Source organism: Ciconia boyciana, chromosome 16 (assembly GCF_034638445.1).
Source record: "Ciconia boyciana chromosome 16, ASM3463844v1, whole genome shotgun sequence".
Taxonomy (NCBI): Eukaryota; Metazoa; Chordata; class Aves; order Ciconiiformes; family Ciconiidae; genus Ciconia; species Ciconia boyciana.
The window spans coordinates 7,906,147-8,034,171 of NC_132949.1; the positions used below are offsets into that span (position 1 = coordinate 7,906,147).

Consider the following 128,025-nt stretch of genomic DNA (forward strand, 5'->3'; position numbering starts at 1 on the left):
CACTGAGATTTTAAGACATTAAGACAGACACTACAAGCAGAGTAGCACAAGTGTGTGCTACTGCACATTACCAAGCATAAGCCTACAAAAGCAACACCACCCCTTCAAAACTGTGTGTTATTTTGCAATTAGTTCAGTGCAAGAAAAGAAAGCAAAGTTATTTGAAGGTGTAAGCAAGTGAGTAGGGCTGAACCTCCTGTCTCAGCCTGGACTCTGAAGGTCTGAGTGGCTTATTCAGGCTTTGTTCTTAATTAATACTAGTTTAGTACCAGGAATAGAAAATATATTTTGCCTGGGGCACTGCCTGTTCTGTGCCTTTTCTGTTCCCGATGCTGATAATTCCCTCTGTTCCCCAGGTCAAGAAATAGCTTTCAAACCTCTAATTTTGCAACTTAGTAATTCCCTTCCTCATCAGGGCTTGATTTTTTTGCCTTTTCTTTTTTTTTTCTTTTCTTTTTCCTCTGACTGGAAAGCAGTAACACAGTTTCTCTTTGCCTTTGTTTTTCTCGCTGGACCCAGAGCCTGCACTCCAAAGCCTTTTTGAACAATATGAAATTCCATGCTGACATGGTGGTTCCCAGTTCTGCTTAATTACGTCGACTGGACAGGGACAGAAGCCTTTCTGCAAGGCATGCAGAAAGGTCTCCCTTCTAGATATGTGCAGACCTCCAGCCAATGTTCAAAGGAGGACTAAGAAATTTCAAGTTTTCATACTAAAACTCACCTTTCGCAAGATGACTTCCCCAGGAACCGGCCACCTTCCTTATCAGTTCAAGAGCATCAGACACTGCAGATGTGAAAAGCCACTTATGCTTTTAGTGAGTGAGCAAAGTGGACTGTACATGCCAAGAGACAGCAGGAGAGGATCAAAGAGTTCCTGGACCAGCTTTTAGTGTCTCTTTACACAGGACAGATCCTGGAGCAGAAGAGGACGCTGTCCCACACCTAGATCACCACCTCAGTAATCAACACTTCTCTCTCCATGCTGATGAAGAGAAAATAAAACGAGTGAGACTGACGGGCACTCTCCAGGGTCGTCAGGCCTTGCGATATAGTTGGTAAAGGCTGACCACCTGCCTTTTGGCTGCCTCTCCCTGCAGGTAGGGCTGTGGTTCCCTACAGAGTGGTCCACAGAGACAAGTGTTACATGTGGAAAAGGATAAAAGGAAAGCAAGAGAAACACATACGGCACAGCAAAAGAACACAGGGACGTTCCAGGCACTTGAGTGTCCCTAGGAAAGCCTCAGGTGGCAAGTTCTGCTATCACGGTTGATACTCAAATGAGCTCATGTGGAGAGAACTCCTTAGCGTCACTACATGGAAAACAAATAGCGACTCCCTTCCTTCTAACAAGGATCTCACTTGGTAGGCAAGTCTCAGATTTCCATTAAGAGAGACAGCCAGCTTTAAAGTAATTATGCATTTTAGTTCATTAGTAGCTTTTAATTACAATGCCTATAGAAGCAGAGGGCTCTGTTTTTCCTCCGGCGCATTGGCTGATAACACAAACCATTAGAAGTCTCCTTCTACCAGTCACAACAAACTGATGCAGTTACAGAAGCAGCACCTCACCCTTGAAGAATCGTGACAGAAGACCTCTTACTGCTGGGTTTTCAGACATCCAGTCTTGATTTGTATCCGGAGCCATTTTAGTAACATGTGGAAGGATATTTTAGATGTAGATATCAGCACTAATATCCTCAAAAGTCTGCAGCATAGAGCAGCACCATTTTGTAAGATAGTAGAGGAATTTGACTTGGTACAACAGAGATTCAAACACATACACATCCCCCAATTCCCTGAAAATACAGGACTCCTACCCACAATAAAGGATGAGCTTTCTTAAAACTGATGAATCTTAAGTTTCTCAAGCAGGTTTCTGAAGATTTATTTTAAGTTCTTCTACCCTGCAACAAGCCATTCCTCCTGACTGACAGACCTGAATAGACACCACTTCCTTTTCTCAGCACGATCGGGGTCACAACATGCTCTTACCGAAGATAACTGCTAGCTTTATTTTTATTGGGAATGATGGATGCCGTAGCCAATAAAGTAAAAAAAGGCAATTTAGCAGTGGAGTGTTGCAGCATTTGTCATAAGAGGACAGCGAATGATTTAAGCTATCTTGAAAAATTAATTCTTAGTGAGCTTCTCGGAAAAGCACCAGTCTGAGAGGGATTGGCTTCTGTGAGTTCAGCAAGAGAGCATCGTTAATATTTTTCTTAAAAAGTGTATCACTGAACAAGTTTGTTACTGTGAGGAATGGGCAAAAAGTGAGGAGTATGCAGACACAGGAAGGAGAGCAGAATGGAAGGAAAGGAGCAGTGTGTGGTTAGTGTTTTATCACACCAACTTATTAACGGATACTCAAGTTCAATTCCTTCGGTACACGAGCTCCCAGAGTTAGCAGAAAGTTGATTAGGCAGTCTCCAGCAGTGTCTGCAGGCAAACTCTGCCCAGTCTCTAGGGGGTATTAACTCCCACCCTGACCCCTGCCAGGCAGAGAAGGGAAAAGGTCTCATGAGCCCAAGTAAGTGAATAAGGGGGACGTGCACAGCAAAGTTCTTCCTGACACCTGCCAGCATGGCTCCCCGACCTGCTGTGATTGAGCTAATGCTTCATTACGAGTCCTCCTCCCTTCTGCAGGCAACACACTGGAGCCATAAGGTACATCATTTGATTAGTCAGCTTTATCAAAGTTTGCCTGAGAGCTCCAGCTCTCCAGAGAATGTCACCTTCAACAACCTGGAGGCTCATCTATCTGCAAGTGCTTGAAGTGTGTAAAGAAATAAGAGAAACGGGTTATTACAAGGCAATCAAGTCAATGAAGTGAACACGAAGACAATGTTGACTGACCAACTAGATCACCGCGCACCTGGAACCAGCGCCGCATCCATGCAGCATGTAAACCATCGAGACAAGAAAATGAAGTAGATCGAGATGGGGCGGCCTCCTTCCTTCTCCTCCTCCCCACCCCGAGCCCCGCAGGCCGGATACGAGGTTCGGAGGGGCGGCACACGCCAGCCCCGGAGGCAGAGGCCTCGGGCAGCCCCCGGGCTGCTCGCCCCGTATTGCCTGAGGCACCTGCTGCTTCTCCGCTGCGGCGCTGGGCCCTGCCCGAGAGCCAGCACTCAAGAGACCCCCGGGCAGCACCAGCCCTCCCGGGACAGCCACCGCCTGACGGGGCTCTGGAGGCCCGGCCCGGCCCGGCCCCTCACCCGCGGCCGGCCCCAGAAAAGCGCCCGAGGCAGCTACGGGCGGGACCGGGACCGGGACCGGGACCGGGACCGGGACCGGGACCGGGACCGGGACCGGCCTGCCCTGCCCTGTCCCGCCACGGCGCCCCACTCCCGCCACGGCGGGGCCTTTGAAGCCGGCGGCGCTTCCGGGACGAGCGGCCGGCGCCTGCCCCAAACCGGCGGAGACCCGCCGGGCCCCTTCTCTCGGCCGGCGTCTCAGCTCGGGCCGGGCAGCGCGGCGGGGAAGCGCCGGAGCGCGGCGGGGCTCCGCGGCGAGGCAGGCAGCGGCGCGGGCAGCGCAGGCAGCGGCGCGGGCAGCCGCGGCGGGGCCTCCCCGCGCGCCGGCAGGCGGGAGGTGGGAGGGGAGCGCGGCCGCCATGGAGGAGCTGGACGCCGAGCCGCCGCTGATGGTGCGGGCCGGGGAGGGCCGGGCGGGCGGGTGCGGGGCGGCGCGGGGGCCGCGGGCGCCTCTTGACGGGCCGCCGTCCCCTCACAGGTGGTGCCGGGCGCGGACCCGTCCGCCAAGCAGCTGTGCTTCGCCTGGGGCCCCGCGGAGGTGCTGGTGTGCGAGACGCTCTTCGGCCGCAGAGGTGGGTCCCCGTCCCGGGCGAGGGCGGGCCGGGCCGGGCCGGGCCGGGCGCTTCTGCCCGGGGCCCTGACGAGGTGTGTTGCAGGCACCGGGGAGGGAGAGCCGAGCTCCTCCCGCCTCTTCGTGGTCCGCAAGGATCAGGACATCTACATCCAGACCTTGCGGAAACTCTTCAACGAGTCGCACGGGATCTTCATCGGCCTCCAGCGGAGCGAGGAGGAGCTGGCGGGGAAATCGAGGAAAGCGCAGTGAGTGGACGGGGCGCGGGAGCGTGGGAAGCACCCGCCGTCGCTGCTCCTTCCCCAGCCAGGCAAATGCTATTTACCTTATAAATCCAGAGTGCTTAGAGCTGCTTTAGTCAGCAGCAGTGCAGAAAAAAATGACAGTTTTAGGGTAATTTTACAAAACAAGGCCCTGATCTTTCCAATAACCGTGCTGACCAGTGCCTTTGTGCATGTAGCCAGCGTACACGCAACCACTGTGCACAGCCTCGCTGACTCCCACTGGATTCACCCAAGTACTGGGAGTGTCTGCTGCTGCCGAGAAACTTGCAAGGCTTTAGTGGGCAACAGGCATGAGACTCTCAAACCGCTCTCTCTAACCGAGGCCTTTTTGTGTTTGTCAGATTGGTTCAAGTAAGTAAAAACTACCGATCAGTGATACGAGCCTGTATGGAGGACATGCACCAGGCAGCTAGTAAGTTTGTTTGTTCTCTTACTGCAATAAAAGGAAATGCTGTTTGTGATTATAAAAGTAGCATTTCAATTGTCAATTATTGCAACTACTGTAAAATAGCATGCATAGATTTCAGTAATTATCAAGACTCCATTTCCATTCGGGAGATTTCAAAGTTGGTTTGTAAATCTGGTCAGAGATTTTTTTTTTTCCACCGTGTTTTAACTGATTTTCTGCGGACTTGCAGTCTTTTCATATCTCGGGTTGCAGTTTTATGGGAAACGGAGTACAAATTAACAGCTTGCTCCCCCCAAAAAGTGGGAGGTTTTACTCTTCCCTTCCATCCTTGCCCTGTAGCCATACCCAGATTTGCACAGGATTTATAAAAAAAAGTTATAATGTTTTATATAAAAGTTAGCTTTGCCATTTGTGCACTTATTTAGGTTTGTGCTTGATGAGTGATCAGCTACTGTTGTCTTTATTTATGAGCACAGAAACGGCTGTGAAAGAAGGTAAATACATTGCTCTTTGACTTTCCTTATTCTTCCCTCAGTTTCAACCCGGGACCCTGCCCTGCACAGCCAGTATAGTACTCAGGTAACCTGCAGTCGTGTCGTGCAGTCACAACTGAACATGAATCACTGGCTAGTAAATTCATCAAGGCCAACACTGTGGCAGTAAGGCGTTTTAGATTTAACTCTGGCTTAGTATATTGGATGCGTTTCGTGACTAAGAATAAATGGGAATAAATAGTTAGCTCCTGTATTTCTAAAACAATAAAAAGATGCCCAACATTTGGATTCACTGCCATTTCTTGAACATATATTCAGTGTTATAGGTGTGATGTTTTCTTGTCATCTTAAAGCTAGCTGTGGGCCAGTACTTGCCTGTCTGAAACTTCACCTCTCAAACACTCAAGTTCCAATCAACTGCATCTGAGCCTCGTAGCAAGCTCTAGATGTTCACCGTGAACTGTCGGACACTAGAAGTGTTATGGGAAGAGCAGAGTGCTGACAATAGTTTTGTCTTATTTTCTGTGCTGATGTTGCTTCATTGGCCTTTCTTTCTTCCTTTGCTGTTTGTATTGTTAAATCTTAGGAGTGCAAAAAGGCTGAAAATAGCACTTCCTGTACTGTTTAGTATTGCCCACTGATGACAGATTATCATTGCATTTCAATGCACAAACAGTGTCAATATTTTCTAAGCTGAATGTGCGTACAGAAGTTGTGGTCTGTTTCTGTCTTTTTATTTGTATCTCTGAAATGTCAATATGACATTTCTCTTGTCTGTAAGAACCGAGCTTAACTGATTGCTATGGACAGAAAATGCCTTTGTGTGGTTAAAAAAAAAAAACAGCTGGAATAATTACTAAACCTGAAGCATGGCCCTGCTTTTTTCAGGTTTCTATTCTCTCTGCAATGGAGCTGATCTGGAACCTGTGTGAGATTCTGTTTGTTGAAGCAGCTGCAGGTGAGCAGTGAACTATCCTGATGTTAAGACTGAAGGGCTTTTTGTTTGCATATTTATTTGTTTAAAATGTATACAGCATCCATTGTGTCATATTTTAATATGTTTTAGAGATATGACAAGTGTCAATAAGCCTTTTAATACCTCTCTGCCTCAGTAAATTGCCTTCTTTATATTGAATTATGTCAAGCTATTAGATTTGCCTTCTACTTTTTCCCCTCACGTGTAGTACACTACAATTTAAATTGTATTTTTGACAGGTAGTGAAGAAGAGGAATCTCAAAAGTTGTTGCCAATTTATTTGACTTCTAAGTATAAACACATCTTTAAGCATCAAGTACGTTGATGCCAGCTAACATTTATGCATTCTCTGATGCAACTCCTTTAACTTTAGGATGCCATTTTTTAAGTCAGTATGTTTACACCAGCATTTTAAAGTAGTAAATAATTTTAAGGAAATTGGATTATGCAAACAAATATGCTACTTGCACAGTCCCAGAATTCAGAAGAGAGACTCACAAATTGTAGATTAACTTTTCTTCAGATTAAGTAATCACCTAGTGCCAGATTTCTTCATCGTATTCAGTTAATAATCATGAATTGATGCTAAATTAAACAGAAACATTCAGTGTATCTTTTGGCATTGCAAGATTTATGATCTGAATCACTTGCCTTTTACTTCTTCAAGTAACTGGTTAGGGTTTTTTGCTGGACTGTGGTGCTGTTCTGTCTAAAATTTGCCCCACGGAAATCTGTCAGCAGCCTGGGGCCCCCATAGCCTGGCTACTTAAGGAACTCTGTTCTTTTCTAATTTGAGTGTGGCAGAAACAAATCCAATCAGTAAACCTCATCTAATGATCGTCAAACCATTAAGGGTTAGAAGCATGTAAAATAGCAGTTTGGGAACAAACAGATGGGAACTAACAGAATGATACCTTCTCTGCATAAAGCTGGCCCCCTTCTGCTTCGCCTCCTTGACTGGGTTCGACTTCATGTCTGTGATGTGGACAACATGGTCCGTGAAGTTCTGAGCAGTGAAAATCCATCGAAACACGAGCTCTTCTGGAACGTGGTGAGTATAATCACCTGTAAGATTCTTAACCAAAGAGAATTCATGCCTATGTGTTTTGCCTTCCTCTTCCCTACTTGACACTAGAGTACATCTCAGAAAGTGCTACCTAGGACACTGCTGCTGTTTGCCTATATAGGTTTTAAGATGAAGCCATTCTGAATATGATCCTACCCCTCATTCTCATCCTGATCCTTTCACTTTCATGATCCATAGAGGTCAAGACTGACACTGTGTATTTGAATTAGCAGGGCCTACGGTTTAAGCATTTTAACTCCACTTAACTTGCCTAAATCACAAGTTAAAATTCCCCTCTGATACTCTTCCTGGGTATTTTGTAGCCTTGCACAGTGGTGCTCACAGACAGGTGGTTTTTTCAGGTGGATGTCTTTGTGCTACAAGGCCGAATGGATGAAGCACGGCACTTGCTCTCCAAGGAAGCCAGTGCCAATCCTGCGTCGGTGAACATGTACAAAATCTTGGATGACTTGATGAAGAAGATGCCTGTGCCCAGTGTATGTACAAAATGGATTTTTTTCATGGAGGTCTGCTGGGAAGAAAGAGCCATCTCTGATGTGGCTCCTGTAACGTGATCATTTGTTCACCGTTAAAACATCTCAGTCTTGTTCCTTTACAGTAATAATATTTGTGTTCTTGGATTGCCCAAAAGACCCAACCATTCAGATAAAAGCCTGTTAGGGGACAAAACAACATAGTTAGAAAGGTAATTTTTGCAGCAATATACATTATCCAGTTGTCTGAAACAGTTCCTGTTGAGAACTATACTCTTGTACAGAATATTATCTGAAGACTTTACCACCAGAGTTTCCCTCTGTTGCAGTGATGTCCTTGTGGAGGAAAAGTTGCAGCTGCATCATGGTAATCTTTCATGGGACCCTCTTAAGGTCCTTTGCCTTATTTAGATGAGTAAAGAAAGACACTTCAAATGCAACTATCGGGCAAGGAAAAACTTGATGGCAGCCCCATGTTTAGTTCTTTAGCATGAATGACTGAGTTCAGCCCAAGCACCTGTTGTGATTTGACTTGGTGCTTCATTAATTTTATGTATCTTATCCTCTGTTCAGCTTGGCAACACTCAGACACTGACCGAGATGGAACTGAAATGGCAGCACTGGCATGAAGAATGTCAGCGGTATCTACAGGATGGAACTTTTGCTTCCAATTCCCACATGGAATCCATCTGCAAGGTGTGGTTTTGCTGGGAAGGAAGGAAACTGGACAAGTATTGGATCCATCCTTGTGTATTTCAGGAGCCCTGTGGAGCCATAAGCAACTTTAATATTCTGGATGATCTGTTCATTAAATCAGGAGATTTCAGCCAGTCTTCTGTACTGTGTTCTTTGTTTTGCAACAGTCTTTGCAAGCCTGGGCAGATAATTTTCTCTTCATGTCCAAGGCCAAAAGGCTGATTAGGAAACCGGGCTCAGAGAATAATCTTTGTCCTTTGTTGTTTAATTTTGATTAAATTCTCAGCTTTGCAAAATGGGAGTGATGCCTCTGAAGAGTTATGATGCAGCTAAGTACATTGCTGAATTTGCAGAATTACTCCTATGTTTTTCTCCCTTTAGATCCTGCTGGGAGATGAGGATGCCATACTGGAGAAAAAGGAACTCATGACTACTTGGTACCACTTTCTGGTTACCCGACTCCTGTATTCCCATCCAACTGTGAAGCCAATGGAACTGCGGTTTTATGCACAGGCATGAAATAGAATTATTTTTATATTCTCCACCGTTTCATGCACACAAGGGTTACTGTACTTAAAGAAAGACTTTGGGAGTGTTGACATCTTACAACAACTGTTACTCTAAGATGCTTCTTAGAATTTGTAAGTGGACTGGGAGACTGATACAGTGGACAAATAATTGTTGAAGACCAACTCTCTTCAGTGTCTAATGTTACCAGTCTTGTTCCTGCAAATTGTTTTCCCAGTTTTCTTATGCTAAAATAAGGAAAAATCTGTTTTGTTAATGTGTTCAGTCTCTATGACATATTCTTTCCTATAAAATAACCTAAATGAGGCTGCTACATCCAAACGTCTTACTTCTACCATCTTAACAACTTCTGTGTTTATCATGTCTTGTAATCTTATTCCACAGTCTAGTATGGACCTGTTCCTGGGTGGAGAAAGCAGCCCTGAGCCTCTAGACACGATTTTAATGGCAGCGTTTGAATTTGAGATGCATCAAGTCATCAAGGAATGCAGGTTGACTTTTAAGGTTTTTGATTCTCTAGTTCTACAGTATTGCTTCTGTGTGCATTCACTCCAATAGCATTTGGGGTAGAGGATATGGGTACAAACCACCTGATTGTCCTTTCAAAGAATTTAGCAAAAACATGTGAAGCAGGCAGCAATTTAAAATATTCCATTAGGTCTGGGACATTGCAGCCAGACATTATACTGTAATATAGCTTCCGTATTGGTGAGAAATGCCTGTGGAAAACCTGATGCGTTCCTTGGCAGTGGTAGGCTTAGTTTTTTCTTTCTTTTGCTTGCTTCAAATACAGCATTGCCCTGAGCAACTGGTGGTTTGTGGCTCATCTGACTGACCTCCTGGATCACTGTAAACTCCTGCAGTCTCACAATCTCTAGTAAGTATTTATTTGCATTGATTATTCAGACACCCAGAAGCAAGGATGACTGAAACAGCATGTGGATTTTGGTTGAAAAGGAGCATTTTGGATGTTTACAGAAGATGGACAGTAAAGGTGCTGCATGTGCCTCTGAAGTTACAGGCAGCCCAGATGCTCTGAGAAGCAGAAGCAGTTGCTGAGCTGATGAATTTGACATGCTATTCAACAGTTACTCAGTACAATGTTAAGATTTTTTAAAAATATAATTTTATCTGGAATATAATCAAGGGCCCAAATGTTTGTCATAATTGGGAATAGTGAGAAACTAATCTAAAAAGTTTCCATACTTAGGCTTTGAATAAATTTAAGTTTGAGCAATTGAATTTTGCTATCTGAATTTCCTTGAAGTTTCAGTTTCTTAAAGCACTTCCTCTAAGTTATATTTGCTAAGTGCTGTAAATATTTGGCAGGTCTCCCCAAGGAGAAAGTTGACCTGCATGCTTAGGCCTGAGGTACAAAGCTTGTTAAGATAGCCTATGAAAAAACATGCTGCATAAATGAAAAGTACTCGTGAAATAAAATGAGCAGGTTTTTCCAGTGAGGTGCGAATAATAATGCCTGTTTCTTTTCTCTCTTCCCCTCCAGTTTTGGTTCAAATATGCGTGAATTCCTTCTGCTAGAGTATGCCTCAGGACTCTTCTCCCATCACAGGTAGCAACTTTTTTTTTTTCACTCAGAGGATAGACTAACATCGAGGCAGCCAAAGCAAATAACTAGATGTTAATGAAGTAAAAAGGCAAAACTTACAGAAGCCACTGTTAGGATTTCAGCAAAGGTGTCCGTAGGGATCATACAACACTAGCATGTTTCCTTTCCTGAATTGAAGACAAAAGCTATATATTAGAACCCATCAAGCGTAGTGACCAGGATGGAGTTGCTCCTGCCACTGTGGCTTTTTGGTACAGAGCAACTTGTACCAAAGCACTTGTGAGATGCAGGTATTCCAAAGTTGTGTAATAGGCAGCTGGTATTTGCTAGAAAGTGAAAGCCATTTGAGGTCTGAATACTAAGTTAATCAGAGCAGACTCAGATTCTCCTCGTGGCTTTAAGTGTTATGCTTATTTAAGATTTACATGATTGGAATGCTTGATGATTTTTTTTTCCTCTCTCAGCCTGTGGCAGCTGGGGGTAGATTACTTTGACCACTGTCCAGAATACGGCAGGGTATATTTGGAGCTTCATATTGAGCGGATACCCCTGAACACAGAACAGAAGGCCCTCAAAGTGCTGAGGATCTGCGAGCAGAGACAGATGCATGAACAAGGTGATTGATTTTAAAATCTCATTGTTTTGTAGTGATACAAGTGAAACTACTGAAACAAATTCTTTCCCTCTTCTATGTTTTCTCCTAAGTTCGTAGCATCTGTAAAATCATGGCCATGAAAGCTCTGCGGAATAATCGCTTGGGTTCTGCCCTGTCGTGGAGCATCAGAGCTAAGGATGCGGCTTTTGCTACACTAATATCTGATCGGTGAGTCTGAGTCAGAAGCTCTCAGATGGCTGCTGCTGTTGTGGGGTGGTAGGGGTGCTATGGTGGGGTGGTAGAAAAGGTCCTGCTGCAGGCAGATGGGGATTGTCTTTCCTTCAGACCAAGTACCTGCTTCTGGACTAAAAAATGACATCCTTGGGTACTTTCATCTGCAATACCCTGTTTCTTTTGACATTGTTTTGCTTCATGAAATCTACAGATGAAACAGATTGGCTTTATCGAACAGTCCAATCCTCTTAGACCTTGCTTTGATAAGCATTTCTTTTGGCAATAGCTCTACCTTATGCACTGCCCTTTCTCTTGCTGCAGTACAGCCATTTGATGGACTGTACAGTGAACCAGGGAACTGATCTGGGTGGAGGATAATCCCCTTCTGTGCTTTATTCAGCAGATTATTTTTAAACAGTCTAGTTCACCATGCAGTCTCCAAACAAGTCAGTGGGAGTCACTTAAGCCACCATTTCTGAAAAAAATCTCAAGCCACCATTATAACATACGTAACAAAGAGTAAAGTTTTATCGTGTCCCTGGTTTTGCATAAGCTTGTCACAATATCTGACCTTGCAGGGGTGGGAAGGTTGTTATAAAAGTGAAGAGGATGCTAACACTTAGCTTAGGCCTAGACAAAAGATATGTCAACTCTCTTTATGCTTTTTAATCTCTAGCCATCCATGTCACGTATTTTTTTGCTAACTGGAAATAGGCAGGTACCAATCTCTTTGCATAGTTAGAGTAGAATTTTGAAATTACACTCTGGGTAGGTGGCCAGGCAATACTCTATCTTCAACAGTGAAAAAAGGGAGTAGTAAGAGATTGCTGGTTTGGGTTTTTTTTCCATTTGTTCTTTGAGGGAGTGGGAATTGTTATATTTCTTTCAACAGAAGGTGAAAGAAAACCATCACAGGAAGCAGCTCTGAAAAAAGCAGCATAATGAAGGCTGTGACTAAACAGATGAAAAGCTTTTAGAATTGTTTTTGTTCCTGCTGCTTATCAACTTGTTTACACAACAGAAAAATACAGCTTTTGTTATGATCTGGGAGTGTTATTTACGCATCCACCAGCCTCAGCTTCCTGTGCTCCTTCTTTTACTTACTCCTTTTAAAGAATAGATCTCAACTACCACAAAATCTAGAAGAATAAATAGTGTCTGTTAATCGCACATTACACCAGTTCATTGGCCACTCCCAGGAAATGTTTTGATGTCTTCCAAAACCCTCACAGGAGGTTGATTAAGATGGAACTCAGTTGTGTAGTAAAGTTTTCTGTGAAGGAATTAGGAGATACAAAATGAATGTGGATGATGTTCTCCCCTCTAAGCTTTTATTATGTTTTACTTTCTCCCTAGATTCCTTAAGGACTACTGTGAAAGGGGATGCTTCTCTGACTTAGACCTCATTGATAATTTGGGGCCATCCATGCTGCTTAGTGACCGGCTAACATTTCTTGGTAAGAAGTGTCTACAGTTTTCATTCTGGTCTGTTATTTAGAACACAGTTAATTCCATGGAATTATTTGGATTTGTCTCTTCTTCCATCTGGCTACATCCTGTTTTAGTGATGAGGGGAAAGCAAATGACGGAAGGTGATTTGGGATGCAGCCTGCTTGCTACCAGGAGACTGCATTTCTAATTGCACTCACAGTAGGCATCTGTTCTGCACTGCTTTGAGCAGGATAGTCTTGAATTCTGATGCTTGCAGCCTTCCCCTTTCTTAGTCTTTTTCCAGACTGTATCACTACCTAGAGAGACTTTGAAATACTAGCAAACACAATCAGGAAGACCTTAGGGGGCTTCCTTAGAAAAGTAAACCACTGGTTTAAGTTATTTTGACAATGTGATAATTTTACTAACTTCATAAAGGTCTCCAAAATCTCAACATCTTTTGTTGGTTCAGTGTGCCAATTTCAAGCTCACTCAAACATAAGATCTCTCCTACCCTTTCACTAAAGCCATTGTACCAAGTAACAGTGGAGGGCCTCCAGCTTTCCTTTACATACCACAGCTTCCTTCTCCTGGCTGGGACAAGTGTGGGCTGTGGTAACCTGCCCATCTGGCTGCTGCTGCTCCGTGGCCTTTGATTAATGGACCAAGACAGGAAATTGAGCTAAAATGCACCTTTCTCTGGAGCTGTGGCAGTTAGCAAGCCCAGTTACTGGGGCCAAAATCTAATAGGAATTTGGAATAGCTGTTGGCAATTGGACTGACTCCCTTCTGGCTGACACCAGCATTACAGTGAGGGTGATCCTGAATTTGATCTGTTCCCATTTGGTCCAAGCTTGCAAAACTGGAACTGTATTTCCTTCATTTAAACCTTATCCTAAATTAACCCTAGAAGCTAACTGTGACTTATCAAATTGGTAATCCCTCATATCTCTGTATGCCCACTGTCACCAGTGACCCTTGCATCAGTCCCAAAGATTCGTAGTTTAGTTGTGTAACTGTGTTTATAAACTGTGCTTATAGATAAATTACCTCCCTTTCTGCTTTTTATAAAAAATACTGAAAGCCCTGAAAATATTTCTGCTTGTTTTTCCTTTGGAGGTTTTAGAAACATCCGGTGTACTTTTGCTGGACAACTTTCACATGTCTCTGGCTTGAGCTCAGGCATTAGTCAAAGGTGAATTGGAATGGGAATCATTACTTCCAGTATTTTGACAGTTTAGTGGATACAAACAAAGCCGCAGAATAAAACTCACTTTCATCCTCAGCCAGTTCTCATGTGCTGGATATTGATCTAACTAATTCTTAGCAACAGCAGAACTTTCCACATGAACAAAGATCTCAGTTTCCATTTAAACAATCAGGAAGACAATGAAGCCTTTCAGACCTTCCGATAGTCTGCAACATCAAAAAGAACATTCACTCCCCGCCTCTCCCCTCCTGGTTTTTGCAGACGCCACCAGTCTCTCTAAGCCACTTGTGCTGTTGCTCACCCTGCAACACTCAGCACCAGACAGTATCAGTTAGCAAACAGGCTGGTTCAAGCAGTAAACCTTACCAAGAACAGTAACAAGTTTTTGGCTGCCTTTTCGGTCAGCCTCTATTTTAACCTTTCTTCATGCACAAGATTCCCATTCCCCCAGACTCAGCTGCTTTGGAGACTAATTTCAGTTGGGCTAGTTCTACCACAGGCTTCATGGGAGCAAATGGACTGCCTAACATCCAGTAATCCAGGCCTAAGCAGGTCTGACAGATACTGATGCCTTTTACCCTTCACCAACACCCGTGTGTAGGGAAGTACCGCGAATTCCACCGGCTGTATGGGGAGAAGCGGTTCTCTGAAGCTGCCAAGTTGCTTTTGATGTTGATGACGGCTCACATTGCTCCTTGCTCCTTCTGGATGACCCTGCTGACAGATGCCCTTCCCCTGCTGGAGCAGAAAGAGGTGAGCAGGCTGGTCACACAAGACAGAGAGCCCCCTGCACCCTTCCTGACAAGGTATCTCAAACTGGTGACCCCCTTTCTGCCCCCAGCCTAGGACTTGCACTTCCAGTGCAAAAGAACTGTTCGTGGCAGTTCCAGAATTGCACAGCTATCCAAATGTCCTGTCAGTGGGAGCACACAGGACCCAGGATAGGATCATCAGCTCTTAACTTGGTTCCCTGCTTCTAGAAAACAGCAGTGGAATACACATATGCTGATAATTTAAATATACAGTGCATCCAGTTCCTTCTGGTACTGGGCTTGAAGATTTTTCTAGTGTGCTTCTTTCTTCGAAGCCCAATTTTTGCTTTAAGATCTGGCAGTTTAGTAATTACAGACCCATGACTGGATAAGACCCAGAGCACCTGCTCTGACCTCATAGCTGACCCTGCTTTGCGCCCGAGGTGGCACTAGAGACCTCCCAAAGTCACTTCCAGCCCAACTTCTCTGATCCTGTGATTTAAAGGGTCAGAATGGATCTGTGGTAGTGTGAAGGTGTTCCTTTCCTCTCCATTGAGTTATCTTCTCGAACTGTGTGATGTCCTTAAACTTGATCATTTTCAGTAAATCATTTCCACAGGTCATATTTTCAGCAGAGCAGACTTATGAGTTGATGCGATGCCTGGAAGACCTGACAGCAGGGAAGTCGGATAAGCAGAAATTCCAGGTAGCTCTGGTTTTGAGGACAACTGGATAATGAATCGGTGGGGCTGTGGGGAGGGTTAGGGAAAGCAAATTCTAAATTTATATTCCTACATGGGGGCAGAAGAGAGGGAGAGCCTGAGTTACCAAGGCTGGTATGTGTTGTTGCTTTTAAAAGCTAGCCAAATGAGGCATCATCAAGAGATACTTCAGTATATGCAAAACCAGTACAGGAGTACTTCCCTCCTCACTGTTCTGCTGATTTGGAGTGTGATGCTTTTCCGAGATAAATAATTGCAAATTACACAGACAATGAAAAGCTGAGATGCTGCCATCTAACAGCTCAAGCTATGAAACGTTCCAGGCGCAGAACAGGGAGCCATTTGCTACACATGCAAACCTCTGCAGCTGCCAGAAAAAGAAAAGGCTTGGCAATGCTGTCTTGTGTTGATCTAAAAAGTAGGAAATGTAGCTTTTGCTCTTCTCAGGAGGTCCCTATGACAGGTAAATATATATGCACGCTTCCTCTTAATGACCTGCATCCTTACTTTCCAAAACTCAGAAAAAGAACCCATCACCAGCTCGTTACTGCGTGTAGCAGTCTAACCCAAACTCTGCTCACTTTTAGGATGATGACGTCGAGACTATGAAAGTGGAAATGCTGAGACTTGCTCTTGCACGAAATCTTGCACGAGTCATTGTCAAAGAAGGCACGTTGGAAGGATCTTGAAGACAGCAATATATGATTTTACTCATCCTTTGTGGCTCACTGTACATAAACCTGACTGCTTTTCTAAGAATAAATGTCTTGTTTTGCATATTGCTTGGGGATTTGTTCTTGTCTTCCATAAATATAACTTTTAAAAAAAGCAAACATAACTTGTAAGAAGGAGCTGCATCAAAACGTTAAGGTTGCTTGTTCCAACGTGGTCTGGCAGCCCTCCCCTGGTGAAGTAAACCTCATTACCATTGGCAGCATTACCTTGGCTTTTTCAGTTGCTTTACCTGTAGCAGCCAGAACTTAAATTATGCGCACCTTTTAAACCACTGGGGTTTTAGAAAACAGCAACTTCTCTGTTTTCGCTTGGTTTGGATGGTCTTGAGATGATGGGTTGAGTTTTAGGATTTCCAGAAACAGCACTGTACTCCACGAGCAGTCATTAGTAAGGGCTATCCACAGAGCAAAGTAGGGAAAACAATTTATTTAACATGCAGCAGAACAAATGCATTTGAGATGTATATACAGTTACGGCTGTTTGGTATGAAGCAGGAACCTCACTCTACAGACAAGGAACATTCATAGTTTAATTTCCAAAGCTTCTAACAACGCATTTCCACGCAGCAAGACTACGGCATCTTTCCATTTGGCTGTACAGCATGGGCAGTGTGCTGCCATTAACACTGAGAACAAAGCTGTTCTGCAGAAAGCGCTTGTGCTCTTCTGACTTCCTCAAAGTCACAGTGAGATTCACATGTCGGCATCTAAAGTAGTGAAACCTGCTTCCTCAGGACACACTACTGTGACCTAAGCACTACCCCCATGCCTACGGTGTCTAAAGTGCTGGCAAGAACATGTCTGAGGCAGAAAGAATTCTCTCCTTGTCCCCTATCCCAATCCATCAATTTAAAACTGCTTTCTTTAAGGATCCAAACAGCATACCTATCCCTCTCACCTGCCTTCTATGCCAGGGAGCTGCCAAGGCTGGGGTCTTCACGAGCTTCAGACCAGGAGTTTGCAGCAAGTTCCTTGTCCAAGCTTTGATTCCACCTTCAGGCCTTCTACAACTGCCTGGTGCCTCTGATTAGGACTTCGAACTCAGGCCTTCGAATCCGCTGAGTTTTTTACCTCTAGTGATTTCTACTTTGCAACACAGTAAAGAAAATTCAACTATAAATAACTCCAAGCTGCATTTGCAGTCATGGGTTTTACAGCCGCCATTAATTCCAGCAGCACTTTCTCCTCCGGAGTTTTCTTCCTACAACAGGCAGGGGTCTCCTCCTGCTGATTTTCTCAGCACTCAAGCTGGCTGCTCCCATTCATAGTTTGATAAGAGCTGTTGCTTGACAGCACTGCTGGAAATGCTGAGCTTAGTGTCCAAGGACCCGCCCTATCTGTGCTTTTGTCAATGGACATTAAAAAAACCTGTTAATTTAAAAGAGTCTGTCTCAAAGCTAGTTGAGGCACTGCTTGAGATTGGAAATTGAGAGGGAGAAGGAAGGGACTGCTAGAATCAAGTCTGAGTGATTTAAACGCAGTTTCTGTGAGACTGTAGCTAGAGGGGTCAGCTCTTCTGCCCCCTGTTAGCGCAGAAGACTGATGTCCAGCAAAACTGCTTTCCCCCTTGTAGAGACAATTGCACTTAGCCACTTAATACAGGGAACAAATAAAACAGGGCATTAAATGCAGCACATGCATCGTCACAGCCCAGTGGAGCCTTCTTTCCTTTTGCTGTCTGCTTGTTTCTATTTAGATGTCCTATAGCTCTACTATTTACATCTTGTTGTATTTCATTGTACTCATCTCAATAAAACACAGTATTCAACTACAATAATAATACTGCCTGCATGAGGGGATGCGAGAGGCTTCTCTCCTTACCCCTGGATTCAGTCATTGCACCTGGTTAGTGATTGTAAAGACATTTCTGCATGCCAGGTGCTGTCCTCCACCAATATTGACCGCTCCTTTCCAGCCTGGTTTATGTCCTCACTACACATTTCGTCTTTTCCCCAAATATGGAATGCAATGAAGGCAGAAAAATAACCAGTGTAACCATTTGCATACAAAACTCAGCCCCAGCTGCCCAAAATGGATACAACAGGGAGGCAGCTAGCAGTATAAAATAAATATAACAACTAAAGATACAGCAGCGTCGCACAGCACAGAGCAAGGGTCTGCTTAAATTTGCCGTTGGGAATGAAGCAGCGGAGGGGAAGGAAGGGAGCTAAGTGCCATTTCAGTGTAAAAAATAAGCATTCCCTCATGGAGCCAGCATTATTGCTCAACATGCTTAGCGGGTCCAGTCTGGCACTGAGGAGGTCAAAGTCTGAGGGAGGGCATGTGTAAGGGCTCTGCACTGAGGAAGCTCACGGTGGCATCATTACCCCACCAGCCTGTAGGTATCTCTGGACAGCAGTACAGGAACAAGCCAACTAAATCCCCTTCTGCTGACAGGTCTCCCCTCAAAATACAATTAACTTCAAGTTTAATAGAGTGGAAGATAGAACCAGATTCACCCAGAGGTCAAGATAAAAGCAGCCAGCACTGCCTGTTACCGACTGCCACTCAGTTCATGCTTGGCATAAATGTTCCAGGACCCCTTCAATGTGGGGCAAAACATTCTGGACTAAAGCTACAAGCAGAGTGGTCAGGACATGTAAACAAAGCTGAACATCACCAGTGGATAGCATGTGTGTCCCTCCCCACGTCACATTCATTCCAGTCCTGTGGGATCCTTTCCTGGTCCTGTCACAGAGTCTCTGACAGTGTCCTAAGGTCATAGATTCCCCCACTGCTCTACTGGGGGAAACTGATCCACTTCGCCAACCTCTGTGCTGGGCTGGTCTCCCAGTGTGAAGGTCAGTCTGTATCTCAGCCTCACTTTCTCCTGCAGAAAAGACAAAACCCAAGAGCAACATGAGAACAGCCCCAGTTGCTCCTGAACAAAACATTCCACTGTTACAGCTCTACAGAGAGCACAAGACTTCTGTTGCACATAGCAGGGGGAAGAGGGCCAAGGTTAAGTTCATGGAGTAGTTCAGCTAGCAAACCTGAGTCACCTACCTTACTGTTTTTATACCACAAAAGCTTAATTGCTTAGCATGGAACAGTAGGAGAGAAGCACAAATGACCTGTGATAATAGTTTGCACATACGTGGCCAGCACCCATTGCTCAGCTGCTCTCCAGTGAGCCTGAAGAATGCTGCTGGAATAGTTCAACATTGTCAAAATTAAATTCCTCATCATGGAGGAAGATAGAACAGTTCCTGCTCTGCAAAATTCCTAGTAAAACAGTAAGCAGGAGATGGAACCAGTCCTTCAATGAGGGGATCTCCATGTACCTCCCAGAGTTCTTCAACAATCTGCCAAACCCCTCTGACATTTATCCTTTTGGATCTCAAAGCTTTCAGCTGATACTTTAAGGACCCTTTTGTTGTAATTCTCAAGTGGTAACATCTAGATTTGTCAATAATTAGAAACTACTTCAGCTTTCAGCTTTATGGAGCAGGCTGCTTAAATGAGTAACTGCAAGCAAGGAAAAACAGCTACTCAGATGCACCCAGCGTGATCAGCAGAAAAGAAAATGTTAACCACGTTGTTTCACTGGTCACAGGTACATCCTCAAAGAATAATGGAACAGACATGATCTGACATTTGTCTGTTGGTTCAGGTCTGTCAGGCTATAGCCTCAACATAGCAAAAGTATTTCTACACCACCAGCTAATTTGACATCAATCTAATTATCACAGAAGCCAGGCACTTCCAGTGCACAAGGGAGTCAAACTCCTGATACAGCTCTGACTGCTACCCTTTAAAGCTGAGCCTTATATGACCGTTGCCCTTTTGCTGGGAGAAATGTACAGGTCCTTCTCATACCTTTCCTGGCTGACAAAGTCTGTTGGGGAAAAGCCTCCCTCTAGCCCTGAACTGAAGCACCAACATTATGCAGTAACCACCTCTGGAGGGCAGGTTAGGAACAAACAGCTGTATCTGCTAAAGTGTTTGGTCCAACCCCCCCGCAGAATTCAGCTTACATCAAATTTGTCTGACAAGGACAGGATAAATCCCACTGCCCCTCTCACCTTTGTAGGATTTGCCAGAAGCATGACTTGGGTGATGGCAGCAGGCGGCTGGATGGGATTGAATGGAGACAGCTCTGTGCCAGAGGGTGGTTGCAACTTCACTTTCATGGACTGCAAATGAAAAAGAAAGCGGAACCTCAGGGATTATCTCCTGTCTTGGGGACAATGAAAGATGCATGCATAGGCTGGGGAGATAACAGCACACATCCAAACTGAAAAGAATCAATCCACATGCGACGATGAGGAAACAAGAGCCAGCCCAGCCTGCGCAACACAACAGGAACAGGTAGACTGACAAGTCAGCTCAGAGTAAAAGCACTGGTCACGTGAACACCAACAGCACCTTCCTATCTGAGTGCTCTTGTGTCAGAGGTTTTAATGCGAACACCTTCACTACGGTAGGCAGATTGTAGCTGAGATTGGGCCAGTTTTCAAAACACAAAGCTGGTCATCCAAAATTATCTAGGTGCAGTAAGACGAGAATGGAACATATTGTCAGATTTAGGATGTCTGTTAGAAATTCTGATTCTAAAGATGTCAAGGGTGGCTATATCCATGTAACAGTCCTGTCATTGTGCTGAGCCACCTTCATGAACAGACACAGCTGGATTGATCTTAGATAGCAAAAAAATAGAACAATAACTACCTGCAGTTTTTGACTTATCCTATTCAGTGTTTTCTGCCTCTGACAACCACCTTTATGTTTTGGAAACAGGCAGAGCACAGCCTATAGAAAGGTAGAACCAGGCTGTCCCAAGTCCCTGAGGTCATACCCAGGCCTTCCCGAATGCACAGTTTCACGTCGCCGTGGGTCTGAGCCACGCATCCCTACCTTCGGCACAGCAGCCTGCAGCACGATGTTCTTCACAGGAAGCGGTGCCGTGTTCAGCATCGAGACCACCACAACTAGCACATCCGACCTTCCTGGCGGGCACTCCCTGGCAAAGTGCAAGAGGATCCGGAAGCCATTCTTGTCATAGGCTGTCACCGGGAGGGCACTGCCTACCGCAGAGAGAGAAGGGGAGAGGAATGCAGGTTTATGCTGTAGAAGACAATCTGTAGCAGCATTAGGCAATCTGACTGTTCGGCTGGGACATCTCATTCTTTCTCTCTACTTCATAAGCTTTGTCAAGAAGCTTTGCTTTTAAAAAAATGTTCAGAGAAAGGTGAAAAACCTGAGATACTTACTGGGTTTAATGGATTCCAAGGGAACATGGACATTGGCCAAAGAAATTTCAGGTGCTTTCATGGGACTGCCTTGCTGCTGGAATGATGCTGGCTGGAAGAGAGGACTTCCTGAGCCAGCAGCACAGCTGCTTGGGAAAGGAACTGGAGGGGCTCCAGGGGCAGTGACTGGCAGCCCTGCAGGTGCTATTAACGGGGCAGAGGCGACAGTGGTTGGCAAAGTAACCCCAGGGAACACCAAGGGTGTCACCATGCCTTGGGTGGCAGTCCTGCAAGAGAGACAGAACAAACACGGGAAATTGAGCTGGAAGTGAAGCAGGCATCTCACCACAATACCCTTGTATTAGTTTGTAAACTGAAACCCTCTGAGAAGAAAAATCCCAATCACACATTTCTACCAAACCAGAGAGTTGAAAGTCTGCCTCTGAACCTGACGCTGCAGCAAGCTTTCTAACTGCAGGGACAAAGCACAGTCCAGGACTTTTGGTTACCCTTTGGCTTCTTCAAGGAGTTGTCCCAATGCATCCATCTTATGTGACATATTGCTCCCCACAGATGAGCTGAAGTACCCAGGAGCAGCTGGAATAGTCTTAGGAGGCCCTGCAGGGGCAGCCAGTACAGCAGAGAATACAAACGGTGCTGAGTTTGGTGCTGGGATGCTGGGAGCAGTCTGAGAGGCTGTGAAAGCAGAGGGCAGCGTCACTGACGTTCCACATGTGGTCTGTGATGTGTGGTGGAGAAGAGGGTTCCCTGCAGGGTTGCAAGCAACAGTCACCATCTTCGGATTAAAGAAATCCAGGTCCAACTGGTCATTCTGAAAGAGAGGACAAGTAGATGCTCTAACTCGCTGCTACCCCCTGTTGTAGAGATGGCACTGTTACAGAGGGAGATAGATTTACCGCAAAAACAGGTGCTGGGTGGCAAGCAGCAAAGTCTGTGGCCTATGTCAGGACTACATCTGATCTGTAATTTAAGCAAAGGAAGTGCTAACATCATGGGGGACAGATGGGAAACTGAGAAAGCCAGGTTCAGGGATATCTACTCTGTTCAGACGCAGCTATCCCAGATCTTAGGGCTAAGCCAGACTTCCCCTCAGGAACAGCAGCCCCTCTGCCTATATGTGTGATCACATGTTTCTTCAAGGTGACAGAGTGTGTCCCAAGATCTCTCACAATGACAGCCCCTCCCTCCCCTTCCCCTGAGACCCTCCTTTGTACCTCAAACATGCTCCACTGGTTGTTTTCTGATGTCTCCTTCGCTGTTGTAGGGGCTGGGTCATTCAGGCCTGAAAGGAAAAATAACAAGTAGGTGACTGGATGAGAACATGAGTTAGGTGTCATCCCTTGGCAGTTATTTCAGTACCATCAAACTACTTGATTCAGCTCTCCCAGAGACCAAGAACCTGATGAAAGACTGAAATGGGCTGCAAGTCTATCATGAGGAAAAGAGACTGACAGCACCAGTAGCTGACAGTCACCCCCTGCACACAGCTCTTCTAAGCCTTCCTGATTTGCAGTGTCTTCTGCTGTTCATATCTGGGCTCCAGAGGCAGGCATTCTGCAGGCTCCTACATGCAACCGCTCTAAGGCACCTTGCTCTTTAGCACAGCCGCAAAGTCAGGGGTGAAATATGTACCAAACTGCAGCCTGCATGTCCAAGCACCTACAGAGATCAGACTGCAGTTACACTCAACTGTTATTTCACTTGTAACCTACTCTGGGAAGATCAGAGTTTTTAATACTGACTTACTGACCAGGTCTTATTCAGGTTGATGCAAGGGAGTGTCCCCTGGACTTCTCTAGAAACCAAAGGCATCTTGTGCTCCTTTTAGGCATGTTATGTGCACAACCAGCCCTCACACTCATGCTGAAGGAAGAAAGCGGTCTTTGTTAGGCATGGATTGAGTAGCCCTTTTCTGGGCCCCTCAGTGTCTTACCTAAGCACAGAAGCTCCTCATCCAGCAAGGAGAGGGAGTTGGCTGTGCTGCTCTGCTGAGCGGGTGCGGCTTCCACTTGGCTAGAGGAACTGCTCCGCAACTGTGCGAACGTCTGGGGAGGAGGCGGGAGAATGGGGATTTCTGCTGGGGCTGGGGCTACTGTAGGGGCTGGCATCAGGGTGGTGGGTGGCACTGGAGGTGGTGGGGTGCTGGTGACGTCCAATCCAGCAAGATCAATGAGGGTGTTGAGATTACTTGTGGAGTTACTCCCTGCAGCGGACAGAAGAGCACTACTAGGAAAGAAGGCAAAAGACTCAGAGCAAACCCAATGTACAGAAGAAATTATCAGAGAGATGGTTTAGATAACACAGATCCTCATTTAATCATGGCTTATGGCTCTTTATAGCAGAGAAAGCCCACATGCTTTCCACCTAACCATTTGCTGTCCACAAGCTACTTACTCAGGAAATTTCTATCTGAAAAGCAACATCTGCTCCAACCACTTCTCTTTCCCCAGTGCTTCCTGTAGCATAATTCATAGTATTTTCAAAAATCTTTTCAGCTCAGATGAGGCTTTGGGAGATCCTACAGAATTACAATAAACAAAGGCTACCAGACAGCTAGAGAGCTGAGGAAAATTCATACTGTCTGGATCTAGAATTCCCTTTGTAGTCTAACAGTGTAGTCTAACAGGAGCTGGTGGAAGGTCAGGGCTTATGTAAAGTTGATAAGGGGGATTCAGACTGGAAAGCAGAATGTCTAAACAAGAATTACTGTCCTTGGGAGTAAAGCACATCCTGGAGAAATATGTAAGCTAATTAAGATGTTTTGGGAACCATCTGAAACAACTAGTAGAAGTGTGATAAGAAGCACCCTCACGTGAACTATCCTCATTATAATACTAAAAGTCACACCCCTTGAGCTGGAGACCCCAGCCCAAGCAGAGACCCCTCACCTTTGAGTGTGCGCAGAATATTAAAGTAGCACCGTAGCTTTAAGTTGAAATAAGAGAAATGTAGACCAATAGAAAACTGGTTTGTGTAATTACTTATGCATATGCATAACTAGACTGTATAAATGCAGTACCTGTATGGCTGAACTTTGTGCTAGCTTTGTGGAGCTACCACCTAGTACCCATCTCTGCGCAGACATGAAACAAAATACCTCTGCCCTGTGTGTATATTGGCGTCTCACACAGCAGGTAAACAACCTCACACTTGTGGGATAATACCTTCATATTTAGGACAGTCTTGTCCTGATAAGATGCCGTCAGGCAGCATTATGCATTCCTCTACTGCTCTCCATGCAGAAATGTGTAAGTGACTCCCAAATGGTAATTCTGCCACACACATGTCCAGAGCTTTCAATGGTGAAACTGAAGTGTAAAGTTGGCAACTGGCCTAAATTCACAAATGGAATTGCTGGCAAAGGCAGGACCCCTGGCCTGGCTCCCACTCTCCTGCTACTGTCCTTTTGATAAAATCGTTCTCTTCTTACATGTCACCATTAAAAAAAAGGACAAACGTGGAGCGGAAAATGTATGAGAACTTCCAGCCACACAAACTGTTCAGATGCAGGTTTGCTACTGATATTATCAAAGGTTTCAATAATATGGAATGAGCAATGGAAAATGCAAAGCTGCAGCACTGTTGCTCATGTCCAGCATTGTCTATCCACTGCTTAGGAGCTGTCTTGTCCCCCTCTGAATCACAAACTGTTGGCCACAAGAACCACTGATAGCCTACTTCACCACAATTAATAGGAAACCCTGTCCAAAAGACTTAGAATTGCAGGATTCAAAATTAAACAGTTGGCTTCCCAGGAACTCACCTTCCACTACAGACATCACAGGGAGATCCACTTCACCATTGATCACTTGCCCCTCTATTATTTTTTTATAGGAATTTATCACACGGGATAAATTATCACTGGCCTGCAGAATATCCCCTACATGCAAGAGAGACAAAAAGGACCTCCAAGACTTTAGTAACTCCGCTCCCACTAATGCTGAGAGTACTCAATTATCAACTAAATAATCAGCAAGAAAAAACATAATTATTTGGCTATGAGCTCCATTACTCTCTGTCTTTGCCATGCTTCTCTAAGCAATAACCTGACCTTTCTAGGTCCATGCACATTACAGTAACAATGAAAAAATGAGTCCAAGGCTTTGTTCCCCACAGCAACTCCCTTCTCCCTCCAAAGCAGCAGCTATCCCCCATTATCGCCCCCAGCCTCCTAACCACCAACTCTACTGTCAAGTCCTTGCCTGAATTTAAATGATAAGCATAAAGAGGCAAGGATCTTGTCTTTTATCTGCTTGCTCAAAGCGAAGTGCATTCACAGTGAAGAGGCGTCTTTACAGCAGCCTTTCCCTTGCTGAACCCTTGCACAGTCACAGGTCACAAAAGCAATTAAAAAAGGAGAAGTATAGCTTTGTTTACCCAAACTGCTGTCATTATCCTCTGTCTCACTGGCCAGCTTGAATAATGTTCGTCTTTTGGTTTCACACCTTTCATAGAGCTCCTAGGAAGATACATTAGGACAAAGGGTTTCATCAGCCAAAAGCCACTGTCAGCAATACCAGTCAGCACAGAATGACTCCCCAGGCATGCACTGGAAAGCCCAGAATAGAGCACAGCACAGTCTCCCTGTACTGAACGTGCCTGTACTGAACGTGTGGCTGGACAACCAAGATCCTCGTCCCTGCCCTATTAACAGAGCTGTGAAGCATTACATTAGCCTGGGAGTCTAAACACAACCTGCATTTTCAACACAACATCTCTCAGTCCTCCCTCACATCAGCACTTATGGCCAGCTCTAGCCCAAGAGATGTTTGTTCCTTGTATTACAGTAGTCCCTAAAAGCCCGAGGAAGAGCAGAATTGTGCTGCAACAATTATGCTTCAATTGTGCTGCAACCACTACTCAGAGAGTCTGCAACCACACAGAAGAAAGGTGGCAAGAAAGAAATGTTTCACAGAAACAAACCAGTTTCTTAAGCTTCTTAACGTCGTTTCAGGAGCTTGTTGTTAAAAATGAGCAGTTTTAACTTTTAAAATTAGATAAGGTGCAACTCTTCAAGGCCCTGGGCCTATCCCACCACCCCTGGTGGCTGTTTTGATTTTTACCTTCTTGATGTTCTCCCAACCTTATAACACTAACTAAAACTCTTCCTTTGAAGGGGAGGAAATATTTTCTGCCCCATTCAGCCTTTCGTTTATCAGTGCTGTAAGGGACAGTTATGATCTGCAATCAGTGTGTCCTAACAGGAGCAAGAACTACAAACTGCAGCTTCTTGATTCACCCTGCTGCATCTTTGGAGAACAGCTGTATCTCACTTCGAGCATGTACAAAACCAAGCTATTACCCACTGAGTCCTTTGGTGAAAGGCATTAAAAACATGGTTATTTTCTTTCCTACCATTTCCAACACCTGCTCTTGTTTCTCACCATTGCTCTCTGTTTTACTGCACTGTTTGTAATTCTCTGCAAAACTCAAGTCTGTAAGAAGAAAGGACTGAATCCAGGATTTCTGGGAAGAAGAAGCAGCTCAGACCCACCTTCATGAGCTCCCTATCGGCCTCTGATGAGTCCTCTTTGCTGTAATGAACCAACATCTCATTCAGCAGCTTCACGTTGTTATTTACTTCCTCCAGCGTGTGCATGCGTTTTGTCACTTTTTGAATTCGAGCCTCATCCTTCAGGGTGTAAAACACAGACATAAAAAATTAGTTTCTCTGTAAAGGTCCATGGTATCAGAACAGTGGATATTATCTGTAAATCATGTCAAGTAATGTCTATTTAAGGTTAAGCTAGAAAAATAAAAAACAAAACAAAAAAAACGCTCCATTCATGTGAAGCTTTGCTTATTTTATTATCTTTTCACCACCATTCTGAAATGATAGAAACCCCCGTATTTTCAAAAAGTCTCATTAAATAGACTTTAATGTATAATTATACCACCAAAAATAGGAAAGTTCCCAAAAGTTCCTTTCTGACCTTTTCAGAAGACTTTTTTTTTTTTTGGTCACTTGATGCCATTTTACGAAAAAGATGTGTTTGAAGTAAAACATTTACTAGGAACAACAAGCACTCTCTGGTAGAAAATGTCCACCCATCTCTGATTTGAGATTCCAGCTAAAGATGTAGGAAAGTCTGCCCTGGGGACAAGAGAAGCTTGAATGGAAACACTTCAGTAACCTATACATCCTCTTCAGTCTAGAAGCTATCCTTTTTTTTTTGCCAGAATCACAGTGAGTCATTTCCTGGACTCCAGAGTTTCTAATGACTGCCATGGGTGGATACATCACAGCTCTACAAACAGGAAGATGTTTCCATGAAGCCTGCTTGTGAGAAGACCCAGTCCAATGACTCAGTCCTCAGTATCCAGGGGTGGTACTGCAATGCTCCCACCAAACCCTGACGTGAAATACCATCTTGAGTGACGAGAATGTTGTTAATTACAACAAGGGTCATTCAATCCTTGCCCTGTCCTCCACCAGAGACACCAACTGTAGACATTTTTGTGATATAAACATCTCCCACTTGCAAGCTAGAGTCAAAATTAGAACACATTCATATCATGCAGAGCCCTACTAAGTCATCAGATGGCACCCCCTTTATGCCGGTAACCACGGGGACTAGATGCAAGTTAGCACTGTTAGAGGTTTTAAAAAATAATAAAAGGCTGGATGTCGCTGATGGTCAGTCTCATTCAGTCCCCACGATTTAACTAAGGAATGTACTAATACAATGCTCCCAGAGCCTGAAAAACCCAGGTTCTGCCATTCACATGATCCTAAAGCTCTCCACCATTTTGAAGTCAAATTGCTTAAAACCTGGAAAGCAGACTGCTGACTGGGACCAATCCTACAGGAATTTCTTACCTCTTTTACCATAGATTTTATAAGCTTGTTGGCCTCTTGTAAATCATCTGGGTTTTTGCTTTTCAGCAGTTTGGCTAGAAGCTGTAAGATGAGAAGAGGATATTAAGGAAACAAAGACCCTTTGGCAAAGGGAAGCAGTGAAAGGAATCTAAGTGAACAATTCAGGGGAAAAGAGATATAGCTCACTACTACAAAGCTTACACTGCTTTCACAGTTATGGTGACTTCAGCAGGAGTCATTTATGATTTATTATTTTATGTGAGTTGCTGCATTCTTGCTTCTATACAGGACATCTACTGTGAAATCTCAGAGACTTCTGACACCAGATTACTATTCCTCCCATACATCATGTTTGGTCCTGTGTGTGAAACATTCTCTGCCTTTTAGTACTACAGCAGGGTGGCACTTTAACCAGGAATAACCTCCTAATGGTAACACAGACAAAGCCTTAACCAGAACTTCAGGTTAGGTAGGTGGACAAAGCAATGAGTTCTGTGAAAGTACAAACCACCACCCCAAAAATAAAAGCTGAATTAGTATACTTTACTTCCTTATTCTAAATGTGCATTGAGTAATCACTTTTCATTAGTGATTACGATACAAGTCTTCACTGTACCTTGGATTTCTCCTCATCATCAAACACAGGGTTTTTGGGACGAGGCGGTGGAGAAGGAATCAGGGTTCTGTCTGCAGGAATCACAGGATCAAACATAACGATCCCTGAAAGCAGAACGGGAACCCACATGGGTTTGCACATGCAGTCACACCAGGCAGTGCACCCACTTATTCACAGGCTGCTATCAAAGCAAACATGCAGCCAATCTGTCCATTGATACTAGCACACTGTTCTAATGAACAATATAGGATCAAAATCACTGAGCATGCTAGCTGGAAAAATAAATAAAGTTTTCTTTAATAAAGGCCAAACCCCAGCAACTGTGTTGCCATGTCCATACTGCTCCTCTAGTAGCTCAGTATGATCAATAGCTCTCCACTATTTGTCTTTCCTCCTTTCACATTAGCTGTGGAACCACGAAGTGAAGTCCCAGACAACCCAGCTTTGTGCAAACTCAAGGGCATGACATTTGTTAGTATAAATGAGCTGAGCAGGAAAGCAGACAGCAATGCAAAATGGGGTGATGAGCAGACTCCTAACCACAAGTGGGGAAAGAGCCAAGCTTCCTGCTTGTTCCATTGTCAAATCCCTAGATTTGTGCTCTACCTCAAGAGCTTTCCTGGAACCGATTTTTCTTATGTTGAAGCCACATGCTTCTCAGCTGAGCTTTTTTCACTGTGCCTACACAATAAATTTGTATCAGTTGAACTAAAGGTACAATTGTAAAGCAATCTAGTTAAAAGAATACAAAAGGCTACATGGAGGCTCTTATTTCACTTTAAATTAGACTTGTTCAAATAATTTAATAACTAGTTCCAGAAAAACTCAAAAAAGGCCCTGTAAACCAAAACAGAAGTATTTGCAAGGTGTTTAACTAATCTAGTTAAAAAAGCCAACCCAACCCAGCCCAAGGCATTTAAATATAATGAGCAGGTTTTCAGGGAATTTCTCCCTTGTTCTATCTCCCCTCAGAGCTTGCCTTGACCCCATGTAATTAGAAGCTGTATATTTTGTGACACTCCTGCTTAAAGCATAGGCTGGAGAGAATGCATGAATGAGCAGCTGACTTCCTACCTTGTCGCTTCAGCATGTAGTAGGCATCCTTGATTTTGGATTCTTCTGGCAATGCCACTGTCCAGCTATACAGCAATTCAATGACTTTGGTCTTCACCTTCTCTGAGACTCGGTCTCCCAGGTACTAAGAGTGGAAAAAAGATGTAAATTCTCCACATTCTTAATTGCTTTTTAAAAATAAAGCCCAAGCCCAGAGAATGGAAGTTCAGTGATTTACATTAAAAGGTGTATAATCCAAGTTCCAAGACAATCTAAGATACATCTTATTAAGAGGAAAAAATGCTCCTCTAATATATTTGAAATAACAGTGAAGAGAAGCTTTCTGATTATCTTCAGCAAAAGAAAAAGCAGCTATTCTGCTGGTTTCAGGATTTTTCTATTTAAAAATTACAGCAAAACAGATAACCACCCCCTCCCCTGTCTTACAGGAAAGAATGTGGGAATGCTTTGCTGCATCAATCATGCCATGGGGTGCCTCCCTCTATTTTTCACCATGTTACACTGATCATGGATGTTGAGGGACTTAGCCAGGCACTCTTTACACAGCAAAACTGGCAACAAAGTGAGGAGTAGAACTCTATGATGTGTTGCCAAGTCTCTTGTTTTAACCTCTGCATCACATCTCTCTTCTGCTGACGCTGGAGTTTTGTTTGTTTTTTAGAAAAACACAGCCCAAGCTTTAGAAGCCTTTGAGTTACATGAAGGATTAGAACAGTACAGAGACTATATATTGATAGTAAATAAGTACAACTTACTGAGAAAAATAGTAAGCAGAGCATTAAAAAAAACCCCAAACAACAAAAAAAAACCAACAACCCCAAAACCTTAGCTAACAAGTGCTCTTGAAGATAGGCTAAATCAATGCAATGAGCCAGACAGAGCACTGCAAACATTTTGGATGTTGCCTGTAGCTTACAGAGGCCAAACAAAAAGTAAATACAGCCATAAGGCTCAGGGACTAACCTTTGGAGACACAACTTTTATTAACTCGTTTAAAAAGCGAAACTTCCCTACTTCATTATGAAATCTTCTCCCACAATTCTTCATACAAGCTTCCAGCACCTGCATTCAAGCAACAAAAACAGGGGCTGAAATGAACACCAAAACCCTACAATAACAGCATAGTTGTGTTCTGCTTATAGGGGAACTGAAGGACCCATGTCAGTGAGACACGTATTCCTGCTCTGCGATACAGGCATGAATCTCCCGTCTTTAGGGGTGACACATCAAGACAGGCTGGTCTCCCACCCTCAGCTATGTATGTCCGGGTCAGTTATCTCACCATTAAGTCTCATAACAATGAGCACAAATCCTACCTGAAGATAACAAATGAAAGCAGCTGAAACTAAACCAGAGTTATTCCTGACTGCTCTATTGCTAATGAGCAATCTGGACACTTCAGTTACTGTACTCCCTCTCACTGTCCACTCCCTTCCAGCAGAGGGGAATCGGGGCATTCAGCCCAGAACTAGCCCCAGCTAACCCCACTGACACACCCTGTGCCCCCCTTATACTCCGCACAGATGACGTAAAATGATATATAACTGAATTTGAGAGGAGGGGTAAAGACTACCTACTGTCAAGGCTTGGACTGCCTCCCATTCCTGTGGTGACTGGATTTTATGAGCCAGGAGTCTCACAGCTATCTGTGGCCTGAAACAAAGCAGATCACCATTACAAACAAAGCAGGGGAACACACTAAAGGATTTTCAGACTTTCACAAATTCTGCTGTTTAAAAGAGATGTCTTTCACATAACTAAAAGGAAATGCCATTTAGTACTTTTTATCTTTCCATCAGTGTACAAAGGCTAACAAGAAATGCTCAGGGCATCTTTGTAAGCCTGGGTGTTTGCACATATGAAAGGAAGCGAGGGCTGGTAGTCTGAGCCAGCAATTCCAGATTCCTCCTTGGGAGGGGCCAAACAACTCCCAGTACAGGCCCCAGCCCAGGAAATCACTTCATTTCTCTTGCATTAATTTCCTTTTTCCAGAAGAAAACACATCTTCCTTAGCTCACAGGAATGCTGTGACCCAGGAGGTTTCCTCAGTTAAACCTTGTAAAGGTTTTAGAGATGTGAAGCCCATCAGGCACTAAAGAGTTATAACCCCATTTTACAGACTGGCAAACAGAATAACTTTGGCTAGATGAGAACCCTGCAGCGGCAGAAGCTGACATTAGAGGCAGATTCAGAATTCCCATTTTCCTAGTGCTTAGTCTGTGTATAAGCCATGCTGCCTTTCACAGAAGAGAAACCACACTTCACAGCATCTTATTTCTTTTGCAGACAGATCTTCCTTGCGATATCAGTATATATCAAAGAAAACACGAAAGTTGATGATCAAATGATATATTTTAAACTGTGAATGTTAATTTATGAAGTCTAGAGCGGTTTGGGACACCCACCCTTCAAGTTCTTTGTTGATCTGGTCACAGAATCCGATGATGTATTCCCAGTCTTCTTGCCTGTTAGATGGGTTAGTGGCTTTATCTTTGGTAAGGGAAAAAGAACATATTACCAATCAAGCAAAAGAAACAGTATAAAGGGTCATGCATTTCCTAGAGAAAAGCATTTGTCATCCATAGCCAACTACAAAAAAGGAGAAAGAAGTTCACACATTGTATGTCTGTTCAGAGAAAAGGGTGTGTCCAAGTTGAGACATCCAAATATCCAGCAAGAATCACTGCTTTCTAAAAAACCAGGTGCCAAATCTCAAGTACTTAGAAACATGCTATTTCCATACTCTAAATGAGAGTACAAGATAAAATATTTGAGCTCACACAGTTTCCGTCTGCCTGAAATGCTATATCTTTCTATTTGGCTGTAACATTAAACTCCTTAAAGGCTAAACCCTCACACTTTCTACATAGGAGATTATTTTTTTATTCCCTGGAAGTTTTGTAGAAGTAAGAGCTGGAACATCAGATGTTTAATATAAGTCATTTAGCATTAACACTTGTTTTTAGAGTGCAAGCTGATTTGTTGGATGCCTTAGCAGTTCTCCTGGGAATTATGAAATGAAATTTATTATTATACTTTCAGTTGTTCTTGCAAGTAATAAACACCACAGCCTGTACCTGATCAGGAATTCAAATCCTATGTGCTCAAACTGAGAGACCAATGCTCTACTGACTGGGCTATTTCAGGCTCCTGAAGGATCCTCCCTCGGGTACCAGGACCTCGCTTATTGTACTGACTGCAGAATAGTGAGGCTATCAGCATCTTTTTTTGTTATGAATGCATCTTCTCCATGCATTCTACTTTACTCTGATGGAGCACTGAATTTACAGTAGACAAGATTCCTGCTTTAACCTAATTTTCCAGCCAAGGTGACTGGACATGATAATTTTTCTTTCTTGTAAGGGAAGAAACAACACACTGTACCTATATATCTAAGGGCTGTCATTTAAGAAGGCTTCCTCAAAATTTTAATACAATGGAAATAGATAGAGAAAAGAAAATATTGCTTAGCCAGATAGTATAGAGCAGGGAAAGAAGGACAGGAAAAAAAACAGCACACATCCCTGTACTTTCATCACAGGGGGAAGCATAACAAAATAAACACATGCTACTTTACAAAGTGCCATTTTTTTCTCATCATTAAAACATATCCTTTTACCTTTCCACAGGCAGTTAAAAACAGCTGTCAAATATCTACCCTGAAATCTCGCTTCCACAGTGCACCTTAGTCCTCCTACTGTGGCACTCCTAGAAGGTTTGCTCGTATTTTCCTCCTCATGAAAGGATAGTTTTAAAGCAATTTTGTAAATTGTTTCATGGACTGCACCTGCAGAGGTGCATCTCTGTGCCCACTGCTGACATTCATGGGACCCTAGATAAGCAAAAGGCGGCAGCCAGGGAGGACTAACTGTAAGATCACATCTTGTTGCACTAGCTAAGCTACCAAGCTATTTTTTGAACTCAAGATTCGAGGTAGGCTTAGGTTAAAACGCAGCTGCTGCAGAGCCAAGCAACTGTTCAAAACATATGCGGCACTTAAACCTTATTACCACACTCAAAACTGCTGAACACCCTGGAAGCATCATGAAACCACGGACTTACAACAATCTAAAGTCTTTTCATGCAAGTCAAATGGTATTGTGCATGGTTCCAGTGCTCCAAAGCACCTCTGCTGCTCTGCAGGCCTAGGTGAAAGAAATATGGTTCTTGGCTGGAGTTAATGGAATTTATTTAATAAATACAGGAAGAGCACAAACAAGTAAAGACACTCAACTAAAATGAACTCTTTGTTGGTTGCACATCCTGAAATTAGGAAAGAGATCTGGTACAAACAGGAAAATGTAACCAGCATTTCCATGTTCCAAATGCTAATTTTAAAGCTGTTCTGAACACCTCCAAAGATTTCTTGGAATGACACTGGATTATTTCACACTCTCAGATTGGGTTCAGATTCATCGAATTTTTTGCACCAAAAGCTCTCACATAAAGATAGTAAAGTCTCAGAAGGAGAGAGACATTACTGAAGGGAAGTTATGATTCACATGAAGAAACTCCCTATTTCTAACATTCATAAAATCTCCATGTGAAAGCCCAGTTCATAAAAGTTAATAAGCTTGACCAGAAGTCCTGCCCTGGCTCTGGAGATTGACATGTTTGTATGACAGAACGCACCGGTGTGTATGGATAGCTAAACTGATTTGGATACCAATCCCAGTACAGCCACATAAACACAGCATCCCAGGTGAACTAAATTACCTTGCTTAATCTTTTCAGGACATTCCTACATGAAGTTGCATCATGTCTATGAAGGCATAACCTAAAATCCTCTATATTTATGTACAACACTTAAAATGTGGGCAGGGAGCTCCTCTGCACTGCCTTATAAATATGCTTCAGCCCTTACATGAAAGGATTTGTTCCAGGAAGAAAAGTTTGGTGCTCTGGAATATCAAATCGTTGGCTCCTCTGTTGAAACTGCCAACAAAGGCCCATTTGGTACCGGTTATAAAGTTTGCTTTCAGAGACGCCTGTCTACCACATCCCATCCTGAAAATCCCATTTCACATTTGGCAACCAAGTGAATCTGACTTAGCAACCTGGGAACAAAAGTCTCAGCACTACCCCAGTCCTGCCACCATTGCTGCCTTAACTTTCAGAGACATATAAAGTTGCTTCATGCTTGACCTAAGTGTCAGAGCCATTCAGCCCTCAGTTGCTCTGCTAAACCCTGAAAGGCTAATGAGTAAACGTTCAGATGCATCATTAGATATGAAACAAAGGTGCTTATTTTCTCTATAGAGACACGAGGATCGCAGAGAACCACAGAACATTAAGTGACTGGTAATGAATGCTCATATTTTCCTGGGTTTACTTCTGTACTGAAATGAGACAAAAGCCATCCCAACAAAGGGTTTCCCCAGGTCAAGCTTAGCATATGAATTGGGAATCCCCAGCCCAAGCATGTCGAGTCTAACAGTCGATTCTGTTTGTATCCCCAGGAGGAGGAGGAGAATGTTGACCCATGACAATACAAGGAAAAAAGAAATGAAGACAACCATAATATTTTATCCATCTGCATCTATTACATAGCTGGACATTGCCTAAGCCTGACACGAGTGTGATACAATAAGCTTCCTTTTGGATGCAGTAGAAAAGGCAGCACTAAAGTCAAAGGATCCAGCTGTGTTTGTACAACTGACATTATTTTCTAACCTCCTCTTCTATTTCAGCTAAGTGCAGAAGAAGAGCCTGCCGGCAAGGAGAGAATAGAAAGGATCACCTTCTCTCATCCCAGCTGCCTGAAATGAGGCAGGAGACATGAAGATGCTAGATCATCACTGGCTGAAGTGCAGATCTTGCTGCAGTATTAGGACACAAGGATGATACTTCATGGGTCTATGACTCCACCTGATGACAGAGACAGGGCAGCATGGAAAGCTGCATACCACCCGTACAGAAAAAAAATCACTGGCAATAAGAAATGTTCCATCTTCCCATGACTGGGGAGTTGGCTGTGCCACTAAGCAATTCTGGCCCTTCTCTTTAGTAAGGGCACAGCAGGTGCACACCCTCAAGGTTAGCATTAGACATGGCACAGCTTTGTGATGGCTGCAAGAAAAAAAAAACTCAGGAGGCCTGGTAAAAGCACTCAGATGCACCAGCCTTTGCACTCCGCCTTCCTGGTCTGCACAACTCCACTGGTAATTTACGGAGACTAAATGCTCTGTGCTCCCCTACAATGGGAGGAGCGATATAATCACACCAGCACAAATCACTGTAGCAGTGACCTGGCATAAATGCATCCTCTTAAATGAGAGAGCAACACTCAAGCCTTGAAAAATGTGAACACCTCTGCAATCAGGCGCACTGCAATATTTCTTACAGTGAGTAAGGCCTTTGCAACACTACCCTTTAGCATATGTTCTCTGATGCAGAATATCCTACTGCTTGGCCAAGGATAGATAACTTCTCTCTTAACTTCCACAATTAAAAAATAACCCCACAAAACAAGCAGTCAGGAAGCTTTCCAGGCTATACAACCTAAAATATCCTTCCTACTAGAGATATTTTCACACACAAACTGAACTTGGTGAGTCAGTTCTCCTCAGAGAAAGATTAAAAGGAAGGGATGTGGGTGTTTCTTCATGTGTCTCACTGGCTACAACAAAAGATATTGACAAACTGTGGGAGTTCAGAGGAGGAGCAAAAATGGTAAGGGGACAGAAGGGATTGATCTAAAATGAGAAGTAAGAGCTGAAAACATCATTTAGCCAGTAATTCCTATAACAGATGACGATATAATGTATGTGTTTGAATTTTATATAAAAATACCGACACAGAACAAGATTAAATAAATCTTGTTTATGGAAGGATAGTTCCAAAAGGGTAACAGGTTTTGTACTCCAAGGTATTTAAGGTAATGACCATCTTCTGCTGTTTGCCTAGTGCCCGACTGCTTAGGAACTTCACTCCCTGCTGTAATCAAACAAATAACTATTAAAAAAAAAGAAGAAAATCTAGGCAACAAGCTAGTGATGTGCAGGATAGCCTCCCAGGGACAGCAGCAGGAGCCCCCGTGTGTGAAATATATGAAAAACAATTACTGTTATGACTGATTCATTCAAGAATCACCTCCCAATTCGCCGGCGCTGGATCTGTACAGCCAACAGCCCAAAAGCCAGCCGACTCACGGGCAGCACGGACAGACACACAATGAGGAAATACTCAGCAAGGGCTGTGGATGAACAAGCCATGGGGTTTTTTATTCCCCTGTCTCTAACATTTAAGATTGTGTGATAAAAAATACCTTATCTCGACAAAGGATTTTTAAATATTCCAGTCTGTGTAGGATGGACATCCATAACTCCTACCCTGAAATTGCAGCTAGGCATAAAGCAGAATTTGTCTGCTTGAAAGTCATGGTTGTATAATACATTAATACAATTTATTTGGGAAATCCCTACAGTTCTCACTCTCAGAAACAGCACTAAGGCTGTACGCTTAGCTAATCAAAATCCAGGCAAAGGAATAAGAAACAGCAGGGACAGACATGTACTATGAGCCTTTATGGTCAAAAAAAAAAAGCAACAGTCTTGCAGGTGCTGAGAAAAGTGAGCTACAAACCTGTCCATTCCTCACACCTCCCAACAAGCAAATTAATTAACAGACCCAAACCGCTGCTGTGCCCCTACAACCACAGTTCTGCATCTCTCCTTCATTGATGGTGTCGCGCCGAGGGCGCCGGACACCAGAGCGGGCGCGTCAGCGGCAGTGCCCACCGGGACGGGGAGGCCTCAGCCCTTTCCCCCGGGAAGGCGCATCCCCGCGCAGGCGGAGGCCTCTGCTCCGGGGGACCATCCTCAGGGTGCTCACACCCTCCCAGCTTCTCCTGGACGGCACCGCCACGGCCACGGCCACGGCCACGGCCACAGCCACAGCCACGGCCACGGCCAGCTCAGGGGCCCCCGCCTCGCTGAGGGGGGCGGCGGGGAAGGGCGGGAGGAGGGCTGCCGTGAGGCGATGGGAAGGGGCCAGGTGGAGGGGCCGGGGCTGAGGGGGCCTGAGGGGGGCCCAGGCCGAAGGGAGCGAGGCTGGGAGGCTGAGAGGCCCCGGGGCTGAGGGGAGCGGTGCTGGGGGCCGCGGGGTACTCACTCAGCCACGACTCCAGGCTCTCCCCTTCCGCCTCCGCCATGTTGCCGGCCCGGCCCGAGGCCCCGCCCCGGCCGCGCGAGAGCCGAGCGGGGAGGGGGGGCGGGGCCGGCCCGAGGACCGCCCCCTCACCGGGCCTGGCTCCGCCCCTCCTGCCCCGCCCGTGGAAGGAAGATGGCGGCGCCCAGCGCGGCGGGGCTGGCCCGGAGGCTGCGGGCCTGGCTGCCCCGGTAAGCGGGGCTGGGGGAGCGGGCGGGCGGGCGCTGCGGGCGCTTCACCCGGAAACCCACGGACGAGTGGTGGGGCGTTCCCCGGGCCGGGCCGGGCCGCACAGGGGTTGGCTGTTTCCTGGGCTCGCGCGTGACGCCGCCGTGGTCTCGCGTGGACGTCTGTGCAACAAGCGCCGAGGGCTGCCCACGGGGCTCGGGGAACGCGGCCTCTGCGCGTGGGGCCCGTCACGGGTGCGTGTGCTGACCCGCTGTGCCGGAGGGGCGAAGGGGGCTGGGTGCCCCCCTTGCTTCTCCCCAAAACACGCCGAAGTGCCACCTCCTGCACTGAAAATAAAGAGAATTCCAGTTTAGGATACTCGTCCCACTCCCACGAGCGCAGAATAACATTTATTCAAGCCACCCGCAGCCTGGGACCCGGCGGCACCAGGCCTGTGGGCCCTTCGGCCCTGGGGAGGCTCGTCCGTGGGTACAGGCAGGGTCTGCAGGAAGGCGAGCTCAGCGCTGCGGGCCCGGAGCGCCTCAAGCTGCGGCCTGGGACTCCCCTTCGGAGCCGTCCCTTTGGCGTGGGGATCGCCTGATAGTTTTGCAGCAAAACTGTGGGCCTGGTTGTTGATTTGTGGCTCTGGCTCTGCTGCAGTAGAGAAGCAGCGACGGAGGGGAAGGCAGAGATGCCTCTCAAGTCCTCCTGTCCTTCTGAGATGCGTTCACATCTGTCCCCATCCCCTCTGTGACATATTGTGTGCATCAGTTCACAACTCTCCTTGTCTTGTTCTTTGCAGGCTGACGCAGGTGAGATGGAGTCGCTACAACCCCAGTTTCTTAGAGCCAGAAGTGAACAAGGAATTGTATCAGAAACCTTGGGAGGAGCTGTCTGAGGAGGAAAAGGAAAAACTGGAGCTTAAGGCTGTTCAACCCATAAAAGCTGCTCCTCCCACTGTCTCCAGCTCTGTGTTCAGCGACCCTATGATCAGGTCCGAGAAAGCATTGTCTCCTCCTCTGTTACAGCCAGGTCTCATGGAGCCAAAATGCTTGGGAGCTGTGCTGTTCTCCTCAGCCTTCACTTGCTGTGCTGCACGTTGCCTTCTGTAACAGCACAATCCCTTTATTCGGGTTAATCTTTTCCCACAAAGCCAGTCCATTGACTGACAGTGATTACAGATAATTACAGCAGATCTAGCAGCACCTAGACTTAACTATGGGAACAACACAAGGCGGGGGCTTACTTCTGTGGGTGATAAAATCAGAATTTAAATCAGATTGCATCTGGCTTTGTGTTTACAGTAAATTCACCAATATGATGATGAAGGATGGCAATAAAGTGCTGGCCAGAAGCCTCATGGCTCAGGTGAGAACTCATGTTTCTTCTCACTATTATGTTAAAACAATACCAAATGGAAGGCTGGGACGTCAAGCCCACTGGAATTAGGAATTACCAGAACTCAGGTCATCTCTGTGGCCCTAACGCATTTCCTTCTGCACACACAATACTCCCACCATTATTTACCTGATCAGATGTACATTTTGTACAAGCCCCAACGTCATTCAGTTCACAGACCAGGTGGTGGTAGCTTAATGGAGAATGTTCTCCTTCCACTCTCTTGGACCTTATGTAGAATCATAGAATCATTTCAGTTGGAAAAGATCCTTAAGATCATCAAGTCCAACTGTTAACCTAACACTAGCAAGTGCACCACTAAACCATAAACTCAGAATATACACTTAAAAGCATAATTTTCTCAAAAGATCTTCCTTCCAGCTGTCTTTCATGCCTTATCTTCTGTATAACTTGCCAATGAAGTCCTACAAATGTGTCGCCTATATGACACAGCTTTGACCCCTGCTCTGACATACAGTAACTGGTATTAGCTGGTGGTCCCAGCTGGTGGCACCCATCTGGGGTCCCAGCTGGTGGTCCCATTCAAGGGTTCCAGCCCTTGAAAAAGGGACACATGTTGCCCAAATGTTCCCCAAGTAACTGCTGATTCCTTGTGACAGAAAAACAGGCAGGCTCTGGGCTCTTGAGTCCAGGCTTTGGAGGGGAGGATGCTTAGTGCACACAGACCTGTATTCCTGTCTCCACTTTGTCCCTGCCCTCCCCTGGCTTCTGGCCCAGGTCTGTGCTGCTCAGCCTCCTTGCCCCAAATGCAATATGTAATAAAGAGACTGAAGAGCTGGAAAAGGGTGAAGTAAAACTTAAGAGAATCCCTGACTGGCCTGTTTCCCACAGGGCTAGAAAACCAGCTTCAGGTTCAAGTGAAAATAGGATGCTTGTAAAAGTGATGTAACTTCATGGAGTGGGATAATCCATCTGCTCTGCATGTCTCCTTTCTTGTCTTTGTCCCAAGACTCTAGAGGCCGTTAAGAGGAAGCAGCTGGAGAAGTACCACAAAGCTCCAGAAGATGAGAAGGAGACAATTGAATGCAACCCTTATGTCATTTTCCACCAGGCTCTGAAAAACTGCCAGCCCATCATTGGGCTCAGCAGCATCACAAAAGGAGGCAAAACCTACCAGGTGAAAGGGGGGGAGGGCTGGGAGCACATCTGGTTGTGAGAGAATTAGCTAGGGAAGCAGATGAATTGGTTTCCACCCCTTCAGCTCAAGCTTTCCTCTCCTTGGAAAGAGAGCCACTTTGCAATCTGGATTAAAACAGCATCTAAGAAACTGTCCCCAAGATCAGGTCCCCAGCCTGTGAGCATGGTAATTCCCCTGTCAGCAGCAGTCTCTGCTTCTCTGACTAGGTAAGAACAGGAGTACGCAGCAAATGTCCAAGGAGACAGAGATCAGTGACAGGCAGCAAAAGAATTGGCAGTCCCGGGACTACCAGTCCCATCCTCTCTGCTGCTTCACGTTGCTTGGGTAGAGACCCCAAAGCCCTGGGAAGGGTCAGCATAGCAGAAAAAGTCAACTAGATACAGTGCGATATTTGAAATGTGAGCAGAACCTGTCTCTAAATATGGGCTCTGCAAGACTCGAGACCTGATGGAGAAATGAGATGTGGAGGCACGTCTCTGTCATTCAGCGTGGGGGAGTGGTGACCATCTCCCACTTCTGCTAGCACAAACCAGCCTGGATCCAGCTCCCAAATAGGCCAGAAGTCCTTACAAAGGCCAGTGTCTGCTGGCAGTACCCAAGGCTGATCAGAATTTCCATTTTGGTAGCAACGGCCAGTTTCTATGGACAGAGGAGGTGAATTGGCACAGATCAGCTGTTGGGAGCTGGTCTTACTGCAGAGAGCAGCATGCTGCCACTGGAGTCACAGCACAGTGTAAATCCGCATGTGTCCAGCTGGACCTGTATGACCACTGGAGAAGACCAGGTTACTGCACCCTCGCAGTGCGATAACTGTTATGGTTTAAACCTTTCCCAGGTCCCGGTCCCTCTGAAGGACAATCGGAAGCGCTTCCTGGCCATGAAGTGGTTAATCACCGAGTGCAGGGAGAACAAGAACCGTCGGATGCTGATGCCCGAGAAGCTCTCCCAGGAGCTGCTCCAGGCCTTCAACAATGAAGGGCCCATCATCAAGAAAAAGCACGTGCTGCACAAGATGGCAGAGGCCAACCGGGCTTATGCCCACTTCCGCTGGTGGTAGGGACTTTCTGTGCATGGGACACGATGCCACCACCCCCACAGCCTGGAGAGCAGAGCCTCAGGGCCGCCTGCCTGGGAGAAACTGGGGAGAAGAGGGAAAAGTGGAAGATCCCTTCCAGACAGCTTCTGAACTAAGCCAGGGACAGCCGATCCCCGCAAAGTTCATTTTGTTTGTGCTTGTTTGGATGGGGGAAGGGGGAATCTGAAAGAGTTACCGACCCCTGCACAGATGCTCTAGTTATTTCATAATCACTTTCCTGTGAAGAGAAGCCTTACATGTTTTTCTCAGAGCAATGCTGTACAAAATAATCTTCCACTTACCTGTTTCCTGGGGAGTTTTAAGTCTCTCTGCTCCTGTAATCAGCAATGTTTTTGGCTGCACAGCTAAGAGCAGAGTTGGATTTTTTTCCATACCATAACCAGCCTTAGCGTGATTGGTACAAAAGGCAATAAAAGGCCCTTTTTCATTTTTGGTTCTGGTCATCAGCAACATTGTCTGCACAGATTTTATGGGAATGTTAACATAAAAAATAAAACCAGTTTTATGGGGAAGGTTTCTCGATTCCAAACCTTTCTCTCTGTTGCTTGAATGTCACACTGCTCTTTCTAGTTACCCTGGTTGTGTAAAGCCACGCTGACACCCTGCACCAGAGGAGAAAATGAACATCACAGCCTTAATGCTTCAATCAGGAACAACTTTTAAGTATTGTTCATAGCTCAGCAGCTGCGTAGAGAGAAAGCAGGGCACATGTTAGTGGAAAACTTTTATTAGAAAAAAACCCTTCAATAGACTATGTTGTTTCTTTCTTCCTCTCCCATTCTTCTAAGAAACATACCATAGTTGAAACTCGCTAAATTCTGAAAAACATGACAGTTATTGTATAAAACTTATAAAACCTCTTCCTAGCTACATGTGCTCAGGGACATGTCCTGCTGCAGGCTGCCCTGTGGCAGGTATTGGTGGCTCGTGACCCGTGGGGGAGGCTGTGTGCATGCAGGTGCAGCCAGCGTGCTAGAAGGAGTCTGGAAAAAATAGCACTTGGTTGAGCTGTTTGTGAGGCCACACTTTTCTGTGACTCGTCCAGAGAACCACATACAACCTGAGCTGTGAAAGATTTCCCCTCTGCCTCCCGCAGCTCTGCTGGCTCTCAGGTGAACCAAAATGTTCTCAGCCTAAACTGTGCTTTTCTTAACACTCATATAAAATGCTGGTTTGAGCTAGGAGCCTTCCTTGCCCTTTGCTGGCAGCAGCCCAATATTAGACAAAATCAGTGGGAGAACTTGCTGGGTTAAATGTGCCCTGCCCTTCCCACCTCTCCAAACCTCCAAAGTCAGGCTAGCACCAGTTGCAGCCTGACAGTTACGTGCCCAGAGGCTCTAGCCAGTATAAATCCTATTTACAGGAAGTGCTAGAAAAACATTAACATGAAAAGAAATTCAAACTTGGTATGAAGCCTGCTGGTGAAAGTGCTGGGGACATCTCTCCACCTCTGCTGTAGAGAGGTTAATCCGTCACTTCACTGTAATAGTATTTCTGGGCAGCGTCCGTCATCTTCCAATCAGCAGCCCGAAACTCGATGATCTCCAGCAGCAGGAGCTGGGACAGGGAGCTGAGCCCCTCCTGCAGAAGGAAGCCATCTCGGAGGAGGGAGAAGAGCTCATCCATCCGCTGGGAGTTCATCTTCTCTAGCTGCTCACCGATGCGATGGAGCTGTAGGACCAAGCAGTCCACCTTCAGAAGGAAGAGAAGAAGATGGCTGAGTGCAAAGGAATGGAGAGCTTTGGCACATCTCTGTGAAGGTCCCCATCAGTCACTTATGGACCAATTCATCCTGTTCCCTCTGTTCTGGATTTCCAACAGGCGACAGTTCTGCTTCCCTCCAGTTGCTGTGATCCAGGAGGCAGGAGAAGCTGAATGCCTCTTCTGCCAAAAGCACTGGAAAAGCACATCCTGAACTCCCCTGTCTCTCAGACAAAATTGCCAGAGAAATGCACCCGCAACAGGTGGAAAAACATTAATTTCCTGCAGATTGTCCAAGAGATGATGGCAAGGCTGAAGCCGAGGCTGGAGCAAGGAGGTGCCTCGAAGAACAGAGGGAAGTTGTTGGAACATGCACTAAAGCTCTTAGAAAGTCCAGTGATTTGCAGGAAACAGGGGCACTAACTGGGTCTTTGGAGAAGAAGGGAAAGTCAATGGGCTGCACGGGTGGGAGGGTTGTGCTAAGATGGAAAAAAACCCCAAAGGGCCCATCCAAGAGCCCCTACATTTTACAGGAACCCCTCGCCTGAGGGGCGACTCAGCCATGCCCTACACAGGTTGCCGCACACCCGGATGTGTGCGAAGCTCCAGCTCCAGAAGAGCCTTCTCCAGCCCGCTGGGGTCTGGCACAGCATCAACTGCAGGCCCGGGCAGGTGAGCAGCAGCCACACAAAGCATTGCACAGCACATCCCGGGACCTGCGGGGACACAGAGCCGCTCTGCACACCTATGGTCGCTGCAGCTGTCTGCTGTCACCTCCCACAGCTGTGGTGCCTCGGCAGGTCAGTGTGACAGCTGCTTTTCCAGATGTCCAGCAACCAGGGGTGCTGGATAAGCAGCCAGTTTCTGTGAAAACGGGGAAGAGTCATTGTCCGTGTTTTTCTCACATGATGGGAGGTGAACCTGCGTAACACCGGACAGCTCCTGCTTCAAGGGATGGCTGGGCTGCTGGGTCTCCAGTGATGACACTTGGGCAATAGGGAGAAAAGCTGCCCCAAGGGAGGACATGCAGCCTGGGCCAGGGAGCCAGAACCTGCACCTCCATCCTGCTTCCTTCTGGGCTGCAAACCCTCCTGCCCGGCGGGTCTCCTTCAGCACATACTGGGGAAGCAGCGCTCCCTCCTCTGCACCAGGATGCAGAGACAGCATCCCCCCCAGGCTATGCTTTTTGCTGGTCCCTGGCAGGACAACAGGCGCATTAGCAGCCCTCTTCCCTGCACTCACCTCTTCCTCCTTCCGCAGGCTGTCAGGCTGTGCCAGCCGGAACAGACAGTCATAAACGGGGTTCACCAGAGCCATCATGGGCATGTTGTTCACCTGTAAGGAGGCAGGAGCCATCGTCAGCTTGGGCTAGAAAAGGAGGAGTCTGCAGCTATTTTAAATAGTTGTTCCCTTGCTGCTCTTCAAAGGAGAAGGGAGCAGAATTTATCTGTGCTGCCAAAAGCACTATTGGTGGGATTTACATAGGAGACCAGACATTCAAGCTTCCAGGAGCCAGAGAAGCTGAACAAATGATGCAAAAACATCTATTTTTAAATGTAAGCAGGTAGTCATGGGAAATACACTTGTTGCAACAGTATTTTTCCTGCCTGCAGCTCTACTTGCATCATTTTCACATCTACTCCAAGCAGGCATCCAAGTACACACACTGCAGCGAAGGCTTGCAGACAAACTCTGTCAGTACATGGGCTAGAAATGATGTGAACACCCATGGGTCCCCCCAGGACCTCATAGCAACCAAACTAGTTCAATCTGGGACATTTGGGAGCAGGCAAATCAGGGGATTTCAAACACCAGGTACAAAATGAGGAAGCTCAGACTTTGTGACTGTTCCCAGAGACGGCTCTGCCTCTCCAAGCATGTTCACTCGCCCGCAGGTAGCACCAGCCCCAGCTGTATCCTCATGCTGAGAACCGGCTCTGGCCCCCACTGCCAAGCCACGGCCCTGGGGCTCCACGCAACACCCATCCAACACTTCTGCCCTGGCGTCTGTGGACACCCAGGCCCTTCTGGCACCCATAGGCAGCAGCAGCCAGATGCTCCTGCTCCAGCTCCTTACCCTCAGGTAGTCGAAGATGTTGCAGATGAAGGTGACGTAGCAGATCCATGCCTGGAGAGAGCGGGTGCGCAGCTCCTCCCGGTCCTTGTACTCCTGCTGCAGCCGGTTCAGTAGGCTCCTCCGGAAGATGCTCTGGCCGACTTGTTTGCTCTCTGCCTACGAGCCCACAAAAGCAGGATGGAGGGATGAAATGGGGATGTGGGAGGGGTGGGGGAATGCAGGACCATGCAGATACCCTCCTGTGATAGCCCAGAGAGGCAGGAAAGCTGCAACTAACTGCCTGTGCTCGCCAGCTGCTCGTCTGGATGCTGCCACTGCACGGGACAAGCAGCAGAAGAGGAAAGCTGGCTGAGGGATCAGAGCGCAGGGCTGGGGCGAGGCCTCTTCCTGGCTGTCCTCCTAGGGACACCCCGCACAGCTTAAGTGTTTCGCTGTCCAGACACGAGGAGCTCTCACCTGGATGATGGTGTAGCAGATGCGCCCTGCCTCCTTGCTGAACACACAGTCTTTGAGGGACTGGTCCACTATAATATTGGCCACTTTCTCCAGGTCCACGTTGCTGGGATCTGCAGAGAGGAGAAACACTGTCAGGACCCAGCACCCTTTGTGCCCTGCTTGCTTTGGGGTACCTGGAAAGCAATCAAGGTCGGCACAGGACCTGGTACAACCATGTTACATATAACCTCATGCTCACTCCCACATCAAAAGTCACAGCTCCTCTTGCACACCAGCTGCTTTGGAGATACCATCTCCAACAGTGCACGGTCCTCCCAGGCTGAAGACACAGCCATCACGATGGGAAAGTGATGGAGGAAAGCAGGTAATATGGGGAAGCGAGAAGTTGATCTCAATCTGAAATCCCAGCACTGCTTCAAAGTTGGGTTAGCAGGAGCCAGATATGCAAGCTCCTGCTGGGCTTTGAATAGAGACATGACTGGTGAGCAGGAGACCCTGGGGGCTGGGAGGACGAGGTGGCCCCACAGCGGGGAGGGGCAGAGAGCAGGAACTAGGCACTGGAACGGGTGAGAGGCCAAATATGGGAGAGATGCTGGGTTAGAACAGGAGAGGAGGGTACCCTGAAATCAGGGAAGACCACAAGGATGAGAACCACAAGGAGCTGAGTTTGAACACCTGCACCATTAAACATTGGGGAGAAGGTGAGAGGTGACAAGAAGAGGCAGGGAGCAAAGACCTTCCTGGAGAAGATTCACCAATGGCACCCAGTCACAGATGAACAGTGTTTATGAATCGGCTTTTCTAAACTTAGCAATTAGTGTTCCTTAAAGGGGTCCAAGCATCCAGCCTCATCTACCAGCCAAGCTGCGTGTGGCAGAGGAGCTAGTAAAAAGCCTGCTGACCTTTGAGGGCTGTTTTCAGCAGCTTCTGAGTCTCGCTGTCAAATGACTGTATTTTATACTCTTCTTTGCCCGTTTCCCCCATGACTGGCTTCCTCCAAGGGCAAGAGTCAGGGCAATGGATGGGCTAGTGACAGTCCCTGGGGAAAGAGCACACAGAGCTTAGTTGGACAGAAAGGCAGACCTTCACCTTGCCATTTGGCAAATCCCATCTAGTGCTGGAGTACAGGCTGTTAACCTGACAACCCCCCATCCCAAGGAAACTCCTCTGTTATTAGGGCACCCAACTCCGGCCCTAGATCTGAGCAAAGCCTCACTCCCACATCTTTTTAAGACTTGCTTCCTACCAGCCTATGATAGAACTCCATCTTCAGAGCCTTTACATTTTTCTGATATGAAAAATGTGTTTCAGTCTGTTGATCTGCAGGTTCAAAGTGGACAGCACACCAAGGCAGCCCCAAAATACACCGATCTCCCCTCAGAAGGCTTCCCCGTGGCTGTATCACAGGGAAGCACACGCAGGAGCACGCACGCAGCTGCTCCCTTGTGCCTTTGAAACACCAATTCAGCTGGTTGTGAAACAAAACCCTGGGAAGAATCAAATCGGCACCTAAGCATCCAACGCACACTCGCCAGAGCGAGTAGAGCACTTCTCCTGCGCCGGACCCAGGGTCCCTCAACTCCCAAAGAGACACAGCAAGCTCTGCAGCCAAATCCCCAACAGCAACAGCTCCCATCTTGTCCCTGCAGTCAAGCACAGCTCTCTGCAGTACCAACACTGCTCCTAAATAGTCTATAGATTAATTTTCTTCTGCTTCATGATACAGCGAAGACAGCAAGAGGGTACGCACGGCACAGAGAGGAAGGGTTTTCTTTGACATGCACACGAGGTGATCTGCTGGATGCAGAATGCCGGGCTGTCCAGACCCGCAGCACACACAGAAGGCAATCAGCCAAATGAGTTTTGCCAGCTCGTCGAAATTCCTGGGCCGTTACTCACGCCCCTCTGCAAACAGGTCCCTACCCAGATTAAAGCTGAAGAGCCCATCACCCTTTAGAGGCATGGGACACATATCGCAGGCAGCCCAACCCCTCGGCACACCACTTGCTCTGAAGCCATGGCACAACATGTAGTAACTCAGAGCAGAGAGTGGAGCTTGCTGGCGGGTAGAGGCTCTGCCCTCCTTGCCTGCCTCTCTGGGAGGCCCAGGGCAGACCTTGCCCCACGGGGGTGACAACCTGCTCACGCTGCTCTCGCAGCCGAAGCTCTCACCTGCGCAGGGTTACCTGCCCCGAGACCTGCACAGAGGTTTCTTTTCCAGATGGATTCACAAGCAGCTGGGTGCTCTCTGTGCCATGTCTGGTTGGCAAATGCCTTCCCATCCGGCCCCTCCTCCTTCTGCACCGTTTCTTTCCCTCTGTATCTGCACTCACGCCATTCTGCACTGCCAGCAGAGCAGCCTGAGCTCGCCAGCAGCCCTGTGTCCCACCAGCAGCATCGCCACGCGGAAGGAACCTGGTGAGAGCTCAGCGCCGCACACAGCGAAGCACGAAGTGCCTGAGCCTGTCTGGCAGCGTCTCTGCCGCCACCGCCCAGTGCCTCTCCCGGAGCATCCTTCCCCACGGCTTCCCGGGGACAGGCATGGCTGCTTTGAACTGCTGTGCCAAATAACCCTGCCCAGAGCAAACCACAGCGTGTGAGCGTAAAACCAGCCAGGCCTCCTCCGCACTAGAGATCCTGCTGCCAGGACCACCTTGCCTGAAGGGCTGGTGGCAGTGGGTGACACCAGGCACGTCATCACCCGTGGGTGCTAGTGGGGACCACTTGCAGAGTGCTCCCCACTAGACGAGCTGTCCCGGGGACCGACGTGGTCGGGGTTAGCGTCCTCGATCTGCCGGTGGTCAGCCGGCCCGTGTGCCAGGGCCCTACCCTAGGGGGGTCACACCTGGCGGGACGGGCTGGACGTGCCCCGGCCATCGCAAGGGGAGGGAGAAGAGCAGCGAGTCTCCTCTGCCGCCACTGAGCATCCGCCCGAGGGACGCTACCAGCCGCCCGGGAGCCCCGTCCCATCCCCGCCGAGACGCCTCCTGCCCGGGGCACCTGGGCCACCGGCGCCCCCCGGGACCCCCCGCTGCTGCCTCGCCTCACCCCAGCCCCGCGGGGGAGCCGCTCTGCGGGCGGCACAAGCCGAAGGGCCCCCAGGGCGGAGGCAGCGGCGGATCCCGGAGAAAGCAGCCCCCCCGCCGCCCCCGGGCAGGGCAGGGGGAGCCGGGCGCAGCCCCACCGACCTGCCGGCCGCCCCCGCTGGGTCCTCTGGCCGCCGGGGCATCGCCGGAGCGTCCCGGGTCCCGCCGCCCCGGCCCCGCTCCCTCCCGGCACGGCCCAGGTTTCCTCTTAGGTCATTTCCTCGCCCGAGCCGGGGGAGGGACGGGCCGGGACGGGGCGGGAGAGCAGCGGCAGCCGCCGCAGCGCCACCGCCTGCGAGCGCCGGGCCACGGCGGCCCGCGGGGCTGCTCCCCGGGCACGGCCGCCTGCTCCTCCGGGCACCCCCGGGAAGCCCCCCAAGCACGGCCGGCTGCCTCCCGCCTCCCCCGGGCATCCCCACCTGCACGCCGGGCACTCCCGGGCACGGCCGGCTGCTCCGCTCCCCGCGGCTCTCCCCAGCCGGCGGTCTGAAGGCAGCACTTAGCCCCTCCGCCCCCGAACCCCTGGGCCTCCTCCGCCGAGCACCGGCCGGGCTTTCCCAGCGAGAGCTGCACCGCGCTGCCGCTCTCCGGGTAAAAACCCCGTTTATTCCACCCTCCCCTCCAGGCCAGGGCAGGCTGCAGCCGAGCAGCATAAAAAAATGGCAGAAAAAAAATCAGGAAGGGGGAGATGCAGTAAACCCAATCACTGCAACAAGAGCTGAGCGAGGTATAACATACTTCAAGTTTTTTCTCTAAACTCCCAAACATTTTACAGGGGAAGACCCCTCAGGCGTTGAAGCCTTCGCAGCATTTAGAGGACAGCAGAGCAGCCAGGCTGCTGAAACCAGAGAACAGCCTCAGGAAACGCAGAATGAGCAGTTTGGGAACGTTTTCTGCAGAGCTGTGTGGCCTGGCTAGATACAAAGCCCGAACTCATCCACAGCGCGGGTGTGTGGCTCGGGACCACCCACTCTGACAGTCCCTCTCAGGCACAGCAGTGGGACCGGGCTGCACAAACCCCCTCGGCTGATCCCCCGTGGTGTGGTTCTCAACAGCAATACCCAAAGCGTCACCCCATATCACAGAGGGGATGGGATGGTTCTGCCTGCTGCTGAGGAGCACCCAGGAGCCAGCGATGGGAAGGGAAAACCAGATGGCTCCTGCCGCCCCGCACTCTGGGCACCGATTATCCTCCCTTTTGGGCAGCAGGAGGGCCACGGCAGTCCTGCGGGGTCCAGCTGAGCGTTTGCACTAGGAGGAAAGGAATAAACAAACTGCAGCCAGACATGAGCATAACAAAATATTTAATGTGCCTTTTCTCAAAGGTAGGCATGCGTTGTGCGCATTGTGCTCAGATGCTTTCTGACAACAGCAGCTGCAAAAGATCCACCCAGGCAACACAGCAAAATGCCGCAGAGAATTACAGTTCTACATCACAAGAGAAACTTAAACCCAAATTAAATACCATCTATTCCAAGCCCAACTGTAAAACATTCATTTCTTTTCAAAGCTGATGCTATGCAGCTCTGGATGAGCATCCTGTGAATAGGACTGTCTTAGGAACTCGGCGAGCCAGCCAGCACTGCAGGAAACAGTGTGTTCATCACAGAACTTGTGCATCAATGTTCCCCCATCTGAGGCCAGCTAGGAGCAATGGTGGATCCCCTAACAACCACAGGGCAACTCATCTTGAACGCTTTGCCTGATAAAGTGCTTTTGGACATTCTGATGGTAAAAGGCACTAGAAGAAAACAAACGCAATTGCTGAGCAGCTTGTGAGGTGAATTTCGGGCAACACAAATCCATGCTGATAGGATTACATCGGAGTGAAATCCCAGCCATCCCAATGGGGAAACTCCGGTGCAATCTCACAGCGAGTCACTCACTGCATTAAGTCATGTGAAACTGAACGGGTGCACAGAGTTTCTAAGAGCAAATCTGTCCCAGCATATGGGAGAACAAGGTGACTACAGATCTCTCCCATCTCCTGCTCCTCTAATTCTAGGAAATTTAGCTTCAAACAGTGTGTGTTTTGCCAGAGCAGCATCAGAAATAAGACCTGTCCTCCTAGTGCTTTGCACTAAACTAGTCTCATTCCCAAAGAGAAAACAATATTCCTGTTACGGTCCTTTCCCCAGCAGCAACTCCCAGTTAGCAAAGTGCATGCTGGAAATTTATGAGACAGATGCTGCTGACCAGAGGCGAGTGATGAAGCGACTCTTAGGTGCAACCTCTAGTATCATATAGTTGAGGTTGTCACCTCTTTCTCCTTCACTCACTAGAAGACCAGGTGCCTTTATGGGCCTATAACGCTTATGACTAACAGCCCAAAGGGAGATATAATCCAGGCTGTGTGCCAAAGCCCTCTGACCAGGGACTGTCTCTTCCACAGCCTGGGCCAGACTGGCACAACTTAAACTCTGACTTTGCCATCTGTTGGATGGAGGCAAGCTCATTTAATGCAGAGTGGAGGAAAAAACTATCCCAGAGACAAAGAGCTGCTCTATACTCTCCATTGCTGCCCTGTCTGAGGAGCAGCCAAGTTGCATGCCACTAAAGCTGTATGCCTGCATCACCTCAAGCTCCACAGCACACTCGAGGAACATCATCTTAGCAGAGCACACAGTTTTCTGTTCTTTATTGTTTACCCCTGTGACAACCAAAGCACCTCACCCCCTATTTGAGCGGTTGCAATTCCCACTGCTGAGTTCCTAACCAGTTTCCCCCTATTTTGTGCAGTTTAACAGCAGCTCTTTGACATGAAGTGGAAAACAAGAGTCTTGTAATGTTTAGACAGGATGGATGAGTCCCGATTTCCTATGGAAGCCTAGGTCAGCACAGAAAATTTTGTGCTGTGGCCAGTCCTGTTCCTGCTAACCATGACAGCATTCCTCTCTACCAGCAGCCAAAAGACAGTAACAATCCCAACCTGTTTGTGTCTGTTTTGAAATGAGGTATTTCTCTCCCTCAGAAGGATGTAATGAGGCTAAGTTCATTACTGGTTATGATGTTTTTCCAAAAACAACAGATGAACGATAAACAAAGGCAAAATATTGTTAAGAAGATTTTGGGGGAATCTCAGAATCTGAGCCTAAATAACACAAGAAAATGCCAATAGGATTGAGGCACTTTGAGAAACTTTACTCCACATTCTTTGCATTTTCTCCTCTAAGCAAAACTGCCCATTTTTAGAGTACATGCAGCTAACACTCCCTCTTTGAGGCTCGTATATTAGCCTCCTGCCTGACACTGGCACTGCCCTCAGTGAATTTAATTTTACGGAGCTCTCAAAGTCACCTGCAGTGAAACAGCCACTTTGCACTCCAAGATCTCAAACCACAGCACACACAAAGTTATTTGGCCTGGGCTTGCCAGGAACCTCTCTAGATATCTCAGCCACCAGTTAAACAGCTGCTCTTTAAAAACAGCCTCTCACAATAGTTCAGGATAAGTGAGCAATGCTGATATGCTCAAAATCACCAGGAGAAGTTGTGTCAACAGAATGGAATTGGTCACGCTGGAATTTGGCCAGGCCATTTGGGATTAACACCCTGAATATTGCAAAAGAGCCACAAAAAGCTCTGTGTTAAGAGAAGAACCATCAAACCATCCTCTAAATTAACTGCAGTGCTCTTCCTAGCCACCACTCGCCAGATGACTAACGTGCTTTTGTATCACAGCGGCTCTTCCTCGGAAGCCTGCCTTCCGCTCACTGGTCCAGCCACACCCTGCTCAGCTTGAAAAAAGAGAATAAAAGGGGAGGAAGAAAGTAATTTTCCTCTCTTCCCCTGTTACATAAATCAGAGTTGTTGGTTGGTCGTTTTGTTTTTAACCATCCATAAAACCTTTGAAACTCCAGAAACACTTCTCCAGCTCTAATTCAATCATCCTTTTTTTGTCAAACACCATGCTAAGCCAACCAATTCCGATCTGATGTTCAGTCCTCTCACTTCAGCTAATCTTGTCAAAACATTTTCATTTGTTAGCACCACTGTAGGACTGAGGTTCAGAAACGTTTTGAGGCCACTACAGAAATACTTGCTAGAAATATTCAAAAGTGGTATTTAAAAAAAAAAAGAAGACATTCACTAGTTTCCACAGGACTTTTCCTTCATTATTCCAACTTAGACTAAGTATTTCTAAAACTCTATACAGCATTTGTTTACTCACTGCATTGAAGCAAAGAACCCTGAAGTAAAAATTGGGCTTGTGCGTTGAATCCCCCTTAGAGCGGGGTTCTTAATCTGCGGGTCTACTTGTAAAAAGCGTGACTGAGGCAATGCAAAACCCTAAGAGATATATGGCAAGACACACAGGAAGAAAAATGTGCACTTCAGATACAATCAAGCTCACCAGAGTTGAAGAAAGAGAAAGTTTGGGTCAGCACGATCCACTAGAAGATTCTGTGTTTAAGGTGGCTGAGAATGCACAGCCAGTAAGTGATAATCAAGAAGCAGCAGCTGGCAGCAAAAAAAAGGAAAACCGAGGTTCTGTGCACACTAAGGAGATTTTAACTGATTTCAGAACAGCAGGACAGAGCTACCTATGCAACACAGAGAAAATAATATGGTGCAAACAGCAGGCCATAAGCAAGGAAATAAAGCTGTGAGGATGCAGTGATAGGAAGTGATGTTACGTTGGTTAAGCAGCACTAGCTAGGCCAGGATCCCTCTCTGTGATCCACGGCAAGCACAGGAATTCACCCACTTTATCGGGTGCCTTTTCAGAGCACAGTCTCTGCTAGGTAGTTGTCCGCTTGGTTCTTCTCTCCCCCCACTAAACGTGTGCTGATATTAGAGAAGACAGAGTAAAAAAGTGCTCAGTTGAACAGCTTCCAGCAAAGGAGTTCAGTGTCTTCAGCAGAACTGCAGTCACCTTCTCCTTCTGCTTGGTCCCAGGAGGTGATTTCCTACAGGCTGGTGGAGCTCTGGGAGCTCTGACATTTCCAACGTGCTCATGACAGAGCAAAGCCATCAGTTTCCCCTCCTCCAGGAGAACAGCAGGTAGCCATATACATGCCCCTTTCAGCCTTCCTTCCTTGTAGCGCTATCGGTGTTCTTCAGGGCACACAGGAGGCTGCAGAACAGCTCATACCAAAAGAAGACAAGGCCAGTAGAGACAGCAGCCTTCAGCAAGCTGGGCGAAAGGCCCTTAAAGAATCCACCTGGGCCCTCCTCTCGCATGATCTGCCTTATGCAGTCCAGAAGACCCCTATACATCCGTACCTGGGAGAGAAATGGTGAAAAGGTTAAACAAGAAAACTCCAGGACAACTTATACGGAAAAGAACACAGAGGTCCCCAAACTATACCACAGAAACATAATCTAGACATGCAGCCTGGAGATGCCTTTCTGGCTATTATTATAACTAACTGAAAGTTTCACAGAACCAGTTTGTAGAGAGTGGGGTAGAGGAAAAGTACGTATTTTGCATCAGCAATAGCTTATGTAGATTGAAGGGCCATAAAATCTTTATGCTACAACAGCACGTATTATTTATGGTACAAGTTTGTGAAGTAATTCTTTCAGATTGTGTTGTTATTGTTTTCCATCCCCTTCACTCTCTAAGGAGGAACAACTTTTCAGTTTTCTGACAGAAAGAAAACACAGCTACAGCACTTAGAAGTCTCTAAATTAGCTACCTGCATGTCATCGTGTCACACTGTGAAGGTTTAACATCTTGTGACACATCAATGCTAAGAACAAATTCTGTACCTCACTGGAAGAGGAAAAGCATCCAATGGAATGGGTTAAGACTTCAAATTCCTATCCCAGAGTTTCTTGAGGTACAGACTGATTTGCTTCTCAGATCCAACGGATTTGAAGGAAAAAAGAAAATTTCCACATTTCATGGGAAAAAAGACAGTTCCTTGAAAGATCCATATTTGTCTTACAGTGTACTTTGAGGTCGTAAAGATGGTGCTAAAGAACACCAGAAGTATTTAATTTGCTTTGAATTTCAGGATGTTCTGCACATAAGACATGCTGAACACTTGGTGCCCATTCCTTGTATCAAAATACTAATTGTAGAAAAGGATCCTGACAGACAGGCGATCCCAGCATAAAGCTAGCGTCATCCTCTGCTAGTCCTGAATCACAAATACGAAGCTGCAACTAGAAAAGTAAATCGAAACCCTTTTGCCTGCCTAACTCATCCCCAGCTCTGAGACAGCCAGCATGATGGAGATGGATGAGAAGGCAGAGCACAGGTATGGTGGACAATGTCATAAAATTAACTCAGTTTATTCACGCAGCTATTCCCATTATTAAGTGAAAACAATGCTCAGCTCCCAGAAGTTCCCTGGGAGCTCCCAACCCAAATGTGAACACAACACATACCACTGGTGAATCATCACTGCATTCTGGTGATGACTGGCTCTGGATTGTCTTGATGCAAATCCATACTTATGAAAATCAGTCAATTCAAACATTTCTCACCTGCCCAAAGGCTGCCCGGGCATGCTCAAAGCCACCCACTTGCAGTCGTTTTTTGAACAGGTCAAAAGGGTAAGTGAGAGTTTTGCTGATGATTCCAGCGCAGCTGCCACAAACAAGGTTTTTAACATTGCCTGAGAAGCAGAAAGGGGAGAGGATAGTGGGGAAGGAAAAAAGAGGATTAGCAGGGAGTTCTGATTCAAGATCATGAGAGGTAAGTTACAATCACTTTTCACAAGAAGTAAGGCCAAAAAGGCCCTTTAAAGTTGCATCACCTCTTCTGCATAGTTTGGGCCACAGAACCTCAATCTGTATTTTCTATATCAGGCTCGCAATGTCTGTTGGAGGCAGAGCGTAACAGCTCACCTTGGTTCATTACACTGATTTATGCTTTTGCTCTGCCAAGTGGCATTGCACAAAAAACCCCCAGTCACCAGAGAACATGCCACTAGTGGATGGAAAACTTTTCATGCTCCCCAGTAAAAGCCCGGTAACTGGAAATCTTGCATTCCTGATTGCTCATACTGACTTATTCTGGATTGGAATAAGTCACAAGTTGACACTGCCTGATGATTTCAGAGGCTTGTGTGAAATGAGTTTTGTGATATTAGACTTTTTCCTGACAAACATGAGTTCCCAGCACAAAACCACCACCAGCCTCTGCCATCTAAAAATAAATATGCAGACATGATATTGAAAAGTCTAGGTCCTCTATTGAAGAAATTCCATTGAGGAACAAAAGCAGGCTGATGCTGCACACACTCTCCCTCAGGGAGGCACTAGTATCTAGAACTATCAAGGTGACAGGCCGCATCAGGATGAGGTTCTCTTATAACGGAGCTAGAAATCAACATAAAAATATCAAATCAAGAGCTTGGCAGTTTTAAATTAGGCTAAATGAATCCTCTTCTGTAACAGCTGTGCTGGAATCTGTAGGCAGATTTCCTGAGGAAATCCAAGAGTCCTGTCCCCACAGCACTAATGAAACAGAGAAAGATTATGCCAGCACTGTCTTCCCATAGTATGAGTGATGTGATGCAGCTCAAGAAAGAGTACCCTGGCCTGTGACACTTCACTTTCCCATCCATCCACATTTCCATCACAGTTATTCCATAACAGGAGCTGTTTGTAAGCTTCACTGTACTTACTTACTCGTATAGTCCACTGACTATTATCTGCTGCTGTTGTTTGATGTGGGCACCAGTGATACAGCCAGGAGCACTTTGAGGAGTACCAAGAAGGATTACAGAGCCCTGGCAGTGGCGGTAAGGGACTCTGGAGCTCAGGTAGTTTTTTCATCAATCCTCCTGGTCAAAGGGAAAGGGTTTGAAAGGGCCAGTTGAATCTGGCGAATCAACAAATGGTTACAGGACTGGTGCCACAGCCAGGGGTTCAGCTACTGAGACCATGGGACTCGCTTTGAGAAACCTGGTCTACTGGGGGCTGATAGGTTCCATCTGTCAGAGAAGGGGAAGAGCATCTTTGGTCATAGGCTTGCCAAGCCGGTGAAGAGGGCTTTAAACTAAAGTTGCTGGGGGAGGAGAACCTCAATCCATCCCACTCCTACCAGTTTGATGCCAGTGCCAGCAAGAGATGCCCAGAGCCTAGAGAAGGATCACAGGTCAGCAGGAGAGCACCTGAAGAGCAGCACAAAGGAATTCCAGGCACTCCAGCCAGTAAGTCAGCTTCATCGGGGGCCCAACTTAAATGCCTCTATGCAAACATATGTAGCATGGGGAATAAACAAGAGGCGTTAGAGACGTGCGCATGCCTGCAGGGCTATGATCTTATTGGCATCACGGAGATGTGGTGGGATGGCTCCTATGACTGGAGTGTTGGAATGGAAGGACACAGGCTCTTTAGGAAGGACAGGCAGGGGAGATGAGGAGGGGGTGTTGCCCTCTATGTCAATGACCAGCTGGAGTGCATGGAGCTCCACTGGGGATGGATGAGGAGCTGAATGAGAGCTTATTGGTCAGGATTAAAGGGAGGGCAGGGATAGGTGACATTATAGTGGGGGTCTGCTACAGGCCACCTGACCATGAAGACCAAGTGGATGAGGCCCTCTACAGACAGATAGGAGCAGCCTCATGTTCAGAAGCCCTGGTCCTCATGGGGGACTTCAACCAGCCTGATATCTGTTGGAGGGACATAAGCAGTCTGGAAGGTTTCTGGAATGCGTTGATGATAACTTCCTTCTCCAAGTGATAGAGGAGCCAACAAAGAGAGGTGCTATGCTGGACCTTGGTCTCACCAACAAGGAGGGGCTGGTAGGGAATGTGAAGCTCAAGGGCAGCCTTGGCTGCAGTGACCATGAAATGGTGGAGTTCAAGATCCTTAGGGCACCGAGGAGGGTGCACAGCAAGCTCACTACCCTGGACTTCAGGAGAGCAGACTTTGGTCTCTTCAGGGATCTGCTTGGTAGAATACCATGGGATAAAGCCCCGGAGGGAAGGGGGGCCCAAGAAAGCTGGTTAATATTCAAGGATCACCTCCTCCAAGCTCAGGAGTGATGCATCCCAACAAAGAGGAAGTCAGGCAAAAACACCATGAGGCCTGCACGGGTCAACAAGGAGCTCCTGGACAAACTCAAACACAAAAAGGAAGCCTACAGAGGGTGGAAGCAAGGATAGGTAGCCTGGGAGGAATAAGAGAAATTGTCTGAGCAGCCAGGGATCAGGTTAGGAAAGCTAAAACCCTGATAGAATTAAATCTGGCCAGGGATGTCAAGGGCAACAAGAAAAGCTTCTATAGGTACATTGGTGATAAAAGGAAGACTAGGGAAAATGTGGGCCCTCTCCAGAAGGAAATGGGAGACCTGGTTACCCAGGATATGGAGAAGGCTGAGGTACTCAACAACTTTTTTGCCTCAGTCTTCACTGGCAAGTGCTCAAGCCACACCGCCCAAGTCGCAGAAGGCAAAGGCAGGGACTGGGAGAATGAAGAACCACCCACTGTAGAAGATCGGGTTCGAGACCATCTAAGGAACCCGAAGGTGTACAAGTCCATGGGACCTGATGAGATGCATCCACAGGTCCTGAGGGAACTGGTCAATAAAGTTGCTAAGCCACTATACATCATATTTGAGAAGTCGTGGGAGTCCAGTGAAGTTCCCACTGACTGGAAAAGGGGAAACATAACTCCCATTTTTAAAAAGGGAAAAAAGGAAGACCCAGGGAACTCCAGGCCAGTCAGTCTCACCTCTGTGCCCAGCAAGATTTTGGAGCAGATCCTCCTGGAAACTATGCTAAGGCACATGGAAAATAAGGAGGTGACTGGTTACCCCAGCATGGCTTCACTAAAGGCAAATCATGCCTGACAAATTTGGTGGCCTTCTACAATGGGGTTACAGCATTGGTGGATAAGGGAAGAGCAACTGATGTCATCTACCTGGACTTGTGCAAAACATTTGACACTGTCCCGCACAACATCCTTGTCTCTAAATTGGAGAGACATGGATTTGATGGATGGACCACTCGGTGGATAAGGAATTGGGCGGATGGTAACACTCAAAGAGTTGCAGTCAATGGCTCGATGTCCAAGTGGAGACCAGTGACGGTGTTCCTCAGGGGTCAGTATTGGGACCGGCGCTGTTTAACATTTTTGTCAGTGACATGGACAGTGGGATTGAGTGCACCCTCAGCAAGTTTGCTGACGACACCAAGCTGTGTGATGTGGTCGACACGCTGGAGGAAGGGATGACATTCAGAGGGACCTTGACAGGCTTGAGAGGTGGGCTCATGCGAACCTCATGAAGTTCAACAAGGCCAAGGGCAAGGTCCTGCACATGGGTTGGGGCAATCCCAAGCACAAATACAGGCTGGGCAGAGAATGGATTGAGAGCAGCCCTGAGGAGAAGGACTCGGGGGGTGTTGGTTGATGAGAAGCTCAACGTGATCCAGCAATGTGCACTTGCAGCCCAGAAAGCCAACCGTATCCTGGGCTGCATCAAAAGAAGCGTGACCAGCAGGTCGAGGGAGGTGATTCTCCCCCTCTGCTCTGCTCTGGTGAGACCCCACCTGGAGTACTGCATCCAGCTCTGGGGCCCCCAACATAAGGAGGACATGGACCTGTTGGAGCGAGTCCAGAGGATGGCCACGAAGATGATCAGAGGGCTGGAATACCTCTCCTATGAAGACAGGCTGAGAGAGTTGGGGTTGTTCGGCCTGGAGAAGAGAAGGCTCCGGGGAGACCTTATAGCAGCCTTCCAGTACCTGAAGGGGGCCTACAAGAAAGCTGGAGAGGGGCTCTTTACAAGGGCATGTAGTGATAGGACAAGGGGTAATGGCTTTAAACTGAAAGAGGGTAGATTTAGATTAGATATAAGGAAGGAATTCTTCACTATGAGGGTGCTGAGGCACTGGAACAGGTTGCCCAGAGAAGCTGTGGATGCCCCATCCCTGGAAGTGTTCAAGGCCAGGTTGGATGGGGCTTTGAGCAACCCGGTCTAGTGGAAGGTGTCACTGCCCATGGCAGGGGGGTTGGAACTAGATGATCTTTAAGGTCCCTTCCAACCCAAACGATTCTATGATTCTACTTTTGCATTATTTATGCAGGGGTAAGAATGAGAGATGGGAAACTGAGATACTTCTGAGATGTTACATCAAAAAGGGTTATAGGACAGAAAACTGAGCTTATGTCAGTCTCCCAAACTAGCATTCATCCTTTCTTTCTCTCCAGATCGCAGACATCACTCTCCCAAGTGCCTACCTCCTTTCTTTCCTTCAGCTGGAATCACCCATTCAGAAAACTGTTGCAGAATGTTGTAGAAGGAGAACTGGAGACCAGCATACGGAAAGATCGCAATGATTGTGGGGGTCAAACCTCTATAGAAAGTCCGAGGCCCTTCTGTCTGGTACATGGTCACCACTGCATGGCGAAGGTTGCAATAGACCTAGACAATAAAGAAAAGGCTGACTCTCTAGTGAAACAGGCTTAAAAACAGCAAACCAAAGGTCAGGTTATTTCCCAGTAATGAGGATAGGAATTTCCCGCTGTCCAAAATACAATCGACTGATTTTCAGCACAAAGCTATGAACAAAGTGATTTTGCACATCTTCACACAGTATTCTCAGCTAAGCCCTTGTGACTGTTCTAAGTAAGCTGATAACCTAAACCTACCTCTGAGCCACAAGAGACTAACTGAATGAACGATCATTAGCTCTGCACTGAAAGGCCTGGGCTGACACTGTATCCCACATCCAAGCTATGCTTCTGAGGGGAAGAAACAAGACACAGAGCTGAGAGCTGTAGCCTGAGACCACTTGCATCACAGACATGATTATTTTTCTCTTAACAGCTCTGCTTGCTCCTGCAACAGAATTCATATAATATATACTGTGATTCTACTGCAGGCTAAGTCAAAAAACAGAAACGGCTCTGATAAAAACCCGAATCAGTCTAGGTATTACAGACCTAATTAGCATGGAGACCAATTATTGCATAAATAAGAACATGAAACACAGGTGAAAGGTTGACTGGTTTCAAATATCATCCCCATCAATATCTAAACATGACTCTGTGCAAGTGGAAAGTTTCAAACACTTAACATTTGACAGACTGGGGCATGTGTTCTATAAATGGCCAACAGCCGAAATGAAAATTGAGTTATCCTGTTAAGGAGAGTTTCTCCTTTCTGGATCACCTGTCAGGAGTCAACCACAATCAGGAGCAGCAAAACATAATTAAGAAAGCTGCGTCAACAGCACAGAGGGTAACCTGGCAACAGTGCAAACATTGCCCAATAACAGCACCTGTTCCTTTATGCTAACCCACAGACTGTTATGTACTTTTCAAACATCCTGTATTCATACACATGAAATATTGCGCTACTGCTATGGATAATAATTCCAAGCATTAATCCTCAATCATACCTTAGGCTCACCCTGAGCAGCAAAGCGGGTGCGTAGTGTGTCAACAGGTTGAACTGCAACAGTGGCTGTGCAAGCAGCCAGTCCACCGCAGACGAAGTGCACAAAGGAATCACGGGCATTGTATGAGGTGACGTTGTGCACCAGTTTTGTCAAGCTTTCAAATGCCATGAACTTACAGAAACAAACATACACAGGTCAAGGAGGCAATCCTTATCACTGACAGGGATCTCCCACTCCTCTCCATTTCACCAGAAGAGCTCCACCCACCGCTTGTAAGCACCTTCTCTCTCTGTCCTTGAAAAGTCCTCCCCAACTTGCAACCTGTTGGAGCATGTGCTCAAAGAATACCTTGTAAAAATCACTGAGCAGCCTGGGGAATGCTTGGGATATTCTGATCTCTGACAATTCCGCTAAATCTTGCATTTAGAATTGTGAAAAACTAATTTTAATGCTCTATGTATCCTGAAGAGTATTTACTATATTACAGATATGCTGCCCATTATTCTTTCAACCACTGCTCATAGAACTTGTTAATATTTACAAATTAAGCATAACAATGCTGTGTAAAACACCATCATCAGCTTCATTGACCTTTTCACTAACAAGCTGTTAAGGTGACAGCATGAACCAAAGCAAAAAACTACACAGGCTTGGAACATGAACAGCTCAGCCAAGTATCAGCAGCAAACAGGGCTTGTCTATGACACCAGATGCAGACAGACCTCAGTTTGCTCTAGCTATACTCCAGGCTGGCCAGGCAGACCATTCAGCAAGCTAAGGAATATTAACTTAGGAATTATATATCAGCATTATACAACTACACATCTTCAAGACAGGAGGTGGCTTAATTGGTACAGTTTAAACCTGGACTTTTTTGGATCTGCCCATGCAGCCAGTCTGAAGAGGAGCAAAGCAGAGTCCTATGTATGTATGCTGGGCCCGGTTGATGTCCGGTCACCTTACCTGAACAGCTCCATAGCCAACTGAAAGGAACTGAGCAGGAACATGGCCCTTCCAGAAGGCTACCAACCCCTCTTCCTGCAAGATGCGCTGTACAGCTTGCAAGATGCCATGATACTTAGCCCCTGGGTTTCTGGAGGAGAGCTGCTCAATCTGAAGCTGGAGGAAAATAGAGAAAATATTTTCAATTCCACGTCATTGGAACAATGTTCAACAATGTTCAAGTGTCCGGTTCAGGAATTCACTATCTTAACAGCCACCCAATGCTAAGAGATGACATTCTGCCTTCCCACAGAATCACATCTAGAACTGACTAGGATGTTATTTATGTAGGGCTCTAAAAGAACAAAAACGTGCATGCAACACAAAGGGAATCAGTAGGGATGATGGTGAAATTCAGTTAGACAGCAGAGACCATTCAGAAAAATGGAGAAAGAGAACAAACTATGAAAAACACAAGATCCCATTCAAACACACAAGTTAAGTTATACAAACAGAAGCGGTGAACACAAGATAGCCCTGCTACCTTGCACAACCTGTATACAATGTAGGTAAGGGAGATTTAGTGCTCTCTGGTTGCACAAGTGATCTGTTCATCCAGGCTGAGATCAGCTCTGCTCTCTAACAGGCTCTTTCACCCCCTGTCCCCAAGCAAGCCGTGAGGAAGGTACCTGAAAGCGGATCTTGATGACATCCAAGGGGCTGACAATGACCCGAGTGACCAAGCCAGATGCTGATCCTGCTACAGCTGCTTCTGCCGTGGAGACGCACTTGGCCTCTGGGTCATAGCCGACCATGCCTGCCTGGTGTCCCCGCAGCCTGGGCAGAAGGACAGGGTGCCCCAGTGAGCCCTCCTCAGGCAAGGAGCTCTCCCCACTCCTTCCCACGCCAAGGCTCTATAGCCTTACCCCACAGCCTTCTGCCCATCCCAAAGTTTCCCCTCACCCCAAGGGCCCACAGACCCCCTTCCTCACCCCAAGGGCCCCAGAGTCCCCCCTCACCACAATCCCCACCACCCATCACCCCACAGCAGCCTCCCCTCTCCCCACGGGCCCCACAGCCCCCCCTGCCCCGCGGCAGGCACCGGAGCAGGATATGCAGCCAAACCCCGGGCAGGGCCGCCGGCTGGTGGCTGTCCGTGGCCCATGGCGGCGGTGCGCAGCCACGGCCGGCTCCCTGCCGCGGGCCCCGCCGGGACACCTCACCCGCCCGCCAGCTGCCGCCCGCTCCTCCGCACCGCACTGCGCCTGCGCGCCGCGGGGGACGCTGGGAAATGTAGTCCCTCAGCCCCGCCCCGGGGAGCGCCGTTCCCGAAATAGAGGGGGCTCGGCCCCGAGCTTTTGCGCTTCTAAAAGCAACGCCTGCACGGAGGAGCCTGCACTCCAGCAGCTCTCGTGCTGCTGCTGCTTTGCTGGATCAGGCGGCTGACAGTAAAATAACCTGGGATTTAGACTTTTTTTTTTTTTTTTCAGTCTACCACCAGTTTTGCTGACGCACATGCCAAAGCTGGGAAGTGGGAAAGGAAAATACCCATAAAGAAATGACTTGCTTGCAGTAGTTCTTCCACCGTGGCCTTAGCCTTGACATGATACAATCACAGTAGCAACAAACATTTTTCTTCCCTCTATAAAGCACAAGGAAAGGAATATTTTTCTAAACTTTTCAGTAGATACCCCAGGTACGAACAGCACACAATTTTGAGCAACATGTTCTGTTACAGCATTACAAAAGCGCCAAGAGCTCCGAACCATACTGCAAATCATTTCTATATTGACTTTACTGGCACAAATGAAAAATAAAGAACTAATCATGGGAATATGCAGGCATTTCTGAGCAACCACAAACTCCTTGACTACATCTGTATTTGAGCATATTAACTACAAGAGCAACTGTTAAAAAACAACCCAAACCCTCATGTCAGTGGGTCTTTTCCTATGGTATATTAAAATCTACTACAAAATTCACAGGTGCTTTCTGAACATAAGCGAAGGCTAGGGAGAAGCCGCAGAGCCAACAGACTAGCCGGCAGCTTCTCACAGGTAACCTGCAGAGCTGCCTGCACACCTCCTTAGCACAACTGAGCCCTTCTCTTTCTTCAGGCAACAAAAGTGGTAACAATGTGCAAGGCACTGATGAAGCAGAGCAAAAGCTCCTGCGACAGTCTGAGCCATGGCTGCTGTGCTTACACAAGTCATAGGCCCATCTTCCCCTCTGTCCTTCAGCAAGCTGCTCCAGAAATCACTGGTGTATCGTTCTCCATTACTGGCTCCTTGTGACATTACCCTCTGTACCACAGGGACACTTTAGCAGTTCGGTAAAAAAAGCTTAAGAAAAAAGCAAGGGAAGAAATTTTAAAGTGCCATCCTCCCATTCTGCTGATAGATACATGGTCTTCAATCCTGGAAGCAACATGATCACTCCTTTCCCCCCTCCTCACTATCTGTAATGCCACACGTGCCAAGTGACAAGGCTCTCTGGTGACTTAGCTTGAAAGAGTAATGAATTCAGCCAGGTGTGCTGAGATTGAACTATGATGCTAAAGAGTCTGAGTGCTTCAGGCCAGAGCACACCTTACAGCTTTTCCCTCCCATAGCAATTTAATATCCTATAAATTAGGTTGATCAGTTATATTTTGGTCAGTTAACTGAAATAACAGACAGATGCTCAAGTGAAGAATTCAATGTATATTTATTATTCACAGTTAATTACTATCTACCAAATGCTGCTGCAGAGTTAAAGGATTAAGTACATAGGCCTTTTTTATTTAAACACTGATTTTTTTTTTTTAATATATATACACACACAAGACATATGTCTGCAAGGCTGCATGATATACACCAATTCCAAAATAAGGAAACAATCAAATGGTCCAGGTGTAGAATGCCATAGATTCCTTTTCCAATCACTCTACAAAGAAGGAAGAAAGTGAGTGACAGCTAGCAAGGAGAGGGGGAGAAAGTAATACTCTACAGGATAGCTCTCTCTTTCATCTGCTGGAAAATTAAAGTGTAAGGCAGAGTCCATCTCAGGAATAAAACATTTGTAACACTTATTACAAAAAAAGGCACCCTCCAACAAAAGATTGCCTGTTCTCAGGCAGGGCGGGAGATCTCCGCTGCAGTTTTTGGATTCGTTGGTGGGGTGAAGGGTTCCAGCCAAACAGCTGTCAAAAGGAAAAATAATGCAAGTGGAGATTGGCACAGAGAGCGGTGCGGCTTGATTGCTTTCCTTTCCATACAACTTAACGTCACACTGCTCTGGTGGAGGAGCAAATGGCCACAATAAATGCCATCATGGTGTGGGGTGGGGATTACAGTCATCACACAGCCTGCTGTGAATGTGGAGCGGGGTGGGGGGAATCTACTTCAACAGTAACACTGACCTGAGGAGGGAGGAGAAACTGGAGAACAGTGATGCCAACCCCACTTTCCAAGAGCAACACAACTGCAAATACTCCCTATCCAGGCCAAAGAGACAGGCTGATTACATGCATCACATAGAAACATTCACTAATAGCATAAAGTTTTTTCAAGCACTATTTCTTGAGGTTTCTCTGCATTATGAAGTTTTCCATCAAAGGAATGTACATTTTATAGGACATCTCAGGGCTATTATTTCTCAAATTCCCCGCTTAACCCTCCCTCCCCAAAATATTCTTCCTCATTTTCCCTGGTCATAACTTCCCCCTTTCTCTTACTTCTTTTGAGGCTCCTGGTTGCAGCTCCCCACCTCTGAGCAGCCTAAGCTGCCACTTGAATGCCTTGATTTTCTTTTCCTTGGAATAAGGAAAGTTGAACAGTAAGACAAATCTTAAGATTAAAGCTCGATCTCTGTTTGTAATTTTTTTTGAATGTCCATTGATAAAACCACCCTCCCTTACACCCTTCCCCCAAAAGTATTTATTTACACATAGGCAGAAAAAAACCCTCTGAAAAGCTGTGGACTGTCCTTTTAACTTAAAAAATAATAAAAAAAGAAAATAAGGGAAAGGCACTATGGAAAAAATTACAGAATGTGCTCAACCATACACCTTTAAGAAAAAACAAAAAAGCTGTCAGCACAGCATTAACAGACTTCAGTTGTACATTGGAGTTTCTCAAAGCAGCTCTGACTCAAAAGAAAAACAAAACAAAACAAAACAAAGAGCCACACAATTCTTCTCCCTTCCCCTGCTTGGAAGCTGCTGAGCTTCAGCAGAAAGTGCCAAAGGAGAAGAGACAATAAAAACTGGATTAACACCTCATCTTTCCCAGGCAAGAAGAGCTGAATGTTGAAGGCAAAAGCAGAGACTGATGATTTTTGTTTTTTTTTAAAGGCAGGACTGTGGATTTGGTTCTTCTCTCATGTCCCTTCATGTCAAATGAAGACCGTTTGCAGAGAGAGAAAATACCAGCAGAGTTTCTCCCTTTTCCTTTAACTGCATGGCTAGGACTTTATATGGCATTAAAACTTCATGCACTGATGGACAGAGGAGGAGAGGGAAACAAGAAGAGTGAATGAAAGGGGGTAACCCAGGAGCAGCTGAGGAAATTTGTTATTTTCATTTTTTTTCTTTTTTTTCTTTTTTTTTTTTTAAAGATAAGTTTTGGTGTGTAAGTTGAACTCTTTCCCCCCCGCCACCCCTGAAGTTCCGTACTGAGTGAAGGAGGATCACCTCACGGTGAAAGGTGACTCAGGTTTTATCGCCGTGTGATTTTAGGTCACTGGCTGCAGTTAGGCTCTGTATGTGTATTTACTGTTTCTCTGGTTTCTTTAAATAATCTCTAATATTTATCTCTAGATGTTCCGGTTCACTGGGGTCACATAGTTGCGTGGAAACATGCCCGTCTGTCCGTGGCAGGCTCCCTTCCACCAGTTGGGGTCAGAATTGTCAAGGACTTGGATAAAGTCTCCACGGCGGAAGCCCAGCTCTCCTTCCTCCTGGGGATCAAAATCAAACAGGGCCTGAACGTATGTTGGTTGCTGAAAGGGGAAAGAGAAAGATACACAAAGTGAGAATCATCCACAGCACTCGAGACATCTGCTCCCTCAGGCAGGAGCTTAACTTACACTAGAGTTTAACAGTAAATATTCAGGCTGTTTCATTTCCCTGCAAGCCAGCTTCCAACATCCGTAACAAGATGCTTGAATAGGAAAGTGTAGTCTATAGAAGACTTTAGAAAAATGTCAAGTTTCTGTGAAAGAGCCAAAATAAAGATAGCAGATGACTCGGATGTTTTCCTAGTATTTTCCAGTCTTCCATGACCTATTGTAAATCTGTACTCTATTGCAATACAATGGTCTTTTTGCTTATTCATCCTGTTTTCACCAACTGACAGCATGAATGTTACTGATCTACCTAACACTGTGATACACAAAGTTCCCCCTAAAAACTGGATGTTGGCATTTTACACATTTTCCTTAAAACTCCAGTATCAAGAAATGCCGTTGCAGAGGAATTCCATTCTTATGGAAAAGCTAACAGTTAATTTAAAATGCATTTGCATTCTTAAAATTATGAGGCTAGGAAGGTATCTTCATGCTTGTCATTTTCAGCCAGCTGTTTTCTCATCCTCTGTTTATCACTGTCCCGACAGCGCAGAGCCGGATGTTAATTCAGACAAACTGTAGCAAAGGGTGCCCATGGCACCTGGAGAGCAGTACAAGTTCCACACCCTTTGTCTTCAAGCTAGAACTAGAATGCTGCATTGAGGCAAAAGGATTTATCCAAAATTGACAAAAAATCCAGTTACATGCAACATAACATTCTGATTGCCCTGGGAAATGGAACAAAACAAAGAGCTAGATAAACACAAGCTGCTCTACTGGCACTTAGCAGTAGCTTTTGGTTTCTCTTAACACTGGCTAGATCCAAACCAGCAGGCTAGAGATGTTCCATATGCTACTACCTGTAACCACCTCTTCAGGAAAGACCAGTACCAAAGCTTCACTGGCTACAGAGGGGTACAGTTCTGGCTATGAACCAGTACAAGTAGAACTATCCTTTCTTACTGTGTCCTAAAACAGGAGTAAACCCATTTTTAAATCACAGGAATCAGATGATCTTCCTGCAACAGCATCCATAAACATTAAGACAAGCCAAATGTTCAAGCAGCAACAATGACACTTTGCCAGAACTGAAGGGGAGACTAGGGAGTTAGCAGGTAGGCTTTGCACAAATATCCAGCTTATTTCCCAGTATAATTCTGGGTGCGGGATCTAAAGATGATACACTTCCACAGACAAGAAAAATGTCAGTCAGCTTCTCTTCATCCCTATTGATTTACTCTAAGATTCAATCCCACTTCAGACTGTGGTTGCAATAGTCTAAATAGTGCACTCTAAGAGGACACTTCTCTTACCTGTGGCACCTGTTCAATGTCCCGGAGAAATATTTGCTGGTTCCTGGAGACAGATGTGGATCTGTGATAATCTACCAGCTCGTTCAAAGAATTGAACTTCACCACCCAGAGAAAATACTTGCCAGCCCCATCTCTAAGCACCTTGAAGTGCTGCACATCATTTCCAAACCTGGAAGGAAGGAGTGAAGAACACAAAAAAAAGCACATTATTAGTCACTGAGTACTCTTCTTCTGGGATTGTCAGTACAGAGTTTGGAACTAAAAGGTCCTTCAGGGTACAGTGAAAACTGTAAGTGGCACTGATAATATAGGTGCCAATTGGCTGCTGTAAAAAAGATGTCTGAAAACCACTTGTTAATTATATTTTACAGAAATCTGTAAATCAGAGAGAGAATCCAAATACTGAATTTATTCTGAAAAAAGTCCTGTGAGCTTCATATATGCTTTTCTTATAATAGGACTTCAGTTTAAAAACCAGCTTTTCAAACCATTCTGAATTTGCAGAAGTTTGAGGTCTTTTGGTCAAGGATTTCTGGTGTCACAACACTCTTTCTCCTGGATTACATGCAATATTTCAACTTTTTATTCTACACAACATCGCCACATAGCTGGCATCCAGTATACGTGCTTTTTGACGTATGTATGCAGTCACCTGAGTCGCTGAAGACAGTGCAGAGAATACCTCGGACACACACCATGGACTTTGCAGTGCAAGGTCACGTTAAAGTAGCTGTACCATGGTGCCTTCCACTCCATGTTCCCAAATGCAAGATTTCAAAGTCAAACAGTACAAGTGCTTCGGTTTAGCTCTTCACGCACAGCAATTTCACAACTGGCTTGAGCCAGTTTAGGTTTGTGCGACTCTTGCTATGATCCTGTACTTCTCACCGTCTCAGTCCCTCCCTCACACAGCACCACTGGGTGTGTGTGATATTGCAATAGACAAGCACCAGTCCCGTTATAGGTAAATTGCTGGGAAAACACTGCCACGGAGCAGGTAGGACTGTCTCTTTTGGGAGCCAGTCTGGACTTATGCAAAAGACTGTTTTGTAAAACAAAAGGATCTCTCTGGTGCTTCAAAAAGAAAGAACAGAAAATGCTCGAAAGGTGATACTGCACATGGAACGCAGCAACTCCAATTCTGTGTTAACAATTCTTTCTGACAAATGATGGCATTCAGCTGAAGCTACTTTTCCAACAATTTTACTCCGAATAAAGGGGAACCCCAAAGAGTCCATCAGGATTTTCCAGACAAGTGGCACATCAGTATTTTTCCTTCAGTCTAAAACACTGAAAGCAGGAGACAACTGTTCCCCACTTGGCATGCACAGCTTCTATACGTTGGCTGAAAACATAGACACTATCTTGGCTACAAAGCTAACATGAAACAACTCATGAGTACTGCCTCTGCTCTCCCTTCCTCAACCTGAGAGCTTCTCACCATTTCAAATCCTGCAGATCACTGTTTAGGATAAAAGACTTTTCTAAATTAAACAAACAGAAGGAAAAAAAAAAAAATCAACTCAGACATTACCACCAGATGGCAACACTAAGCTAACAGGCAAGCAGAATTATGCTATTATAACTTTATGTTTCTTAAAGGAATGCGCTTTCTGGAATGAAGCTTCCATTCATATCTAGTATTCCAGCTCAGATGCTTGTATCCAAGACAGAAATATAAACATCTCTTAAAACCAGTGGCTTTAATCCAGTTTGTTGGCATGGCTCAGTGCTGCTGTACAGGAGGACAAAAATTTGGTTACAGACCAAAGATGACCAGAAAAAAAAAAAAAATCCTGCCGAGACAGATCACTGATAGCCACAGAAAATAGAGCAAGCTAGGAATTGTGCATGAATAATCAAAAATTGTTAGGATTCTAATGAAAATCTTGTTCATTTCTGGTAGGAAAGGGGAAAATTACAGAAAATAAAGAAAAAGGCAAAAATCAACTGCTGGGGACAGAATCCCTCCCACCCCCAACCCACATTAAGTTACGTCACATACCCTTTCAAGTTTCTAATACCTATATTTTACAGTGAATTCAGATGGGCAAGATAGGTAGCACGGTATCTGTAGACCATGGCTAACTAGAAGAAACTCCTGCTGGTTAACAGCCAGTACTTCTAGCAAGGTTATTAAAGGATGAGAACTGCTCCTCCTCACTTCACTGTTATTCTCTACCAACACGGAATGCACTTGTGAGAGATAGAAGAGGCCTCTGTTTTCACAGCTCCGTGTCCCAGTGCTAGACAACATGAATATCCCCAAAGCATGAGCCAAGCAGACATGAAAAGCATATTTGGAAGTGTACTACACAAAGAGAGAAGGTAAGACTAATAACTTGTACTGCAGAAGAGGAATGAAAGAGGATGGGAGAGAACACGTACACACTGGGCCCTTTGTGGCTCTAAGGAGGAAAAATGGGATCCACAAACAAACCAACAGATAGTGCCTGAGACTACATAAGCCAGACAGCAACATGCCACCAGGTCATCCCTGCAGGCTCATTACAAACCAGAGCATATAAGTTTGTTGTATTAAAGAGGGAATAAATATCACTGGAAGAACAGGAATGCTATAGGGCATCTGGAAGATTATTCCTGCTCCTCAGCATTGACAATCACCTGTCCAAATGAGCAGTAGGTGGCCTGATTACCACACATGATTGCTTCTGGGCATTACTTACTTGACTGAGAGGGAAAAGTCCCCAGGAGCACTCTCACTCTCCCTGATGAGGAAGGCACCATCGTGTCTCTGTTTGCCTAACATCTCTTCAGCTTTCGCTCGGGGAATCTTTCCAAAAAACCACCTGTGGAGTGAGGAAAAGAAAACAATGGGGATCGTTAAGAATTTTAATCCTTTCATGGAAGAGCCAGACATAGATATTCACACAGAGATGAAATGATTCCTAACAGAAATAACTACACTGCACCTCACTGCCACTCCAATACAGGCTACTGAACCATGCAGCTTTTCACAATGTGTCATCCTGGCAATGAAGCAACCATGACCTGATAAGCAGGTGCTTGCAATAGCCCTATTCCACCCAATTTAGGAAAGCAGAGATGTGGTAAGAGTGAAATCCTCAAGTTACAGGATTTATTTTCAGAGGTGGAAAAAAAGCCTGCTCAAAATTTAATGCACTATTCACATTGTTTTGCACCCTATTGTATCTGCAGTTTAGCATATAAAACATCACAATGAGAACCTAATGTACACAATTGCTTCACAGCAGAGTCCTGCTGCATGAGACTAAGATGACTACCCTGGGAACTGGCTACAACCTTGGACAAAGTTAAAATGCCTACTGTGGTCTGCACTGATATCTTAGTAATTAGGTCTCATAATGTAAAGTAAAACAGGTTAAATGCCTAGCTCAAGCAAGAAACTCAAAAGTCCCTTCCTCTATCGCTAAGGAATAAAGTCTCATGTCTCTACACACAAAGTTTTAATTGTCCAAACTGTATGATGCCATCAACTCAGAGACAACAAAGAAGTCCTGCACTGGTGGCTGGTCACTATTGAACTTCCCTATGATATAGCAGCATTTATTTCACTATTAGTACCCCAAGATAATCAGGGGGGAGTAATTACACAGTCTCCTGTATTACTTATGCCTCCTAAGGAGAAGCCACCCATGCCTCAGTCATGATTTGCAGAGTAGACAATATAGAAAATTTAAGTTATTAGGGATTAAGCGCATGTTAAGAAACATCACTATTTTAGCAGGTAGGAATCTTTAAAAAAACCAAACTAGTATTTGCAAAATGCAAGGGAAACACTGGGAGTTCACTCACAGACTTCTCTTCAGAAACATCACAGCTGCAGAAAGAAGATCCTGTCTATGGATTGACCTGTCCTGCACAAGTGGAAAGTGCATTTTATATCAAAACCAGTTTCTAGTCTCTTTTAGATCAGGTGGTAAAACATGACTACTTCAGCAGAGAGAATAAGTAGCTTCATTCAGCAGCTGGTTGTTCCTGCAGCCTAGAGTCTGACCCCTACCAGAGCACTGTGGTCAAAGACAGGTATTGCGTCAGAAAGCTAAGGCAGTTGTGGGGAGTGGAGTTACATGCAGACCAAGTGAGAAAATTTCCCTCAAGGTCTCCCTGCTTCATTGCAGAAGACAGCTGAGCTGGGTGTGCAATTCGATTCTAGGAAAGATGCTGATAATACTTGTTTCAGTAGCTTATTTTCTTGCTTTCTCCTACAGTCAGGACAATCTAGTAGCTTTCACATAAGCAATCACATGAAATAGCTGCACCATCAAGCCACACCTGAAATTCCTGACAGCTGCACAGAAGTCAAAGCCACCAGCTGACCACCTCCATGACACCAAGGGTGAACGTATCTCAGGCAATCAGATTGTTAGCACTGACCAACAGCCCCTGGTCATGGGATTCTTACCCACATTTACATTTGCAATTCCAGACTAATTCAAGATTAGAGGCAAACAAGGGCCGAATGGTAGGTCACATGGCATGGGAAAAGCAGAACCATCTTCACAACCAAAAAGTACAGCTTTCAGTTCTGAGTAGCAGATCACACAGGATAGAAGCACTTACCACAGCCTATAACCATGAAGATGATTGACCTTAGAGGAGAGCATTTAGTAACAAGAGCTCCACTCACAAAGTTTACTTTCTACACTGATGGTTTTGGTGCAGCAAAAAGACAGAAGTTGCAGAACCCTGCCTGAAACAGTCATTCTTAAGAGAAGTTGAAGCTTTCATGAAATCACAAAGTCACCAAATCTAAGAAGAAGCTATCTTTAGAGGTGAAGGAGGACCCGATTACTTGATTACCAGACTCTCCAGCTACTGGCAGCCCTCGCTCCTCACTGTCTGTCTTCAGTATCTGCTCACCATACGAGGCTACACAAAAACACATCCCCATATTATATCAAGGATGATGAGTCCACAGATGTATTTCTACTATATGCAATATATTAAATAAAACAACTCTAGGACATCCCCCTTATAAAAGGAGTATTCACTCCATTTAGCTATGCAGCTCCATTATGAAAAGCATTTTGGCACTGAAAATGATACATTGTGTTTACAAACTTGGTTTCCACGATCACCTAGACATATTTTACTTGCTTACAAGTCTTGTTGTGTACTTTTTATCCCCTGGAATGGAAAGAAAAAGCCTTCTCCCACAACCATCCTATTTCCAGTGATAAAGAATTTCATGGCATTTAGTACTTTCCTGGTGGTTTAGCACCTGCGCTGCTTCTTGGTACCCAAGGTGGTGGCAGAGACAGCAGAGGGAACATCTACCTGTCTCTCACTACACTCTGCTCCCTTCAAAAATCAACCCAGAGAAACCATTATGTGAAACTCCTTCAGAATTCAAAGGCAGTATTTTGTTTCCTGGGCTTTTGGCACAATTGTCAGAAAGATAAGGAAGTCTTGAATTTTGCCTCTGCCAAATGTTATGTAAAGCAAGCTTGCTATTATGATTTTAGATATCTTGCCATAGTTCTTGTTTACAAAATGTTTTACTTCTGTTTAGTTCTCAAATAATTCTCAATTACTCGCATGTGACTTGGAAATGAAAGCCTCATCTTAAAAAAACCCAAACCACTTCACCCACCTCTCTAAAACAGAAGGAAAGCCCGAAAGAGCTCAACAGAACTTCTATAATCCTTCCTGAAGCCTCAGAAGTATACCCTATTTTTCCCCTAAATTTTACTGAATCACTACAAAGTGGAAGGGTACAGTTCGATTAAAGGAAGTAACACTTCCAAAGTAACAATATCAAATTCTTAAAGTTTTCTGCCAGCTGTTTCTAAGACACTTTATTTTAAATGGACTAAAAATCTTTCACAATTCTTGAACTCCCTTGCAGTTTTATGCCTTCACTGCCACTTTAGCCATTCAGAGTAAAAGCAGCTTGAACTCTAAATACAAAAAAGATGAAAAGAAAACCCCATAGATGAAAGAAACAAATAAAGTTATTTTGAAGGACTAGTGTCTACTTAAGAACACACTTGTAAAGCATCAGAAGTGTTGTGCACATATGAAACTTTGCTACAGAATGACTGAAAAAATTAACAAAAATCACAGCATGTCCAAGAGAATTATCCCAAAGAAACTGATCACAACATTCCCACAGCTTCCCTGCTGAATGGCTAAGCCTGATAACACTTGTCTCCAACTAGCTTTGTAACATAGGTGAAACTCATCCAGTCAGCACTGCAAAACTAAATCCAGGCATTACTGCTGATGCTGCACAGCTAGAGGGAGATGCACTGATTGGTACCACACAAAGTTCACATCACATTTAGGCTCATTTCAATTGGTAGTTTGGCAATTCTTTTGGCTTTACTTCGCACAACCATTTAGCTTGGCCGATTTCCTCCACATAAGTTACAATACTCCAAAGAAAGACTTCAGCAGTATCTTCAAGAAAAGCTGATTACGAACACAAACACTTGAGATACACACACCATGAGTCTGATCCAGGCTGTTACATAAACAGCAAACTCTCCCCCTACCTCCTTAAAGAAAGGAAGGTAGTCCTGCCACTCAACTGCACTGTTGTGCCTTCACAGGAAGCCTCCCTGCCCAGAGTTTCCTGCAGCTCTTCTCTGAGTATCATGCCTATGTCTATTTACATCTTTGCTTTGTTAATTGATGTGGCAATTTGGATTAACCCTTCAGAACCCAGGTGACTCAGCTGGTGACTGACACACACCACATTTCCCTTTCAGCTTCGTTTGCTAGTAGTTACAAAGCAAACGGAAAGATTTGCAAAATACAAGCAAGAAAAACCACTGCACTTAAGACTAGCTATGGGGCTAGAGGACTTAAGTTTCAGATCCTAGGACAGGATTTAAAGCCACTTCAGTTGCTTTCTTTCCAAATCCTCTTCAAAGCTCTCGTGCCACTTTCCCACAACACAGTTTGATACTAGTCTGAGAAAAGGAACATTCTCTTTCTCACACCTGGTCAGCTGCCTGCAATTTGCTTTTTGTATGACCTGCTGGACTACTTAGAGAGCTCTGCATTATGGCTAAGCTAACATTACACTAAAAAACCTTTTGCATAATTTCCCAGGGTTGTTAATGCACTAGTTAAGACTCCCAGCATTGCTGACACATGGAGCTAACTCCAGCTGCCATCAGCATTTTAAACATCTTCATAAAAGGTCAAATTAACTATGCTTAAAAAACACTACCAAATTCACCCACTTGCAGGCTCAATGTTGTTCATTCCCCTTTGATATAAAAAAGCGAAAACCTGACAGTTCTATCCCTCTAAAACAAAATACTATGGATGATTACAGAACAAACTGATCATCATCACAGGAGACATCACCGCAGTATAACTCAAATACCTGCAAAACTGTTATGTGAAGATGTATGATGATTAAAATCAATGAGAGAGAGAAATTGCAATGCACATTTGTGATTCCCAGTGGACTAGCACGATCAGGGTAAACTAGACATGTTACTGCAGCAGACAAAGCTTTAAACAATTTCAGAATTTTCCTGTGCATCCTTGCTTCACTTCCCACTTGGCTGCACTAAAGCAGTATACCTCCTCTCCTTCTTGGGACATAGTCCCTCAAAAGCTTCCTTCTGCTATTTCAAAAAAGCTCTTAGAAAAATAATTCTTGATTGGATTTAACAGCAATATCTTAATGATATAATTACAGCCAACAATTAACAAATCAATCATCAGTTTTTGTGGGCAACTGAACCACTACAGCTCCTTCTAAAAACCCTGATTACAGGTTCTGCTGCTGCTTCCTAAACCTTGTCTCCCTTTTGAATCTGTTACCCAGAGCTTGCTGTTTTCTTGTTCAGATGTTGAAGGATCTCAAAGGTTGGCAGAACCAGAGTTTACAAGACAGAAGAAATACATGAACTGATACAAAGAAAAACGCAGTCATGAAACGCTACTGTTTTCATATGCTTGATTCTTTACAGATATAAAAGTTCAAAGTAGTTATTCAAATACAGTTCTCTGGAGCTACAAATCAATGCAATGATACTTGCGTAACGGTACACACTCTTTGAGGTTGGCCTGTTTTGCAGGGAAGGTGTTGAACCAGATGAATGTTAGAGGTCCTGTCCAACCTAAATTATTCTGTGATTCTATACTCAGGATGTGACACAGACATACTAAGAGTTCAGCTCCAAATATCCTTAAATATTTTTCTGTTGAGCTCTGAATGCCACAATTTTTACTCTTATCTGCTATGCTAAGTAAAATAGAGAATCATCACAGGAACACAGTCACTCTTTTTCCTGGGGCAGTGGTGGTGACAACTCTCTACTAAAGCGTTTTCTGCTGGTTTAGGCCTGCTACCCCCAAGGTCGGTCAGTCTGACCCTACAGCAAAACACCAGAGCAACCACCAGAAAAGCTTCCAAAATATCCTGCTACATAGCCAGCTGTGAAATGAGTTACAGTGCAGAACACTGCAAGTTGCAGCCAGGGATACAACTCAATAGCCATCCTTTATCTATCCATACATTTTGGTAGATCTGGTAAGGTACACTTTGCAAAGTACAGCAAACCTCCCTTCTGTTTGAGAGGATGCGCAAAGTAAGATCAAGGGAGCCTGTCACCAAAGCTCTACTTACGGATGTGGTTTCATTTCTATGTAGTTCTTGGGAATGAAGCCGTCTTTTCCATTGAGTTCTGCCTTGTACCAATTCTGATCACATTCTTCATTCAAAACCTGAAGGAAATAAAAAAAAAAGCTTACCACATTTCAAGATACAGCAAAACTGATGAAGGTACTAGCTTATTCTTCCCATTCTCATTTCAAAGACTGCTGTTGTAAGATGAACCTATAAAAAAAATGGTGCTAGTCATCCTGCTCCACTGCATCTCATGAGCTTTCAGAACTGTGGTGAACAAAAAGCTGGATGAGTAATTTAAAACAGCCAAAGATTTTAGTGCCAAAACCCCATGCTTTAGTAAGAAAGTCACTGTAAGTCCACAGGTACTTTTAACAGCATAACTAGACTGAGATCTGTGCCAAAGATTAAATTGGCTGTCATCACCAAAAAATTCTGTCCAAGATCTGCAAGCCAAGAAATTCTGATTCTTTATGACTTCTAATGACCACTTTTTCCTGAATTCAGCTGACAAACCTGATGCTTTCAGCATAAACGTGACTTCATCCAGCTTTTCTGCATTTGCACTGGTTGCACACTGGGTATGTTAAAGATTCTAGGCAACACCTATATTATAGAGAATTTTACAAAAAACATTAGCACAGGCCCAGCTGCAGCTACAACTGGCAGCTTCAGCTGGTTTTGCTGATACAAGTTAAAACCAGGTTAAATCAGATGGCAGAAACAGTGACTTGCCTGTTGAGCATTTTTTATGTTAATAAAGCAAGTTAAACACATACAAACACAGCAAGTGTAGATCAACAAAGTTTCTTTTTTTTTTTAAGGGATACTTTTCTTACTCTAACTTTATTCTAAAATGAATGAAAGATCAGGAGTCACAAGAGAGGAGCCACATGAATAGGTAGCTTTAAAAAGCACAAATTGATACTTCAAAGCATACTTGCTCTAAAAACTTCGGTGCTTTATTTTTCATTGAATTTCCGTCAACTGGTGCAGTGTAATAGGCAAGTCTGATAAGCTGACCGAAAGTAGTCTCTTGAATAAAGTAGTATTATGTTCTGTAAATAAAGCTACATATAGGTTGAAACTACCTCTTCTCAAAAAGATTTTATTTGTTGTTGGAAGTAAACATTTCACAGAACCTGCCCCCCCTTTAAAATTAAGCACCACAACAACACTTTTTCCCAAGCACTTTCATTCCTTCTCAGCTTTCTGAGGTTCTTTTTTAACTTTGTGACAATGGCCAAAAAAAAAAAGAAAAAAAAAAGAAACAAAAGAAAGATATACTTAAAGCCTCAAGTCACAAAAGTATCACGATTAGCATTGCCTGAATGCAGGAAGATGAGGAAATGCAAAGAGAAAGACAACATGAATGCAGATCCAGAGATCACATACTACATACACACACAGCTATGGTGAAGATATCCACCAAAAACCCCAAAATCTTCATAAGCAATTATTGCCGTTTCTGACTTTTTTTTTTTGCTATCTCATTATGTTTCTTTTTTGGAAGGATGATGAGAGGAAATTAGGAAAAAAAAAGGGAAAGCAGACAAGAATTTGCAAGTGCAGGCCTTAAAATTCTTATGGCTGATGGGAGTGCTTCAGAAAATTAAACTCTAAAGATCAGTGTTTGCTGCCTTTCAAAAATACATGACATATCAATGCTCTCATCTGTCTCATTGCTGACTGCTACATATAAAAGAGAAAAACCTCAACACTGAAATGAAATCCGGTAAAGCAAAAAGAGAACAGAATCTGAATCTCCTCAGTGAATTACAGTGGGTAATAGCTACCTGCCTGTTCCTTAACTCCCAGCTGAAGAGGCTGATGGTAGGATGTACATCCCCCAGGTGCCAGCACTTCCACTGGGGAACCAGCACAGTACCAGGGCCACATCTACAGAACTTCAGCTAAGCAAAGATACGCATCTTTACGGCCCATTTTAGGATATTTTCAGTTGAAGAGACTTTAATACTTAAAAGATCCTAAGTACTTTTATATGGATAAAAATATTCAAGCTATCTTTTGTGCAGTTACTACTGTGGGCTTCCATTTATTTATTTACAAGCATTGTTTTAGCATGCATTACAGTTCAGTCATTTGGCAAGCATAAACTGACCACAGGTCATGAGCAGCTCAAGTGTGGCTCTGATACAGGCTCTGAGGTAAAAGCTTGCACATGGAGAGTTGATGCAGATCAGCTGATGTCTGCTGAATTGTCTTTAAGCAATAAAATGCTGCACATCTCTCACAACCACTGTACTGACTGCACAAGAACATTCTGTGCAGAAACTGATTCAACTCCAGAATATGAAATACAGGCAGATGACACCAGCAGGCAGCCCTGCGATACTGAGCAGGGAAGATGGAGGTTAAAAACAGGTATGTAAAAAAAGTGAATTGCATAGAGACTAGGGAGACAGAGGGCACGGGTTGAAGCCCAGATCTACAACTCAGTCATGCAAAGATTTTGCCACATAGCTTGAATGACCAGGAAGTTTGGTGGTTATATACCTCAGCTGCCACCACTAGAGTAATTTACAATACAATAGAACACAAACATGACACATTTTGATGTGATTTCTAATAAGCCAAATCTTATGCAATAGTGTGCATTCCTTTATCAAAGATAGCACAGATCAAACCTTTGATAAGACTGTGTACTACAAACGCATTTCATTACCATCAGAGAGCAGTTAAGGGATACGGCAGCCTGTTCTTTTTCCAAGAATAAAAAAAATGGGTAAATTGTAGCTTCATATGAAGGACATTAGCACACATTTGCGCTTTTGGCAGTAGGTATTAAAAATTATCAGAAATTCTAATGCCCAAATGTAAATTATTTTAATGAGTTTTATCTTGCTCTGAAGATATGCTAATAGATTTGGAGGAGCCAAATCACATAGGGCTTGGGGTACTCATTAATGCCTGGCCTGAAACCAAATGCCAGTGAGAGAGCATTGCTGAGGCATGCATTAAGCTTTGTGACCAGAAAAAAAATAGCTGGATAAAAGGCACAGTAGGGTGAATTGCCTACGCATATACATGTACAACCTGTTCAGGGGACTTCTGCTGTAATAATGGACCCTCCACAGCTCCCCCCCCTTCAGTGGCTTTGTTTGCTCCAAGGATTTTTTCCTGCTTCACACCCAAATTGATGTATCTTCATAGCCGGTTGCCCTTTCTAGGATCATTTTAACTAGCTGTCACAGCTCCATTCACACCCTGGCTGACAGCCAAACTATCCATGCCCTATATTATATACCAAAGAGTTTATACACACACGGTCACCCTGTAAACACCCGTTTTCCCTTTCCAGGTCCTTCAGTGTGCACTCTTCCAGAGGCAATAGAATGTACTGTTTTCTTTACAAAGGTCCATGTTCATGTATCATTTCAAGAGGAGTCACCTCCATAACACCAATATTTACAAAATCATTTTTTCTGACAGTGTCTCAAGTAGACACCACTGGAGCTGCTCCCAATGCTTAGTCAAGCAAAAGTGACTTGTACTGAAGTACCTTAAATTCAGGACAACTTTGCAGTCACGTGCACAAGGCTGGAATTCTGATGGCTGCTATGAAGTTATGTAGCTATTATTATGACAACTGCAGAACGGTCATGTAAAATTTCAGCTTTCCAAAAAACTTATGCCACTAACATCCATTAGTGAAATACAACTAAAAAGTAAGTTGGGAACACACATAAGAACTCTCTGCACCTGTGTATCTGGCTTAGACATTTACATCTGACATTGCTCTCTTTTCTTTTAAATCATAAGCCCACTGAAATGAAAGAACTGACTTTAAGTAATTAAACCGTTTTGCTGCAAAACATTTTAAGAAAAGCATCCACTAAATCCATCTATCCCATACCTCCAACTGGCCTCCAAGTGATTTCCAGATAATAATTAAGATTAAAATTTATCATCTGGATACTTAAAAACCAGTGTTATGCCTCTAAGAAAAATAAAGGTTCTTAACTGAAGTATGGTAAGATTTTCCCAGACTTACCAGAGCTATAAAATTTAGTCTAAGTACTGCAGGTATCACTGGATTTTGCTTTGAAAATGTCCCCAAGTACAAATAAATACAGATAAATTAAGCAACAAAAAAGATTCACTGCTCTTAACAGAGACAGCCTTCAGAGTCTGCAAAAAAATCTAAAAGGCACAAACACTTACTCATCTCAACAACTGTTAAAAACTGCTCCTCTTTGTATAGGTCAAAATATAAAGCATTCCTTTGCAGCCAATCCCCTTGTCTGCTATAGATCTAATCAAGTCTATGCCAGAGTGACTCTTCCTTTCACACTGGGGCATCTGTGCCTGAGAGGAGGAAGAAGGAAGGATATTTTTATCCACTACATTTGAACACATACTGCCATGTGATGTCCTCAGTCTGTAGTCAGCCCTGTTTTACAGTAATAGTGGCTCAACTGCTGCCTGTCAGTTTCCTAGTTTGATAATAGATCTCTTATCAACAAAAGCCCATCTGTACCCATGGAAATGGAGAAGCAGCACTGCTGAAGAGCTGCACAACAAGGCAGTTCCCAAGTTTTAGCTAGAACAGTTCACACACAGCAAGCATCCCCGGTCATTTCCAATTCCATACCTAGCAAATATTTCTAAGCACAGCTTTTCCACCTTTGTGAATTGTTGCACAGCAGTCTTGATCCTCTCAAAACCAAACAACTTTCAGGAATGCACAGGCACTAAACTGGAACATAACAAGCAGATCTGGCATCTCAGCTCTCAAGCTGACTCCCATATGCAAACATGAAACTAAACATAAGGCCTCAAGCATACTTATGTGCTTCCAAATTTAGCCAAATCCATCAGAATGCTTGGGTTTTGGAGAGACAAAACCCAAAAAATTTGTTCAGGGAGGGCTCAGCTTTGGCTGAACCTCCTCTTTTCCCTGAACTGTAAGGTTTTGGGATTCTTGCTGTGCTAACTGAAACAGAAGGTAACAACAACTGCTCAAGTACAACCTGTTAGCTGCCAATGTGGTTTTTCTTGACAAAGTTGTGCTGACACTGTCACAAAGAAAACAATGCAGTATATTAAAAACACTCCCAAAGTCTCAGGAATCCAAGGAAAGCGCTCATGACACTCAAACTAGGGCAGGAATTAAAATTTAAAAAGTGAACAAAAGATTCAAAGGCAGCAATGCTGTAACTGAATTTTTAAGCCCGGAAATTACTCATGCCAGGGTGGAATGGTGGTTGGAAGGACAGTTCTCACCCTCCGCAGAGGTGCTTTAACACAGCTTTTCATTTCAGAGAAAAAAGGTTCCTTTTCTGCTCCAAGAAGAGAGGTACAAACTAGCTACAAAACCAGCAAGCACCCACTGCTTCAAGGGAAGCTACACCTGGATTCAACTGAGCAAGTTCAACACAGTCCATTATATAGCATTTTTCTTCCCCAAAAACTTACTGCAAATGGCACCACAGGACATTCAAATTCATTTCTTCAGGGTTTTGCAGAAGACAGCCCAAGATGTGGCCTGGCAACCTGCAGCTCCCTGCCTCATCCTCATGTTGCACAAAATCCTCTGAACAAATGAAGCCTCCTAACTCTGGCTGCCTAACACGATGATGGTGGCTGTACGGAGGAAATGGCATCTTAAGGAAACCTAGGGTAATCTGCACATCAAAATGGCACTGTAATTCAGGTCAAACCAAATCAGAATTTTTCTTTTCTTGGTTTACTCATCGTGACACACAGTACAGTTAATTTTAACTTCAAACACTCAACGCAAAAAGACACATTAGACAATTAAGGTGACTAGCTCAAGAGCACATAACTACTAAAATATTTTAGGCTTTTCCTTAAATTCAATTTATCATAATCACACATAGGAAATGCAAAACATCCACATTTTTCAGATCAAAGCCTAAAGCACCATGTTTGGACATGCTTTAAGATTGTGAATACTTGCTCTCTAGGCAGATATAAAAAGCTGTGAAAACGCTTAACAACCACTGAGGCAAGCGTTACTGGAAACAGCCAGAGAAAGACTGTTTCTTAACTCAGTGGAGTTTCTCAAACTCCACTCAACTACCAAGTATGTACCTAACTAATACAATAGATTGTAATATAATGCAATAATGTGTTATGGATACAGCTTTTCATTCTCACTCTCACCCCAATTCTCATTATCTTCCACCCTTATCTTTTTAAAGGCACAAAACCAGCACAAAATACAAACTAAAAAAAAAAAAAATTCAGAAAGTCTTCCCACCACAACAAATACAAAGTACAAGGGCTGTTCTTCCCCACTCCTGAAGCGGTACTTTTGACAGAAGCCTTATCTGAAGTGACGACTGCTACTTCAACGCAGCGCACACTGACTTTTCACATTGACAGCATTTACCACAGCAGGCCAAGCAGCTGAAAGCAGGAACCAAGGAGAGCAAATTTTGAAGCTGTTCAAATCAAAAGGCTAGTGTCTGGGTCACACAGTGCTGTCTTTTGACATATTTTCTTCTTAAAGAAACTAAGCTATTTCCATTCATCTTGAAGGAACTTGGAAACTAGTCCAAAGTAAAATACAAGACAAAGTTGAGAGACAACAAACCAAAAATGATTATGAAAGTCACAGGACACAGCTGCTCTAGGATCTAAGCTTCTCTTTCCAAACTGTAAAATAATATTGTCCTCCAAGTCTATTGCACAAATCTACTCATCACTGGAGGTTCGTTCCATATAAACATTTATAGGTAAATCCAGTATCCCCCTAACCTTCAGAAAGGGTTGATGGGGAGAAGTAGCTGGGTAAGATTACAGGAAACAATGTTACTTTTAACTACATGAGATAAGGCAAGTTGCAATTACAATTCCACGCAGTATTTTACCATGCAAAACTCCAGCTAGAGATACACACAGAGGTTCAAGAAATCCATAGTAGCACTGGCTGGCAAGTACAGTAAAGTATGTGTAACAAAGCAAAGTCTAAAGAGAGGAATGTAGCTAGGAATTAGCATTCAAGCTTTCACTTCAAAACCACCTTTTTTTTTAATGTGACACCAGACTACTTGAGGCAACTTTAAGTTAGCTGAGGTACAATCAAGTCTTGCCACAAGGACAGAACTCAGCACAGACTAACTTACCCTGCCTCTCAGGCCTTGCAAGTCTTGTACTACTACTTCCCCTCTGGCAAAGGGCTTCAATTATGAAGACTTATTTATTTATTTAAGATAATAGGAGAAAGAGAGAGAGAAGTAAAAAAAGAATAATCTAGACAATGATTCTCTTTCCCTATGGCTCACCTTTTTTGGTTTATGTGACACAAAGAGATGGGAGGAAAAACCCCAGTATTTTAAAGCATACTGTAGTGACCTCCAAAATGTCTAATGGAGATCCTGGAAGGAGTCAATAAAGCTCAAGGAACTTTGCCACAGGTTCCTTCAATGAAGGTTCCTTCCGTGTAGGAAGTTTCCACTAACACAAACACATACAGGTAAAATTATAACAAATTCGCCAGTTCTGCCTACGTTGCTTGTGATGGATAGCGAGATGTCAGCTTCAGTGATTACAGGATTCTCTTCAAATTACTATTACCACTTGTATAAAGGTTAAACTATAGATACCACAAATCACATATTTTCAAGAAGAAGGTTGATGCAAAATCTCCATTATAGAAAGAATGGTAGCCTGCAGTAAAAATCAGTATTGGTGATTTTAGAACCCAAACAAAAGAGCTAGAAGTAGCTATACAGAGCTACTCTTTACAGAGATAGAAGTAGCTATAGCTACTTTTCCAATTAGGCTTCCCTCATCTAAAAGACCTGCAAGTGTTTCAGTAACAGCAGGGACTCTCAGAAGTGAGATTCATTTTATGTTCAGCAACTTCTGTGGTGCTTAAGTGAACACTAATTCTGATGAACTTCATAACGTGAGGAAGACTGTCCAACATTTGGATGTTGCAATGAATGCACTGTCTCATTTCAGTGCTTGATCAAAATGGAGTGCAAAAAAGTAAAAAGATTGTTATCACAGCCTAAGCTCCACAGCTTGGCTTGCACATGTAGAGAGTAGAATGCTATGGGATTCACAAGAACAGTTTCTTAAAAAGAGGAAGGGGAGTGTTGTTTTTCCCTAACAGACCAAGGGTTAGTTTATAGTGACTAAAGACTAGGACCAGCCGCCTTTTATAACTAGCTGTAGCGCTCAGGATGTTATCACGGAAACAGAAGACAAAACATCCTTCCTTAATCTCAAACCCAATCCACATTGAATTTGGAAACATTGAAGAGCACAGCATTTTGTCAGTTTTCTGTTGTGCAGTGTGGATTAGTTTACTCAGGTACTACTGGGGATGGTAATTTGCTTGCAAATTAGTGTCTTTCCTCATTGAGTTTTTATTTAAAAAGTAAACAGATTAGCACTGTTTAATTTAGGTTTAAGCAGGGTCCCAAAAGAAGAACCATCAGTGAAGCACACAAATTGAAGAACAGGTCAAGCTCCGAAGCCTAGAGCTCTATGCCATCCTCCCCCCTTTTCTACTGAGGAAAAAAAATAGCCTTGAATTCTGAGTAAAAACCTGCTCTATTTGGGAAAGGTTCAAAATCCAAAACCACACCCCAAAATAAGCCAAATGCATATATGCACATCTGTATATAAAGAACAGAGTATACATTGCCTTAAGCATCTAAATAAACCCTCAACTTTGAGAAGAAAAATTCTGAAAGAACTACTTTTACACAGCGGTCAGAGTAAGCTCTCCTGGTTTCTATTCCTGTATCTGCTGCTAATGCAAATGCTATAAATTCCAGGCCATCTTAAAAGAGGGGCTGTTTCTAGCTGTCCCTTCAAGCTTAGCAACATGGATACCAAGCATAAAAAACACAGCTGCTATCACATGCTCTAGACTATTTATCCAAGTACAACCAACTACAGCTTTTCAGGCCTTTAATGAAATCATAAGGCTTTTGTAAGAGCTCTTGACACAAGCTCTGAGGGATGAAGGTCGAAAGTGACTCTACCAGAAAATAATAATAATAAAAAGGGCTATCAAGCAGTCCAATGAGAGTGTTTCAGAGTTGCTTTCAAGCTTAACAGAAAAACACTGCAGAAATATCAGCAGTGGTCTTGTGGCAGTTTGCAAGCATATAAAAATCATACATTTCTCACTTACGCAACTTCTCTCATCATGCTGGCTCTGTTGTAAACCATTACTTGATGGTGTGTATCAAACAGAAAAACTGAAAGAGGTAATGAAGAACAAAAAATCATAATGTGCTTGTCATTCCAGCTGTGGTTGCCCTTTTAGAGTTTTACAATACAAATTAAGCTGGTCACGTACAGTAAAAGTGAAAAATACCCTGGGGAAATGCACATGCATGACAGTCCATAAATCAGACTAGATTCACAGCTTGTGAAATCCATTCTTAATCTGCTTTGCATAACAATGTTACTTGAATACCCTATAGTTCCTATTTCTATTTGCATATGTCCTATTTTGTCCTAATATCTCTTACTAAAATGCACTGCTGGAGAATGTATTTCTCACCATTTCTGAGGAAGCAGATACACCTGTCTCACAGAGACAGGGACAATTCCTCTGTGATTATACAACAGAGCTAGGACCAGAAGGCAGAGTTCCTTGCTAGCTGTCCCACAAGTTGCCTTTAAACACACTACAGCAGTCAACATGACTAAAACATTCACTAGAGGACAAGGTAAGGCTGACATTTCATCGAAGAACAGCATATTGCAACAGTAACAACCAGCCCTTAATCATGTCATGCTTGGTACCCCAAATCTCTACAAATATAAAATTCCCCTAACTCCTCTATCAAGAATGAAAGAAATTCTGACATTAAGACAGTTGTGCTTTCTGTTCCAAATGGGGGATGTGTACCATTATCTCTTCTATATCTCACTGCCCAAGAAACCAAGTCCAACACTCACTCCGGTACTTTCGTTCTTAATTACTGCTTTTCCTGGCACACAAACTCAAGCAATTTACCTATCACTTCTAACCAGACAGGAACAGTTATTGGTGGAGTGACATTGAGCAATTGCTCCATGTAAGAGGTTCTCTATTACAACCATTCTAATGCTTGTACATAATAAAGTTGCTATGATGTACATAAGTAATAGCAGGTTGAAGTCTAAAAGGATGTGTTAAGGAAGACAAACTGCCAGGAAGATCTGTGCAATACAGACCTTCAAAGAAGGTGACTGCAGCCACTGAAGCTGCATGCTGCTCGGTTCACTTGGCATCCTGCAAAAATACCACACCGTGTAAGGCACCTGTACTTCAGTACTGGAAAAGCCGGGCAGGAGGAAAGATGATTACTAGTGAAACAACCTGGACTTCATCAATATTTGATCAGAAATTTAGGGTATGTGACTAGAGGGCAGTTTTATAGTTGTCTTGTGGACTTCAAATCACAGTGCTCAACATTACATGCACTAAGTTGAAGAACTTCTTTGCATGTTCTATAGGTATTATAGCCCTGTCTACACATGTCATTATGAGTTTTGCTTGTCTTATGAGTGTGACACCACCTGGATTTCAACCAGTTTTCCACTGTAATGTTTGGGGTATTTTCAGAGGAACTGATACCTAACTAGTTATTCCTCATCCTTTATTGGTGCAGTTGATTATTTCTGCCTACGTGTATGACAGTACATTAGTCCTTGTTGAACACCTTCCTGTTTTCATAATACATTTCTTCAAACCATCAAGAGAGTTTTAAATTGTATCTTCACCATGCCTAAGCCCAACTCAATTAATCATCACCACAAATATTATAAGCATGCTTTATTTCATCACCCAATTCATTAATGCAATATTATCATACCCAAGGTTATATTGCGGAAAGACACTCAGAGCCTTCACGTGCAACAGTGAACCACTGCTACCTAAGCCTGACTGTGGTTTTCTAAATATCTTTACAATCCCTCCTACAGTAAGTAGGTTTCAGCTAAATGAGGTCTCCCTGGTTGCTTATAAAACAGGCTGCCAATATCAGTGGACTACTGGGCTTGATACCGCAGGATGCACTGGCAAGTTAAGTGGCTAACAATATGCCTAAAGACATTATGAAAACTGCAGTCTTGATGTATTTTGAAAACCTGGAAAAAGTCAAAGAAAAAATGCACATGCCTTGCACTGACAAACAGACTATCTGGTGAGAAGCAAGACAGATACCAATGTTAAGTGCCAGCTACAAAGCAAGCCAGAAGGAAAAAAATGTAAAGGTTGCCTGAAACCACTACCAAAACCCAGCTACATTTCAGTGGGAAATACAATTAGAAACACTATCTGCTACATTTTAAAGCACACTAAGAAAAGATACAACCCGTAAAGGCCTTAAAGAAAAATTTCAAAACACAGACTTTCATTTTTTGCTTTTAAAGGAAGTAAATTAACTTGATTGGCAGCTACCCGATGTGGTTTTTCCAGTGCAACCACACAAGCAAAAGGTCCAACATGCTTCCAAAGATCAAGACAAGAGGCACATTCCTGTTGACTATTAGCAACATTATGGGGGGAAAAAAAAGGCTTTCAGTGCAATTGGCATATATTTACAAGACAGATAATATTCAAAATTTTTTTCTTTAAATGTATGGTTTTGTTTAAACTGTTTTATTACAGTATTTATTATGCATTCATTTTACAGTGTGGACAAGTTAACAGAGCAATAAAAACCTTAACTTTGCTTCATCTGGTTTTAAAATTTAAAGGCTTTAGGATTCTACTAGCACAGGTTCTTGCATTTAATATCGATTCCTTAATATTTTATGGCATTGTAAATTTTACAGAACCTGAAACAGTCTTATGCAGCTCTTTGCCAGAAAGATATCAGGAATAATATTTGACAACTAATTATCTATAGAACTAAGTTCCCTAGGTCAATTACACCTGATATGACGTATTAAAAAAAAAAAAATTTGAAAAGCTATGCAACACTTTAGTTATTCTGATATTACTGAACTTTTGTACGTTTCAAGTCTCTTATTGATGGTCCTCAAAAAACACAGCTGTTAAGTTATGCCTTGAAAGGTGGAACACTTATTCAACTGAACACAGAGCTATAAGCCAAAATCCAGATGACTTAAGCCTGCATCCAGGCATCTCTCAAAACAGTCAGCAATGAAATTGTTTATACTGATGCTGCACACATCTTGACCTCAGAATTAACAATCTTACTAGTTAGTTCATACTTCTGAGCATGAATTCCTACCCAGCTACAAACTCAGAGGCTACACCATCAGTTTGTAGTGGCTAGATGTTTGGCAGCCTTACTGTTTGAGTTGGTTTATGCAGTCACTGCTGTGTGGCTGCACCCTCCCACACACACTCCATGCAGTGGTAACTGGCACTTGTGTAGTTCAACAGATTGGGGAACTGATCTGACTGCAAAAACAGTTGAGGGAGGTGGTGTATTTTTCACCCGTCTCAATTGACTGGTTGGCTACACAGATACTTATACCAGCAAGTCCAGGGTACAAGTCTGGAACTGAAGCAAGTGACCGAGGAGACGGGAAGGAAAGGAATAGGGCAGGACTGCTTGAGCAGGCACTGCCATGAAGGAAACACCTTTCGTTCCAGTTTCAAAAGACACAAAAAAGGCCTGCTCTACAGTTTGTGCAACAACCAACCCCTATGCAAAAATTATATACATACATATGCAAAAATTTGCCCTACATATGCAAAAATTAATAGTTCCACTTGCTTAAAGTTTTATCTAGGCAGAGTTAGACAGAGCAGACTATGGCAAGAGGTGGACAAGAGTTCAAGAAGGAGCACGTGGGTGGTCCTGCAAAGGGGCAGCAAAAACCCAGACTCAACTGACCATGAGTGGGAGGAGGGGAAATGGGGAAGCAGGAGTGAGGGACTCAGTTGAGGCTTACAGAGGTATTTGTGTCTTCTGATGCTAAGCTTACTTTGTGTAGGCTTTTTTTCAAGCTGTATACAAATTGAAGCTGGGACCCTTAATGGATAAGATGGAAAGAAAAGTTACCTACAGGTCAGCCAGCCAGGTTAAGCTAAGCCTCATACTGATCCTGGCAAGAGACATCCAAAGATTTTTGCAGCATAAACAGAAAAAAACACAGACTTCATACATGAAACAGCTATCAAGTTCAGGGACACTCACAAGAAATACTGGTGGGTCAACCAAACCTTTTTTCTACTCCGTACTTTCAACAAATGACAGCTGTTGATCCTTCTGACAAGTTTAATTCTTTACAGGTTACATCATTGACATGCATGGCAAAAGTCATCCCTTCCAACTACACATTGCAAAACTGCACACATGGGAAAGAGCAGGGCTTTATGACTAGATGTTTAAAATTATGTGTTCATAGTGGTGCGCAAAACTCAAACCTTTAAGACACAGGATGTGAAGCAAGTGTTAACTGGAATATCCTTTCTGCAGTAATTGAACAATCAATATTTACTAATTTCTTGCACATCTAAACCACACATGTACTTTTCTGCCAGTCCCTAGAGCATACTATGCAATTTGCATTGGAAAGTACAGAAGAAGGAAAGCCCACGTTCCACTACCTTGAGACAGCTGCCCCAGATGTCATCACTATTCAGTTCAGACCCCAGCTGCAAAGGCTGATCACTTTGGCTGATGAAGCTAAAGTCTGCCATTTCCTGTCAGCACCAAGAAGGTTTTACAGCCTTAGTGACCTAAGAATAGTATTATCACCATCTATTTGAACTGCGTTTTCCCCAACTCCAAAATGCATCTGTAACTCCCCAGCCATGCATTTCAAGCCCTATCCTACTGAAAAAGTGAAGTAAATGGTGTTGAAATGTCATTTTGAGATGAAAAATGAAAATTACTTCTAAAAAGTCTGCACAGGATTTTATGAGCAATTGCTGCTCATAAAGCAACATCAGTGCTCCGGACAGGATCTGAGAATCCCTCCACAAACAACTGTCAGTCCATGCAAAGAAGCCATACTTCCTACTGTTGTTAGGATGGGCAACAGCAGTTGCATCTGCACCTTTGGGAAAGCATAATTTGGCTTTGGCCATAAAATTTACCAGGCATACTGATGGAGAACAATATGATATAAATGCTTGTCAGACAGAAGATACAGATCTTTATTAAGCAGACTTCACACACTGGCAGAGTGGAAAAGACTAACTAGTGATAATTAGACCAGAAAATAGAACTTAAAATACTGCAGAAAGCCCCTCTACTTTTCTACTGTGTTATGAAAAAACAGTCTCCAATCTCAAGGCTATGTGAATCTGTCAGATGTAAGGCTTACTGCAGTTGCCTTAAACCAACAGATACCACAAATTAAAGGCTTGCCTCATCAATTAAGAACTTCCACAACTCTGTTTGCTATAATTTTATGCAGGAGTCTCACGGTTCTTGTTTAAAGAGACAACCCTTTACTCAGACTGACTGCAATCTAACCCCTGCTTTGTCAAGAATGAAGTTCGGGGGGGGGGGGGGGGGGAAGTTTTGCATTTGCTACAGTAAGGATTCACTGTGTTCATTTGAATTATCCTCCTCTTACAACTGAGAAGATATGACTCATACCAAGCGTCAAAGTCAACGAATCCTCAACATCTTTATTTTTCCTTCAACCCTTTATAGCTCCTCACAGAAGTTATTACCGGGGGAGTGTCACAGCAACAGTCCTTACATCACCATCTATTCCCCCTTCCTCCTCCACTACCCCAAATGGAACAGGCATGCTATCACTAAGCCAGCTCATGCAATTCTTTATTCTTTGCAATTTCCTACCTCTCATTTGAAAAACAAATACTTCACTGTTATCTAAAAATATATTAAAACATTGCCAGCAACTCAGCACTCAAAGCAAAACAACCACCACCACCCAGTGTGAATGCACAATAGAAGCAGCATTTTTGGTAAGGCAAATTTTTAAGGAGTTCTTGAGAACAGCAAGAAAAATAATTCAAGTTACAAAAAGAAAGGGCTGCTCTATAATCGCCAAGAGAATGCTGCTCTGTCATCATGAGACTCAGCCAAAAGTATAGCCTGAGGGCAGGAATGAAGACTGCAGTCTGACAGCAGCAAAAGCTTTCAGCAGCAATGCCAGCTTAGGGTACGCTGATCTAACTCCCACGCCAAAGCTGGTCTCCCCCCAGTGCAGCCAGCACAACTATTTTAAATCAAATCAAAGACAACCTTAGCTAAGGGGGGAAAAAAAAAACAAACAAACCCAACAAAAAATGAACAAATCCCTCGCCACTGCTGGCTCTCTTCCCTGACCAGTTCACAGTGCAACTCTACAAATGTCTGTGCTAGCACAAGTAAGAGTGACACACAAAACAGAATATCCTGTTTGTAAAGCAAAGACAGGTCCCCAAGGCAGTGATTCCACAAATGAAGTTTGTGGCAGAGCTAAGTTAAGCTTCTCCCAGTACTTTCTTCCCTCCAGCCATTCATTCTCACCTCTGCACTCTCCATCCCCACCCTGTGCTAGCCCAAGTGTTTGAGAAGTTAGTCAGGATTGAACAGGGTGAAGAAAAAACATAATTGGAAAGGGCTCAATTTTTTCCCAACTTGCTCAGTCCCAACAGAGCACGGTCATTTACGTGAATTTTGTATCAACAGAGCACAGGAATTAGCAACTAGAGGAAAAGCTCAAGTGGTCCCGGTACTATAAAACAATGAAGCCTAATTAAGAGTTACACACTTGATGGACTCTAGGCAGTTGGGGCAGCAACTTAAGTGATGTTCCTGCATTGCATGCTTCTCTTTAAGCAAAACCAGGTATAACAATATATACCATAGTACAAAAAGGTCCAATTTAGATGACCTATAAAAATGACTGAACGAACACAGAAGAATGAACTTGCTTCCTTCTATCCCCGCTTTGTTTGATGTACTAACACATCTTTTCCCCTTCCTTTCCAATCTTCTTCCCTGCCCTCCAAATGCAACTTCAGGATGGGAACTGGCAAATATGCTTGATGTTCAAAGATGACCAGTAGAATGGTCAGAGCAATATTCAAATTTAAAGAGAGTTCCCTGCAGTATTTAATCTAGAAGTACATCAGCGTAGTACAAAAAAATCCCAACTATCCTATGAATCTGTTTGAACAGGAGTTACAATAAAATACAAACCTCTTGAAGACAGAGAATCATATTTGCTTTTTAACTCCCACAATCAGCAGCTGTCATTTTGCTTTCTTTTCATTTACAGGCCTGAAGAAGCAATAACACTTATTTCATAAATGGTGCCTGAAACTGTGCAGAAAGGACATAGCTTCATCCACAAGTTTAAGACAAAGACCTTTTGTAATCCTTGAAGTCCACCTGACAACGTTTGCATCAGTGTTTTCAGTAAAATTGTGAGCCCAGCGCAGAAGAGTCCCTTTCTCCATCACAGACTAGAAAGTTAACCCTTTGCAATCAATTAAAGTTGACCCCCTAGTACCAACAGTGAAGCTGTGCAGTAGATACTGATAAGCTAGGGAATTTGGTGCTCCAATTCAGTTGTCCCTTCTTCTTTCAAAATACACAGCTACATATTTTCCAGCATCCTGCATTAACTTCTCTGTAATTGTAATGAGATCAAGACAGTCTTCATTAAGTTTCATATTTTTGTGTGTCAAACATTGGGACAAAGCTCTGGAAAATCCCATTTCTTTTCAGAAAAGCTAGGAAAAAAAAAGTTCTGATCTATCATGAACTAAGGATCTCCAGAAAGTCCTCTTATTTTAGGTTCCCCAGAGTAAAAAGTACTAAACTGAAAATGGAATTCTTAATAACCATTACTTATTTGCTGTCATATATGCGGGAATGCTATCTTTTATAACTCAAATGAGTTGATTTACTCATCATTTTAGATAGTCTGTTTAGAAAAAAAAAACACACCTAAACCTAGTGTATTTAACTAGGAAAGTCTTTGAGAGCTTGATTATTTCAGGATGATATAAACATTTTAATCCAAAAGTTTGCACAATACACCTCAACTACCTTTTCACTGAATTTTTTGTAGCTGTTGAGGAAAGGGTTAAAACCAGGACATTTTCAAATCTAGAAACTAAGTGTAATGAGATCAGAATAATAAGATTACCATAATCTGCCTCACACACATAGCTAGGATCAGCCCTAATCTCTTCATTTTGAGACAGATGGAAAAAGCATGAAATCAGAGATAACAGGAGGCCAATTTCCTAGAACAGGAGGCTTTTCAAGGTTCACCATGGCAGTAAGTCAATATTTTGCTAGATTTGTACCTATTTAACCAATTCTAATATAACATATTGGAAAGGAAAATCAGACATTTCCAAATCCATGCTACATAAACAGTAAGAAAAAGTAATACATCAATGTAATTTTAATACGTTGCAGAATATTAAAGACTAAGAGACTAATTTACTGAGACTCTAGCCAATACCATTCCCAGATGCTTTAATTGGAAACACAGTGAGTAAAGAGACAATCATCTGAAAAACAAAGATCTCAAAACTGCACATGACTAGATACTGATTTTTACTATAAGGTGGATAAACACTGTTAAGATAGCAATTCGCATCTGCGACCAGTTTGACACAGTGCAGTCGCAGGAAGAGACAGTTTTAACCTTGGTTTAAGACAGCGTATTAAAGAAATGCAGAATGGAATGACCCCTTAACTCTTCTATTCTGCAGGATATGAAGGGGGGCGGGGGGGGGGAGGGAAGCATGAAATAGCCTCAGATATACAAGATAGCTGAGAGTGATTACGGTGGCCACTATCCAGCTACCTCAGTGGAACCTGGCCAAGATTCAGCAACAGGGAAACTTAGAGAAAAGAAAAAAAAAGCGTGTGATAGTTTAGCACTAAATAGGATCAGGAAGATGCCTTGAGATTAAATAACACTGTTAAGGGAAAGAGAGGTAAGCAAGAAATCATCCAAGGAATTAAAAATAGACTGGTAGCTATAAGATAAATGGAAAATTATTTTTCAAGCAGCTAACAGCTCCTAACTTTTTCCAGAAAAAAAGCCCTGCCCTGTAGGTCAGCAAAAGCCTCAGGCTCTCTAAATCAAGGCCTGCAACATGAGACCTTTGAGGTTCGACGTGAAGTTTAGCAGTACTGTAAGCTAGATATGCAAAGACCTGAGAAAGGGGAAAAAAAAAAAAAGGAAAAAAGAAAAAAAGAAAAAAGAACCACAAGATCCAATCTCTTACCAAGCAAGTTCACCTGTCAGTTCAGGCTAATTACTCTCATAACTCTTAGAGCACATTTGCAGTTTGCATGCATCTACTCTTAGCCAATAATTTTACAGCATGTCTTAATTCAGCCCACAAAATGCCTGTTCACGCTCTCACAGCCCTCATGATTTTGTAACATATTATATAGACATAGCCACAATTAATGATTCGGTTGATATCCACACAAAGCTCTTTCTATTGCCTCAACTCTGTACATATGCATAACTTGCTGCCTCACCTCTTATCTGTGCATTTTAAATGTTAAATTTAACTATCCTTTGTGGGGAAGACATGCAGATCTGCAAAAAGGACTTACAACCCATTTCATTTTGGGATGGTTCACTGTTGAAAGCTACAGGAGGACCCGATCACATCAGTTCCGCAGGGCTGGTCACACAATCCCATCCACATAAAAAGAACAGCAAAACCAACAACTGCATAGCTTTAGCCTCCTGGCAGGGATGATTTTTTGCTCCCTATCAGAATCTTAATCCAACTGCACAGAAACAAACCCTTACTTAAAAAAAAAAAGACACCTTCATAACTAGATTATAAATTCAGTTATAAATTAGCTTTGACTAAAATAAAGAAATTAATGAAGCTTATCTTTCCCTGTACAAATCAAGGCAATTTCAGTGCATACAACTAACATCATTTTGGCTTAGCAGGACATAAGAGATCAGTTTTCCACAGTATAAAAAACACCATCTAAGGCACCTAAACCACTAATTTACCACTAAGGAACTGCAACTATATTCATCAGAGAAGAGATCCGTCAGCTGCAGAGTAACTGTTTTAATCTAGCATATTTTTTGATTGATATAGTTTATTTAATCTGTTTTTACTGACCTATGTCTAGCAACATCTCAAATTGGAGAGGAAATGTACAGGTACTTGGACTGGCTGATCTTCAGAGAGTGAGAATATTTAAGAGAGATGGGAACTCTTCTTGTTTTCCCGTAACTGCAAAGCTGCTCAGACTTCCTCACTAGCAGGACACACACACACAAGAGGAAGACACTTGCAAATGGTATCTGATCAGAACGCTGAATATCGTCTGACTCATTCCTGTCACATTTGCATAATGCAAAGCACACCAAGAGATCTTGCAAACCTTTGAGAGCATAAGTATACGTATCAAACTAAGCAAACTGAAGGCAGTTTGCACAATCGGCTTTAGAACATTATACCCACTTAAAAACATTTCACAGAATGTCTCCAATCTCATAAAACAGAACCAAACAAGAAGAAATGAGATGCAGCTTTACTGTACAACATTACATTAGCACCAGTGATTTTCCTGCCTACATAACACTGAATGAGGGAGAAAGAGAGGATAATAAAGAGGCCCTTTAATGGAAAAAGATTTTTAGGGGACTTGCTTTCAAATGTGCCTGTGACAGCACACTGCCGTTTTCTTGTGCCCATGTTTCAATGGACGGGCACAGCTGCCAGCAGGTCATCAGCCACACTTTAAAAACAAAACAAAAATAAAAACACCCCCCACCCCCCCAAATCAAAAAACCACCAAACAAAAAACAACCAGGATTATGCTGGTGTTGCACTAATAACCTGAAGTTCAAAGACAGTTGTTGTGGTTTAACCCGGCAGGCAGATAAACACCACACAGCCGTTCACTCACTCCCGACTCAGTGGGATGGGGGAGAGAATCAGAAAAAAGGTAAAACTTGTGGGCTGAGATAAAGACAATTTAATAGGACAGAAAAGGAAGGGAAAATAATAATAATGATAAAAGAGTAAACAAACCAAGCGATGCACAATGCAATTGCTCACCACCCACTGACCAATGCCCAGTCAGTTCCCAAGCAGCGGCCATGCCCGCCCGCCCCCCCCCCCCCCGGCCAACTCCCCCCAGTTTTTGTTCAGCATGATGTCATATGGTATGGAATAGCCCTTTGGCCAGTCGGGGTCAGCTGTCCTGGCTGTGCCCCCTCCCAGCTTCTTGTGCATCTTCAGCCTCCTCGCTGGCAGGGCAGTATGAGAAGCTGAAAAGCCCTTGACTTAGTGTAAGCACTGCTCAGCAACAACGAAAACATCAGTGTGTTATCAACATCATTCTCATCCTAAATCCGAAACATAGCACTATACCAGCTACTAGGTAGAAAATTAACTCTATCCCAGCCGAAACCAGGACAACAGTTCAAACAGTCCACTCTTACAGACTGTTCAAGCCACCACTGGATGTTGTTACGAGATGCAACAGAGCTTTCACTCAGCAACTTTGGTCATTTCCACCTGGTCAGGTTCTGCTAAGAGAAAAAGATTTCAAATAACAGATGTACTGAAAGACCCTTGTTAGCCAAAGACATCACATACACTCCAAATTCAAACTTCTGGGCATGCAGGAAGCAAACTTAAGTTTTGAAAAAACAGTCAACAAGGCAAAGACATTAGATAAAAAAAAAATACGGGGGGGGGGGGGGAGGGAGGATTTCAGTGGATTTTGCAGCTAAATAAGCTTTGTGAAAATATATTTAATCACAACTCTGCTTCACAGGTTGTTTTGAGAAATGTTTCTAACAATTTTAAAAACCAAGAAAAACAAACTGCACCAACTGGTTATGCTCAGTTATGTTTCTGAATCTATCAAATGACCAAAACAACTTATTTAAGATATAAACCCTTTATTTCTTTTCCAGTTTCCTTAGCTCTTTCATCATGAGGGATACAACTTGCATGTCAATATTCTTAACGTTATATCCTCAGTCATTTTATTCAGAAGACTTGGGCAATACACTTAATCAACCCCAACTTTTACACAACTGCCAAAAATTATGGCCTTTGCTGCACAAAGCTTCTTCAGTGCTTCATAGCGACTCATGCCCTTAGCACATGTAAACCTCAATAGGGCAAACGCACTGAATTCTACAAAAACACAGAGTAGGGTTGGTGTACTAACATCTCATGTTGTTCTTGAATTCACGATAACTTTAAGTTTAAGAAGAAATGTATGATTGTTTTCAAGTCTGCTATGGAATAATGAACTATTATATCCCAGAAATCTTTTAATGACATTTAAATTTAGCCTATTTTTGGGTCACAACAGGCCTTAGTTAAAAGTGTTGATTCACTCCAACACTAAACCATTTTTCTTTCTTCTCCAAAATCATCATTAGATTATGGTTCAACTTCTGGAGAACCAATAGTATACAGAACGAAACACCCACAATTCTGTACTCACAAAGTTGGCATAACAAAATTTAGAATTATAATGGCCTCAATTTAACCATAAAGCGCCCAACAATTTCTGGCAAAACAGAAAAGATTAGCCTTCCAAAAAGAAAAGAAAAACACACACTGCACCAGAGCCTGTAAAAATATGCACTCCATGGTAGACTGAAAAAAGAACATGCTTTGATAACTAATTATAGACTGAGGAGCTGGAGAGAAGGATGTCTGAACCATAACCAGGGAATTAGATGTTGAAGAGTAAGGATCATGCCTTTAAAACAAGGAAAGCTATCAGAACTAAATGGCCTGCAGCTAACTCCAAAAAGAAGCCCATAGGCTTCTTTCATTTCTTCTTTCAGCCCATAGGCTGAAAAAATACCCATAACCTCCTCTTTTGAAAAAGAAGGAGGAAAGATGACCACTGTACAGTAAGGACTACACGCACACCAGAGAGCTGCCTCATGGTCTGTAAAATGTACTCATTTCAGTGGCAAAACAGCGTTCCTACTCTGACTTAAACTGGGAAAGTACAAGGCCCAAGAGCTCCAAACCAAGTTTAACTTGCATTCTACCTTAGAAAAAGTCCAAAACCACAGTCGTGGGGGCTTACTGAAAGTAATCTTCTGAATTTTCCACTGGAGGGGAGGGGAGAGGGGAAAATGAGGAGCACTAAAAAAAAAAAAAAAAAAGGCAACTTCTGCACGTCAAAGCTATGCTTTAAAAAAAATTCCCCTTATGTTATGAAGTTCCTCTTTCACTTCAGGGCTAATAAAATAACATTAATTCATGTCCAATTCTCTCCATAAAAGGAAAATAAAACACTTAAATGGAATTTGCTCACACCAAGTGAGAGTAGGAGAACTTTGTATATTTAAGAGACGGAGCCTACAATAGTCATTATAGCTCACAATCACATGGATAGGGAAAAGAAACACACTCGTCCAAAGTTACTCAGGGGTTTGGTGGTTTTTTTTTTGGGGGGGGGTGTGGGGGGTGGTGGTGTTTGTGTGTGTTTGTTTTTAATGTAACATACTATTAGAAACACCAGTGATCTCTAGAAGAGAAGACTATTGCTACTTTCTTGGCTTATAGGCAAAAAAGAAAATCAGAGTGTCCTTACATGAATAATGCAGAAATGCAGATACTAAATGCCCAAAGCAATAACTTGTTCCAGAATCTTAAAGTCAAGACAGCTGAGGCACCAAATTCTTTATGGAAAATATGAGAGATAACTAAAACCATCTCCTAATTAGTGTCTCAAATTAGAAGAACTGTTCCAGGTCAAGAACAAATTAAAACAAGAATAGACCTCGTTATGGCTCCATTGCAATAACCTGGAAGGGATATCATAATACAGGTCACTGACACCCTAGGGTGTATTATCTGACCACAGACTAATTTTAAGCTCCCAAGGACATTATAGTAGTGCAATATCTCCATTCTAAGTCTCAGTAAAAGCTAAGGCACTAAAACTCTCCCTTACTGGGAGATTCCAATCAGGAGATCAATGCCTTGACCACAGAAAACTCCCCCCCAGGGACCTGAACAGGGGTCAATCACTCCTACACAGCAAAACAGGATTTTTAGACCATGTGTTAGTGTGGATCATGTGTTAGAGAGCATTCAAAAACTTTCTAAGAAGTGGAGTTCTGGGAAGACCTCAATATGTGGAAGCCATCTCACTAATGTACTCACAAACCAGGATCAGGCCTTATCTAAAGATATTAAATACATATCTTGTACCATAACAGATGCCAGTTGGTCCCAGCTGGTTTGCAGCAATATTGCTAGTACACAGCCATAAAACCTCCCTGGAAATACAGCTATCCAATTAAGTTGACTTTCAAGCAGCTGTTTGGAAGCTGGGCTCTTCTGGCAAAGCTATAAAAGCTAAAAGCAGTCTTCACCTCAGACCTCCATTTAACCAGTGGCAAGAAAGAACAAAAATATAACTCCATATAGAAGACAGATGAATCACTAATTGAGATAAACTACAATAGTTGCAAGGCCAAGACTCAGGCTTTTCTAAGTTTTCTGTGGGTTGCTTCATTTAAAAACAAAACAACACAACACAAAAAACCCAAACCCTCAGGTTTTCCACTACTCATCTCCACAAACGTACTCATTAACAACACAGGATTTCCCCCTCTGCTCCCTCCCTGGGGCTTAATATAAGGTTAACACAGAAACCAAAGGGTCACTGTCCACAGGGATCCCGGGAGGGACTGCACTGTTCAACAGCTTCATGAGTGATCCAAGAAGGTGACAGAGGGGTGAAGCAGCAAAGTTCGCCAAGACAGTTACTGAGCGTACTCAAACCTTAAAATTGATAAGTTGCACAGGTAACTTTTAGTAATAAAAGACCAAGTGATAAATGTCAGATTAAATACAATATGCAACATAACACGCATGAGAAAAAACACAACAAAAACCCCCAAGAACCATAACTATATGAAGCTATAGGTTTTAAACAAACTATTACTCCTCAGCAAATGTCCTGGAATCATGGGGGCAGTAATCCGAAAACAAATTAGAAACATCACCTAATATTCTGTTAAGAAAGAACCAAAACAAATATTTTGACACTGTAAATCTGTTCTGTGTCAGCCCCTGAATACTGTGAGTACCTACACTCAACCCATCTCAAAAAATCCTAAAATGAACTGAAAAAGTTGAGAAAGGAACAAGGATAAATCGCAGTATGGAATGGTTTTTGCACCATAGGAGATCAGACTCGCCCAACTTCCTTCTCAAAAAAAGTGACAAAGACAAGAGGACATTTGTAAATCTATTCTCCCCATGAGAAGTACAGGCAGAGGTGTTTTCCTACTATCTCTTGCAAGGGGAGGGGGACAGAAGAGGAAAAAAAAAGTCAATAAAATTCCCAGGTAGCATGTTTCAAACCAAAGGGACTATCTTTTTTCCACACAGTATATGTTTACATTATAGGAATTTAATGCTATAATGTACAGATGGACTCAAAATGGGTTCAGAAAGATACACAGAAGGCATGGCCATCAGTGGCTGCTAAAACACAATAGTCCAGATACAGCCTCCAGCTGACAGTCACTGAAGCTTGACTATAGGAAGCCAAGACCTCATACAAGGAGGAAGATGATGTCCAGTGCTAAATGTCTCACCCAATACAGCCAGCACTCAAGGGGTCCATCTAGCCCTGCCTCTAATGGCAAATGGTACAGATATTCAGAGAAGAATAGAGGAACATGATATGTGTAAAGAGTTTTCTATTACTTTTAATCATGAAAATTGCATATAATTCACTTCAAGATGGGAACTGTTCCCAGAATTATACAGGACAGTATTTTAGCATTACGAAGGGTAGAATTTACTTCCATAGGAGAAAGTCTAAAGCATAATCCAATTATAAAGGTATAATAAACTTAATATTATCTGTGGCAATGAACAGTGAGTAGGAGAAAGCTCACTAATAGAGGTAGTTGGCAACATGGTACAAGGGCCATGTAAAAGGTCAGCTCAAATCTGTCTATGATAGCGCTGAAAAACCTTGCCAAACCCAAGCACACCCCAGCAGCGTTACTTGTTCCTGCATTAGGACATGAGAGCTAGCTCCACTCATTTGGATGATGTCCCCTCTCCCCCCAGTTAGTAATTTAGGAGTTTTGGGGACGATGAGTGAGGGAAAACAGGTGGTTTTACAAGAGTTTGATTAGGTATGGCCAGACTTCTCGTTCTGGACTGCAATCCTGAACAAAAACATCTAAATCCAGTTAGATTCAAAGCAAACTAAGAAAATGGTATAACTGTATTTGCTTTGTGAGGACTTTAAACTAGGGAGCCCAAAAGGGTCTAGAACTATACTCTCATGGGGTAGCTCAGACACCTCCACAGAATGCTAATCTGCAACTCACGTAAGTCACCCATGGGTAGATTTCAGCAGCTGACCAGGCTGTAGAGCAGCTCTTTTATCAACATATTGTCTTATGTTTAATAACATCAGCTTTTTTGAAAGGTAAAAATTATTTTTCTTCTCAATAAATAAGTTTTACAAGGAACTTACTGCTCATAATGCAAATAGCATCAACAGTGTCTCTAATCTTACTGCAGCATCATGCACATGTTTGTAATCTGAACAGAGACAGGTGGAATGAAACACAAGCTTTTCAAGGAAAAGGAAGCTCAAGAAAGTTTATAGAAACATCAGAACCCTAAATAAACTGAGTGAAGGTAACAGCTTGCAAGATTTCCAGACATAACAAGCTATAAAGGAAGGGGTGGAAGCTAGGAAAGCTGGGTCAACTATTATCACTTTGGTTATCTCTATTTTTTGTGACCCTGTAAAGAGAGTTATTAGTTTCAGTCTGGGTCTTCCCAGCTAGAGTCACAACAGTCTTCATCTATCCATTCTGGCAGAGAGCAAGTTACACTCTCAACCTAAAAGGCAATTTTCAGGAAAAAACCTGAGGAATGTATTACATCCTGCTAAGGAGTAAGGAAGTGCCAAAACAGCTTGATGCTGGAAGAAAGTTTAAGCACCCTGGTACAAATGGTCAAGACAGACAAATCCACACAGCTTTTGACAAACCATAGTTTCATTAGATGTAGGGCAGAGGCATCGGTGCAAAATATATTTTAAGAAATAAGGACAGAAGTGAAGGCAAAGAGGAAGCAGAAGCAACTTCTGCTTCCTCCATTCCAGCAGTCAGAAGACAGCCTGAATTCCCAGTCCATGCTTTATCACTTCCAGGGCTAAGGATACATTTTGACAAAGTATTCTTCAAGGACATGCAAAACATTACAGAAACGCAAAATTTAGCTGTGAATATATGCACAACAGATTTTCCTGATATTGCCTCAACAAGGCACATTTGTTAAGCTGATGTTCATCTCACCAAAACTCAAGTACTGTTTGAAGGCAAGGTTGGAAACAACAACATTTTTAAATGCCAAGTTTCACCTTTAAAAGTTTTCATTGTACTTGTCTCCATTACCGCTGCCACTTCCCCCTCATTTTCCTCCTTGCATTTGTTTCTTCCCTTCCTCTGCAACTGTAGGACACGCTCTGAGCACTTGTTTGCCTTCCCTCCCCCTCCCCCCCCCCAAGAGTTTGGGAGTTTTCCCTGATTATTTATGCCCCCAGTAGTAGTAAAAGATTAGAGCACAAGACCTGAACTACTCAGGAGCTCAGGGAAATACCTCTTAAGTAAGAGTGGCAGATTTTCCAGAGGAACTAGCAAAAGATGGACACTTGTGCAGCTTAAAATCCTTCCTAGTATTCTGAAATAAATTCACTTTAACCTGGAATCTAAGCATAGGTCTTTCCATGCAGACCATAATCTATGATTAACAACAGAAAGTAGAAGCCAGATCAAATGGTTAAAGTATCACTTTCACATTTATGCTAAAGAAGTGTAGGTAACAAAAGAATACTCAAAATTTGACTGCACATAAGGATTTATAATGGAAAAACCTACTCAAGCTCAGCAAGAGTTGCACGGTTTAAAATTTTGTGCCAATTTCTCACAAACCAGAGGGCTGACTAGCTTAGACCACAAGTCTTCTGCACTAGCAGAGCTGCTATGATTAGTGGAACCTGCTGGCTCATACATAACTCATGAAGAATTCCCCCCTTTCCTCCCAAGGGAAACAATTTTGCATAACAGCAGCACTTTTTTTCCTTTCCTCCACATATAAACCTGTAGATTTTTAGTACAAGTTAGAGCAAGAAGTAGGTTGGGTCAATGCAGAAAGCATGAATTCCAGAGACAAATTATTTAAATAAGAGGTTTTAGAGACAAACTGTATAATTATAGTTCAGCTTAACTTAAAAAAAATGCTTTCTGCTCTCTGCATGATGTCCAGCTGCAGTGGAGCCAACATGCAGTTCACGACAAAGCGTGCATGCTGACATGAACGCATGCAAAGAAGCTAAATTCAGCAGGTACAAATAGAATAAATCTACTCTGTTAAGTATTCTCTTTCTATATTTTATTTATAAAGGTCAGTAATGTTTGAAGATCACAATTATAAATTAATTACTCTACAGAGGCTGACAACCTACTTCCTACACAAAAATAGCTGTCCTAACTTTTGCCTTATTCCAGTCACCACCCTGACCTGTCCCCACGGGATCAAAAAACCAACTGATTTGATGAATCTTCAATAACAGGACTGTCTATCTGTTTTTGCAGCCTCAAACAACTGGAGACAAAAGGATCCAAGATCAGGTACAGACACTCAAGTGAGCAATCATTCCTTAAGGGGAAAAAAGCCTCTTGGGCTCTCCAAGACATTTAAGACATTTTTAAAATGGGCTTTTATTTAGCATCTACGTAAAAACACTATTCTTTTAGTAAAGAGAGAAATACAGGCTGAGGAAAATTATGAACACAACCATTTAAAATGCAAATTTCAGATGCATCTAGGAACTAATCAGGAAGTATTGTAGAGTAGCATCTGGGTTTCAGAAATATAATAAATATCCTAAAAATAATTATCATGAGCAGTTTTGGAGACTGTCAGTTCACTTTTTGCTCTATTAGAGCTCAGCTGTACAACCCCATGTGTTTAGCACATGTCACCATGAAAAAAACACATTCTTAAGTTTGTTAAACCAATTCTCACTTGAGTTGTCAGATGGTGGCACCAATCATGCATATAAGACATGGGAACAAGTTCAGGCTCCACCGCAGACAGTCTGCTTCACAACCATTTTTCTATTCCATTTGAACACCTACTCTTATGAGGTGTTACAAGATGACTTCAAAGTTGAAGGCATGTGCCACTCATGAGCAGTGCTTTAAATACTCAGCAACAGGGCACAAGCCTAGAATGTGACAAAGTGCAGCTTGAAGCTTGACAGATTGAGATCGACAATGCTGCTGTTCCATCTAAAAAGATAGGGATACTTGAGAGAAAGGAACAACTTTATACAGCATTCCCCACGCTGTAGATAATGCAAAAAAACCCCAACCAAAACAAAACATCACAGAAAGCATTCTCCTATCCTATTTTCTCTCCCAAGGCCAAAAGCATCTAAAACACACATTTATTTCCTTGTGTATATTCTAGTCACTGATGTTTGCCCGACTTGGGAGATAACGTTAACTGCCACTGCAGAGCCAGCAAAGGAAAGAGCAAGAACTGCTGTGGGATAAAGCTGCAGATAAGAACTTGTGTATCAAACTACTGCAGAATCAGTTTGCTGATCTGCGTAGAAACGTCGAATGCATACAAGTCACCTACTCATTTGCATTTTGAATTTAACAGAATTTTCAGAGAAAACTGGAAATTACAGAGATCAAAGGCAGCTTTCCTAACAAAATTCTAAATAAAGCAAGTAAAAAATAAAAAAAAATTGAGACCTAGTGCCCCAGTGAAATGGATTATTACACAAAAGCTCCATTTCTACATCCATAAGATTAGGCACCAGAGGAAGAACAAATGCATTTCCTCGGTCACTTTTCTACCTAAACATTACATTCACAAGTCACAGCTTCACCTCTCTGGCTAGCACCTATCCCACCAGCACTGAAAGAAGGGAGTGAGGGCAGGGGGGGAGAAGAGAAATAGGCTTATCCTTTGCTGCACATATTGCTAATTAAGACCTCCAGAGTAGCCAAGTCAGACATTAATACATCACACACCTTCTAACACAGAACTAATCACAGTCAAAGTATTCATCCAGAGTCCGGTATAAGTTTTGTAAATCATGTTGAATCCCATAATGTGGTTATCATTACTCCAGCTACCTGAAAGTTAGCTTGGACATAGCTACAGAAGATACAGTCCCATCTCTTCACTACGCAGTGCAGACATACCTGTAATCCTCTGTGCAGAGTGGTGCGACAGACTCCTCTTAGTTCCGCTTACTGCTTTAACAGCACTCTGCTGTCAAACCTGGAATAGACATCCTGCAATTCAACACCACAGACCAGACGCAACGTGAAGCTACATACACAGTCACGCAGGAAAAACTCAAACAAAACTCATCTCAGCTAGTTCACGTATGTTGCCAAATCCTTTGCTGATGCCCATTATGTGAATGGCTTTAAATGTGCTGGGGGGAGGGGGGGGGGGCAGAAGTCATGGTGTTTGGATTTTTTTAAGTTCTTTATTGTTATGGTTCTAGAACTAGCTTTGATTTTTCAAATCTTTCAAGACTTACATAAATAAAATCCCTAACAATTTAGCAAAGGTTTTAATTCAGAGGTAACCAGCAAGTTAAGTATGGAAATCTGGCATCATCGGTACAATAGCCTTAAATTAATAAAACAGTTCAGCCTCACACCAATTGTGAAATTGTCCTAAAGTTATCTTTAGTAGTTCCTCCTGTTTAGATTTATATGGTAAAGTTCATCATGTTTGATGAATTACTTTCTCTTTTTGCTCAATGTGAGATTATAAGATTTTTGGCTCCAGCGTTGTTAGGGGACTAATGCTTAATTTTCTTTCATTTTCAAAGAAATAGAGGTAGTTTTGCCCAGTGCTTTTTTTCGTGAGGTTTAGGCTTTAGTTATTGATTTCTGGTATATAGCCACTGGCAACTTTAAAGCACAAGGGATTTTATCAAGGGGTCATATAGTTCACTGCTTATGTTAGGCTGAGCTGTACACAGACAAATTGGATTCCCTATCTCCCCTCGCTTAGTTGGATCCTTATTGATTATAGTGAGAAATCAGAAAAGTCTGAATTTCACTACAAACAGGATCCCTCTTCCTCCCCCAATCAGCAGGGCTCTGCACAGAAACTGGAAAACTATGAATACTACATTTATGACACTCTCAATCCTTTATACATGCCACTAAAAGTAATAATCCCTCTTTTCTTTTCCCAACTGTGATCAAGCTTTTTTTTCATTAAAAAAACCTAAATCAAAGTTAGTCCATTAACACCTGGGACGTCCCTCAGAATAACAGATTTTATTAATCTGAAATTCTCAGACATTCCCTCATCATACAGTTATCATGAGAGAAATGTCACTGAACCAAAGAGGAGAGATGACATTTTTGTCTTGCCAGCAAATAAAAACAAAAGCGCATCACATTGGTTGCAGTTTGACAAGCATGTTGAACAAAGCGGATAAATAATTTAGCAAATCAAATTTTGGCTTGCTGACATGCCTATGCTAATACTTTTCAGAAGTCTGTCACACCAGTCATATCAAAAGCTGGACCTCGCAGAGAAGCTGTAACAATAGCACTTCCATTAAATTGGCAAAAGGCAGCTGGAGCTTCAAATTAGCATCATTTCCCCTGGTTATAACAGAATGCAATACATCTTAAGTCGATATAATATAATTAGCTGAGCTGACCACTAGCTTTAATCAGTGTCTTGTTTGACATTCAAAACTCCAGTAGGCTTCAGGTAGCACACAGCTCACAAGAGCTTATTTTTCTCTGCTTTCAGTGACAAGTTTAAATAATCATCACAAATAGCTACTAAATAAAAACAAAGATGCCATTTTTAAGGAGGAGTGTGTTTACTCCTTGCTTGCAAAGACTGCTTTACACCCTCAGTCTGGAATACTCCATATTTATGTCTTCTGCACAAAGACACCTTCAGCAATGCAATCTTGCTCTAAGCAGGTCCAAGCTCTTTTACAAATACAGAACATGAGTGCTTTCTTTTTTGGGCGCACGCACCTTGTGGAGGTTAGGTAGTTCCTTCTCACAACCCTTCCCCTCGATGCCTAGAGAAGTTGGCTAATAAAACACATCCCACCTTCAGATTACTATCATACATAAGAGGAACAATATTTGAGAAGTTTATACTAAAAACATAGGCATTGAATAGTTGGGTAGACCAGAAGAATGCAACCTCTTATTGCAGCACCTCTTTGTAACACAGATCTCCAACTGCCAGGATGCCAAATCAACTACATTTAAGATAATTGTACTTGTCTTTACGAGTCTCTGTCATTTTCTGACAGTTTTGTCTTCTTAGACTGCAATATTGATCACATATTGATGACAAATATCATCTTCACTCAAGGCCGCCAGCGAAGGAACTTTACCTAAGTGCACTTTTACAAAAAAATCAACCATCACATACAACAGAGTTGCCACTCACAGCTAAGTCACAGAACAACATAGGTTGGAAGGGCCTTTGGAAGTCACCCAATCCACCCTGCTGCTCAAAACAAGTCTAATTAGATCACAGCGCACAGGGACTTGTCTGGGTATCTCAAAGGATGGGGATTCCACAACTTCTCTGGGCAACCTGTTCAAATATTTGACCTATTTCAATATAAAGCACACAGTGCTTGCAATTTGCCTGAATCATTAATTCAGAAAACTGTTTCTGACATATTAAAATCATCAAGACCACACTGAGTTCATCCCCTTACAAGAAATGGGGAAAGATGAAGGTGGTCTGTAAGGAAGGGAGAAGAAAGATGAACAGTGAAGACAGTTTCACGCAAAACAGAGGAAAAGTCTTTGCACTACTCTTCAGCAAGCCATGAATTTCTGTTCTCTAGCACCCACACCACGACATAACAGCCAATGCAGGTGAGGTCAAAGACGAGGGATGAGGAAGAAGAGAAGGGAGACCATGCTCCCCTTATCATACTCCTCCCTCAATTCAAAACTGTTTCACTGTATCCAGACACAGAAAAATGTTTTTCATGCAGGAACTGAAAATGCCATCTCAGCATCAACTGTTTGCAAATGCTCAATCCTCTTAAAGGCTGACAGAAAGAAAAGAAGCCTGGTGGCAAACAATCACGTGAACAGAACCTGCGGTGACTGTCAAGTGTATGATCAGAGTAGGAAAAAAAAAATCTTGACTTTGCTGAACGAAACTGTCAAGTGATCAAAATCCTAGCAAGGAATTCCTTCTTTTAGCACACAGGGAAGTTGGTTTGTGTCACACAAAAGTGAAAACCCCAAAATTAAAGATGATGGCCCTCTATTTAAAACACCACCTGAATAATTTTACTCATAAAAACAATCTGTAAGTGCCCCTGAATTAATTATGCTGACAACTACTGGGAACAGGAACTTATTCAGTTCTTCAGATGATGACAGAAGAAGGAGAAAGAGGAAATGGAGCAGTGGTCTATAGTTTAAAAAAAAAAAACCAAACACAATTCTAACATTCAAGATATTCATTAATATGTTTAGTGCTTCTGTATTAACCATGCAGAAACTGTTATCAGAGCACCATGGTATTAATTGTACACTTCAGATTAGGTGTAGGAGGAATAGAGAAAAGAAATGATGATGAGATGAGAGAAGGAATGATGATTTTTCTTCTCTCCTTCCCCCCAGCTCCTGCCAAACCACCAGCAAGTATTAGCACACTTTAGGTCTGGATACTTGCCAGTTAGCACAAAGGCCAACAAAACCAGAAGCTGCTAGAAATACAATAGTTTTGGGGGACATAAAACCTGAATAACAAATATAGACAGAGACTGAAGTTAACCACTCCCAACTTCAATAAATACAGCAAGTGAAAGTGGAAAAGACTGAAAAAGCATCATGACAACGGTCAACTATTCAAAGTGAAAAACAGTAAATCAAAATTTCAAGTAGGAATGCCTCAGTTTCCCTTTTTTACTTTTTTAAATAACAGGCCAAGTTATCTTCACACCCCCAATAGGATGCCAGTCACCAACAAGTTTTTGTGAAGCAACCACAAGCACATGAAAAGAATGGTGATCTTGAGAGCTGCAGCACTGTACTGTAATCAGAAGACACAGAAGGAAGCAGCAAGCTTTCATTTCTCTGGGAAAGGCTCGGCGAGTAGCATTTAGCATATTTAAAAAGTTTAACAAAAGCTGTCAGTTTGCATCTCCTGAATGGTAATACCACACACTGCTATAGAACCACTAGACAAAAGGGCAAGGGGATCCAGCGTACTGCCAGGGTTACAAAAATCATAGAAGTAGCTTCTACCATATAATGCCCACAAAAGAAAAGGCCAAGCACTTTTCCTCTTCGCTCAGCTGTTTTACAATTGCAAGCCAAAGGTCAACTATCTTCACTCACTTTTGGAAACCAGCCACAAGATTACTAACAACCAGCTTAATGGCTACAGTTCAAATGCTATTCAATCAAGTCCTGAATATGTGGGTACGCAGCAGTAATGGCACCATGACATCATAGGCAAGTTATCTGCTGAAATCAGAGAGTCGGACAGTGCGAATCTTTGCCTTCTCTCTCCACAAAGAGAAACATGAACTTCCAAGGAGTGGGAATTAAAGTGTTAGAGATTTTGTGCTTTCCTTAGTGTGGCCAAGGCATAACATTTCACTTACGAAACAGTCCTTTGATGGCATATATGATGATGGCAAACTAACTTGACTTTCCGGAGGTGCATCAAGACAGGTGTCTAATAGCTAGATTTAAAGAAGTCTTCACTCCACGTCAAGTTACATGTGTGCCCTAGCAAGGGATATCTAAAGAGCGAAGCGTGCAGGTGCATTCAACATGTTACAAGTTTATTTCTCTTCCCAATTCATTTGAGGGCAGCAGGACTGGCCTGATTAATAAGACAGATCACATAAGGCACATGAATGGGATACCCTGAGATTTCTCAGTCATGAGCAAAGTACTAACAAAACAGATCTGACATGTCTGATGGAAATTAATTTCCACAACCTGAAACACATTTGAAGTGAACCAGACTTTCAAAATGACAAAGGGCCACACAAGTTTGTCAGTTTGAGTAAAGAGAACTGTAACAGTTCTAATAGTTTTTAGCTTATTTGTCTGAAATTTACCAGCTTTAGACAGTGAACCTTACCATGCTGCATAGAACTCACCTCAACTATGTGCTGAAGGATTCCTGAAACTCCTGGAGTTTCCACTAACTTTAGTGATAATCTTGAGCAATTTACTATTTCTGTGACTCAGTTTACTCATCTATGAAGTAAGTATGTAAAATTTGTAAGCATTTTCAGAATATGAGCTGAAAGGAAATACAGTTTGAAGAACTGTTCATCAACGCTTTGAGGAAGTGTTCAGCCTAGGTTTTTGTGTAGAGTAGGAAAATCCCTCTCTGTATTCTAGGAAAAATACAACGATTAATGTAGTGTAACAGCATACATACCACCATGTTTCTATTACTGTGACAAAATTGTATCTATGGGATGACATCAATTGGCTGGGACTCAAGAACATCTTACTATCAGTCACTGTGTGCAGTTGTAAGAGTTTTAGCACAGACTAAACTTTCGAAAGTTTAAAAGAAGATATTTTTCCTTTAATTCTTAGAGAAGAAAATATTTTCAATGAATGCAAATTTTACAAGATGTTTTTTCATGTACTTCAGCAAACGTCTATACCAAACTAGATTAAAATAATTAAAAATACATTTTAAGTATAAAATTATACTTATTTTTTCCTTCCTGTTCAGCATTTTCTACAAGCTCACTTCAACTGTGCTCTACTTCAAATACACTATGAGAGCTGAGGGTAGCTAGTAGTAACCCTAAAGAGAAGAATACAGCTCAGGTTAAGAAAAAATAAATGCAAGGTTGTCAGAATTTTAGAATTCTTCTGTGATAGTCTCGAATGTTGAAAATCAGCAAAAGGAAATATTCTGGTAATTTACATAAACACTGGAATTGAGGTGTACAGGTCTAACAGGCATTTTTAGGCCAATTATGGGCCAGGGATGTGTAAGATATATACAGATGCAATTAGTTTAAGTTAATCTCAAACCAGGATACATTTTTGCAACCTTTATCTGTTGATAGCCACACAATATTACTGCACTTTTAACAAAGCCACAATTATGTTATTGAAATATCAGCTATAAAAGACGCATATTAAGTTTACACGTAAAAGTTGTTTTTCCCAACTTATCTTAAAATAGGAGTTAAAATCAAGCCCTTCCCTGGCAAAAATTTTGAGCAGATGAGTAATCCCATTGAGGTCTGCAGGACTTGATTTGTCAGCATACACAAAGTTACAGCCTTACATCTGCAGGATAGGCACCTCTGAAAACAGTTCCTACTTAAAGCATTTTAGAAAGCAGCAGCTTAAAATACTTTAATATTAAATACATCACACTAGGAAGGTAAAGCCTGTCTTCTAAGTTTATGGAGAAATACTGACTCTGAATGAAACCCCATTAAGATACAATATGGCTCTTATTACTTAGAAGCAACAAAGCTCAGAGCTATGCTTCAATGAGGCCAAATCACTATGGATTTTTATATTTTACTGTCTCCCAAAATAAAATTTGGGGCTTGTTCTGTGTGTCCAGTTTTTTAAAATAAAGTTTTAGAAATTCAAATGTTTTTCAAATTCCTTTAATATAGCCAAGATGAAGCCTAAAAAGCCTTTGATATATTGAAAGAACTATAGACCAAAATTCCCCTAATGCACTCCAACATCCACTTACATCTGCATAGAGCCATTAAATATTCAGCCGCAAGCTTATCACGAGTTCATCAGGACTGAAGATAAAACTCGGCACCAATATTTGACAGCCTGATGCTAAAAGATTATCTACTGAGAAATAATCTAATCACTGTTCTCTGATATTGGAATCTTTGGCAGGAGGCAAAGGAAAGGAATACCAAATTGATCTTGATTACTTTAAGGGGTTTCCTCTCATAAAAGGGAATTCAGTGTAGAGATTATGTTGTACTTCTGCTTATTTGCTACCATGTTTACGACTAAGTTTTCAAATATTCCAATCTCAGAAGAGAGAAATGAGAGACTTCGGGATGCATGCTTAACACAGAAACCAAACAGCCTCTCCTTGCTCTTAAAGAGGTCAGACTGGGATTGAGGAAATCTTGAGGTACCCTGTTACAAGGAGATGGCGTTCGCTGGGGACGCAAAAGAGGGTCAGGTCTGACAGACAGGAAGAGACTCACGAGCGAAGCTGAAAAGCCCAGGACGAAAGCAGCAACTCCCGAGCCCTTACCCCCCACTTACCTTAAGAATATCCCCCCGTTTGAAGCTCAGCTCGTCATCCGCGGTGGCTTTGAAGTCGTACTTGGCGATGGCTTCCATGCTGGGGCTGCCGCGCACGGCGGTGCGGGCGGTGGGAAGGAAGCGCTCCCCGAAGCCTCCGCTCCTCCCGCGGCGGCTCCCGGCTCAGCCCTCCCGCGGCCCGGCTCCGTCCGAGACGCCGGCCCCGTCTCTCACATACAGGGAGGCCGGGGGACGATCCGCCCTAGGGGAGGGGGAGGAGGAGGAAGAGACGGGCCATTAGGGGAAGTAGCACGGATCGATGGCCGGGGCCGCGCCCAGAGCCGCTCCCTCCGCCTGGCGCGGCGCGGCCGCCGCTTCCTCCCGCCGCCGCTCGCCCAGGCCCGGCTCGCCCGAGTGACACGTCCCGCGACCAATGGCCGCCCCGAAGGCCCCGGGGGCGGGAGGCGGCACGGCGGCCGGCACCGGCCCGCCGGGAGGAGCTGCCCGCCCCGCGGCAGCCGCCGGCCCTCGCCCCGGGGCGGCGGCAGCGCCCCGCTGCCCGCGGGGGAGCCGGGCAGGCAGGGCCCGCCGCCGGCGCCGCTCCACCGCTCCGCGCAGGCTGCCTAGCCCCGGGAGGGCAGGTCCTCCCCTCTCCCGCCTGGCAGCGGGACCGCCTCTCACGGGAAGCCACCCGCTCCTCGCGTTTGCAGTTACAGCGAGACCTAACAGGCGGGAGGACGCGGCGAGATAGCCCGACTGACGGGTGCAGGCGGGGGACACCGGGGCCGGGCCGAGCGGCAGGGCGCTGCCTGTGCTCAGCACTGCCAGGGCTGGACATCCCGCTCACGGGACCCAGAACTAAACCCCATCAGCTCCAGCCCACGATGGAGACAGGCGGTTGCGGAAGGGCGATGCGCTTCTCTCCCCCACATGCTGCACCGGGAAAGACCGGTCTGGAGACGCAGCTTACACCAATAATTTGGGGTTTTCCATTCGTACAGCTCATATCAATTTAAATACAGTAAGTTAGGCAAAGCAGAGAATACTTCTGCGGGTCCTCTGTAACAGGACTTTCTTGGAATTGAAACGCCTATCAAAAAGTGTCCTAAAATAACATCACAGAGACAAGAGTTCGGGCTCACTCTCATGTAAAAGCAACCATCCTGAAATTCCAGCGTCTTGAGCAGCAGAACATGTTAAAAATCTTCATAAGCACAGCATGAAAATCAGCAAGTTTGAGTATCTCTTATGGGCCCAGAGAAGAAATGACATCAAAGCTGGCAAGGCATATATAAAAGACACTCTGAAACCATTGAAAAGGCTTGTATCTCGATCTCAGGTTAGAATAGGAAGGATTTAATCTAACTCCAGCTAGATTCGATAGCAGAGAAGGTAAGGGATCAGAAAAACGTCAAGCAAGATAGTCTGTAAGTTAAAAACCATCATGAATAACCCTCTGAAGAACCAGCAGAGAGCCAGTACTTGTCATTGACAATTCAAGACAGAAGAGATCTGACAAACACCAGTGAACCCACGCACCTGCTAATCAGTCTCTGTGGTTATTATGGCCCAGAAGGAGCGCTGCTATATGCAAAGGCAGCAGATGGCAATAGTATTTTCTAATTTTGGAGAAAAACCTGCCTTACATAAATGCAGTTCAGCAATTAACATGCTTACATTCCATGAGTCCCACGTTTGCCCAACCTTCAGCTCCCTGTACAGAATAATGAAGCTCAAGGCAAACACCCAAACTAAGATTTCTTCCCAGGAAGCTGGCAGAATAAGAAGAGGTTTTTACAGGATTTACCTTGATCAAAAAAGGCCAGCTTAGTGAAGTCCCCACGTGGACAGGGCTCAGGGTTTTCTTTGGTAGTCCTACGCAGCATTACTGAAACGTCAGCAAGACTGACAAAGCTGTCAACAGCCATGGAGATCACAGCTGAACAATCTGCCTATGCCACCGCAACTAGTGGAAATGAACATACTGGATCCAAGCTTTGACCCACACACGTAATTAAAACCAAGAGCTGTATCATCTTAGCTACATTTTGGTGATTCTAAAATACTTAATTTTAGTTTCAATGCTGATGAAAAAGCATCTGTCTTTCTGATGTCACTCTTCCCCACCATACTAGCATACTCATATGAACAGCAACAACTTTCCTTCGCCAGGAACATTTTCCCTTTGCCAGCCTCTATTGTGTTCGGTTCACCATCTCCTCATCTTTCTAACCTGGCCTTTGTTTTTTAACTGACAGTATTTGTAATCTTCTGCTATTATAGAAATATTAAGGAGCAACATGAATGATTGCGTATGAAGCAATGGAAAATGCAAACATTTGTTCAAGCATACTGTCTACACATCCTGTACGTTTCACGGTAAACGTCATCGGTTTCTATTCCTTCTTAAAGGATAAATATTACTGGCAGCAACATTCCGGTGTTTCAAACCTCACAATGCTACATTTGAAGATGTGTGTCATTATATGGGCATGCAAACACCATCAGCTCAGGGAACACTGCTTGAAAACCCTAAGTTCCAAACCCAAGAATGTCACGTTACAGGCTCAATACACATTTAAAGAAAGAAATTACTGCCAATTGGTAAATGTTCCTTTCTTTGGGGTACACAAGCATTGCTACCTAGTACTGCATTAGCATCTTCAGAATTTTTTTTTTTTTAACTGAAGGAGTTAATACGCAACTTTCTCTAAGAAACTGATGCAGCATTTCCAAGAACTATACTGGCATTTCCCTAGGCTTAGCAACACTGCACCATTGGGAAACTTCCCAGCATAATTCAAGATGAAAGAGATTCATCATGCAATTTTCTTTAAACACGCATTCATATGACTACCACCATTGTATATATTGTCAGCATATAAAGCAGTGATGTTTCTAGGTCACAATAGTAACAACAGCTGCAGCGTAGAACAAAACTTTAACCATCACAACTTTAGGCAAAAGTGTAGCTGAAGTGTAGGCATGAAAGCTACATGTAAATTAGGGAAAAGCTTTGAAGGTATTAAGCCAAGATACTTAAACAGCAAATGTCAGAAAAGGTAAACTTAGAACATCAATTCCCTTAAAGTCACTTAGAAAGCATTTGCTGTTCACTAATCTTATTAAACAAGTTCTTATAGACAGTCAGCCACATAATTATTAAAATACAAACAAACCAACTGCACAACAAGGGAAAAAATAAGCTTACTGGGGAAGTAGCTTGTGCTAGGTCTCTGCCCACTGAGAGCACAGCTGTAGGTATTTGTTTCAGGCAGACAGCAGTGAAACAGGACACATTGTGTCCTATAGTGTACCCCAGATCCACAGACTTTGAATGGAATAAGATAGGTATGAATGAATAACAGTCAAAATATGAATACAATGAATACACATTATAAGAATTATCAGATGATCTTACTAGAGAAATGACTAAGATTTCTCAGAATAGCAGTATGTTTTTCACTTCTCACCTTACTGTGATTTGGGGCAAGATACTTCTCTTGCTCTTAAAAATTCTGGGAGGGGGGAGAGGAAGAAAAGGCAGCTGATGCAGCTAACAGTAAATTCTTATTAGCAATACAGTGCTGCAGCTCAGGATGGAATATAAGTAATTATAAATACAAACCTCCCTGTTGTAGCCAAAAAGGAACAATTCTCATGTTCTTTTCAAGAGGTATTTCAAAAAACACACAGGCAAAGGTAGGCTTTTTATACTGCTCTTACAAACAGCATTTTTTCTAGCTGTTTCTAGCTGAGAAAGTGAGAGCTTTCTCATTGTTCTCTTTCCACTGTTTTACAGGTCTTCTGGAAAGTGATATGGGCAGGAATAGAAGAACAGACAGTTTAGAAAAGCCAAAGCAAGGGAAGAAAGAATATACATTCACTGGAAGATTTTGCAAGGAATCAGATCCTAAGCTTCATCAGCCATTACAGGACAAAACATTACTGAGGGTGGTGGAAAGAAAAATGTGTGGATACATCATCTGGAAGACATGCAGAATATAAAGTGTCAGGCTCTAGACAAAAGAATAGAAAGAAAAAATCATAAGGGCAGAGCACTAATTCAAATTAGCCAAATAAGGAAGTATAACATAATAAATGAACAAGGTAAAATATAAATTAAATTATCAACAGATAAAAACCAGAACATTCAGGGTCATAAATGATACTCATGATCTACTAGCTTAATATGTTTCAACTTCCTTAAGCGTGTCTTGTCAGAGGACAACTCAAGATATCGCTTATAAAACTAAGCTACAGCACAAAGCACAGATAATATTTATCAGACCAAAACATTTTATCAGGTAACAGAAAACTTCACTTCTGACAAAATTTATTTGTTGCCACTTTTTTTTTTTTCTTATTTTAAACTGTATAAAGCAGCTTTAAATGTTACACGCTTGCCTGGTATTATGAAATACTTAAAACACTACATGACTTAATTATCATAAGAGATTATAATAATTGAAAGGTCTTCTTTTGGCACAAATTCTCAATATCCAAAGTTTGCACAGAAATGGATTACAAACAACATTGTGTTTGAAGAAGATTAACAATCTGTGATCTTGACCACAGGCATTTAATAATTTTTAAAACAAGGAATGAACTTTCCTAAACACTGTATTTATCTATGAATTGCTCTCCCAGTTATTAACTGTGCTACAGAATATTTTTCTCTTTAGGTTATAAAAGAGATGTCTGAGTCAGATGTTGTGGGAGTTAGCAAGACTGCATCCTTGTCTTCTACAGATTATTTGAAACTATATTGGCAAGTTAACCTTATCCCACGAAACCAACACTGACTCTCAAGCAGGAAGTTCAGAAGAGGAAGAAGAGGCTAAGAGAAAAATGTCTTTATCACAGAAACTCACGTTTGAAGCATGACCCAAAAGGTCTTTGGAGAAAGAAAGGTATGGATGTTAACTTGCCTACAGGGTATCCACAACCTTTTAACCTTTGGAAACGGCCTGAAGTTATGGAACTCTTCCGGGGAATATTAAAAATAAGTCCCAAGAACTACCACCAGCCAACACTCCACAGACATACGGCAAAGAGGAAAGTGACCCACGACTAAAACCCGTCTGGGGGACCCTGTACGGAGAACTAGGGAACCTCGCCTAGCAGATAACGCCTCCACAGCCCAGGACCTTATTCCAACCCCCACCCGCCCCGCGGCCAGCCCTGCTCCGCAGAGCCCGCACCCCCGAGAAGCGCCCAGCGCCCCAGGAAGGTCGGGGCCCGTCGGGGCGCAGGCCCACAGCCCCGGGGCGCAGGGACAGCGCTGAGGCGGCTCCTGCGGAGCACAGCGGGGAGAGGCGGAACACCCCAGGGGCCCAGGCCGCGGCACCGGGGAACACTCGCCGCCGGGGCTCGGCGTATGCCTCCCGCCCCGGCAAGGCTCACGGCGAGCAGGGGAGCCGGGTCCCGCCGGGAAGGGCCTTCCCCGCGCCGCACCTGGGGCGGGGGCTGGGGGGGTCGGCGGCCCGACGCCCGCCCTCCATACACACCCCCTTGACTCACCGCGCAGCGCTGGGGGGCGCCGCCCCGCCCGAGGGTCCTCGCCGCCTGCCCAGCCCCACGCGGCCCGTCCCGGCCGCCCCTCCAGCGCCGCCTCGGCTGCCGCTACGGCCCCGTCCCGCGGCCCCCCCCCGGCCCGTCGCGCCGCCGCCTGCTCCGCCGCCGCCGCCGTTCCCGCAGCAACTCTCGCGAGAACGTCCCTGTCAGCCTCCTCGGGCGGAGGGCGGGCACTCCCCGCGCATGCGCAGCGGCAGCCGCGGGGAACGCACAGCGCTCGCGCAGGGGCTACCGTGCGTGCAGCCGCCGGGCAGCTGCCCCGAGGGCGTCCCGGCCCGGGCACCGCGCCCCACGGCCGGCCTCGCCGCGGGATTTGTGTAGAAGCGAGCGGGGAGGAGAGGGGAGAGGCAGCAGCCGAGGTACCGAGCCCTCCCGGGCATCGCAGCAGTACAGGCTACGCAATGTTGGACCATATTAATTCCCCGGGGGAGGAGGCCATGAGGCAGGCTTCTGGAGGTGAAACCACTCCGTGTTTGTGCAAAGTATTTGCCTAATGTATCTGTGCCTCCACTTGTCTGTAAGACAGGGCAGTCTACCACACCATGGAGCTAGCAAGGAGAAATTAATTCAGAAGCTATGTGTAACTACCAGGGAAAACACACCAGCATTAAAGCCGAGCTTGTCCACGCAGTGTTTGAGTGGGCACTGAGGGGTGTGGAACTGCTCCACCAAACTGAACGCAAAGAATATACCTGGTAGAGCCATTATTTGACAACTATCATCCCTTCGGAGCGCTGATTAAGACACCCGTGCTGTAGAAAAAAAACAACAGTGTGAGCACACATTGCAATTAAAATATGCACGGAGGGCAAAATTCAGATTGCACAGGCAACTAATTCCAGGGTTTAACTATATGACCCTACTAACATTCTTTTAGCTTGAAAAGACTCTTAATTACAACATAGAGTAAAACAGTTGCTTAGGGAAACATCAGGCCTCGATTCCTTGATAAAGCCACTGAATAAAAAAAGCTTTCCTCTGGCTCTAGAAAGGAAAGCTAGTTTCTGAACCAGAGGCTTTCCACAACTGTATTCCCACGCCCCTGAAAGGATGAGCCAACTATAGGGGTTACTTTTTTTTTCCCCCAGATAGGTTGCTCCCCACTCCCCCACCTGCAAAAAGATGCTGAGACTGGAAGTAGGGAGTCTAAGCACACTATGTACCACAGTATCGAGACATAAGCTGCAGCGTTCACATCTGGGCTCATGTAAATTTAGGATTATTCTGGACCAGGACTACATCTGATTTAGGCATAGATAATTGATACTTTGTTTTATGACAGAGATACATACTTTCAGCCTCCAATTAAACCCACTTTCTTTTTTTAAGTACACCACCACACTGGTTGGTCTCCCCGGCTGTACTCTGCAGGGGCGATGTCATGGCTTCATCCATACCAAGGTTAGAATAACATCAGAGTATATACTGCTACCTCATACAATTTGGCTTACAAACCATGTTCTGCAAACATTGCCTGCTGACATTCTCATTCTAAATGCTTAAGCAGCTTGATAAAGATTCCCGAGAGGTTATTTTTGGATGAAATTTGTGGTTTAAACCCTTAGCAAGATCATTTTCTCCTCCTAATAGCATTGTACTTAAGGGGTTCTAACTTATTCCCAGATTTGGATGTTGGGGGAAGGTGTGAATTCTCCCAACACTTCATTAAAAAATTGGAAAGGGTGGAGAAAAAGAGCTATAGGACTTGAGAATGCTAGAAATGTTTCAGATGTTCTTTCTGAGGATGCAGAAGTGATTCATCTAGGATGACATAAAGATTGATGAAATTGGAGCTAGATTCCAAGATCCCTCAAGTCCCCAGTATTTGTTCCTAGAGCAGGGCTACAGAATCTCTGGTTTCATGTATGACCTCAAAACGACAATTTAGAAGTTCTCAGTAAGCCTTCTATAAGTTAAATAACATCTTCCCAGAAAAGTTATAGCAGCTACTTTTAGCTGGACTTGAAAAGCCAGATATGGCTAACAGCTGCCAGTTGAATGATGGCTACTTTAAGAGGCTGCAGCTGCCCAACTTTAAAAGGGCAGTCCTAGAAAATCAAACAAGCAACAAATTATAGAAATAGCAGAGATCAAAGTGTTATAGAAAGATATTCCTGATAAAGGAGTTGCTGAGATATACTTGCTTGCAAACCAATTAATGTAGAATGCTTCTCCCAGCTTGCAAACAAGTTAATGCTTTAGAAAAATATACACCTTACTGTGCAAATACAGTATGGCTTCACTACAGCAAAAGATGAAATCTTGGCATAGCTGTAAGCAAGGGTGAAAAAGGCAACAGAGAGATTGTTTTGCTACAGGATCAATTTCAAATGTTTTTTGTAGTCTAGGAATAGCTTGAATTTTCTATGACAGTTTGTGGTGATAAAATATAATCTAAGATTAGCTCTGAGTATTTTAAGAAGTACTAAGGGTAAGAAAAATCTTGGTGTCACATTTCTTTTGGATACCTTTTTAAACTTCTCAGAGCAGTCTGGGGAAATAAATGTATGTTTTTTACTATAAATAGATCAGAGGAATATTTGTTAAAAACTGTATTTTTGTATAAGCAGCCACTCAAGGTTTAAAATTGCTGCTTGGAATATTTATATTAATACCACGTAACTGACTAAAGACAATAGTTACTGATGACATGAAGTTTAACATTAGTAACAGCAGTTACGGTAGTGCAAATGTTACTGAAGACAAACCATAGTGATAATACGTGCCTTATCTTGACACGGTCTTTAAGCTATGCTCCATTAATGTCTGTGTCTTTGCAATGGAATTTAATTACTGTGGAAACTTTTACATTATTAGGACTCAGAACTCCCACTGTATGTCATCTAAAGATTAACTTTTTCTAGTATTGTCACAGCAAATGCATGAACTTAGCGTATGTTATCGTAACATACTGCTTCTCCAGACAAGCAACTCTGGTATCTATTAAGAGATACAGATGTACCAGTTCCTAATTTTTGTCACCATCTTAGTGCTACTGTATGCAGTAAATGTGGTTCCTTGTAGGGCTGATGCAAGAAGCTAAATGCTAACCAGGAAGATATTCTAGACTGTTTCTTTTCATCCAAAGGAATAAAGAAGTGACCTCGCACTCCCACTTGCTGAGAGCATCAACACATGCAACTTCAAAGGTGGTTTTGAAAACTAAGCGTCAGAGCTTAAACTGGAGCCCAGGGGCCTCTGCCTCAAACAAAAGAGCAACTGGGAACTATTGGGAGAGCTATTGAACTTCGAGAGGGTTCATAGTCAGAAAATATTTGCTCTAGCTTTGATTCATATCTGTTCTCTCTATTGGCAAACACAAGTTAAAAGCTTGTGAACTGACACAGTAATGAAAGAATGAGCTAGTGTGGTCTCTATGTTCTGCGTGCATTGTGAGCAATCTACCTACAGCAGAATCTTTCTGGTGATAGTGCAAGACACAGAAAGAGCCCAGAAAGTTAACATATCTCAGGTGGAGCAGAGGCTGCAACAAGAAAAATCCAAGCTTGAGGGAAGAACAAAAGTGATCCTTAATCTGTTCCTTCATTTGTAGATGTTAACCTGATGCAAAGTTGCATGAGGCCAAATTCTTTAAGGCTGCTAATCAATCAAGAGGAAAAATCTAACATCCAAGTACTTTAGATACTGTCAGTATCAAAGATAAAATGGGGTGGGTGTAATTCTCTTGAGCATGCGTAGGAGCTACTTGGTGGTTGCTGGAATCTGACATCACATCCCCGCTCTAACAGAAGGAACCTCTGGCCTTGAGTAAGTCCTTGCTTCATCAGCACTGGTGTTTCACAGACAGATCACCTTCTTGACAAACTTCCAAAACGTAAGCAATTTCTTTACAACAATGTGGCTTAACCCTACATTCCCCGTGCTTCAGCCTCTGTGTCTTCTGAACCACAGGCAGAGGAAGCTTTCCTGCTAGACCTCTCCAAGATGTCTCCCTTCATCCTTTCTGTAGTCTTCACATTTGTTCTTAAATCCATTCTCCTGAGACTCGAGGATCTGCGATCATCATGAACTACAATACACAACTGCCAATTTAAGGAAATTTGTGTCTGTTGCAATGACATCTTTTTTAATGGCATCTGGCACAATAATTGTAATAAAATACATTGGTAATATGCACCTTTCTTCCTCTGACGCATTTCCTGATTTCAAAGAATTGTAGTGATGTATTTTTTTTTTTTAAGCAAAACACATCTGAGGATGCTCAAAATTTCACATTGTGATTCTGCATCACATTGCTGCAGTTTACATAGCATAACACTATATGTGTTATCATAGTTGTATATAAGCAGCCGGATGTACAAACCAAGACAGAAAGCTTCCTCCCATAGAAAACAATTCAGACAATCTGCTGTGGGGAGTGTAGAATAGATGTAGATAACTCAAGATACCCCGATCAATTTTCTTGCAAGCTGAAAATTTAATGCCATAAGACTGTTCTGACAGCTGTAGGGGAACTGACTTGCTATATACCTCTGAGATGAACAGGAATAAAGTGGGTGCGGCAAATAGGGGAATGCCAGGAATGTAGGCACAGCAAGGAGGGAATGCTGGGGATGGGGCTGTTGATATTTGTGGCATGAACATTACCTTCTTGCCTTTTTCTTCTCACAGCAACCCACGTTGGCCTCAGTGTAATAATCAAGCCAGAGACATTAGCCATAAAATCCAAAACTATTCCATTTACTAGATGTTTGAGTCCGTCTTGGAGTGGAAATTGCTTCACCAAACATGCCTGATGCAACAATACAGCAATGAGTATGACCTGCTCTAGGAGGATGCTGGATACCTTGAGAAAACCTAGCATCTAGGTGCTAGTCTTAAAGTCAGGCCACATGCAACAGACCTGCAGATACTACTTACAGATAGAAAAGGCAACAAATCCCCTTCATTCATAATTAAGTATTAAAATGGTCACCAAACAAGCTTGGCGCATTGATGGAGTCTACAAGACTCAACTGGTGTTACTAGAGTTTCTCTAAAACCTTAATTCAAAACCTAGGTTTCTGGTCTGTATACAGGATTTCCCCACATGCCTATACCTGGAACACTGTGTGACAGTACTAATTAGAAAATCAGACAGCAAAACTAAAGAAAAAGCCCGTCCAAATTTGTTTTCTGTGTCTATTCTTTAGAAAGCAGGATAGCAAATGGATTGGGTAACTACTTTGCTGTGTATTGGCTACTTATTTTCATTTTAGTTTGCAGCTTTATCTTAGTGATAAAGGCAACAATATCAAAGGGATATAACAGATGTATACACATTATACACAATATAAATACCCACATTCTGCAAATGGGAAAACAGAGGCATAGAGGGCTTGCCTAGAGCCATAGAATAACGCCATAATGTTCAACAGCTTTAGGAACAGAATTTAGAGTTCTTGACTTCTGAGCCTTGCTGTAACCATCAGCCAGCTCTCCCTGCTCAGAAACCCTCCTAATGCTCTGTTCTGGCTTTCTCACATACATATTGAAATGTTATCACAACTGTCTGTTTCTGTGAATCTGTCCAAGTGCAGTAAATAAGTGTTGGTGCTTGTGACCCAGACAGAACAGCTGATCTGCCAAAACAGCTTCACAATTTTACTCATTATAGATCTCAAGAGCACTTGTGAAGCAGCTTAATCACCATGTGAGACAAACAGGGACTGTTCTGATTTTTATAGACCAGGAGACTAAGAAAAGCTTAGCCTCAAAACTGGCAGAAAAAAGGGTCCAAAACAAAACCACCCATCAGTCTTACAGTAAAGCTGAGTGAACTAGGAAGAATGTAATAAAAGCAGATTCTGTTCCATACCACATGTGTTTCTATGGTCACAAAGAGAAGGACAAGATTGTTATAAAAATGACTATGTAGGAAATGCTGCTCGACCTGGGAACTGTAATAGCCATTGCTGACATTAAGAAATTAAACAATAAAATGAGTTGGCTGGGGTCACCCAGAGCTGCTTAAGCTCTGAAAGAAATCTGTAAAAGGGAACCAGATCCAACTACAGTGTGCCATCTCCCTTTCTTTAGTACAAAAGGGCTTCTGCTTTCTTCCTACTCCCAATTCAGTCATCTGTCATTTTCAGGACAGCTTGGAATTGTCAGTTCAATTACCTTTCAGTTTGGAGAAAAACAAAGCAGATGCTGTTTATTACTAAAAGGCAGAATCTCTCTCTTTTGAAGTAATATAGCCTCACTTATTTTTTATAATTACACATTGAATTATGTGCATCTCCCTTATTTATTAAAAAATACACAGGAGCTGGGACGTAATATCATTCAGCTGAAATGAAATACTATCTTCCCTTCAGCTTTGGTAGAGGTGTTGGTCAATTCAACTACTGCTTTTAATTTTTAAGACTCAAGACAGCTTTTGTATCAATCTTCCCCTTTTAATTGCTCTTATCACTACACACATATTAAAAATATGGTCAATTCCTAGCATCTGTCATGAAATGTGCAAATGGGTTGGGGAATCAGACATACAGCAATTGCCTTTTCTAAACAACACAAATTTTTTTTACTTAATTAATTTTTAAATTATTTTGCACTACTGTTCAGAAATGCTACTCATCATATATTCATTAAAATGCAAGTTCAACATCTTGCCAGAGAGCTTAACTAAAAAAAAAAGGCAAAGAAAGATTTTTTTTTGCATACAATACCTGCTTTAAAGTGGTCCTACTCAAATTTTCATGTCTGCTCTACCCGCAGCAGCACACTGATGAGGACTGACTGAAAGGCACGTACAGGAAGGTCAAATAGTTCCCTTGGATCTGTCAGGCACTACAAGCCATTCAGAGGCGGAAGCTTACTGCAGACTGAGCCATGTCTCTGCCCATATGTTGTGGTCCCAAGAGGAGACCGTATATCCCTGCGCTGAAGACATGGTGAGCATGAAATTAAGCATTTTCAGACTATACACATAGGTTTACAGTAGCTGTTTAATTTCTGTAAACTCACTTCCTACCAAAATTATATAGGAGGCCTTTACAGTAAAACAATTCCAAGAAGTACACGGATGCGGAAAAAAACCACCCAAGGAATAGTTTTAATAGCTATTTTGAAACAAGTATGGGAAGTGATCTTAATTTGCAGGCAAAATTGACTGATCTGAGCTTTCCATACCAGAGTATTATGTTACTATAAACATCCAGAAGTAACATTATCTTCTTTACCTTTAGACCGTTCCTTCACAATTCTGTAATATTAAAAAACAGAGGATGATAACTTAAGACAGAGCACTTTCTTGTAGAACAGGTCTTTACACCAAAGTTCTCAGATCCAAAAATCATACCAGTTTAGTGCCTCTTGAGTACTTCACAGCATTTGCCTTTTGAGTTTTCCCTTTGTCATCTTGTACTAGAATACATGGGAAAAGTGCTCTCTGGATACCTGTCCTATTTCTGAATCTATAGCAACATTGTCCAATTCAAGGGTGTTTCTGCTCTTCCAACCATCCTTGTAATAATGCATTTTGATAATGTTTTTCACTTAATCTCAACACGCTCTACAAGCACTAGGTCCCTAAATCACTCTGAGGTGAACAGTTAGATCAGATTTACCAAGGAGGAAATAAAGGCACAAATAGGTTAAAGGTCCAGTCTATCAGCCCCTATAACTGCACGTCTCATTGACAGAAATACTATATACAGCATACTTGTGAGTGAAAACAGGTTTTATTAGTGGCTTGTTCAAGACCCACAGGGAATCAGTGTCAGAAGCAAAATAATCCAGACTCCGGATCTCTGTTCAAGATGTATCTTTACTCTGACCTTTTATTTAAAACCCTCTACTAATTAAGTAGATTTTATTGGGGGTGGAACAATCTAAAGAGGAACTAACGAGATGCTTGTGCAGCACTAAGCACAACTCATGATCTTATGTTATTACAATTCCGTAACACATTTATCCTCTTCCCCTTCCTTGTACTGTCTCTAAATTACACCAGAAAATTCCCCAGACATGCCATTTTGTTTCCTTCTAAGACACAAAAAACACAGTGCCACTCAAGTGTATTGGAGTTGTGGGGGTTTTTTGTTAACTGATTCTAGGGAATTGTTCCGGGTAACAAGCAGCTCAGGAAAACCAGGAGTTTTGTGGCCTTCATTCTCCTCACTAAAATTTAGATTGCATTTAAAAGAGCTGAAATCACACTTGTAGAACTCCTGCACTCTGCATGTATATTCAATTCAGACACTGTGAAAGTAGACTGTCTCAAAGAAGTATCGAGTACACTCCCAAAATACTACATTCTTGTCCAAAACTGCATCTGCATGGAAAACAGTGCGGAGCTTAAGTTCTTTGTACAATTTATTGCCGTAAAATTGCAAACAACTGCACCAGGCTTTGGCATCTGCAGTTTAGCACACTAATGAACATCAGTTTTGTAAAGAAAAATCTCACTTGGGAACTGTCACATCACAACCTGGGATAATACAAGCTCTGCAATGAATTACAGGAACAGGAAAGGAATTAAAACCAAGGGACATGCTTCTTTTCAATTCAGGCAGTCCACTATGAATTCAGAAGACAAACCCCAAATCTCTGTACACAGAGGCACAGAAGTGGGCCATCTCTGCCTCACACGGCTGATTTCCTTTCCAGATTCTGCAGTGGCTTAGCTTTCTCGTTAGATTACCGGCTTGGTACGTTTGTGTGCTCGTTCCCACTATGGCTTCCTGTGCAGCTGGCACCCAGCGTGTACATTCACCTCATGGCTCCTTTGAGACTTCCAGTCAGTTGGTTACTCTACAGCAAAAGCGGCTTTTCAGAGGGAGATCTGCAGGTGTCACCCTCCCCTTGCAGAGGCACAGCTCTGGCAACGAGATACCCCTTCTCCCTCAACCTCCCCTAACCACGGCCTGCTTTTGCCAAGGGGCTGGAGCCTTAGGCCACAGGCCGCTCTTGGGCTCTCTCCATCCCCTCACGCATTCCCTTCACCCCCGAATCACTTGACTGCCCCTCAGCACCGTCCCTCCTACGGC

The 128,025-nt window shown here is 43.8% G+C and overlaps 6 protein-coding genes across 15 annotated transcripts; 2 read left to right on the plus strand and 4 right to left on the minus strand.

The window, feature by feature from the left end:
* The first annotated feature begins 2,925 nt into the window (after nucleotides 1-2,925).
* On the plus strand, nucleotides 2,926-16,063 carry NUP85 (nucleoporin 85). Of its 3 annotated transcripts, none has more exons than XM_072880977.1 (19): nucleotides 2,926-3,516; nucleotides 3,736-3,829; nucleotides 3,914-4,076; nucleotides 4,454-4,524; nucleotides 5,057-5,100; nucleotides 5,904-5,973; nucleotides 6,921-7,042; nucleotides 7,420-7,554; nucleotides 8,125-8,247; nucleotides 8,629-8,760; nucleotides 9,160-9,266; nucleotides 9,569-9,652; nucleotides 10,280-10,345; nucleotides 10,807-10,958; nucleotides 11,048-11,165; nucleotides 12,528-12,628; nucleotides 14,414-14,565; nucleotides 15,184-15,270; nucleotides 15,874-16,063. In XM_072880977.1, the coding sequence occupies exons 1-19, from the start codon at nucleotides 2,941-2,943 to the stop codon at nucleotides 15,973-15,975; spliced, it is 2,499 nt and encodes an 832-aa protein (XP_072737078.1). In that variant the 5' UTR covers nucleotides 2,926-2,940; the 3' UTR covers nucleotides 15,976-16,063. The 3 variants fall into 3 exon arrangements, with proteins under 3 accessions (XP_072737078.1, XP_072737081.1, XP_072737079.1); XM_072880980.1 differs by lacking the exon at nucleotides 2,926-3,516 and adding an exon at nucleotides 3,531-3,649; XM_072880978.1 differs by lacking the exon at nucleotides 2,926-3,516 and adding an exon at nucleotides 3,531-3,649 and having other exon boundaries at nucleotides 3,736-4,076.
* A 368-nt stretch (nucleotides 16,064-16,431) lies between these two features.
* GGA3 (golgi associated, gamma adaptin ear containing, ARF binding protein 3) lies at nucleotides 16,432-38,078 on the minus strand. 5 transcript variants are annotated; one of them, XM_072880982.1, is made up of 17 exons: nucleotides 37,856-38,078; nucleotides 32,149-32,233; nucleotides 31,321-31,396; nucleotides 30,707-30,805; nucleotides 29,744-29,867; nucleotides 28,670-28,740; nucleotides 28,054-28,134; nucleotides 26,728-26,865; nucleotides 25,611-25,692; nucleotides 24,997-25,113; nucleotides 23,167-23,436; nucleotides 22,448-22,515; nucleotides 21,722-22,044; nucleotides 21,234-21,499; nucleotides 20,878-21,047; nucleotides 20,046-20,156; nucleotides 16,432-18,850 (listed from the first exon to the last, which is right to left on the minus strand). In XM_072880982.1, the coding sequence occupies exons 1-17, from the start codon at nucleotides 37,893-37,895 to the stop codon at nucleotides 18,740-18,742; spliced, it is 2,232 nt and encodes a 743-aa protein (XP_072737083.1). In that variant the 5' UTR covers nucleotides 37,896-38,078; the 3' UTR covers nucleotides 16,432-18,739. The 5 variants fall into 5 exon arrangements, with proteins under 5 accessions (XP_072737083.1, XP_072737082.1, XP_072737086.1 ...); XM_072880981.1 differs by having other exon boundaries at nucleotides 28,670-28,773; nucleotides 37,856-38,072; XM_072880985.1 differs by having other exon boundaries at nucleotides 28,670-28,773; nucleotides 32,149-32,208; nucleotides 37,856-37,909.
* Nucleotides 37,975-42,235, plus strand: MRPS7 (mitochondrial ribosomal protein S7). Its single transcript, XM_072880986.1, has 5 exons — nucleotides 37,975-38,082; nucleotides 38,862-39,053; nucleotides 39,364-39,427; nucleotides 40,428-40,595; nucleotides 41,452-42,235. Exons 1-5 carry the CDS (start codon nucleotides 38,027-38,029, stop codon nucleotides 41,671-41,673), a joined length of 702 nt encoding a protein of 233 aa, XP_072737087.1. The 5' UTR covers nucleotides 37,975-38,026; the 3' UTR covers nucleotides 41,674-42,235.
* Nucleotides 42,236-42,337: 102 nt separating this feature from the next.
* On the minus strand, nucleotides 42,338-49,273 carry MIF4GD (MIF4G domain containing). Its single transcript, XM_072880987.1, has 6 exons — nucleotides 49,135-49,273; nucleotides 46,849-46,985; nucleotides 45,947-46,056; nucleotides 45,491-45,646; nucleotides 44,656-44,748; nucleotides 42,338-43,404 (listed from the first exon to the last, which is right to left on the minus strand). Exons 2-6 carry the CDS (start codon nucleotides 46,928-46,930, stop codon nucleotides 43,177-43,179), a joined length of 669 nt encoding a protein of 222 aa, XP_072737088.1. The 5' UTR covers nucleotides 46,931-46,985; nucleotides 49,135-49,273; the 3' UTR covers nucleotides 42,338-43,176.
* A 1,054-nt stretch (nucleotides 49,274-50,327) lies between these two features.
* On the minus strand, nucleotides 50,328-63,876 carry SLC25A19 (solute carrier family 25 member 19). Of its 4 annotated transcripts, none has more exons than XM_072881147.1 (7): nucleotides 63,830-63,876; nucleotides 62,971-63,118; nucleotides 62,303-62,458; nucleotides 61,340-61,510; nucleotides 60,177-60,360; nucleotides 55,470-55,600; nucleotides 50,328-54,257 (listed from the first exon to the last, which is right to left on the minus strand). In XM_072881147.1, exons 2-7 carry the CDS (start codon nucleotides 63,094-63,096, stop codon nucleotides 54,057-54,059), a joined length of 969 nt encoding a protein of 322 aa, XP_072737248.1. In that variant the 5' UTR covers nucleotides 63,097-63,118; nucleotides 63,830-63,876; the 3' UTR covers nucleotides 50,328-54,056. The 4 variants fall into 4 exon arrangements, with proteins under 4 accessions (XP_072737248.1, XP_072737247.1, XP_072737245.1 ...); XM_072881146.1 differs by lacking the exon at nucleotides 63,830-63,876 and adding an exon at nucleotides 63,505-63,527; XM_072881144.1 differs by lacking the exon at nucleotides 63,830-63,876 and adding an exon at nucleotides 63,384-63,501.
* Nucleotides 63,877-64,963: 1,087 nt separating this feature from the next.
* Nucleotides 64,964-119,128, minus strand: GRB2 (growth factor receptor bound protein 2). The gene is made up of 6 exons (XM_072881281.1): nucleotides 118,976-119,128; nucleotides 113,474-113,714; nucleotides 77,240-77,337; nucleotides 71,328-71,450; nucleotides 68,641-68,809; nucleotides 64,964-67,261 (listed from the first exon to the last, which is right to left on the minus strand). Exons 2-6 carry the CDS (start codon nucleotides 113,549-113,551, stop codon nucleotides 67,076-67,078), a joined length of 654 nt encoding a protein of 217 aa, XP_072737382.1. The 5' UTR covers nucleotides 113,552-113,714; nucleotides 118,976-119,128; the 3' UTR covers nucleotides 64,964-67,075.
* Nucleotides 119,129-128,025: the final 8,897 nt, after the last annotated feature.

What these genes read in the sequence shown, in the direction of transcription:
- MIF4GD (XM_072880987.1), bottom strand. Translation starts at nt 46,930, where the DNA reads ATGGGGGAAACGGGCAAAGAAGAGTATAAAATACAGTCATTTGACAGC. An exon ending in TCTGCTACACCATCATCCAG is followed by an intron (nt 45,647 to 45,946) that starts GTGAGAGCTCCT and finishes GTGGGCTCGTAG; the next exon opens with GCAGAGAGCAAACAAGTCGG. An exon ending in ACATCTTCGACTACCTGAGG is followed by an intron (nt 44,749 to 45,490) that starts GTAAGGAGCTGG and finishes GCCTCCTTACAG; the next exon opens with GTGAACAACATGCCCATGAT.
- SLC25A19 (XM_072881147.1), bottom strand. Translation starts at nt 63,096, where the DNA reads ATGGTCGGCTATGACCCAGAGGCCAAGTGCGTCTCCACGGCAGAAGCA. An exon ending in TCATCAAGATCCGCTTTCAG is followed by an intron (nt 62,459 to 62,970) that starts GTACCTTCCTCA and finishes ATTTTCCTCCAG; the next exon opens with CTTCAGATTGAGCAGCTCTC. An exon ending in CCCGGGCAGCCTTTGGGCAG is followed by an intron (nt 54,258 to 55,469) that starts GTGAGAAATGTT and finishes TTTCTCTCCCAG; the next exon opens with GTACGGATGTATAGGGGTCT.
- NUP85 (XM_072880977.1), top strand. Translation starts at nt 2,941, where the DNA reads ATGGGGCGGCCTCCTTCCTTCTCCTCCTCCCCACCCCGAGCCCCGCAG. An exon ending in AGAAGATGCCTGTGCCCAGT is followed by an intron (nt 7,555 to 8,124) that starts GTATGTACAAAA and finishes TCCTCTGTTCAG; the next exon opens with CTTGGCAACACTCAGACACT. An exon ending in TGACCGGCTAACATTTCTTG is followed by an intron (nt 12,629 to 14,413) that starts GTAAGAAGTGTC and finishes ACCCGTGTGTAG; the next exon opens with GGAAGTACCGCGAATTCCAC.
- GGA3 (XM_072880981.1), bottom strand. Translation starts at nt 37,895, where the DNA reads ATGGCGGAGGCGGAAGGGGAGAGCCTGGAGTCGTGGCTGA. An exon ending in ATGATGAGGAGAAATCCAAG is followed by an intron (nt 28,135 to 28,669) that starts GTACAGTGAAGA and finishes CTCATCTTACAG; the next exon opens with CTTCTAGCCAAACTGCTGAA. An exon ending in TGTGATGTCTGTAGTGGAAG is followed by an intron (nt 23,437 to 24,996) that starts GTGAGTTCCTGG and finishes TGTCCGCTGCAG; the next exon opens with GGAGTAACTCCACAAGTAAT.
- MRPS7 (XM_072880986.1), top strand. Translation starts at nt 38,027, where the DNA reads ATGGCGGCGCCCAGCGCGGCGGGGCTGGCCCGGAGGCTGCGGGCCTGG. An exon ending in TTCAGCGACCCTATGATCAG is followed by an intron (nt 39,054 to 39,363) that starts GTCCGAGAAAGC and finishes TTGTGTTTACAG; the next exon opens with TAAATTCACCAATATGATGA. An exon ending in CCAGAAGCCTCATGGCTCAG is followed by an intron (nt 39,428 to 40,427) that starts GTGAGAACTCAT and finishes CTTTGTCCCAAG; the next exon opens with ACTCTAGAGGCCGTTAAGAG.
- GRB2 (XM_072881281.1), bottom strand. Translation starts at nt 113,551, where the DNA reads ATGGAAGCCATCGCCAAGTACGACTTCAAAGCCACCGCGGATGACGAG. An exon ending in ATAGAAATGAAACCACATCC is followed by an intron (nt 71,451 to 77,239) that starts GTAAGTAGAGCT and finishes CTCACTCCACAG; the next exon opens with GTGGTTTTTTGGAAAGATTC. An exon ending in GACTTTTCCCTCTCAGTCAA is followed by an intron (nt 68,810 to 71,327) that starts GTAAGTAATGCC and finishes CCTTCCTTCCAG; the next exon opens with GTTTGGAAATGATGTGCAGC.